This window comes from Alnus glutinosa, chromosome 8 (genome assembly GCF_958979055.1).
Source record: "Alnus glutinosa chromosome 8, dhAlnGlut1.1, whole genome shotgun sequence".
In the NCBI taxonomy this organism is placed as follows: Eukaryota; Viridiplantae; Streptophyta; class Magnoliopsida; order Fagales; family Betulaceae; genus Alnus; species Alnus glutinosa.
In genome coordinates, this window is record NC_084893.1 from 1,258,241 (window position 1) to 1,402,419 (window position 144,179).

At 36.0% G+C, this 144,179-nt stretch overlaps 4 protein-coding genes, 2 long non-coding RNA genes and 3 pseudogenes across 8 annotated transcripts; 7 read left to right on the forward strand and 2 right to left on the reverse strand.

Moving 5' to 3' along the window:
• The first annotated feature begins 24,059 nt into the window (after window positions 1-24,059).
• LOC133875078 (flotillin-like protein 3) lies at window positions 24,060-25,202 on the forward strand (annotated as a pseudogene).
• Window positions 25,203-26,102: 900 nt separating this feature from the next.
• On the forward strand, window positions 26,103-79,724 carry LOC133876490 (uncharacterized). 3 transcript variants are annotated; one of them, XR_009901550.1, is made up of 3 exons: window positions 71,589-71,602; window positions 71,675-71,782; window positions 79,277-79,724. XR_009901550.1 is itself a non-coding variant. In XM_062314779.1 (2 exons), the coding sequence occupies exons 1-2, from the start codon at window positions 26,147-26,149 to the stop codon at window positions 79,496-79,498; spliced, it is 303 nt and encodes a 100-aa protein (XP_062170763.1). In that variant the 5' UTR covers window positions 26,109-26,146; the 3' UTR covers window positions 79,499-79,724. The 3 variants fall into 3 exon arrangements, 1 of the variants encoding a protein (XP_062170763.1); XR_009901549.1 differs by lacking the exons at window positions 71,589-71,602; window positions 71,675-71,782; window positions 79,277-79,724 and adding exons at window positions 26,103-26,227; window positions 29,727-29,921; XM_062314779.1 differs by lacking the exons at window positions 71,589-71,602; window positions 71,675-71,782 and adding an exon at window positions 26,109-26,227.
• Window positions 30,871-36,996, reverse strand: LOC133874684 (glucan endo-1,3-beta-glucosidase 11-like; annotated as a pseudogene).
• On the forward strand, window positions 73,988-77,808 carry LOC133875766 (uncharacterized). The gene is made up of 3 exons (XR_009901483.1): window positions 73,988-74,348; window positions 76,204-76,304; window positions 77,503-77,808. It is a non-coding gene; the product is annotated as an uncharacterized LOC133875766 (long non-coding RNA).
• Window positions 79,725-80,495: 771 nt separating the features above from the next.
• LOC133875079 (glucan endo-1,3-beta-glucosidase 11-like) lies at window positions 80,496-81,389 on the reverse strand (annotated as a pseudogene).
• Window positions 81,390-91,526: 10,137 nt separating this feature from the next.
• LOC133875080 (B3 domain-containing protein At2g36080-like) lies at window positions 91,527-91,922 on the forward strand. Its single transcript, XM_062313078.1, has one exon. It carries the CDS (start codon window positions 91,527-91,529, stop codon window positions 91,920-91,922), a length of 396 nt encoding a protein of 131 aa, XP_062169062.1.
• Window positions 91,923-94,843: 2,921 nt separating this feature from the next.
• Window positions 94,844-96,764, forward strand: LOC133874749 (uncharacterized). Its single transcript, XR_009901365.1, has 2 exons — window positions 94,844-94,876; window positions 96,102-96,764. It is a non-coding gene; the product is annotated as an uncharacterized LOC133874749 (long non-coding RNA).
• An 11,590-nt stretch (window positions 96,765-108,354) lies between these two features.
• LOC133875086 (uncharacterized) lies at window positions 108,355-110,642 on the forward strand. The gene is made up of 4 exons (XM_062313084.1): window positions 108,355-109,382; window positions 109,463-109,528; window positions 109,809-109,905; window positions 110,010-110,642. Exons 1-4 carry the CDS (start codon window positions 108,355-108,357, stop codon window positions 110,640-110,642), a joined length of 1,824 nt encoding a protein of 607 aa, XP_062169068.1.
• Window positions 110,643-121,866: 11,224 nt separating this feature from the next.
• On the forward strand, window positions 121,867-122,325 carry LOC133875087 (AP2/ERF and B3 domain-containing transcription factor At1g50680-like). Its single transcript, XM_062313085.1, has one exon. The coding sequence runs from the start codon at window positions 121,867-121,869 to the stop codon at window positions 122,323-122,325; it is 459 nt and encodes a 152-aa protein (XP_062169069.1).
• Window positions 122,326-144,179: the final 21,854 nt, after the last annotated feature.

Consider the following 144,179-nt stretch of genomic DNA (forward strand, 5'->3'; position numbering starts at 1 on the left):
CTTCTCAACATATATGGCGAATGTGATTTATTCTTCTGTCAAATTTTGTTTGTACAAAGCCGATCGATTCAGTAAAAGCTTTTGGTAGTGTTATTTGTCTATATGGCTCCTGGGTCCATCATTGAGCCCAACTCGAGCCCAAAAGCCCCAAAATATCCAAGAAGGCACTGAAAGCTTGGAACATATGCCATCAAATGGACCAGGTGGTCCTGACGATGGGGACCTTCAAAGTTGAAAGCTAATTTTTTTTTTTAAACAATACTAGAAAAGTGGAATTACAAGCAAGAGAAGCAAGGCAATGATGCACATCTATAATAAGAGAAAGCAAGGCAATGATGCAAAAAGGTAAATTAAATTAAAATAAATAATAAAAAACACAGAAACATGTACCATGTGTTCAAGGCGGATCGGATCCACGGCAATTTCAAAGCGAATCCCAATTTTGATAATTCAGGCCGTTTGTTATATCGAACGCCCTAGAACACGACACATGTAAAAGTTTTGGTTTTCAAAGTTTTGGTTTTTTTTTTGTCCCCTTTGTTTCGGGCAAAAACCACTCGCCAGCTCCGTTTTCCTTAGGCTATCTCCAACAGAAGCTCTATTTTAACCAAAAAGTCAAATTTGACTATTTTTGCCTCTTTTTCTTCATCCAACAGAGTAGTCATCTTAACTTTTTTCTTAACTTCATCAACAGTGATCACTGTTCATCGGTTATTTTATTTTATATTATATTATATTTTCTCTTTCTCTCACCATCTCCCCACTTTAGCCTCTCTCTCGCTCGCTCACTTCTCATCTGCAATCCCTCTCTTTCAATCCCGCATGTCCCCCACTTCCCCGCTTAGGGTTCGACGAAGAAGGAAGGAGAAGAATCGGAGGGAAGGAGATCTGAGAAAGGTGGGTCGACCGAGGAGAGGCACCGATTTTTTCTGGCAAGCAGAGGCGCCTATTTTCGGCGAGCATAGGAGCCGATTTCTGTCGAGCAGAGGCTCCGGTTTCCGTCGAGCAGAGGTGCCGATTTTCTTGCGGGTCGTGGGTCGTCGTCCAACGGTTGAAGGGTGATTTCCGGCGAAAGGAAATTTTCTGTGGATTCTTCCTTAGTTGGTCGATTTGGTGTGTTCTCTGTGGTGGTGTTAGTAATTTCGGTTGTGTGTGTGTTGGTTGTGTTGTGAACTTCCGGCCGTGTGTGTGTGTGTGAATCTCTTGTTGGATTTGTGAATTTGGGTTTGATAAATTATGGAGATAATCGGTGTTTGTTGTTGTTTTGACCGGAAGTTAATTAGGTGTGGAATTTTAGTGAACCCACCGACGAGGAGGAGTGACTGGAGAGTGTTTTGGCCGGAAGTTGATTGGGTGTGGAATTCTGGTGAACCTACCGGTGAGGAGGAGTGACCGAAGAGAGAGAGAGAGAGAGAGAGAGAGAGAGAAAATAAAACAATAAAAAAATATTAATAAAATATTATTTTTAAAAAATAAAGTGTGGAATAGAGATTATTGTTGGAGTGATTTTAAGAAAATCAGTGGTTAAAGTAAAGATTAGTGCTTTTTGGGTAGCTATTTTAACTCTAACTGTTAGAGATGACCTATTTCCTTAGGTCACTCTCTCATTCTCCCTTTCTATCTTCATTTTCTCCATTGCAAACAACCAACGCCACAATCAATCTACAGATGTGAGCTTTTCTCTCTCTTTTTTATTTTTTTCTTTTTTTCCCTCCTTGGTTTCCTTTTTGTCTGATTTTTTCTTGTTTTTTAATTTCCAGCTGCTCATTTTCTCATTAGTTGCCTCTGCGAATTTGTTAAATGTATTCAGAAAATCAGTCTGGGGAAGAAGACAGAGGAACTGGGGGGTTGAGGTGAAAATTGAGGAACTCAGATTTCTTTCAAGGTCTTGATCCACAAATGGGACAGAAAAAAAAAAAAAAACACACACACACACACACAACTGATCCGAAAAAATTCAGATAAGATAAGCAGGAACGCGTTAAAAATTTGGGAGAATGAGAGATAATCTAAGAAAAAGTGAAAAACTCATAAATCAAAAACAAATAAAAGACCAGAAAAAACCAGATAAAAAGGAAACCAAAGAGAAGAAAGGAAGAAAAAAAAAAAGAGGGGAAAAACTTAAAACTCTGTAGATTGATTGTGGTGTGGTGTTCTGCAATGGAGAGAGCCGGAGAAAGGAGATGTAAGAGAATCTGAGCAGGTGAGGGATTTTTTGGTCTGAAACAAGGGCTGGGTTCCAATTTTGTACACGTGGCATATTTCAGACCGTTCAAGTAACAAACCGGTTTGGATTATCAAAATTGGGGATCTGGCAATTTCAAAGAAATTGCCGTGGATCCTGATCCATCTGCAGAAAGTAGTTGAAGCAATTTATCTAAAGATGGTGATCATCGAAGTGTGTTTGATGAAAAGAAAGAAAGCCTACCGCGACTAATCCAAAAGGCGTGGCTTTTCAAAATCAATCGTCTTTCCTCACTGACAACCGAATTCTATATATGCATCTTCGATCGATCTGATCAATTAATCCAAAAGGCGTGGCTTTTCAAAATCAATCATCTTTCCTCATTGACAACCGAATTCTATATATGCATCTTCGATCGATCTGATCAATTAATCCAAAAGGCGTGGCTTTTCAAAATCAATCCACCATTTTCTGATCAATCCACCATAACACTTCGATTTAGAAATTTAAAAACATATGTGTCAATTCGTAGCTAATTTCTGTCCAAAGTAGAACATTGAGGCATGACTAAATATAGCATATATATACATATATGATCAGCTATATGTCATGTGTGGATGTGGTGGCTAATCTAGCCAAAAACATTAAAGTTAGGGAGGGTCTTTTGTGCTCACAATGTATTTTACAAATTCTTTCACGAACATGTAATTAGTTGGTTTCTGGAAATTGACGGCCCTCCAAAAATACGAAAAAAAAAAAAACAAAAGAAAAGGAAAAGAAAATGTATTTCAACCCACGTTAATCGATCTGTTGTGTCCACGACCATGTCATCAACATCTCCAAATCCAATGGTGCAGATGCTAATGATGGCTTAGAAGAGTACACGGCAATACTGCATGATCGATCTCTACAATTGACTCGGCCATTCAAGCGACACTAAAGCCATGAAAATTCCAGGAAGCCTTAAAATGGGTTCGGAGAGCTGAGGTGGCCAGAAGCCTGAAAGCTAAGTGACACTACTGGAGTACTACTGCAACCATGAAGCATGTGGCATCTTATCCTCACGGAATAATCCCGTCATTTCCTTTTTTTTTTTTTTTTCTTTTTTCTAATTAATCCCGTCATTTCAAAACATGCATTTGTTAAATGAATTTTTATGGATTTGACCTAGGTTTTATAAAAACAAAATTATAGGAGATTTAAGGTTCAAATTTAATTTTAAGTTTTTCATGAGAAATAGAGTGAAATTAAATATGAAACATTAGAAAAATTACAAAAACATTTCCTATAGTTAACAATGATAATTGAGTATATTTTTATCAAGTTTTAAGATTTTATGTCGTGAAAAAGTTTTGAGCAAAAAACTGTCTTTTGATTTATTAAAAAATAATCGTATTTTCAAAATTTAAAAAAAAAAAAAAAAAAAACATTTTTGAATGATGTTTTTTTAAAAATGTTTTTTTGTTGCCTTAGTAACATGTCATATATATCTTTAATATGTAACATTTTTCATGTCGTTTGATGTAAAAAGGGCATGAACTCACATAATTTGACAATTTAAAATTTCTTTGAAATTGTAGAAAATCTTAATCCCAAATCGTTGAAAATAAGGAAAGTTACATCTTTGAATTAATATTTAATATGTAATTCGATGGATAATTTTTATGGCTGGATGTTGATTATCTGGTTTTACTATAAGTGGGCTGTTAATTTTAAATTAATGTTGTCACTTTTTTTTTTTTTTTTTTTTGGCTATTTAAAATAATGTTGTTACTTAAGGACTTATAATTTGGTTGTGCATGACAACTTGATTCGCTATTTATTTGAGAGAAAAAAAAAAAAAAAAAAAGAAAAAAAAAAAAAGATGAAAGTCTGACATTTAAAATCTTCATCAACTCATGTTTTAATTTTTTTCTTTTTTTTTCTTAAATTGAAAACTGAGATCTAAAAACCAAAACAACGTAAACTTAAAAACAAGAAAAAAAAAAAAAAAAATCCTATATTTTAATAATCATATATATATATACACATACACACTTGCCATCACCGGTAACACTCAGCCGTACGTAGATCAACTACCGTAGAGCCATTCCCACCGTGCATAGCCAGAAAATGGCAGAACGTGGCCGTCACGCGTGCCAAAGAGCAAAGGGCTCTCTGGCACATGCAGGCCACATGTTAGACTTTGATGATCGGCGTGACCTATGCTTTCGGTAGTAAGAGCTGACGACGACGAGAAACGTAGCTAAGGAGGGCGTGTTTTAAAAAAAGCAACGGGGTTGTGTAAATCTGGCTCTAAAAGTTGAAGAAAACAGTTGAAAAAACTGGCCAAAAACCATCGTTAACAACACGAACGGCCGCCACTACCCAAGTTGGACACATAGAAAGAAAAAGAAAAAAAAACAACACAAATACAAACCATCATAGCCCAACAAGGTTAGGGAACAGTCAGCCACCATCGGATCTAACAAGGAGAACAAAACCTCTACAACCCTAATGACTGGGAGAAATCTAGCCCCCCCGAGAAAACTCAGGGAGGAAACAAAAAACACCTTAGTCCTCTTGGACTAAGGGACAAGACAAGAGTCAGAATTAGGGATGTAAACGAGCCGAGCTCGGGCGAGTAGTGCATGTCCAAGCTTGGCTTATTTAAATTTATTACGAGCTCGAGCTCGAGCTGAGCTTTTCTATTACGAGCTTGAGCCGAGCTCGAACTTTTTTTATCACAAACTCGAGCCGAGCTTGAGCCAAGCCGAACTCATTTATCACGAGTTCGAGTTCATAACGAGTTTTAAAAATTAAGCTCATCTCAGCTTGAAAAAAGAAATATCAATCTTTTGTGATAAAGTAATCCAGTTACCACTAGTTCCTAATCTTTATAGTTTACATTCCTATAAATTGTATATTTATGTGTTAGAATTTAGGAATTATGTGACATTATATGGATATATATATATATATATATATATATATATAATCAGCTTGAAAAAAGAAATATCGATCTTTTGTAGTAAAGTGATCCAATTACCACTAGTTCCTAATCTTTAAAGTTTACATTCCTATGAATTGTATACTTATGGGTTAGAATTTAGGAATTATGTGACATTATATGGCTATAATATATATATACATACATACTTAATTATATCATAATCTTAATTATGTGATATTATATAACCATTTTAATTATCCTTTATCATTAAATTATATATTATATAAATACTTGTAGATATAATTAATAATTATATATTGTATAATGTACAGTAATAATTAATTATTGTTAATTAATAAGTGATATGTTAAATAAGTTATTTTTATCAATATATATGCATATATTTATTAATAAATATATACGAGCCGTGCTAATAAGAGAGCTGAGCCTTTTTACGAGTATGTTCGCAAACTTTAAACGAGTGAACCGAGTTCTATACGGGTATGTATCGTTTAATAATCAAGTATAGTTTCATGTTCACAAATTACTCATTTAATAATCGAGTCCTGCATGAGTCAAGTCCGAGTGAATTTATGGGTAACTTTGCTTTGTTTACATCCCTAACTGGGAGGAGAGAGGTACAACCTCCCTCTTCCAACAACGACAAGCTCTCCCACAAAACTTGCCTTTCTTGTTCGGAAGCCTTGTGTTAATTAACTAGAAGGCAAAGAAAGTTATTAAAGGCCAATAAATAAACGAAGTATAGTGAATAAAAAATAAATAAAAAAATAAACAAAGTATAGACACGAATGACGGTTGGCTTGAGAGCGAGATTTCCAATATTTGTTGATTGAGAAATACGTGAGTCGAGAGACGGAAAAATTGACCCAATTAAGGTTTGCCACGCGTCATTCATACGCTTGCACCCACTAGTTAACCAAGTTTTGACAAATATTTTGAAAGCTAGATATGCACCAAGTCTAAGATTAAAAGTTGAAGAGAAATGCTAGGGGTACAAAAACTTTTACAAAGGAACTTTATAAACTCACATGGCATTATATCTAAAGACGAAAATGCCCTTTTAGCAAAACCCATTATTTCAAGACCACCCAAAGTCCTCTGATTTCTTCAATCAGAGACCGACTGATTCCTTCAACCGTTATTCCAATCTCGCTGGACGGCCGGTTCGGAGTTTTCGACTTGCTCCGGTTTGGAGTTTCTGGCCAGGTGAGGCTTTCTTGATTGTTCGGAGTTTCCGGCTTGACGGTTTGAAGTCTCCAGCCACGAATGGATAGTTCCCCGGCTAGGTGCGTCATCTGGCCGAGATCTGGCCTTCCCCGACTAGAAGCTTGGTTGGGGCCGTGGTCGAGTGTGAGATTGTTTGGGGTTCTGGGTTTCTGGTGGGTCAGGGTGCTGGGTTTCCGGTGGCTGGGGTGGAATCATGGTGGCCGGTGTGTTGAGTTGCCGACTGTGTAATGGTTTCCGACGATGTGGGTTCAATAGGGGATGAAAGGGTATTTTTGTCTATTTACTAAAATTTGTTTAACTTATTTTAATATTAAGCTAAAGTGGAGCCTCTCATAAGGCTCCATGTCAGTTTGTAAACTTCTCTTTGTAAAAGTTTAAATAACTCTAGTATTTCTCAAAGTTGAAACGTTGCTGATTGAGTTATTGACTAGAGAAAATATTCAGTCTTATGATTAGTAATTATATATTGTAAATAAATTGGAACAAGATAATTGGTCCTATATATATGGAAATAAACTTCGATTTCAAGTGATATAAATATTATTGTAGAAGTATACCAATTAGAATAATGTTAGGAACTATTTTTATGAATTGTTGTCCATGTAATGTTTATGAATTGTTTAAGTTGCTAATTAAGTTAGATTTATTTGGTTTAGAATGTACGGGGTTTTGTACATTTTATATTTGTCCATGCCCCGTGACTTTCTTCAGTATTATATGATATCATATGCTATTTGGTCAAAAAAAAAAAAGAATAATGCTATGAACCATTTTTAAAAACATTATTGGTCTACGTAAACAATGGTGGAATAGAAGTGAAATGAGAGTGTACAACCAAGCATTTTTTTTTATCCTCTTAATTAAGGTTGATGTGACTTTTAAATTTACTATTGGATAAAAATCTAATAGTGATACGTCATAAATTTAATTGTAATTTTAAAAGTTACGTCAACTTTAAGAGGATAAAAACAAAATAAAATGATGGTCTCTAACATTATAAATACTAGTTAGTAATAACTGACGTAAAGGGCAGAGAGAGGGGGGTCGAGAGGGGTCAAATGCCCCCCCCCCCACCCCCACCGCCCGGGGCCCCCACCTCTCCTCACCATTAAAGATTGTTAATTGCATAATCGTTTTTATAGGTGGTTGAAAAAATCGCTAAGCGCTTAAGCCATGACGGTCAATGATTTTAGGGGTAGGTAGAGGCGGAGATTGTTAATAACCGCTAACCGTTTACTCTTATATATACAAAACGACGTCGTTTTGGTGCTTTGATGTAGGATATCTGTTTTAAGTTTAATGAAATTGATCTTTATTCATAACATAATAATAATAATAATTATTATTATTCTTGAACTTTTTTACATTTTGAAGCCTTTTAATTATTTAAAAAAGCTTTAAATCATCTAAATTGGCCTTAAAAGAGGCTTGAGGAAGGCCAAAAGGCCTATTTCTAAAATGCAATTATGAGTTTCAATAACCGCTAGCAAGTTGTTATTTTAAATCCTCTAATTGCCTAAGGTGGAGCGCTAGCAGTTGTGGTTTCGAAAATTTAATAACGGCCTAAGGTGGTTGTGATTGGCGGTTAGAGACAATAACTGTTAACCGCAATCGTTTATACACCCCTAACCTCTGAATTCTGATCGTATAGTGTGGGCCCATTTGATTTTCTAGCATAATATAATAAAAGTGCAAAGTACACATATTCTCCTTCAAATTGCCATTCAATTGTCAATGTCACCCTAAAATTAAAAAAAAATATCCATATCACCCCTAAGACTAATAAAAAAAAAAAAAAATTGACCCTAATTTTTTTTTTTTTTCAATAAGATTCAAATGTCTTTATAAATTTGAAAAGAAAAATCGATTTTTTTTTTAAAATAATACTAATAGAAAAATAACAACGAAAAAAAAATGAAAATAATGACAATAAAAATAAGAAAATTTAAAAAATAACTTGAAATTATTAAAAGAAAAAAACGAAAAAACAAATGAAAAATGAGATTTTTTTAAAAATAAAAATAAAAAATTAATGAAGGGTATTTTTGTCATTAGGTGGGACATTGATATTTTTTGATAGTTTAGGTAGGAGGACATTGACACAATTGCTAATTTGGGAGGAACATTGACAATAAGATAGTAGTTTAAAAGGGTAATGTGTAATTTACCGTAATTGTTTATACACTGTTAACCGCAATCGTTTATATACCCTTAACCTCTGAATTCTGATCACCCCAAGGCTATCTTATCTTTATATTAAGCTTCGTAATCATTTTTGGGTGGCTTGAAGGCCATTTCATGCCTTAAATTTGGAGGTGGCCGCGCGGCTACCCCCTGTTCTTGGGGGTGGCTTTTGGGCCACCCCTTAATCTATTTTGGAGTGGCCCCCTCTCAAGGCTAGAGGGCGGCGCCAACCTTTTTTTTTTATTATTATTTTTTTAAATTTTTTTTAAAAATTTTTTTGACTTTTTTTTGAATAAAATTATTAAAAACATAATATTTTAAGGTGATGTTGCAAAAATGCTGATGTGACACTACGTAAGTTGCGAAAATAGACAGAAGGATAGATTTCAAATTTGCGAAAAACTAAAGAAGTTAATATTGATTTTTAAAAAGTGATGAACTTTTTTCAAATTGCACTCCACCATAAAGAAAGAATAAAAAAAAAAAAAAAAAAAAAAAAAAAAAAAAAGGAAAAAAGGAAGGAAAAAAGAAGAAGGTAATATTCCAACGCAAGTTACACAAATATGTCATCAAGGCAAAGGCATCTTAATGGAGCACAGCAGTACTGATCTTGGAGGGCGACGTCTGAAAGTGGACGCCTACTCTCTTGGGTCGATCGTCCGCATCTGCTCGGCAAAACCTCGAAAATTCAACTGCGTGGGTTTTGGAAAACGTCTTCTACTTCCAAACCCCACGGACATGTCGATTTCGATTCAAATGTTACGTACTAACCACATTGAATTTATCTGTAAGATTTCTATGATTTGATCCTTTCATTAAATTCTTTTAATGGATATATTCATTTGTGTATATATATATATATCATCATCATTGAGAATAGAATTGGTCAAACTTTTGTTTTTCATGTGTAGAATGTTCAGCGCCATTTTGAACGGTTAGGATCTGTTCAGCGCAACACGTGTCATTATGCCGACTTTGCTCAGAGAGCGCCCGTTCGACACACTACTACCCACCTTCAGGCTTCAACTGGGAGGGGGCTGGTTAATTTGTATATGGAGAAATGCTACACCTTCTCATTTTTCACACTTTTAAGTACATATTTTATGACCTAACAATAAAAATTACTATTAAATTTTAGATTGATCACTTTTGAATTTAAAATTCAATAATAATTTTTACTATCGCATCAAAAAATGTGTACTTAAAAATATATGAGTGATAATGTGTGTAGTATTTCTCTTTGTATAGGTGCACATATGGTATGGTTTGGAAAGAGCCATCAACTGTAAGGGGTTTGTAAGTATGGACTAGGCTCAGCTGCTTTTTAAAAATGATAGCATGTGCTAAAGATTTTTTTAAAGGTTTAGATTAAATTTTAAGTTTTTCATTAAAAAATAAAAAGAGAAAGAGAAAGAGAAAGGGAGAAAAATTCAATTTGGACTATTAGAAAAATTATAGCGTGCAAACATACTGTAATTAGGACTGAGCAAATCCCCGCAGAACCCGCACCGTCCCGCCCCGCAAAGCTTAAAACCCGCACCCATGGTGCGGGCCACGGGGCCTTTTTTGGGCCTCCCGCGTTGTGTTGGGGGGGGGGGGGGGGACCTTGAAATTTCTCGGGTCCCCGCCCTGCAGATTTTGAAAAAAAAAAAGAAAAAAGAAGAAGAAAGAGACAGAAACTTTCAACTTAAGATCCCCATGGTATTCACTTGATGTAGAGAAGGGGAGATCAAGACTGAGAGTTAGAGAGAAGCTGAGACAGGGAGGGAGAAATGAAGTTGGAGGCCGAGAGAGACCAGAGGCCGATCGTGAGAGCTGGAGGTTTGATCCTCTAGGGCTCGCTGTTGGGTCGCTGTGGGTGGCCTGGAGCCCAATTCCAGTGGTCTAAGGCGCGATTCCCAGCGACGATTCCGGCAGGATTTTCGGTGATTTTTTCGATAGTTTTCTAAGAAATTCTCAGGTAATCTCTCATAAAATTATTGCGTTTAATCTTAAGATCGTAATAGCTATTAATTGTGGTTAAATCTCCGTGTGTTTGGAACTTGGAAGGGGTACTTGTTAACCTACTTCATCATGATGATGGAGGTTTGTCTTTTGCTGTATATTCAACATGTGGTTGAATGTTCTGCTGGTGATGGGTATTAGTAGAAGAGAAATTATGTTCTGTAGCAGGTTTTGTGTTGTATTGTTTAATTTGTTTAGTTGAGTTGTACAGTTTTTAGTTGAACTGTTGTTTGATTGTAGTTGTTTTTGATTTGCATAGGAGGGTTCCTGTCCAAATCTCAGAAGATTGAGAGATTCTGGGCTGTATTGTTTTCTTCTCCAATTTTTATCACCTTGGCATAACCCGCGAGGATCCCTGGATCCCCGCCCCGTACGGGTGCATGGGGTTTTCCGCGGGGTGCGGGTTCCCTTCTGCTGGGCAAGGTCAAAAAATCCCAATCTCTGCCCCCCCCTTCCCGGGGCCCATGCTCAGCCCTAACTGTAATTTTTAAGATCACCTAAGCCAAATCCTGTACCATAAACGGAACACCATTCAATGTTTAATTGAAAGGTTGCTTAGAAAAAAAATGTGTTAATTGATTGGTTAGTGGCAGGTGAATTAGATCAGCATGTCTTGGGCTGTTAGCAGGTCTTGGGCTGTTAAAGTAATATTGATTAAATATTTATTTATTTATTTATTTTTTTCTCTCTCAGAAGTGGTGATTTAATATGGTATTAGATTCAGATGTCTTGAGTTTAAATTCTGACTCTATAGTTTACTTTTTAAAGTAATATTGATTAAATAATTAAATTAAAACCACATGTGCGGAGGAGGTAGTGTAAAAATAATATTGATGAAATTTACTCTTTCTTGTCGACTTGGCTTTAAAATAAGCAGTGACTTAATTAATTAGAGAAATGATATACATATATTCTTTACACATTTTCACAAAATCAAATTTTAAATATACCATTAAATTTATGAAACTTAATATGAGTCTTATAAATCTAACCATGAATTAGAAATGATATTGTTAAGGGATGTATTTGTATAATTTTCCTTTAATAAAAGGATGCATAGGCGAGTTTGGTTTGGAATGGAAAAGGGTTCAACTGTGTTTTGCAATCATGTCACTTTCAGGGCCTTCAGGGTCTGTCATTTCGGGGTTTATATGCAGAGAGGTGATTTTCGTACATCACATGTACAACAAGTGTACAATACCCCTCTCACATGGGGTGGGCCTTATAGTGTGTGGGGTCCACCCCATCTGAGAGGGGTGTTGTACACTTGTTGTACATGTGATGTACATTTATCATTTTCCTTATATGCACCTCACTTCCGAAAATACGTGTCACTTTGAGAGTTTACAAAAACTCCAGGGGCTTTTCCGAAAATCGTCTATATACGCCGCCTCCTATACGTATTCGTGTTTCGTGAAAGCAGTGCGTGTTTCTTCGTTAAATTGGTGCCGCAAACCTTCGCTTTCGTTATTGGTGATGGTAATTTTACCCTCATGCCGCGATTTGGTTTGAGGCACGATTTGGCGATGATGGACTGGAGATGTAAAGACAATTTTACCCTCATGTGGTTGGCGCCCGGAGGCGCGATTTGTCGATGGTGGACTGGAGACGTAAAGACAATTTTACCCTCATGTGGTTGGCGCCTGGAGGATTTGGCGATGGTGGACTGGAGATGTAAAGACAATTTTACCCTCATGTGGTTGGCGCCTGAAGGATTTGGCAATGGTGGACTGGAAATGTAAAGACAATTTTACCCTCATATGGTTGGCGCCTGGAGGATTTGGCGATGGTGGACTGGAGATGTAAAGACAATTTTACCCTCATGTGGTTGGACTTTGGAGCCTGGAGGCACGATTTGGCGATGGTGGACTGGAGATGTTTCAGGGCTTTCGGGGGCTAGCATTTCCGAAAATCGTCTATATGTGCCGCCCCCTATACGCATGAATCTGATGAACTTAAGTTACAGACCATTCAGTTAAACGTTGAAGAATTTTCCGTTTAGCTGTAAGATTTATATGAACTCGGCCATGGCTGCAACAGCAGGAGATGCAGATTCAGCATGGCCTCCTCCATGTGAAGGTCATGGAAACACACAAGACTGTCCGAAATGTATGTACAGCAAGTACCAGCCGGAACAGGTGTTTCAGAAGATTTTATCACCAGCTGACGTACAGAGAAAAGGGAGTTATAGGCTTTATTTACCGAAGCAACATGCACCCAGAGTCTGCCCCCGAGCAAATGGAAGTGAAGTGATTGTCTATGATGTTCATATGAAGCGCTGGCCAATGCGTTTTCTTACAAGTGGTGGAAGAGCTTACCTCACCCGAGGGTGGACTCGGTTTGCTCAAGCGCAGGAGCTAAGTGAAGGAGATACGATCACCATTTATGAGCTGAATTGCAAGAGAGGAACAGGGACAAGGGTTTTCATGATTGGAGTCTCTCGCAAAGGATGTCTTCAGATTTTTGGAGCTCCAATTATAAGTTAGACAAAAACCGAATATGCATTTTCCTTAGTTTTTATTATATATGTTTCATTTTGATTGCAGCGTGAATCTGTTCCAATATATTAGACGAACACCGAGCCTCGATGGTCTTGTCTAATTTGTTTTTATTTTGTAAGCAACGTGTGTTTGTTTGTAATGTGGTTTTTTTTTTCCTACCTGTTGGGTGGATGTTGTTCCAGTATTGACTGGATCGGAGTGCAAGTGCTGGTTGTGTTTAGTTTATAAAGTTTTCATTAAAAAAAAAAAAACAGTGCTTATGTGCAGAAATGAAGCTCTGTTCACCTCTGTTTTAGAACATGGAAACAGAGGCGGAAAGAGGAGCTTGTCCCGGTGGAAAAAAAAGCAAAAATACAACGTAAAAGCAAGACATATAACCCCAGAACATAAAAACTACAAACAAACCAGTTGAAATAGATCAGTACCTGGTATACTTGCTAAAGAAAGGATCCCTCATAAGGTAAAGTGCCCATATAAGCTTCCTTCTTTTAATCTATATATCAAATCCATAATATCAGAAACACTACAGCATGACCCTATTCAAGAAACACTAAATAATGCAACTAAGAGTCGATTCCAACGAGTACATATTGCCAGGCTCAATGCAGAAGCCTGATGAGCAGGATGCATCAAAAAATTCAACAACTGTACATGGTAAGATTCAGAGAGACCCAATCCTCATCCTTTTCGGAGATGGAAAGATGAAACCGTTGATCTTTATCTTGACCTCCCAACTTTGTGACACTTGAAAGAATGCCCATACCAACGAAGTCAACGGCCAGGGATAGTTACTTGGAGGCTCCATAATAGCATGCTGGTGTTGAACTCTGCGAAACCATACTGGGTCTGAAACCATCCTAGAAGAAAGCTTCACCAAGACTTGTTAAATTGTAAGTCAATCATAACAGTCTTCGGATTCTTGGAGCTCCAATTAGAAATTAGACAAAGACCGAATCTTGATAGTTTGGTTTTTGTTACATAACATGCATTTTCCGATCCTGTCAGCGTGAATTTAGTTGCTGTATTTTCCTTGGTTTTTGTTATGTTTCCTTTTGATTGCAGCTTGAATCTGTACGTTCCAATAAATTAGACAAATACCGAGCCTAGATGGTCTTGTCTAATTTGTTTTAATTTTGTAAGCAACGCGCGTTTGTTTGTCATGAACTCATGGGTCTCATTTCTTGTCCTGGATATTATGGTTTCCTTTCTTTTGAGCTGAAAATTATTGTAATAAAGTGATTGTTTTAGAATCACATAAGCCCATCTATCCAATTCCGGCCATCTCAAGATTTCAATTCAAGTTTTGTTACACGTAATTGTGATTTCTTTGCATTGGATAGGGTTATTTTCTCCCCCCTCTCATCGGATATAGGCTCCTTCCAAGAGTAATTTCACTAAGAAAGTACTAGAACTAGCGGAGGCAGGGTAGGGCTAGAGCCTAGAGCCAAGAGGGGCAATTACAAAACACCAAGATACAAGAATCACAATTCTATCCCGATAACGTACTTTCTTTGTATTCTATCTTCTCGGGACCAATTTTTTCAACCTATTTCTCTAACCCCAAATGCAATTTTAGTCCATTTCTCCGTTAGCAAGAGAAAGGCTGTCTGTCCAAACGGAGTGTAAAACACTAGTCGGTGTTTGGTATCAAAACAAGCGAGCTCGATCGGTGTAAGACCTTCGTGTTTCAGCAACAGCTAGAAAATGCATTTGTTGAAAAGAGGAAGCTCGAGAAAGATTTGGAGCGCCTTAAGGAAGAGCTAAGAAAGCAGGCCTTCGCGCTTCACTCCTCTTTCTCTCGGGAACACCCAACTTTTTCTCTTTTCTCGATCTCAACACCTCACACGCACACACGAGAGAAGTAATATCGATTTCGTGGGGTTGATCCCATGATAGTAAGGTGGGCCTTCATCAACCTTTAGTTATCGTAGCTAGCCCCACCTGGAGGAGGTCAATGGATGATCAAGGAGGCCCACGTTGGGTTATCCGTGGCCATGGCCAAGTGAAAGGATATTGTGACACCTGTAACCACCATGTTTTGTATACAGCTCGATCACCAAGACTTTTGTGACACTCATCTTCTTTTGAAGTCAACAACAGAGTGCTTTTAAAGTCTATGCATAAATATGAGAGAAGGCTCAAGGAGGGCTTCAATCTGGAATCGAAACAGAGGGATATTCTGGTTTGATCTAGTTCATTTGATATTAAGGGGATATTCATATGCCAAAGATTGGATCGATTTGGAGAAAAATAAAAAGAAAAGGCTAAGATAGAAGAGAGTGGTGGGATATATTTCACATGTCAGAATTGTTAATACTTGTTTATCACGTGTTAGAATGAGCTGTATTCTGAGCTGTATTCTGTTAAGACATTGATCTCTAGATTAGATTAAAATCGCTTTGTAACAGCTGTAACTATATATAGTTTTCTCTTGTATTATTTTCATTTAATGAGAATAAAAGCAAAGCTTCCGCAAGTTTCCCAAAACTCTCTCAAACCTCTTGTTGTTCTTTTCCTTTCATACTGTATTTTCTGATATGGTATCAGAGCAAACCTAATTCTTCATCAAAATTCTCTGATCTTCAAATTTCTTCAATTTCTTCAATTTCTTCATCTTGATTCCTTTCTGATCTTCACAAATGTCTTCAATTCCGACTAATACTTTCGTTAATGCATCTACTGATAGCGTTAATTCCATTGATAATCTTCCAATTAACTCTGCGCCTTCTGCGATGGAGTTCGCCAGCCCCTTCTATCTTCATCATGGAGATAGTCCAGGGACTCTTCTGGTTTCACAACCATTGGTTGGGAATAACTACCACACATGGAAGAGATCCATGACAATGGCACTTTCAGCCAAGAACAAGCTAGGTTTTATTGATGGAACTGTGGCAAAACCAGCAATGGATGCTCCTGAATACTCAGCATGGAATCGGTGCAACAATATGGTTCTTTCATGGATCCTTAATTCAGTATCACAGGAGATTTCTTCCAGTATCATATACATCGAGTCTGCACAAGAAATGTGGAATGATATTAAGGAGCGCTTCTCTCAATCAAATGGACCGAGAATTTTCCAATTACAAAAGGCGATTTCAGCCCTCTCTCAGAACAATAACTCTGTAAGTTCATATTACACTTCTCTCAAGGGGCTTTGGGATGAACTGAACAACTATCGCCCCCTCCCTTTGTGTTCTTGTGGAACTTCACGCACGGTTCTTGATTATCAACATCAAGAATATGTGTTCCAATTCTTAATGGGACTAAATGAGTCCTTCTCTCACATAAGAGGACAAATTTTGCTCATGGATCCTCTGCCACCGATCAACAAAATTTTCTCTATGATTGTGCAAGAAGAGCGTCAAAGAGAAATCACCTCCACTTTCTTTGCACCTTTAAACCATGCTCCTGCTGCAATGGCTTCCAAATACACTCCTTCTCGGACTCAAAGTCCTAAGCCACAAGGCTTTACTCGCAAGGAACGTCCACTTTGTACTCATTGTGGACTTCTCGGTCACACCATTGAGAAGTGTTACAAGTTACACGGCTATCCTCCAGGATACAAATTCACCAAGGGCAAGCCTCTTCCTTCCTCAGCCAACCTGGTGCATGATTCATCCCTACCAGAACTTCCACTCAGCTCCGAGCAGTGTCAGCAATTATTGACTTTACTCCGATCTAAGTGCTCCGATGATGCTTCTTCATCTGTTAATATCCCTGCCTCTGCTCCCACTGACAATCAGGATCATCTATTCAGTAACATGGCCGGTAAGTCACATCATTCTGTCTGTTTTCAGTCTTCACTTTCAAGAGATAAACATTCGGTTTTCTCCTCTGATTCTCTTTTCAAAATAGCTATTAACAATTCTGTCGATCATCCATGGATAATCGACACTGGTGCTACAGATCACATGGTCTGTTCACTTTCTTTTCTCACTACAATTACCTCAATTGTCTCTAAACATGTTCGACTACCGAATGGTCAATTTGCTGAAGTCACACATATAGGCACTGTTAAGATTAATGCAACCTTAACACTTACAAATGTCTTATGTGTTCCCTCATTTTCTTTTAATTTGATTTCCGTCAGCAAGTTGATTACTATTCTTCACTGTTGTTTAATCTTCATTGCTGAATTTTGTGTCATTCAGCAACTGTCAGGATGGAAGATGATTGGATTGGGTAAAGAGCGAGGTGGTTTATATCATCTCCTGCATGACTTGGATGATTTCTGTGATTCAGGTGTTCCTGCTTTAGCTTCTCTCTTTGTACCAATAAAAACAGATTTCAATTCTGTTGATTCAAAGCCTGTTGTAAATACGCATCTTGCTAATTCTGTTGATGTTTCAGCCAGTGTTTGGCATTCTAGATTAGGGCATTTATCTGATTCTAGAATCCAATTGCTGAATAATGTAATTCCTGGTTGTTCATCAATTTCCAATAAAGATTGTTCTGTTTGTCCTTTGGCCAAACAACACAGGATTCCTTTTCCTACTAGTCACACACATTCTACAGAATTGTTTGCTTTGGTTCACTGTGACATATGGGGACCTTTTTCTTTTCCTTCTTCCAATGGTTCTAAGTTTTTCCTTACCATTGTAGATGATTGCAGTAGGTTCACTTGGGTTTATTTGATGCATAACAAGTCTCAAACCCGAGTGCTTCTTGAATCTTTTTATCATTTAGTCTATACTCAATTCAACTCCAAAATCAAATGTTTCCGAACTGATAATGGAAGTGAATTTCTTATGAATGAATTTTTCTCTTCTAAGGGAATCATTCATCAACTTACTTGTGTTGAAACACCTCAGCAAAATGCTGTAGCCGAAAGAAAGCACCAACATCTCCTAAATGTTGCTCGTGCTCTACGGTTCCAATCCAATCTTCCTTTACATTTTTGGGGTGAATGTATACTTACTGCAGCATATCTCATTAATAGAACTCCCACCCCTCTCCTTAAAAATAAAAGTCCTTATGAATGTTTGTTTTCTTCTCCTCCTCAATATGCTCACCTTCGGGTCTTTGGCTGCTTATGTTATGCTTCTACTATTACTCGCCATAGGTCAAAATTTGATCCTAGAGCTCGTGCTTGTATTTTCCTTGGATACCCTTTTGGTGTCAAAGGCTATCGATTGTTTGATATTTCCCTCAAACAATTTTTTGTTTCCCGTGATGTAATTTTTCATGAGCATATTTTTCCTTATGCTTCTTCTCATTTTTCTTTGCCTTCTACTACTGCACCTCACACTGTTATTCCTTCTTTTATTTCTTCTCTCCATAATTTTGATTTTCCTTCTTCTCAGTCTTCTACTAGGCCTGCTGATTGTTCTCAATCTTCTCCCAATAGTCCTGTTATTTGTTCCCAATTCTCTCCTGATAATTCTGTTCTTCCTAATGACTCTGTTGTTGAAAATTCTTCTGTTCCTAGTTCTGTTGTTCCTAGTTCTTCTAGATTGCTTCGCAGGTCCACTAGATCTCGACTCCAACCAAGTTATTTGCAGGATTATCACTGTCAACTGGCTGATGCTTCACACCCGATTCCATCATCCTCTCAGTCCTCCAATGCTTCTTCAGGTATACCTTTTGGTCTCTCTTCTTTTCTTTCATATACTAATCTGTCTCCTGCTCAAAGATCTTTTAGCCTTTCAGTTTCTTCCCACTTTGAGCCTAAATTCTATCATCAAGCTATCAAAATTCCTCACTGGTGTGATGCCATGAAAGCTGAGATTGATGCCCTTGAAGCCAATAACACTTGGAAGCTCACTTCTCTACCACCTAATAAACATGCCATTGGTTGCAAATGGGTGTATAAAGTCAAGCTTAAGGCTGATGGCTCTCTTGAGCGATATAAGGCTAGATTAGTTGCCAAGGGCTACACACAAAGCGAAGGACTTGACTACTATGAGACTTTTTCTCCTGTGGCCAAGTTAACCACAGTTCGGTGTCTTTTGGCAGTAGCTGCAGCAAAGAACTGGCATTTACGACAGTTGGATGTCAATAATGCTTTCCTTCATGGGGAGTTGGATGAAGAAGTCTACATGGAGTTGCCTCCCGGGTTTGGTGCTAAAGGAAGTTCTCAAGTTTGTCGTTTAACCAAATCCCTTTATGGTCTTAAACAAGCCTCCCGGCAGTGGTTTTCCAAGTTTTCAAACACTTTGCTTAAGCTTGGTTTTATTCAATCTAGGAGTGATTATAGTTTGTTCACTCGGTTGCAAGGTTCTTCATTCATAGCCTTATTAGTGTATGTGGATGACATTGTGCTTGCAGGGAATGATTCTGAGGCTCTATCCACTTTTACTCTACTTCTTAATCAGCAATTCCAACTTAAAGACTTAGGTGATTTGAAGTTCTTCTTAGGATTGGAAATTGCTCGAAATTCCACTGGAATTTCTCTCTGCCAACGCAAGTATGCCCTTGAGATCCTAGAGGATTCTGGTTTACTTGCTTGCAAACCTTCGAAGTTACCTATGGATCCTAATCTTCGTCTTTCACAGCATGAAGGTTTGCTGTTGGATGATCCTACTCCTTTTCGAAGATTGGTTGGCCGCCTCTTATATCTCTCCCTTACTAGACCTGATCTGGTTTACTCCATTCAGGTTCTCAGTCAATTTATGTCTCAGCCGAGACAACCCCACCTTGATGCTGCCCACAAGGTTCTTCATTACATCAAATCTGCTCCAAGTCAAGGTTTAATTTTCCCTGCCAACTCAGACTTCAAGCTCAAGGCCTTTTGTGATGCAGATTGGGCTGCTTGTCCTGACACCAGGAAATCTGTCACTGGGTTTTGTCTATTTCTTGGTGACTCCTTAATTTCTTGGAAGTCCAAGAAACAGCAAACCATCTCTCGGTCTTCAGCTGAGGCAGAGTATAGGGCAATGGCAGTTGCTTGTTGTGAGCTTATGTGGATTACTAATTTGCTTCAAGACTTCCAAGTTTGTTTGCCTCCCTCGGCTTTATTGTTTTGTGATTCTAAGGCTGCTCTTCATATTGCTGCTAATCCGGTCTTCCATGAGAGAACCAAACACATTGATATAGATTGCCATTTGGTTCGAGATCAGATTCAAAAAGGGGCTGTTCGGACTTTACATGTTAAATCTGAGCATCAATTAGCAGATATTTTTACTAAACCTCTTAGTCTTCAGCCTTTCACTGCTATTACTTCCAAGATGAATCTTCTCAACATTTTTGCAGCTTCATCTTGAGGGGGGGTTTCACATGTCAGAATTGTTAATACTTGTTTATCACGTGTTAGAATGAGCTGTATTCTGAGCTGTATTCTGTTAAGACATTGATCTCTAGATTAGATTAAAATCGCTTTGTAACAGCTGTAACTATATATAGTTTTCTCTTGTATTATTTTCATTTAATGAGAATAAAAGCAAAGCTTCCGCAAGTTTCCCAAAACTCTCTCAAACCTCTTGTTGTTCTTTTCCTTTCATACTGTATTTTCTGATAATATATATAATCTTCTGCGTATTGGATAGTTGTTGTTTTTTACCCTTGTGGTTAATATAAGTCGCCACGATGAACAATGTTGTTTTTATGTCCATGTGATCTTCCATGTCTGTGTGGGTTGCATTTGATTGGATATGGTTGTGTCTATTTTGAGGTTGATCCAAATAGATTGATAGTGCAGGACTGGGATTGGAGGATTAATATGGACATGTCGAACTCTGTGGCAACTGCAATTCGTGAAAGAGACCGACAATTTGTAACAGTCAAATATTAGTTGTTTATACTAATAGGTTGCAGTGGCAAACATTCTGTGTCTTCAAACATTTGATTTCTAAGATCTTCTTGTAAATGTGTCTTGCGTGTGTTAACGTTCCCCCTTCTTTTTCTCTCTAATTCGATATGCAGAAAGTAGTTGAAGCAATTTATCTAAAGATGGTGATCATCGAAGTGTGTTTGATGAAAAGAAAGAAAGCCTATCGCCACTAAGAGATGTAGGTTATCCTTTTTCTAACAATCATCGATCTTTCCTCATTAACCACCGATTTTCTATATATGCATCTTCGATCTGATCAATCCAAAAGGCGTGGCGTGGCTTTTTAAAATCGATCAATCCACCATTTTTCTGATCTTGTGCAGGCTCATCTAGTATAACACTACGATTTAGCAATTTAAAAACATATGTCAATTCGTAGCTAATTTCTGTCCAAAGTAGAACAATGTGGCATGGCTAAGTATAGGCTTCGGCTCTATCTGTTATCAAGAGAGGCCTCATGTTAGAGTCCACCATGAAAGTAGGCCCAATTGTCGGTTTAGAACACTTTCACTTTTCATAATATTATTTTCATTTTATTCCACAATATAAGAAACATACAGCTCAGCAAGCTGTAGAGAAAATGTAGTTTTTTTGTGGTTGAGTAAATGAATATCTTTAAATAGCAGACATAAATTTTTTATAAATTGAATTATATGAAATTTTATACGATCTACATATAAAATTGACGTGCATCATTTAAACGTGTGAGAAACACATATTATTTTTCACATGTTTTTTTAATAACATTAAAAAAAAAAAAAAAAAAAACCGTGTACTTTTTATGGTCCTATGGAAATAAACCTCGGTTTCAAGTGAGGATGATCTTTTATGTCTCTTCCAGAAGTGCATTTTCGGGTGATCGGGTGAGTGTGGGACCCACTTTCGTTTTCCCAACCAAAAAAAGTGCACTTCTGAGTTCTGCATTTTTGTTATGCATGGATTCTGTTGACTTCAACGAAAATGCACTTCTGGACCTTTTCGATTGGGTGAGTGTGGGACCCACTTTCTTTATCCCGACAAAAAAAAGTGCACTTCTGAGTTCTGCATTTTCGTTATGTGGGCGAATAATTGGCGAAACCAATATCTTTTATTTTTATTTTTATTGAATATCTTTAAACGGCGGATATAAATTTTTTGCCAAATGAAATTTTATACGATTCACATATAAAATTGACATGTATCTTTTAAATATGTAAGAATTACATGTTATTTTTTTCATACTTTTTTAATAATATTAATAAAAAAAAATATATATTTTTTACATGTTTAAAGAACACATTTTTTTTTTTTAAGATAAATATCACTCTTATATGTAGGTCGTATAAAATTTCTTACAAATTAATTTATAAAAAAAATTTGTCGTTAAACAGTATTCCTTTTTGAATTTTTGGTTGATGGATGATGTTCTGTTTAGCCACTATATTAGACTGGCTCAGATCACGTTTTCCAACTTTTTTTTTTTTTAATCATATTCATCCTAATGGCATCACAAGTTATCCTGATAGGCCGCCACCTTCTACTGTATTAGGTGTCCTTTGACAGACAATAAAACCAATATTAAAGACAAATAAAGTTATTAAATACCAATAAATAAAGAAGTATAACTTATAAATAAAATAAAATAAAATAAAAATAAACTTAAATTCTACAATTAGAATTGACTCAAAATTACTAAAAAAAATTTATATAATTTCTTATTTTTCAAAAAAATTCAAATCTTAAAAAAAAAAAAATGTTGGACCTTAGATTTGTGGGTGGCCACCCACATATCTGATCTAAATTCTTTTTTTTTTTTTCTTATAATTTTTAAAATTTTAAATTTTTAAGTTTAGTTTGAAAAAATTAACGAAAAATATGGTTCTTCTTAAAAAATGTTGTCTATTCCTTTCATTTTTTAGAATGATAATTATTCCTCTTCGTAAGGAATATTATTCCCATAAAATAGTTATTTTAAAGAATAGATTCCTACAAAAAAAAAAAAAAAAAACTATTCCAATAGAATAATCATTCTATTTCAAGGACATATTATGCGAATCAAACCAAGCCTAAATTAAAAGTTGGAACGTTGCTGATTGAGTCATTGATTTGAGAAAATATTCAGCTTTATGATTAGTAATTATATATTGTAAATAAATTGGAACAAGATAATTGGTCCTATATATATGGAAATAAACCTCAGTTTCAGGTGGGGATGATCTTTTATGTCTCTTCCAGAAGGGCATCTTCGGGTGATCGAGTGGGAAATTGCTAAAATTACTATTAATGTTGTTAAGGAAAATTCCTCCCCTACCCAAGGTGGGGCCAGATTTGCCTTCCAAGTGGGATTTTGGACACCGGAAAGGATTGGTCTCCGGACAGTGACTCTGGTCTCAGGAAGCCTTCAATATTTATAAAACCAGTCAAACCCAGTCAGGAAAGATATGAGACGTCTACATGGAGTCCTGTGCTTGACAGAGGTAAAAGAGACATATAGCACATAGGGGTATAAAAAGGGAGTGTCAAAATTATTAAAGGAAGATCTATGATCTCTGGGAGATCTTCTCTCTCTCTCTCTCTACTCTTCTTACAAACACTGGACTGACTTGATCGTCGGAGGAGGCTCCGCCGGCCACCCCCGGCGGGTCTTTCCTGTTTTGCAGGTCAGGGCGCGGATGAAGGGACGTCTCTGATGATGCCACGTCACCGGCTCAAAAATATCATCAACAAATGTACAACTTTAAAACACATTAGAGTGGAGCTCATATGTATAAGTTCTATTTCATGTGTCTTGGGCTTGTACACTAATTGTTTATTAATACTATTTTTAGCATTTAAAAAAAAAAAAGAAAAAAAGAAAAAAAAAGGGCACTTCTGTGTTCTGAATTTTTTTTCGATCGGGTGAGTGTGGGACCACTTTCGTTTTCGTAACCACAAAAAGCACTTCCGAGTTCTGAATCTTTTTTTTTTTCGTTCGGGTGAGTGTGGGACCCACTTTCGTTTTCGTAACCGCAAAAAGTGCACTTCTGAGTTCTGAATCTTTTTTTCGATCGAGTGAGTGTGGGACCCATTTAATTTCGTTATCCAGAGATTCTGCTTCAGCGAAAATGCACTTCCTAATGGTCGGCATCGGCCATCCCCAACATCTTTTTCCTATAAATAGTTAAATACCCGTACCACCTGACCCTCAAAGTCTCGAAACACTCCTTCGCAATCTCCTTCCCAATCTCTCTATAGATCTCCCTCTCACACAAAGAAATTATGGGCTTGAAAGTAGCTGGACCGTCGGAGTACTTGGCCATCACCGGTCCTGGCAACGACGACATACTCCTGGCCAAGAAGGCATGGGTCCTGCCGGGGCAGCGGTGCTCTCGCTTCGACGTGTCCCCAGTGAACTATACCTTCGAGGTCTAGGTCATGTCCGTTGACAAGCTCCCTTTTGTCCTCCCCGCCGTCTTTACCATCGGCCCCCGTGTCGATGACATGGACAGCCTCCTCCTCTACGCAAAGATCGAGCTCTACGACCATGTCAACGAGCGTGTTCAGGGCGTCATAGAGGATGTGACACGTGTGCTTGCCGCCTCCATGACCATGGAGGACATCTTCAAGGGTACCAATGAGTTCAAGAAAGAGATTTTCGAAAAGGTTCAGCATCAACTCAATGATCAGTTTGGGCTACTCATCTACGACGCTAACTTCAAACAGCTCGCGATCGTTGATGTGCATGGCCATGAATCTTTCTCATACCTTGGTCAGAAAACCCAGATGGAGGCTGCCAATGATCAACCCGAGGTACACACTGTTATCTGTAAGATTTATATGATGTGTTACTGGTTGTTTTCGTGAATGATTTTACAACTTTTTCGAAGCATTGATTTTTATTTTTAATAGATTGTTCTTTTTCCTCCAATTTGATAATTATAGGCAAGCCCAAGTTTGAACTCGGCCATGGCTGCAACAGCCGGAGATGCAGATTCAGCATGGCCTACTCCATGTGAAGGTCATGGAAACACACAAGACTGTCCGAAATGTATGTACAGCAAGTACCAGCCGGAACAGGTGTTTCAGAAGATTTTATCACTATCTGACGTACAGAGAAAAGGAAGTTATAGGCTCTATTTACCGAAGCAACATTCACCCAGATTCTGCCCCCCAGCAAATGGAAGTGAAGTGATTGTGTATGATGTTCATATGAAGCGCTGGCCAATGGGTTTTCGTACAAGTACTGGTGGAAGAGCTTATCTCACCCTAGGGTGGACTCGGTTTGCTCGAGCCCAGGAGCTAAGTGAAGGAGATAAGATCACCATTTATGAGCTGAATTGCAAGAGAGGGACAGGGACAAGGGTCTTCATGATTGGAGTCTCTCGCAAAGGATGTCTTCAGATTTTTGGAGCTGATATTTAGAAATTAGACAAAAACTGAATATGCATTTTCCTTGGTTTTTGTACGTTATATATGTTTCATTTTGATTGCAGCGTGAATCTATTCCAATAAATTAGACGAACGCCGGGCCTCGAAGGCGTTGTCTAATTTGTTTTTATTTTGTAAGCAAAGTGTGTTTGTTTGTAATGTGGTTTTTTTTTTTTTTTTTTTCCTACCTGTTGGCTGGATGTTGTTCCACTATTGACTGGAGTGTTAGTGCTGGCTGTGTTTGGTTTATAAAGTGTGTTTGTTAATTTGTCATGGCTCTCATTTGTTGTCTTGGATATTACAATAATATATTTTCTTTAATTAAAATGTTAAAAGACCTTTTACTTTGATTTTACATTTTCATGGTCTGCTTTCTAGCTAGTTTTCCTTTTTCTGTGGTTTTCAATCTAGAACTTGGTGAACCGACCGGCCATTTTGAGATTGAATTTATTTGTCGGAGACCGAGTGAAAGTACTTGCATTTTGTCTATAATTTTTTCTAGCTTTAATTTTTTTGTTTTGTTTTTGTTTTTAGTCCTCCTTGAATTGTTAGGTATAATCGGAAGAAAGATTTCAGAAAATAATATTATTGTAATAAAGTGATTGTCTTAAATATATATTATTGAAAAATACTTCAAATTATAATGTTTCCTCGACAATAGGGGTTGGATTTCGTGGGGTTGAGCACATGACAGTACGGTGGGCCTCTTTCAACCTTGAGTTATCGTAGCCCTCACCTGGAGCCGGAGGAGTATATATAATGAATGATCAAGAAGGCCCACCTATGGACTGTGGAACCCCCAAGAGAAAGGATATTCTGCGTAATTACCACCACGTTAGTTCCTTTTTGTATATACTATATGAGCTCAAGAAGACTTTTGTTAACACTCATCTTCTTTTGAATTCAGAAGTCAACAACGCTTGAGAGAGAGAACGCTCATGGAGCCGGCCAGGAGGGCTTCAGTACTCTCGAATCGGAAACAGAGGTTCGCCAATCACATTCGACCTTCGCCCTCGGAGGTATATATATATATAGCTCCTTTTCTCTTTGAGTTCCTTGTCCTCGATCGTGCAATTTTTCTTTATCACCTATTTCGTGGTTGCTGTGAAATAATTGTAGTTGAAGATGGTCCATTTTATGAATTTTTATGCTTTCTTCTATATATATGTGTGTGTGGCGAACTTAATTTTTCATAGAGAACCTGATTAAATTTCATGTTTGTGGTCGTTGTTATTATATTCATTGATTTGGGAAGTTCGATCAGGTAAATTTGTGCTGTCCAAGTTATAATGTGTTTCGAACTATTTTTCGATCTAGTTTATTTGATATTTACGGATATTTAAATGCCTATTGATTGGCTTTGGAGAAAAAGAAAAAAGGAAAGGCTAAGAAAACTCTGTGACAACTGCAATTCGCGAAAGAGAGACAATTTTAATTTTAACAATCTAACATTTTTCCCCTTTTGAAGGGATTAGTTGTTTATAGCTTATAAGCTATTAATATGTTGGAGACTTATCTGCATAATTTTTTTGTTCGATTAGGGGTGTACAACCGGTTGTGGTAGCGGTTATTAGTTCATAACCGCAACCATAACCGAGTCCCAGTTATTCTAATTTTAATAACCGCAACCGGTTGCTGTTGTTACTTACCGGTTGCTGTTGTTACCAACCGTCGGTTATCCGGTTATTAATCGGATAACTGATTTATATATGTTGAATTTTTTAGTTTCCTTTTTAAAAAAATAAAAAATAAAAAAATCCAATATTTGAATTCAATAACGTCATTTTTTGTCCTAAGTGTCCATATTGTACCAAAACTGTTTTGCAAAACCAAATTACAATCATTAATCAATTTCTGGAAAATTGGCAAAACAAGAAAAAACTAAAACATCAAAATGGCTTCCTCAGTTCCTCACCACTCAGCCAACAAAAAAGGCATTATAAATACAATAGAAAAAATAAAAAAAGTCTAAGATTGAGATCTAGATGTGGTTCAGAAGAGAAGAAGAAAAGAAGACAATAAACAGATCAGAAGACAAGAACAGACCGACAGTGGGCACTAGGCATCGTCGACGTGGGCACTAGGCGTCGTTGGGGTGGGCACTGCCGCACTGGGTGTCGTGGGCGAGTGGGCATCGTGGGCTGTGGCCGTGGGTGACCGGGTGTAGATTAGAGATACAGTACAGAGGAAGAGAAGAAGAAGAAAGAGGGAAAGAAGAAGAGGCCGGAGAAGAAAGAAGAAGAGAAGAGAAATGGCCGGAGAAGAAGAAATTGGTTGGCTCATGGTTGGGTGTGGGTGGGCGGCTGGGTGTTGAAGGTGAAAGACTGAAAGTGAACTTGCGGCTAAGTGTTTAGGACAGATCAGAAGAGAAGAAGAAAAGAACATACCGACAGTGGGCACTGGGCGTGTTGGGGTGGGCACTGCCGTAATGGGTGTCGTGGGCGAGTGGGCATCGTGGGCGACCGGGCATGGATTAGAGATACAATACAGAGGAAGAGAAGAAGAAGAAAGAGGGAAAGAAGAAGAGGCCGGAAAATAAAGAAGAAGAGAAGAGAAATGGCCGGAGAAGAAGAAATTGGTTGGCTCATGGCTGGGTGTGGCCGTGTGGGTGGGTGGTTGGGTGTTGAAGGGGAAATACTGAAAGTGAACTTGCGGCTGAGTGTTTAGGTTTAGGGTGTCCAGTTATATATATATATATATATATATTAAAACAGGTTTTGGTTATCCCGATTATTGACCGGTTTTTTAGAAGTAATAACCGGTAACCGCAACCGGGTACCCGATTACCTGGTTATTTGGTTGCGGTTATTTCTAGTTTCCTGATTTTTCCGGTTAATGGTTATTGTCGTTTATGGCCGGTTACCGGTTATTCGCGGTTATTAACCGCACCGCTTGTACACCCCTAATTTGATATACATGTGAACGTGAGCGTAAAAAAAATTGAGCCTCATATTAAAAAGACGTTATAGGTGTGAATTGTTAATAACTTAATATAGTACTGCAGTTAGACCCAAACTCATAAATTTAACATTTTGAGTTGAGTAATGTCGCAACATGTTAAATTATGGTCTTATTGTAAGATTACCGAATGTCAATATCCCTAACAGTATTATGGAGAAAATTGTTTTTGTTAGGACCTATTATATGATTGGGCCATATTTGGATCACATTTGACAAGAACACACTTGGGCTTGGGCTAAAGAGTTCTGATATTTAAATTCAAAATAAAGTGGGCTTTAATTGGTGTTTTAATTGAATGTCTATCAATGAAATGATGTTTTTGATCAAAAGTGATCTTTCATAAAAAGTTATAACGATTGGTCTTTTAGAAAAAAGAGTATATATATATATATACACACACACGAGCGACCCTATATGATCTTATTGATGCTTAAAGAATTATCTCTCTCAAATTAGTTCACATCGAATATTTTTTCTATCATACTATTCTTGCAGCAGTTATATTGCCTGGATGGAAAAGTAACAATGAGATAGATTTTGGTAGGGCTGATAATTTTTTACATGACCTGCGAATTCGACACGAAATTAAAAGATTATGGGTAAACTTGAAAGAGTTCAGGTCATAAAATGGTTGACCCGTTAGACCCGTTTAATAAAATGGTCATTATCGGTCAACTTGTTTGACCAGTGGGTCGACCTGTATACTTAAACATTTTTTTTTTCTACATTAAAAATTAAATCTAAATAATCATGTTACTTCTCTCTTTCTCTCACTATCTAAAGAGTAAAGATTAAACTAAAAAAACTCACAAAAGACAAAACAAAAGTCTATTTCTTTTACTGAGTTAGAACTTGAACAAAAAAGATAAAGACTAAAATAATAGCAGAGTTTTTTTTTTTTTAATTTGTGTTTTTGTTTTTATTTTTATTTTTATAGACTTTATTATATTATGGGTCAAACGGTTTGGGTCGTGTCAACCCATTTTTTAAGTAGGTCGTGTTAAGGTCGAAGAGTCACTCTTTTAACTAAATAGGTCGTGTCAGGGTTGATCCTTAACGGGTTCATAGGTCAAACGGGTCGTGTCAACCCGTTTTGACAGCCCTAGATTTTGGTAGGATAATTCGATGAATTTTAGGCCTCCATAATTTAAGGTAGTTTGAAGAACCCTAACATTTTCCAAAATAACTACTCGAGTTGATATAATTAATTATTGCTTACTTTATTCGTCAACCTAATGATATTATATAGGATTATACCGAAATGTGAAGTACTCTCGTAGAGATGTATTAGACCAATAACACTTAACAACTAAAGATAATAACATACAATGAGATAATCTCTTCTGGAACTTGTATGATTTTATACAAAATGCTGAGTTGTGGTGTATTTCATGATATTAACGGTCCCATTTCAACTGGAAAAGAAGTATGTAGTGCTCTGCTACCTTTAATTTCTCTACTGAAACCTACAGCATGTTCCAGTTTCAATAATTACATTGGGTTACATGTCCTGGCCTTGTTATGCAATCTTTTTTTTCTTTTTCTTTTTTTCAACAGGCACGCATAATGAAGCATTTATCATGCAACCACATTTGATGGTTTTGAAGTATGTCCAGGTGACCCTTTTTGGCTTGATATTGAATTTAACTTGCAGCTCATGAGTCCCGATAATGAATTTAGCTTGCTATTCTAAACTATAATAGGGACCGAGATCGTTATGTACGTGGTGACTACTGTTTTAGATATGGATACTGTATGATGGGCCAATAAAGAGATGAGGTATATAATTAAGTTTATTTGAAGGGAAGGGACATATTATTCCATGACAAGTACCAAACAGAGCCTTGGTTATAACCCTACTGCTGCCGCTGTTTGTATCTGCCTACTGCCGTTGAGACTAATTGTGGTTTTTTTGTCCTTTAATTACACGGAATATGGCAGTGTGGCTTTGGGCCTCTTGAGACCTGAAAAGGCTTTGGTTAGCAAATGGTAGCAGAGGGTGTGGGCTTTGCTGTTGCCTAGGCCCAAGACCAAGAGGGTCACCATGCACCGACACCTAGGTAACCAGGTATTCCATACTGTGATAATGTTACTTGTCATACTTCAAATGGCTGCAAAAAGACTCTACTCATTCTGATAATGAGAATTCCCATATCAATGGAGACGCCGTTATTGTTGGTTAGAATCTTTGGATCAAGATGAGATGGTGAAGTAGAAAGAAATTTCTGGCTGGCGAAGTCAAAGGGTTGAATAAGTGAAACGCTGTGTTTGGATTATCAAACGTGTTTAAGTCAATAATGGGCTTTCATGTCCTACGTGGTTTCTGTGTAATAACTGATTGTAATTGGTTACTTTGTAGTTAGTTAGGACCTCACCTGTCTATAAAAAGCCCATAAACGAAGAAAGTTTACCCAAAATTGTTTCTTCTAGTTGGAGGTCATTTTTCATTCAACTTTCATCTATTTCTCTACATTCCTTCCATTTCCATAATCTTTCCTAAATACTAAATAGGCTTACATTCTAGAAAGATAACAATTAATGATCCCAAACTGACATCTACAAACGTAAAAGAGATAAAACATAACAATTGCTAAACATTATCAATGATGACTTGGGTACACTTTGAGGTCTAATTAAGCCACTACACACGTCATTATCAGATATGCTCATTCTATTAGTATGTTCCAATTCATTTTACAGTTTCTTGTTTCTTATATAGCTATATATTCTATTTCTAAGCCAATGAAATATTGATTAAGAAAAATGAACCTTTGGCTTTACCTTTATAGCAGAGGAAGTATGACCATATCAAGCTAACTTGATAGGGCAGAGAGGCCTACATTGTAACACATGATTCCATTCGGCTGATATAGGCCACAATTCCTCTCTGATGTTGGCCCGGCCAGGCTTCAAATCCTCGTTGAACAGAGCAAATAAATAAACTTCAAGCGTCATATTAGGCCTCAAAGTTGTCCTTTCATTTTGAATTTGTCATCTCACCAGATTCTCATTGTAAGTGACGGCATTCTCTAAGGTTGCACCAATTTCATTGGGGTCTCCTTTTGATGGCCAACCAGTCTCAAAAACCTGAACTTCTATTCTACCAAAGCCTATCCTAACAATAGCAATAGCAGATATGACTGCATCTACTAGAGCATACAGAATATTGTCATATTGTAGGTTGGTGTGTGGGTCCATCACTCTTGTTTTAGAACCAAATTGAACATAATCCAAAGAAATACAATTTGGATTGTCCTTGTAAGCAAAAAATGGATAGGCATTGATCCAAAAGGGAGCTTTTGTGTTCCTCAGGAAGGCGGATATTACTTTTCAAGAATTTCTAGAGAATTAGACGTAAAGACTTGAATGTGTGATTCTAGGCCTAGCTGGTGTAGAGCACCATGAATGTATACTATGGCTGGAACAAGATACGTCAATAGGGTATTATCCTTGTGATTCTAGTGGGAGGAAAATGTGGCATAATATATATTCCGTACATGTGAGGAAATGCAAGTGGCAAATTGCAGAAATTTTTGTAGTGTGTCCCTTAAAGGAGGGAGCAACTCGTTTTCTACCGTGACTACCAATTCAACATTGGAATAAGTGAATGCAGTCAAAACTGGGGGATTTGTGTCGTAAATTCTTATTGATGTAAGCAGATCGAGTAGTGGCAAATTATCACCCACTCTACCGCAGTTCATTCCAATGAAAGTATGAAGAAACACAAGCAATGAGAACAATAAGTGCTTCATAATTAATGATCATAAATTGTCAGATGAAAATTAATGGATTCATATAGAACAACCACTTGGCTACAACATAAAAACAAAAACAGAAACACAAAATAAAAACAAAAACCGTACCTGAGAAACAAAGAGAAAATATAAGAAACATGTGAATTATGGTGACTCTACTATTAAAGATTGCCGCTGAGAGAGAGATTGAAGAGTTTTAGGCTCAAGCAGAACAAGAGTTAAGCTTAGCAATAGAAACACTCTAAAAACAGGATTAACATCCTCTATAATTTTTTAAAAAATTGAGATTTTCAAAGTATGTGAATGTAAACCGTTTTTTACATCGAATGACGTGAAAAATGCTACATATTAAAGATATGACATGTTATCGAGATAACAAAAGAAAATCATTCCAAAATGATTTTTCTTCATTTTTGAAAAGACGCTTCTTTCTTTACTAAATTAAAATATAATTTTTTTGCTCAAAGCTTGTTTACAACATAAAATGTAAGAACCTGATAAAAATATACTTAATTCTCATCATTAACATGCCATATTTTTAATATGTAGTATTTTTATATCGTTTAATACAAAAAATGACTTAAATTCATATAGTTTAAGAATCTTAAATTTTTTTTAAATTGTAGGACAAACACCAATGAATGAAGCAATGATACGGTTCGTTAACGAATCTATAAAGGTATTCTTCTATAAAAAGCATAGGAACGTTGCTTTTTATAGATCCGCTATGACAAAATTCGTTATCTAATGATGCCGACTACCGCATCCGTCGGCACAAGGTTACCCAACTCTGTTAAAGACAGATACATTTTTTTTTTTCCCAAACAATAACGACAGTTGACAAGTTGGTCATGGAAAATGTGTAGGGCTTTTTAATTTTGAAAAAACATCCTAGTAGCTATTCGTCCACTCAACATTAGACAGTACTAGTGTACTGTGATGTATCTGTAAGTTTTTTTTATTTATTTTTTATTTTTTTATTTTTATTTTTTAATGTTTCATATCATGATTTGATCTTTTGATGTGATTCCTCTATTGGTATCATGATATATATGATTTAAATTTTTAAGATGAAGCTCTTATTATGTTAAATTTGTGTTCTAATTAAATTTGTAATTGATTTTTTTTTTTCTTTCATGACTTGATTTTTTAAGTACGAAAAAATGTTGAATACTCATTAGAAAGCCTTTTGAGTTGCCCACAAGAAACAAAGAAATACTAGGCGCTTTTGGGTCTTGGGCTTTTGGATTGATGCCTTAGGTTGGACCTCTGCTTTCATAAAATTGGTAGGCAATATCACCGGAGAACAGGATCATTTTTATTTTATTTAAAATTTTATGGTTAAGATTTAAAGTTGGTGTATTTAATAGTGTATATGAAGTCAATAAGCTTTTTTAGAACTTTAAATATATGAAATCATATACACTGTTAAATGTACCAACTTTAAATCCTGACCATAAAATAAATAGTATTCTTTTAATTTGAAAACATCTCTATCCAGTTCTCTAAATCACATGCATTTTGTATTTCATCTACAAATGCTTACCCAAATATAAAGAAAAACTATAAATGAAAGCATAAGTGTTTTTTTCTTTTCTTTTTAATTTTAATTTTTGCCTTTCACTCTTTCTTTTATCATTTCTCCATTATCTTCTTTTTCTCCTCCTTTTTACGGAAACTCAGACCCAAATGTTTGAGTATTTTCTGAATAAAATATTGGAGAAAAAGAAATAAATAAAAATACAAAACATAACCATAAATTTGAAGATAAAGTAAAATTCTTGTACAGAAAGTAAAATATATTATTCTAAAAATAATCTTCAAATATTTTGTATGATTATTTCCATTCTTGAGCTAATCTTATTTAATAAATAATCTTAAAATTTTATGCCCGATTTTCTCCTGCATTAGATTGTTATGTATTTTTCTAACATACGAGAAGCATATTTTTTTAAATAAACATGTATTTCTCACATGTTATATTTGGAATATGTGTGTTTTTCACATGCTAAAAAATACATGAAATATTTTTTACAACCCAATTTAGAGATAAATGTAGCATACTCTACAAAAAAAATTGCATTTTGCCATTTGCAGGTCGCCACGTGTATGGAGGCTATACACGTGGCAAACAATTTGCCACGTGTGTGAGACGTGGTAGATTTGCTTGTTGCGAAATGTACAATTAGCCACGTGTACAGTAAATACACGTGTCTACTGTGCCACGTGTATATTTCGCGTGGCAGACTATCCGCTGTGTGTACAGTAAATACATGTGGTAGACAGTCGACACGTGTACAGTAAATACACGTGGCAGACTGTCTACCACGTGTACAGTAAACACACGCGGCAGACTATCTTCCACGTGTATAGTAAATACACGTGGCAGACTGTCTGCCGCGTGTTCCACAAAATACACGGCTGACAGTCTGCCATGCGTATATATTACACGTGGCTACTGTGCCACGTGTACAGTCAATACACATGGCATAATAGTTTTTTTTTTTTTTTAAAAAAAAATTAAATTTATTTTTTAAATTATTTTTTGTTAATTTCTTTTTTTTTTTTAATTTATTGTTTCCACTCAAAAATATCACAAAATCTATTTTACTCAAAAAAATCACAAACTCAAATTACACAAATCAATAATTAATAACGTGTTTGTTAACTATACAAATCAACACAACAATATCTACAAATTTGAATACCATATACTAATAAACGTGTTCGTTACTAACAAACAATAATTATACAAAATATCTACAAATCTGAAGGGCGTCCCTGCGAATCACGAGGTATCGTCCTAGGCGTGTACTCGTCAACCAGCGATTGCTGCACAATGGATGGTGTAGCGGGTGATGGTGTCCCAATAAGGGAGTTCTGGCTTAGTCGTCGTCCAATAGGCGACAACAGACTAATTGTTGTCGCATTACCAGCAAGTAATAAAAAAAAAAATTAAAGTATATAAAATTATATACAAATTTAAACAAGTAATGAAAACAAATTAAAAATAATTTTGTCGTATACACAATATGAATCATACTTGCAGATGCAGTACTAACAGATGACGTACTACCTACGTTTGCAAGTGAAGACTGCTAAGCACCATGGCATACATGTGATGATCCCATAGAGGTCATGAAGGCCTCAAATTGTTGCATGCGCTGCTCCAAGGCGTCGAATTGTCGCACACGCTGCTCCAAGGCGTCATTCCTCTCTCTCTCTCTCTCAGCCCGTAGCATCGTCTCCATTTCTGCCATCTTCCGGTCATGTACGGCCCAATCCCGAGATGTGCCCTCAGATGGTCCCCCTTGTGAGTGAGCCCTGTACGAAAAACACGTCCCACGAACAGGAGTAACATTCGGCCCAACCTGCCGAACCCTCCCCTCATACTCAGGCCTCCCAACCGCTTGTTTGTACGCGTCGTTCGGTGCCCAACACACTGTGTCTTCTGAGACGCTCTACGTGACGGTAGGATCACTGGATAAACCCTGCGTCATCCTCTCCTGTATGTCGTCAACATAAAATACACATCTATTGAATACATACTTTATCACACGAATAACTTAGAAATATTAGTAAAATATATCAGTAGCATATGCATAGGACCCGTGTATGGTCATTCAGGTAAGTGTCGTCCTTCCTTGTGTACGTCTTCACGAACGACTCAGCGCAAGTGGGGGGCGTACCAGCTGTAGATGCCTGTTGCCATCCAGTTTAAATATATAACAAATAGTAATATTTTTTTAATGTAAATATAAACAATTAGGCACAAATATTAAAAAAAAAAACATATACATATATTTGTTCATACCTCATTGTAATTAAATCTAGCATAACTTTTGGATCCCAGACAATGGGGGAGGTCATTCTGCTCTCGCATCCGTTTCATCCGTTCACAGGCCACCTACGCATTGAACATTTCATAAAAATGTAAGCATTGACACTTAAAGTAGTAATAAAATAAAATGAACTGTTATTAAAAATACACAACATTATAGTAATACAATCAAAGACCTACATATCATTTTTTGCTCAGTGCACCAATCTCTCAGCAGGTACTCCACATCTGTTGTGTCATACTTCTCAAAAACTTTCTCTGACACTCTCGCACGAATAATCTCGGGCGTGTCACTGTCTCGAATAGCTAGCTTGGTTCTAAACTTCGACTTCCACAAGCGGTGCTTACGGCCAATATCAGCACATGCTTCGTATTGTGCCTTGTGCTCGTTTACGGATACAGGTAGATAAAACTGCTCCTGCACATTCAATTTAAGCATTAATTTTATAAGTTCAGCAAAAACTTAATCTTAAGTTTAATTTAAATAAATAAACCAATTAGTTTCATAAACATACCATCAGTGCGTCCCATATAGCCTTCTTAATCTGCTTATCTACCTTCGCCCATTCGCCCCGCATATGTATGTAGGACCCGCTCCTGATAAGCATGCCCGTAGCACGCCTAAAAAGATTGCCGGCTTGTCCTATGGGTTGTGTTGCAGCATTGTACTGCAACACAATCTTCTTCCCCTTTGGGAGCACCCAATTCCTCTTTGGGTCCTTAATCACCTCTTAATAGATGCTCCCATCCGGGTTGTACCCTAATCAAAAAATATAAAACATTTAATTGTTTAATACTAAAAAACTTAATTATATTAATAAATTTATAATTTTTTCAAACTTAATATTAATTATAGGTAACATAATATGAGTTTTAATGACGTATAAATATGTACTTACCCATCAACTGAATTTGGTCAGTCTGTATGCGCTGGGTGCTGGGTCGCCGCATGCTCCTCGCCAACCCCTTTCGCCAAGGGAGTCTGCTGATCATCATCTGAAAGCATATCCTGGGGGTTATCGGGGGCCAACTGGCAATAACTCAACATCGCAACGTCCCCCTCACGGGGCATCTGGCTCTCCCCCAGATCTGGCACCTGACTCTTACCAAAAAGCGGCACCTGTCTCTCCCCAGAAAGCGGCACCTGGCTCTCCTCAGAAAGCGGCACCTGGCTCTCCCCAGGTGCCGGGTCTTGGGGCACTGCCGGTGCCGGCATCTGTCTCAACCCCATAGCCGACATCTGCATCTCCCCCGTCTATGGCAGCGGAAACCTATCATTATATGTCTCACTATCAGATCCACATGCCGCAGGTCTAGTATAGGGGTACGGAAAGGACGACATATTAACCCAATGCAGGGTCATCCCATCATAACCCTCTGGCACGCACCATTGAGTCACATGACCCGGTGAGGTGATCCCATCTGCGATAACGTCGGCATCATCGAATATGGAAAACAAGAATATCCAGTTGTGCTGGTCTACCCTTGATCTGACGTGCTCATCCCAGCCGTACCTGGCAGCAATGGTCTATAAGCATCATCTGGGTGGTGTGGCCACACCGCAGTATTTTGTGGCGCCGGAAATGTGGACGTGGTCGTGGGGGGCACGGGTAGGCGTGGTGCCCAATGTGCATAAGGAGGGGGTCTCTGGTCCATCGATACCTGCAAACAAATATAGACAAATTAATTAAAATATTAATTTTATATATTACTAATGAACGTGCAAATTATACAATGATTGTATTTATTAACCCATGTATGTCACAAATTAAAAAAGTATATTGAGTTTAAGAGAATTGTACCAACAATGAATATAGCAATCATTGTATAATGGTACCTTAAATAGGATCAATGTCAGACTTGTCGTACTCAAATTCATCATTCATATCATGTAGGTCAGCAGTGGCTAGTACGAACGGTACGCACTCGTGATAAGTTGTACTTGCATCATTACTCCCTTCCCCCTATCCAACGTCGTACACGTTGTGCAGTTTAGTCCTCACGGCACAAACCCAATTTGGGTTCCTTCCATCTTTGACGTAAAATACTTGATCTACCTGAGATGTAAGTATGTAAGGCTCGTCAGTAATCAGTTCTCCCATGTAGACGAGATGATTGAAGTTGACAAACACTAGGCTATAATCGTCTATTCTGAATCCTCTATCCATTGTGGGGTCTGCCCAATTGCACTTGAATAGGACGTACATAGTCCTGTCATAGTACTCGACCTCAACTATATCGGTTAACTGTCAGTAGTACGTTTCGCCTTCAACGGTTGGCACACATACACCGCTGTTCTGAGTCCTCCCTTCCGCATCATAGGCAAGCGTGCGGAACAGTTTTCCATTTACTACGTACCTGTTGTACTTGACTGCTATCTCCTTTAGCCCTCTACAATGCATAACCAATTTGTGGCCCAATTTCTCCCTACGTTGATCGTCCAGGACATCAACCTATGTTATAATTACAAATATTAAAGACCACATTGATTAATTACGGCATATAGCTAAACCCAATCTTAAAATTACACCGAACACGCAGAAATTTTATATACGAAAATACCACTATTTCCTTACATATGCACGGTACCATTCGCAGAACTGTTCATGATGTTGGGCTTCAATAAGAGCCTCCATGATGCGACCCCTAGTGCATGATTGCCTAAGCGCGTCTTTGTGCATCCTACATTCAGCGGATACAATTATATACTAATTATTATTAATATTTTTTTTGAATTCTGTTAAATATGTAAACACTACTTACATCCGCAAATGGAGGAACTCTTCAGAGTTGAACACAATATAACGATGAATCTGGTGCATTGTCAACCGGTTCCAGCTTGCACAAAGTAATATAGACGTCACCCTGCAGTCGGTCCATCTTATCGTGTGTTAGCTTGGTTGACCATATGCCTCTGAAAAATGCAGACATCTCCACAAGAGGTCTAACCACTTTATCTGGCAGTGATTGACACAATGCAATTGGTAAAAGCTGCTGCATCAGCACATGGCTATCATGGCTCTTCAACCCCGAAATTGTACGTTCCTTGAGCCGAACACATCGTGAAATGTTCAAGGTATATCCGTCCGGGACCCTCACATTTTGAAGAACCTTCAGGAAATTTTCTTTGTCCTCCCTGGACATCGTATGACAGGCAGCGGGCATATATGTCTTACCATTTGCAGCTGTGAATGGATGCAACTTAAGTCTCAACCCCATTTCCTACAAGTTCAGCCGAGCTGCCAGGTTGTCCTTTGTTTTCTCTTTGATATTCAAAATAGTGTCAAGTATATTATCTATGACATTTTTTTTTCTATGTGCATGACATCAAGATTGTGTTGAAGCAAATTGTCTTTCCAGTACGGCAATCTAAAGAAAATACTTTTCTTCTTCCACATAACATCATCGGAACTTGCTGCACCCGTCCTCCGCTTCTTCTGTTTCTTCTTACTCGCATTCTCATCCCCAAATGTAACTCCATCCAACTGTTGGAGGATCTCGTCTCCGCATGGCACATTTGGCGCGTTGTCAAATTCTTCAGTACCGTCAAATGTTCTTCTGTTCAGCCGCCACAGATGTTCAGTTGGCAAGTATCTCTTGTACCCCATATAGCAAAATTTCTTTCCTTTCTTTAAATATTTAGAATGCATCGATTGCATACAGCAAGGACATGCCTTCACACCCCTGTTAGGCCAACCAAATAAATCTGCATACGCCGGTAAGTTGTTTATTGTCTACATCAATTGAGCTTGCATATTAAAATTTTCCATCTTTGAAGCATCAAATGTCTGTACCCTTACATTCCACAGTTCCAACAACTCATCAATCAATGGCTGAAGGTAGACATCAATATCCATACCAGGTGAGCTCGGTCCAGGGATAACCAGTGACAGGATGAACGACGTCTGTTTCATGCACATCCAAGGAGGCAAATTGTACGGCACAAGCATTACGGGCCATGTGCTGTGGGATGTACTCATGTTCCCAAAAGGATTAAATCCATCTGCTGTCAACCCAAGCCGGACGTTCCTATTGTTTGCCATAAAATCTGGATGTACAATGTCAAACGATCTCCATGCCTCACCTTCGGCCGGATGCCTCAATACACCATCCCTAGTGCGCAGTATGCTCAAACATGAATAACCTCTGTAGCCATGGGATGAGTGAAAACCACCTTAACACCTTCACTGGACGTTTTTTTCCTCGATGATATGACCTCACCATCCTTATCTAGATGTGTATCAGCCCTCCACTTAGATTCTCCACATACGGTACATGAATCTAGGTCTTTATTGTCTTTCTAGAATAACATATAGTCATTACGGCACGCTGGAATCTTCTCATACCCGAAACCCATGGAACTGAGGAACTTCTTCGCGTCGTATGTATTATCTGGCAATGTCTCATCGCAAGGAGGTAACAACTGATTAATAAGCTCGAGAATATCAGAAAATTTTTTGTTACTAATACATCCAACGCACTTTAAGTTGTACATGTGTACAATAACACTCAATTTACTATGCTTGGTACTAAGGTGAAGTGGCTTCTCGGCAGTCTTTAACAACTCGTGGTACTTCAATGCGTCCTCGCCAGAGGATCCTTTATCAACTTGTTGCGGTTGCCTACTGACGGCTTCAGCAACATCGTGTACGCGAAAGACGTCACGCAACATGGCGCGCATGCCACTACCCTGTTCCAGGCCCTCCCAGTTCTGTGAGTTCACCCTGTTCAGTGCTACCGGCAGCCGAATCTGTGACACTGGGATGACTTGAACACCTACCACGAACAGCAAACCCGCTTGCGGTCTCACTGTGCATATACTACAAATTGTATCTCGGAGCCATCCCCCTACCTCCTGTCATGTGGGCAAGAACGTAATATTGGGTGTGGCGCTGATTATTTCGACAATACTTGCATGGGCAGTAAATTTTGCCATCAGTGGCCGTACAGTTACTAACGACAAATTCCACAAACGCTCTACACTAGTCGTTATACTGTGTCGTACCCCTACGTGTTGACATCCAAGACTTGTCCATATTTCTCTGTATAATTGTTACAAGACCGAGACAAATTAAATTCCTTACAGTATAAACTTGAAAAAAAAGAAAAAGAAAAAAAACATGGTCGTTGCTCTTGTTTTCATATAACGTTTGTTTTAAACTATTGATGCATAGTATTGTTTTACTATTTTTACCAAGGTTGGAATTTTAGGGTTAAGGGTTTAGGGTTTAGGGTTTAGGGTTTAGGGTTTAGGGTTTAGGGTTAGGGTTTTTGTTTTTCTTTAATAGTTTAGGGTTTAGGGTTAGGGTTTTGATTTAGGGTTTAGGGTTTAGGGTTTAAGGTCTTTTTTTTTTTTTTTTTTTTTTTTTTTTTTTTTTTCTTTTTCTTTTTAATGGTTTAGGGTTTAGGGTTTAGGGTTTTTGTTTAGGGTTTAGGGACAGAGTTTTTGTTTTTTTTTTAATGGTTTAGGGTTTAGGGATAGAGTTTTTTTTTTTTTTTTTTTTAATGGTTTAGGGTTTAGGATATATATATATATTAGGGTTTAGGGATAGGTTTTTTGTATTTTTTAATGGTTTAGGGTTATGGTTTAGGGTTTTTGTTTTGTTTTAGGGTTTAGGGTTAGGGTTTTTGTTTTTGTTTTTTAAGGGTTTAGGGTTTATGATTTATGGTTATGGTTATGGTTATAGTTTTGTTTTTTTTTTTTTTAAGGAATCAGTTTGTTTTCTCAGTTTGGTGTTTTTTTTTTTTTTTTTTTTTTTTTTTTTTTTTTTTTTTTTTAAGGGTTTAAGGTTTTTGTTTTTATGGTTTAGGGTTAGGGTTTTTGTTTTTTGTTTTCTTTTTTTTTAGGGTTTAGGGTTTAAGGTTTAGGATTTAGGGTTTAGGGTTAGGGTTTTTGTTTTTTTTTAATGGTTTAGGGTTTAGGATTTAGGATTAAGGTTTTATAGTTTAGGATATAGGGTATAGGGTTTAGGGTTTAGGGTTAGGGTTTTTATTTTGTTTTAGGGTTTAGGGTTAGGGTTTTTGTTTTATTTTTGAAGGGTTTTGGGTTAGGGTTTTACGGTTTAAGGTTTTGGGTTTAGAGTTTAGGTTTTAGGGTTTAAGGTTTAGGTTTAGGTTTAGGGTTAGGGTTTTATAGTTAAAATTGTTGGTTACGATCATTTTATCATAAAGTTAAAACGATAGCGAGTTTGTTTAATGTGTTTAAAATTTATTTCAAAAACATACAAAACAATCTATAAATATATTCGCGGCATATAAATTATTTTTTACAGTTTAAGTATATTCGTAACACATATTATTGATTTTAATTTTGGTTGAAATTGTTGGTGTCGATTGTTTTACTATGAAGTTAATAAAATGATTGCGAGATTGTTTTTTCTGTTTAAATTTTTTTAAAAAAAATGCCAAAAATAATAATAGCAACACAAATACGTAGTACAGTAAAATATATCACATGTTCCCAAAAAAAAAATTGTACACATATTTCCCATGCATAATGACCAACCACAGCAAAACCCAAAAAATAACACAACAATATATATACAAACCCAACAAAATCAGTAGCATTGCATGGAAAATAAAAAAAAAAAACAGTTCATTATTAATTGTTAAATCTACGTTTATTATAGGAAAATATTAAAATGATTAGGAAAATATTTTAACAAATACATTTAAATCAAGGAAAAAAAAGTAAAAATTACTCACAATTTATGCTCCTTATATTTTTTGTGGTGTAATTTATGCTCCTTATATATTTTGTACCTGCATTGTTGGGAGAAAAAAAAAAAAAAAAACACAAGTCAGAGAGAGAGAGATGTAGAGAGAGACAGAGACAGAGACAGAGACAGAGAGATATTTAGAGAGAGAGGGACCTAAACCTCATCGGAGAGTTTTGAGCAGACTGGAGTTTAGAGAGAGAGAGAGAGACAAAGAGATATTTAGAGAGAGAGATCACGGCCGGAGTGGTTAAATCGCTGGCCAGAGTTTAGGGTGTTTGGGTTTTAGAGAGAGATAGCTAGAGAGAGAGAGAGAGAGAGAGAGAGAGAGAGAGAGAGAGAGAGAGAGAGAGCGAGCTATTAGAGGTACGGATATAGGTGGATATAGGCAGTGGTACTGTGACGGAGAGGGGGATGGCTGGACGCGCGGTGGTGGGTGAGGTGGCTGCTGGTGCTGTGACAAAGAGAGAGAGGGAGAGAGAGAGAGAGAGAGAGAGAGAGAGAGAGATGATCGAAATTGGAAGCTACCCATTTAAGTATTTTTTTTTAAAAAAAATAATAATTATTTTTTACTTATTTTATATTTAAAATAAGTGGCTAGGTGGCGCGCGGGAATTGTCCTGCGCAGCGCACCTGGCCAAATTTTGGCCACGTGGAATTATTCCACGTCCCTAATGGGCAATGTGTAATTTTATTACACGTCGCCATTTGTAATTTTTTTAAATTTTTTTTGAAAAAAAGTAGAAATTATATATATATCTCTAAACACAAACACAAACACAATTCCTAACCCAACCCTAAGTGTATGTACTATACATAGTGCTAAAACCTAAGCCCTAAAACAAATATGTTTTAAGGTTTATATAAACTCTAACCCATAAAACTAAACCTTAAACGCTAACCCTAAAACTAAATCTTAAACCCTAACCCTAGGTATATATATTGTATATATAAATTTCTTGATGTGAATACTGTTTAATATTTTATGTAAATTTAAAATACAATATATAAATACATGTTTTTAGTGTTTTGTATTTTTTTATATATTTTTCCTTTATTCAAGGATTGTTAAGGCGATAGTGTACAAAACGCAATATATAGGGTTAGGGTTCTATTAGTAAAGTATACCATTAACACTTATAAGAGATTTGACTAAATGAAAAGAGTTGAAATAAATTAGTACTAAATTATTAAAGTATAAAATAAAGCAAAATTTATTTGTAGTACGTCCACAAATGTAAATGCTAACCCTAATTAGAGTTAGGGTTTTACTTATAAGTATACCATATGTAAGGTACTCAACACGTAAACTGTAAGTATACTATAAACATATTGCACATAGCCCATAAACCCTAACCCTATGTGTATATACTATATATAGCCATAAACTTTAACCCTATGTGTATATACTATATATAGCCGCTAACTCTAACCCTAAGTGTATATATTATATATAGTCATAAACCCTAACCATTAGTGTATATACTATATATATCCATAAACCCTAACCCTAAGTGTATGTATTATATATAACCATAAACCCTAACACTCAGTGTATATACTATATATAGCCATAAACCCTAACCCTAAGTGTATGTACTATATAAGGGACTAAACCATAAGTATACTACTTATATATAGTACGAAACTCTAAAAACAAGTGCATTTACTATATATAACCATAAACCCTAAGGTTAAGGTATATACAAGTCATTATGAATGTATATAGTTTCTAAACCGTGTATATATATATATATATATATATATATATATATAGTCTTAATTTTAGGTTTTTTTAACTTTTTTATGTATATTTTATTTTTTTAAAACGTAGAAATGTTTAAGGCGATAGTGTACAAAACCAAACCTTAATTTGGTGTCATATATATATATATATATATATATATATATATATATATAGAGAGAGAGAGAGAGAGAGAGAGAGAGAGAGAGAGATAGGGTATATATATATATATAGTAATATATAGCACCAAATTAGATTTAGTTTTGTACAATATGCATATAGTACAATATGCAAATTAGTACTAAATTGCTAAAGTATAAAATAAGGCAAAACTTATTTGTAGTATGTCCATAAATGTAAACGCTAGCCCTAATTAGGGTTAGGGTTTACTTATAGGTATACCATATATAAGGAACTCAACTCATAAACCCTAAGTATAATATTTACATATAGCATATAACCCTAAAACCTAACCATATGTGTATATACTATATATAGCCGCTAACCATAACCCTAACTCGAAGTGTATATACTATATATAGCCATAAACCCTAACCCTAAGTGTATGTACTATATAAGGGACTAAACCATAAGTATACTATTTATATATAGCACGGAACCCTAACAATATGTGCATTTACTATATATAGCCATAAGCCCCAAGGTTAGGGTATATACAAGTTATTATGAATGTATATAGTTAAGAAAAAAAGATTTTTTTTTTTTTTTTTTTTTTTTTTTTTTTTTTTTAAAATAAAAAATAAAAATACAATGATTTACATGCATAGTGTACAAAACGAGTCATTATGTATGTATATAGTAATATTATTATGCATAGTGTACAAAACCCTAACTACTTTTTTATTATTTTTTTTAATATATATTCGATTGAAAACCAGTTGGCAACGTGGAATATTGACACGTGGCCACATATGGCAGCGTGTTTTTATTCCACGTGGCTATTTGGCCATGTAAATTTATACACGTGTCCACAAGGACGCATGTAAAAAATACACATGTCCACATGGCCACGTGTAAAAAATACACATGTCCAATCAGCCACATGCATAAATACACGTGGCTAATTCAACATGTGTATTAATACTCCTGGCCATATGGACACGTGTATTAACACATGTGTCCAATCGGCCACGTGTGTTTATTACACGTGCCAGGATGGCTGCATGGATTTACTACACGCGGCAACTTGTTTTGCATATACAACCTGCCACGTTGTCATAAAGACATGTGGCTACCGTAATCACTACTGTAGACATGCGACAAATTGAAGCATTCTTTGTAGTTATAATGAAGTTATATATGGGTTGTCGCACTGGTGGCATGCAACCATGGAAGATGCCAGAGAAGGCCATGTATTCTTGTTTGTTTCAATATGCTTTTGGTTTTCAAACGTTTGCAGTACTCCAGATATATAATCCTAGCTCGTTATAAAATTTCCTCATTTACATGAAATCATCATGGCCTAATGCTTAATTCTTTATATACCATCAAAACTGGTGGAGCCAAGAGTGCAATGTTAATGACTCAAATCATTGGTTTGCATGGAATGGAATAGGGAAATTAAGTCACATCTTTTAATTAATATGTAATTTCATAGATAATTTTACTGGCTGGATGTTAGATTCTCGTCTTACTATAAGTGGGATGTTTTAAATACTCAATTAAGGACTAATTTGGTCGTGCATGAAAAATTGGTTTGCTATTTTATTTTTTTGAGAGAAAAATAAATAAAAGTTTTAGATTTAAAATCTTCATTTAATCATGTTTTAATTTTTTAAACCTAAAACATTTCCTTTATTTTAATGGAGCCATGTCGTAGGCCTGAAAAAGAAAACTTCCAATTTTTTTATTTATTTATTTTTTTTGAACGGAAACTGTATTTTATCATTGATATGGCAAAAACCCCAAGGCGTAGAACTTGAAAATAAGGGACAAGATCCCACATTCTCTAAACCAGAAGGATCTGGCTCAGTAAAACAGCTGCCTAAGTAGAAATACAAATTTTACAAGAATGACATTTGAGTATCTCTTACATTAACGTTCACATTCTAAAGAAAAGAGACTAGATCTAGCAATTAGCCAACAAATATTCCCATAAAATTTGAACCAAACACAAGCAGATTGTGACCAGAGAAAAAAGAAAAATAAAAAAACACACGAACACTTAAGCAAAAAACCACCAAAAACAATCTGCAAGCAGTGAAGAAAAAGGGCCAAGATGCCGGATGGCTGCGCGTAAAGGACACGCACTGACACCGGTGCCACTCAGACCGAGGTCCGACGCCGTATGACTGGTTGCTGCCGAGAACGGCCTGAAAAAAGCAGCGCATGGCCAACACGCGCACCAAACAGCAGAGAGCCTGCCCACGAGCCGATCTTCGGCGGTCGACACGACTGTATCTTGCGACGACAAGGGCGGAAGGCGACGGAGAACGCGACTGGGGGGCGCATGTTAGTTAGAAGTCAGCGAAAAAGTGTAGATCTGGCTTCCAAAATCAAAGAAAAAAAAAGTGAAAGAACGGGTCAAAAATCATCTCGCCGACGACACGATAGCTTGGCCATTCTCCCAAAGAAGATATCTTGAGATGAACAATCCTGCCAAACAAAAGAAAAACAAATAAAAAAGCTACCATAGCCCAAAAAGGCTAGGGAAAGACTATCCTCCACCAGATCTAGCCGAGGGGAACAAAAGCTTCATAACCCTAGAGGTTGAGAGAAAAACTAGCCCCACTGGACCAATTCAGAGGAAACAAAAAACACCCTGACTCACGAGAAGTCAGAGGGAAATCACCACCAGGAGGGAGAGGCGAGAAACCACTCCCTCCCGGTGAAAACCATGCTCACAAGTAGTGCTCCAGAAAACTTCCAATTGGTATTTATAGTCTGACTAGCTATAATAATATTCAAAAAAAGAAAAAATCTTCACAAAACTTGCCTTTCTTGGTAAAGAAATAAAGCTTGAGGCTGACCCATATTGTACTAGTTATTGTTTATCTCCTCCTTTTTCTTTTTTCTTTTTTCTTTTTTTAATTTTTTAATTTTTTAATTTTTTATAACTAGTTATTGTTTAATTTGAATCAATGAATGTAGTTTGCTTGGCACTGGTCTGTAATGCACCTGTGAAAAAAAAAAATGTGATGAGAGTTTGAATAATGATACACAGTACACAGGTACAATTATTTTATAATTTTTGACATATGTTAATATATAATTGGAGACATATCAGCTACTAAAAAACAATAATGTTAATATCTTTGAATCATATCCTAACACGTATTAAAAGTTATAAAATAGTTTAAAGTCTAATTGTACGTTCATGTAAAATCTACATTTTAAGATGTTAGGTCGAATCTTATCGCACTACTAATCATTTTTAAAACTGTTTTGTCATTTGGCTGCCAAGATAATAATGCAGGGAAGGAATGAAATTTTGAATATGACATCATTTTTATTGAAATGGTTGATGAATCTCAGAGCTTCTTTTCTTCATGTACTCAGAAACCAGTGTAAAACTTTATAATTAATATGCCACAATTTTCTTTTTAAATAGTAGTGAAACTGATAGCCAAAACGTCCCTGGGAGTAGGACCTCAGCTTTAGTGGATTTGGCCTGGAATCTGGATTAAAGCTGACCTTGGATTTGGCCTTGGCTCCCAGGGACCAACCTCTTGGTCTTAATTGGACCAAGAGAATTGCTATGGCCGACTAAAGGCATATACAAAATCATATTGATCACAAGGGATGGAGTCATAAGCTTTTATGAGCAAGAGTCGGTGGCAAAAAAAAATTATGGATAGGAGTTAATTAGTTAAATTTTTAATTTTTTATCTTATATTTTTTAAAACTTTTTAGAATTTATTTTTTAACCTTATAAATTTTTATTTTTAAGAAATTGGAGGCGCCATGGCCCCGGTCCCTCCGTCCCTGTTGATGGATGATATTCTGTTTAGTCACTATATTAGACTCAAACTAACCACAATTAATGGCTCAGATCATGTTTTCCGGCCAATTTTTTTTTTTTAATCATATTCATCCGAATAGCATCGCAAGTTATCCTCATAGGCCGCCACCTTCTACTGCATTAGGTGTCCTTTGACAAAACAATAAAACATATCCCTAATAATAAATCCACATCCATAATTAAATTAGTATAAGCATATCTGATCAACTATATGTCATGTGTACTGGATGTGGTGGCTAATCCAGCCAAAAACATTAAAGTCATGTGTACTGGATGTGGTGGCCAATCCAGCCAAAAACATTAAAGTTAGGGAGGGTTTGTTCTCACAATGTATTTTACAAATTCTTTGACACGAACATGTAATTAGTTGGCTACTGGAAATTAACCGCCCTCCAAAAATATGGAAAAAAAAAAAAAAAAAAAAAAAAAACAAAAGGGAAAGAAAATGTATTCCAACCCACGTAAATTTGTTGTGTCCACGACCATATATGTCATCAACATCTCCAAATCCAACGGTGCAGATGCTAATGCCTAATGGTGGCTTATAAGAAGACACGGCATGATCTTCACAATGGACTTCTTGGTATTTCTTTGGCCACACGTTGATTGAGAAACGTCGTAATTAAACTATTGTTTGTGACGTATATATATATACCTGATTAATTCGTTGGATGGAATTTTTAATTAGTTGATTTTAAAAGTCGAATTATAAGTCAAAATATCATGCATGTTATGCTTTAGATATATATGTTATTGTGATTCTAAAAATTTGTTTAATCAAAATTGGATGAGCTAGCCAGGACTGCAATTAATGTTAATGACTATTTGTTTGGAATGAAATAAGCTAAGGAAAGTTACATCTTTGAATTAATATTTAATATGTATTTTGATGGATAATTTTTATGGTTGGATGTTGATTCTCTGCAGGTTTTACTATACGTGGGCTGTTTTAAATGTTGTTGTTGTTGTTTATTTTTCTTGGCTATTTAAAATAAGTTAAATGGGATGCGGCCATCAACCACAAGGAGTGTTGCATTGGATTGGGGTTTGATGCTAGGGATTGTTCGGAGAATTTTTTGAGCGCAAGAAGTGCGATGCAGCCGATTGTGGTAAATCTGAAGACAGCAGATGCTATGGCGGCACTTTGGGCTGTGCAATTTTGTAAGGAAGCCGAATTTTTTTAAGTTGTGTTTGAAGGAGACACAGCTCAAGTTGTTACTGAGATTAACTCAGTACCAGCTCACCTTCCCATGATTGGTCAATTGATTGAGAGCATCATCCAAGAGTCACAAGGCTTTCGTTCAGCTCTATTTGTCCATGTTCATCGAGAGTCAAATTCTGTAGCACATGTCCGTGCAAAGGAGGTTGCGAAACAAAAGATTGATTTGTGTTGGTTGGAAGATATCTCTCGTAGTATATCTCATATTGTTTTTAGGGAATTTTTTTGTCCCTAAATCCCTTAATTGTGATCATTTATCATTTAATTTTAATGAAGAAGTGATGATTTTTGTTAAAAAAAATAAAATAAATAATGTTGTTACTTAAGGACTTATGTGGTTGAAAAAAAAAAAAAGAAGAAGATGAAAGTCTTACATTTAAAATCTTCATCAACCCATGTTTTAATTTTTTTTCTTAAATTGAAAACTGAGATCTAAAAACCAAAACCACGTAAACTAAAAAAAATAAAAATAAAAAATCCTATATTATAATAAGATCCTCAAAAAACTTGCCTTTCTTGTTCGGAAGCCTTGTGTTATTTAACCTGAAGGCAAAGAAAGTTAATAAAGGCCAATAAATAAACGAAGTATAGACACGAATCAGGGTTGGCTTGAGAGCAAGATTTCAAAAATTTGTTGATTGAGATATACGCGCGTGAGTCGATCGTCAGCCGTAAAGGGGTTTCCGTGGCATGTTCTTAGCCTTGTGTGTCAAAATTGCCGTGGATCTTGATCCTATCGGTGGAGGGTCGTTCAAAATTTTATCAGTAGTTGCAGAAATTTAAAATGCACATAATTATACGGTTTCAGTGGGGGATTTTGATAGCCTCCGGTATGGGTTTATAAGCGGTTAGATATTAGTTGCTTAATAAAAACTAATCATTAAAAATTGTTAATTGCATAATTATATAATCGTTTTTGTAGTTGGTTAGAAAAAAATCATTAAATGGTTAGGATTGAGCGGTTAATTGTTTTAAGGGTAGCGGAGGCGGAGACGGTTAATAACCGCTAACCACCTATCCTTATATATATAAAAAACGACGTCGTTTTAGTGTCTTTAATGTAAGATATTTGTTTTGAATTTAATGAAATTGATATTTATTAATAATAATAATAATAATAATATTATTGAACTTTGTTACATTTTTTGAAGCTTTTTAATTATTTTAAAAGGCTCAAAATGCATATTTCTAAAAGGCGATTATGAGTTTTAATTACCCCTAACTGATTGTTATTTTAAATCCGCTAATCGCCTAAGGTAGAGCGGTTGCGGTTACAAAAATTTAATAACGGCCTAAGGTGGTTATGATTGGCAATTAGAGACAATTACCGCTAATCGCAATCGCTTATACACCCCTAACCTCTGAATGATGGTCGCATAGTGTGGGCCCCATTCGATTTTTTTAGCAAAATATAATAAAAGTGCAAAGTACACATATTCTCCCTCAAATTGCCATTCAATTGTTAATGTCCCCTCGAAACTTAAAAAAAAAATGTCAATATGTCCCCTAAGTTTAATAAAAAGATTAAAAAAAAAAAGGACCCTAATTTTTTTTTAATAAGACACAAATGTCCTTATAAATTCGAAAAATAAAATAAATTAAAACTATTTTTTTAAAAAAATAAATAAATAGAAAATAGTAATAAAAGAATAAAAACGAAAAATAATGAAAATAATGACAATAAAAAAGATAACTGAAAATTATTTAAAAAAAAATGAAAACCCTGTTTTTTATTTTTTAGTTCTTATTTTTATAAGGGATAATTACATTTTCCCCTCATCAACTACCAAAAAATGAGCGATGCCCTCATGAAATACCAATTCGACTAAAATAGAGCATTTAACTACTACAGTTACATGTTTTGCTCTTTCCTGTCAGCTTAACTCGTGAAATGACTTAAATACCCTAACTCAAATTTGATAATTACATAAATGCCATCAATTTAGAAAAAAAACAAAAAAATAATAATAAAACAAAAGGCAAAGGGGGTGGTTCGCGCAACCTGGGGGGCCGCGTGGCCACCCTAGGTGTTTTTCGGGTGGCCGGGGGTGGCTCGCGAAGGTGGCTTTGGTCACCTCTGGCCACCCTAGCTTCGCATGCCACCCCCTTTCCTTTTCTTTTCTTTTTTTTTTTTTTTTTGCTTTTTTGTTTTGTTTTGTTTTGTTTTATTTATTTATTTATTTTGTTTTTTTTTTCTAATATATTAGTTTTAATTTTTTTTATTAATAAATTTAAACCATTAATAAACCAAAATTTTTATTAATATCTTTTTTTTTTAATCAATTGAGGGCATTTTTGTCTTTTAATCAAATTTAACGTTCAAAACTGGTATATGGAATCCAAGTTAATGAGTTTGACTGACGGAATGAGACAAAATGTGTAAAGTTGGTAGTTGGTAGTTGGATGCTCTATTTTGGTCGAGTTAGTAGTTCGTGTGGACATCGCGCATTTTTTTGTAGTTGATGAGAGGAAAAGATAATTGTCCCTTTTTATAATTTAATGAAGGGTATTTTTGTTATTAGGTGGGATATTGATATTTTTTGGTAGTTTAAAGGGGGGCATGGACACAATTAATGATTTGGGAGGAACATTGACAATGAGACAGTAGTTTAAAAGGGTAACATGTAATTTTCCTATAATAAAATAACTGTAAGTTTTGATAAAGAAAAAAAAAAAAAAGGAAAAAAAAAAAAAAACCGTTCCCTAGCTAGCTTGTCAATCTTGTACTTTCTCTGCGGGCGTCTTACGACAAGGTTGAAAAATATTGTCATTTACGTACGTATTCTGATATTATTTGGATCATTCGAAAGTGACTGCTAGCTTGACTTAGCACTTAAGGTATTCCTTAAGTTGCTTATGAATTTTTTCTTGTTAAAAAAAAATAAATAAATCAAAATTGGTGCTGTCACTACAAAAATTCAAACAATTAGCCACGTGACTACAATAACCATTATCCTAGTCACGTGGCCACATCGCCATGTGTGTTCAAAGGCCACATTGCTGAATCATTCAGCGACGTGACCAATATAACACGTGGCCACGTGCTGATGTGGCCACTTCACCACATGACCACATGGAATGCGGGCACGTGGCCACATGCATGTCAAAGAGCCATGTTTGCATGTCAAAGAGCCATGTCAAAGAGCCATGATCACCTTGTGCAACTGCCGTAATGCTAGCTTAATCAAACTCTTGCAGACTTTGACATGATGTAACATTCTTGAAAGGGAACAATGTATTTTGCAATGGTTCTATTTGACATGATGTGTATTTACCTATTAGAATCACCTTATAGGGTATGCTAGAGATCACCGGTCGTTTCACACCTTTGATAGTTTAAAACGTTTTTCAATTGTTATGTAATTTTTATGCGGAATAGATCGGTGTGAAACTAGATACCTTATCATTGTGACCTAATTAGGGTTTTCATGTATTGTGTATGCTTATTAGGATGTTTTATAGAGTAGTAAATTATGGAGCATTAATCACTTCATACTGTTGGTAGTTTAAAACGTTTTTCAATTGTAGTTTAAATCTTTACGTGAAGTTGTTTAATGTGAAACTAGGTGCTTTATTATTACGTCTTAAAGAAAGTGTTTTCAAGTCGAGTGCTCATATCATGCATATTAGGAAGATCCATATAGACGTGAAGCATTCTATTGGTTGAGGAATTGATAAAATCATTACCCTAAGTTTTCTTTTAAGTTTCCCTTCATTTTCTTGTTTTTATCACTTGATTCGTTGTAGCTTCAACTTTACAGCTTTACATTTGTTTTTATTTGCAAGTTAAGTTAAATACGTTCTTTAAGTATCCCGTTACGCAAAACAACCCCTCAATCTATGTGGTTCGATAACGCTTACTATAGTACAATTGATTCGTACTATTGCGAGTGGTAAAACTTATAAATTTAAAATTCACGTAGTCGATTCAGCTACTGATAAGCGTCGAATGTTGCACATTCAAGCCTCTTAACTTATATATGTTAATTCCTTAGCATTGTTATTTGTTTGATTTTGTATTGTTTTAATGTTTTCAGGTTTTAAATAAAGATGCAATTAATTCCATTAATTTTGGGCTTAAAACACACTTTGAGAAGACCTAGAAGATATGTTTAAGCTTAACCAATCATAATAAAAGACTTATATGATTTGGTTAAGTTTAATCAAATCAAGAGAAGGAGTAAATCGGAATTTCTCCAATAAGAGTCAAAATCGGATTGGATTCAAATTTGGATTTTGCATATGTCTCAGTGTTTAGATCATAACTTTTGCTTCAGATATCGGATTGCAACTAAATTGGTGGCGTTGGAAAGCTAATAAAAAATTCAACAAATATGTCAGAAATAGGCTTTCCCAAATTCGGACGTATACTATATCAAAATCACCTCGCAATAAAGGACCGCAATCTTGGACGAATTTGGAATCCTTTTTTTACTTGGATTGAAGTTTCAATCTCTTACTTGGACAAGAAGACTCAAGAGACGGTTTTTCTGGAATTCTAAGAGCTTCTAGTCCTCTCCTAATCTCTATAAATAGGCCTCTAAACATTGAAGAAAGACACACTGCTACCTAGAGCAAATTTAAAGAAAAACTTCTTGAAAGCTTGAAGAGTTGAAGAGAAGTAATCATGGTAGGAGGCCATTGCAGCAGCACGATGAGCGGCTAAATTCCTAATAGGGTGTTGATGTAGCCCTTTCCAAGTAACGATGGTTTAATTGTATTTTAATTTGGGATTTTCTCTATGCATGATGGTTGTATAACTGTGAAAATTGATTTTAATGTTTATATTCAATCATTATGAATTTCTTATCTTGTCTTAGAAAGTCTTTTATATTGATTGAACTCAATCCTTCATATTTTCTGTGATTATGTGAATGATTGTTATACAACGGTTTTAATTGATATATGATCAAGAGGATTAGATAGACCATGCCTAGGGAAGAAGGATTGTACTACACCCTAGTTTAGTGTAATTTAGGTAGACAGTCTGTGCCAACCGAAGATGGGTTATACTATTCCATTGATTGTGTGTATATCCTATTAAAGACGTAGCTAGTCCATAACTAGGGAAGACGGGTCGTACCGCATCTTAGTGGTTAGGTGGACGGTCCGTGCCAACCGAAGATGGATTATACTTATTCTTTAGAGGTAATTTCTTGACTACTCGAGTGAGACGAGCCCTATATCATGCATAGTATGAATTTCCCTTGTTAATTTATGATTGACCATTGTTATACGGTGAGTGGTGAAATCAATCCCCTATTCTTTATCTCATCCATACTATCTTTAAATTTATGTCTTTTACTTTTATGCATTTATTTTTATAAAACAAAAATCAAACATATTTTAAATTAAGTTATATTTAATCTCGATAAGCTTGATAATAATACCTACGCAGTCCTTGAGGTTCGACACCCTCAACATAACCCTATCCTATAAGGATTCGTACTATTGCGAGTGGTAATTTTATTATTGATATATTTGGTAAACAAAAGACCACATCAATTTTTGGCGCCGTCCCTCAAAGCCGCGTTGGTCACGAGTTTGTCGAAGTCAATATCGTCAAACTTCTTGATCTTTGACCACTTGGCAGATCATGCGGTTATTCGGTCCACCTCATCTTGGTCAGCATCGCTAATGACCAGAATCTCGCACTGACTGTTGGGCAAAATCCTCCAATCCCGAGGCATCCTTCAGTTCTCGGGCAAAATTGTAGTCCTGGAGCACTCCCAATCTCCGGAGACTCAGAACACCTGCCGCTCCCAGTGTTTATTGTTAGAGTATCCTTTCTTCAGCCATATGAAGATTGGCGGGTGCCAAACCGTTAGCTCCACATTGCCGTCTGACTTCTGTCTCTGACGATATATGTTAAAGAATTGCCCGATGCTCATCTCCGACCTGAGCACGGTCTTCCATAAAATGTAGGAAGCGAAGAGGTACCTCCATGCATTTGGCATAATCTAGCTCGGCGCCACCATCAGGAAAAGTATGAAATCCCGGGCTATCTCCAGGAAAGGAAGACACGGGCCAGCCATAAACATTTTCTGGAACAGAGTAATGTCGCCACCGTCGATCGATCCGGTGTTAGGGTTCTGGAAAGATAGCCGGACAGAAGACGGAATATCATAATTCCGCCAGAGCACCTCCTCGTGGACCTCCAAAACAACCGCTTCTTGGCGGTTCTCCAAAGGCCGTAAGGTCGGAACAACCCCAGCACGGTTGCGAGCTTGCGAAGACCTCGGAGTAGACGATGATACATTGAGATTCGGAAAGTTGGCCATTTCGAAGAGAAAATAAGAGATATGAGGAAGAAACAGTTCTGGTTTTTCAAGGGTTTGAAGCACATACGAAGTAAAAAGTGAAAATGAGGGGAAGAAGAAGTAAGAAATTTATAGGGGTTAATTTTAATGCCCTCGCACATGCCCGAGAATCAAAAGGACGCCATCATTACTGAAATCCCGAAATTCGAAATGCCATCAATCATGATTTGACATTCAGATTTTCCATCAATACGGCTCCTCAAGAATTGAAGCTGGAGATTGTGAAATCGGCGCCTTCATTAACTCAAAGATTCGGCATTTATTGTGCCAGACATCCAGCGACTAACAGGTGACAAGCACAGATACTGAAGAGGTTTCGAAAAATATGAAATTTGAATATTTAATTCCCTTACCTTCTAAATTCAAATAAGTGAATTGGGGGGGGGGGTTAACTATTGGAGAAATAATCTACACCAAGGCTATCTGGGCCCCAGATCAAATGACCGACCATGCCAGGTCACCTCGAGGGCCAAGCACCTTGGTCATGAATCATCTCAAAGGACGAGGTCACCTTGGTCCTGATCCACCTCGGGGGCCGGGGCACCTCGATCGTGAACCATCTCAAGTGCCGAATCTTTCATCCCAGCACAAAACATATCGGATTTCTAGAGCTTAAGATGGATCACTCCATGCCTCCCTGAATGACCCACAATCCCGGAAATCTCGGAGCCCCAGAAGACTCTGAGAGAACCCAAATATTTCGCCTCCAGATGCGCAGTAGGGATAGCACAACGAAACCCCGACACTTCGCATGTCTAAACCCACGTTGCCACTAACTAGAGATTCCTGGGAATTCAGGACTTGCGGAACCCCGAACCCACGTTGCGACTAACTAGAGATTCCTGGGAATTCAGGACTTGCGGAACCCCGAACCCACGTTGCCACTAATTGGAGATTCCTAGGAATTCAGGACACTCAGGGAATTTCAACCGCCACTGAAACCTTTATAAATACAAGGTGTTCACAGGTATAAACTCACTTGCAATCTGCGAAAAAATTACTCTAAATACTTTGCACATCCAATACTAACTTAGGCATTGGAGCAGGATTGTCAGCATCCCCTGACGCAGCGTTTCTTTTCAGATTTCAAGAGAAGAAGAGGCTTAGGTGAATCGCAAGATGACACGTTAGCAATTGGAAAACTGTACCAACATGTAGTATGTTCAACGCCATTTTGAACGGTTAGGATCTGTTCAGCGCAACACGTGTCATTATGCCAAATTTGCTAAGAGATTGCCCATTCGACACTCTACTACCCACCTTCTCATTTTTCACACTTTTCATGGAGAAATGCTACACCTTCTCATTTTTGCACACTTTTAAGTATATATTTTATTACCTAACATTAAAAATCGCCATTAGATTTTGGATTAACCACTTTTAAATTTAAAATTCAATAATAATTTTTACTACCACATCAAAAAGTGTGTTCTTGAAAGCATATGAGTGATAATGTGTATAGCATTCCTCTTGTATAGGTGTACATATGGAAGGGTTTGGAAAAAGCTGTCAACTGTGAGGGGTTTGTAAAGATGGACTAGGCATAGGTGCTTTTAAAAAATTATAGCATGTGGTAAAGTTTTTTTTAACGGTTCAGATGAAATTTCAACTTTTTCATAAAAAAATTAAAGAAGAGAAAGGGAGAAAAATTCAATTTGGACTATTAAAAAAATTATAGCAAACATTCTGCAATTTTTTAGATCACCAAAGCCAAATCCTGTACGATAAACGGAACACCATTCAATGTTTAATTGAAAGGCTGCTTAGAAAAAAAAATGTGTTAATTGATTGGTTAGTAGCAGGTGAATTAGATCAGCATGTCTTGCGCTGTTAAAGTAATATTGATTAAATATTAAATTTATTATTTCTTATTCATTTAAGTTTTTTTTTTTTAAAAAAAAAGTGGTGATTTAATCTAGTATTAAATTCAGATATCCTAAGTTTAAACCCTAACTCTATAGTTTACCTTTTAAAGTAATATTGATTAAATAATTAAATTGAGATCACATGTGCACCGAAGAGAAGAGGACGGAAGAAGTGAAGAACCCTAATCCCTAAACTCCCCCACATCGACTCCACAGAACCGGCCGACTCCCTCCGGAACTCTCTCCCATCAACTCCACAGAACCGGCTGGCCGGTGCTCCGTAACGTGCGGTGTTTTTGCCGATTTCACACCTAACCTCGACCGGACGTAGAAGAAAGGGAATTTCGCTCATTAGAGGAGGGAGAATGTTAAAGTAATATTGATTAAATTTACTCTTTCTTATTAGCTTGACTTTAAAATAAGCGGTGATTTAATTAATTAGAAAAATAATACACATATATTCTTCACACATTTTTATACAATCAAATTTTAAATATTCTATTGAATTTATGAAACTTAATATGAGTCTTATAAATCGAAAGATGAATTAGAAATGATATCGTTAAGGGATGTATTTGTATAATTTTCCTTTAATAAAAGGATGCATAGACGAGTTTGGTTTGGAATGGAAAAGGGTTCTACTGTGTTTTGCAATCACGTCACTTCCAGCCTTCAGGGCTTTCAGGGTCTATAATTTCAGGGTTTATATGCACCCCACTTCTAAAAATACATGTCACTTTGAGGGTTTACAAAAACCCAAGGGTCTTTTCGGGCAATTACAACGTTTTCGTGTGCTTCATAAACCGTCCAAAAGTAGAGAGTAATCGTGTGCTTCATAAACCGATGAACCCGTCCAAGAGTAGAGAGTAGAGAGTAATCGTGTGCTTCATAAACCGGTGCAGATTAATCGTGTGCTTCATAAACCGGTGCAGATTAAACCGATGATCCCGTCCAAAAGTAGAGAGTAGAGAGTAATCGTGTGTTTCATAAACCGATGAACCCGTCCAAAAGTACATCCGTCCAAAAGTAGAGAGTAGTAAACGCCTAAACCGGTACACTTTTGGACATAAACATCCAAAAGTGGACTTATAAACATCCAAAAGTAAATGGGTACACTGCTGGGGTACACTTTTGGACTTTTTAGTTATCCACTTATGGAGGCGGGGGCTTTTTCGAAAATCGTCTATATGTGCCGCCTCCTATACATATGAATCTGATTAAATGTTGAAGAGTATTCCGTTTAGCTGTAAGATTGATATGAACTCGGCCATGGCTGCAACAGCAGGAGATGCAGATTCAGCATGGCCTCCTCGATGTGAAGTTCATGGAAACACACAAGACTGTCCGAAATGTATGTACAGCAAGTACCAGCCGGAACAGGTGTTTCAGAAGATTTTATCACCAGCTGACGTACAGAGAAAAGGGAGTTATAGGCTTTATTTACCGAAGCAACATGCACCCAGAGTCTGCCCCGCAGCAAATGGAAGTGAATTGATTGTCTATGATGTTCGAATGAAGCGCTGGCCAATGCGTTTTCGTACAAGTGGTGGAAGAGCTTATCTCACCCGAGGGTGGACTCGGTTTGCTCAGGCGCTGGAGCTAACTGAAGGAGATACGATCACCATTTATGAGCTGAATTGCAAGAGAGGGATAGGGACAAGGGTCTTCATGATTGGAGTCTCTCGCAAAGGATGTCTTCAGATTTTTGGAGCTCCAATTATAGGTTAGACAAAAACCGAATATGCATTTTCCTTGGTTTTTGTTATGTTTCATTTTGATTGCAGCGTGAATCTGTTCCAATAAATCAGACGAACACCGAGCCTCGATGGTCTTGTCTAATTTGTTTTTATTTTGTAAGCAACGTGTGTTTGTTTGTAATGTGGTTTTTTTTTTCCTACCTGTTGGGTGGATGTTGTTCCAGTATTGACTGGATCAGAGTGCAAGTGCTGGTTGTGTTTAGGTTATAAAGTTTTCATTAAAAAAAAAAAAAAAAAAAACAGTGCTTATGTGCAGAAATGAAGCTCTGTTCACCTCTGTTTTAGAACATGAAAACAGAGGCGAAAAGAGGAGCTTGTCCCGGTGGAAAAAAAAAGCAAAAACACAAAGTAAAAGCAAGACATATAACCCCAGAACATAAAAACTACAAACAAACCAGTTGAAATAGATCAGTACCTGGTATACTTGCTAAAGAAAGGATCCCTCATAAGGTAAAGTGCCCATAACAGCTTCCTTCTTTTAATCTATATATCAAATCCATAATATCAGAAACACTACAGCATGACCCTATTCAAGAAACACTAAATAATGCAACTAAGAGTCGATTCCAAGGAGTACATATTGCCAGGCTCAATGCAGAAGCCTGATGAGCAGGATGCATCAAAAAATTCAACAGCTGTACATGGTAAGATTCAGAGAGACCCAAAACTCATCCTTTTTGGAGATGGAAAGATGAAACCGTTGCTCTTTATCTTGACCTCCCAACTTTGTGACATTTGAAAGAATGCCCATACCAACGAAGTCAACGGCCAGGGATAGTTACTTGGAGGCTCCATAATAGCATGCTGGTGTTGAACTCTGCGAAACCATACTGGGTCTGAAACCATCCTAGAAGAAAGCTTCACCAAGACTTGTTAAATTGCAAGTCAATCATAACAGTCTTCAGATTCTTGGAGCTCCAATTAGAAATTAGACAAAGACCGAATCTTGATAGTTTGGTTTTTGTTACATAACATGCATTTTCCGATCCTGTAAGCGTGAATTTAGTTGCTGTATTTTCCTTCGTTTTTGTTATGTTTCCTTTTGATTGCAGCGTGAATCTGTACGTTCCAATAAATTAGACAAACACCGAGCCTGGATGGTCTTGTCTAATTTGTTTTAATTTTGTAAGCAACGCGTGTTTGTTTGTCATGAACTCATGGGTCTCATTTCTTGTCCTGTATATTATGGTTTCCTTTCTTTTGAGCTGAAAATTATTGTAATAAAGTGATTGTTTTAGAATCACATAAGCCCATCTATCCTATTCCGGCCATCTCAAGATTTCAATTCAAGTTTTGTTAGACGTAATTGTGATTTCTTTGCAATGGATAGGGTTATTTTCTCCCCCCTCTCATCGGATATATGCTCCTTCCAAGAGTTATTTCACTTAGAAAGTACTAGAACTAGCGGAGGCAGGGGAGGGCTAGAGCCAAGAGGGGGCAATTACAAAACACCAAGATACAAGAATCACAATTCTATCACGATAGCGTACTTTCTTTGTATTCTATCTTCTCGGGACCAATTTTTTCAACCTATTTCTTCTAACCCCAAATGCAATTTTAGTCCATTTCTCCGTTAGCAAGAGAAAAGGCTGTCGGTCCAAAGGGAGTGTAAAACACTAGTTGGTGTTTGGTATCCAAAACAAGCGAGCTCGAACGGTGTAAGACATTCGTGTTTCAGCAACAGCTAGAAAATGCATTAGTTGAAAAGAGGAAGCTCGAGAAAGATTTGGAGCGCCTTAAGGAGGAGCTAAGAAAGCAGGCCTTTGCGCTTCACTCCTCTTTCTCTCAGGAACACTTAACTTTTTCTCTTTTTTCGATCGCAACACCTCACACGCACACACGAGAGAAGTAATATCAATTTCGTGGGGTTGAGCCCATGATAGTAAGGTGGGCCTTCATCAACCTTTATTTATCGGAGCTAGCCCCACCTGGAGGAGGTCAATGGATGATCAAGGAGGCCAACGTTGGGTTATCCGTGCCCATGGCCAAGTGAAAGGATATTGTGACATCTGTAACCACCATGTTTTGTATACAGCTCGATCACCAAGACTTTTGTGACACTCATCTTTTATTTTACTTTTTTTATTTTTTATTTTTTTATGAATAACTGAAATTTTATAGCACCAACACGCAACTTCTTTCAAAGAAAAGGTTTTCAACATAACCTAAACACAACCATAGCAAACAAAACTCACAACCAAAAGCAAAGAACAGCAAAAAATTCAAAACCAGAAAACACCTAAACCATAACAGCAAAAGGGATATTCCAGTTTAAACAAAGAGCAAAGTTTTCCTTAGTCTTCGGGAATATGCCTTTTCCTAAGATACGGGATCGGATTTCCCAATAAATCGATCTCGGCAACTGTTCCTCCGTCTTTGGCCTCCCTTGGTGCCTAATCTCATTTATAACTCTCTATAAGTGATACACAACAGAACTCAAAGCAAGCCTGCATAAGACTCCCCTTAATCTCTTAGCTTTTCACTGTACACATCCAGTAGCAATCACGCTAGTCCAGTCAAAATCAGGAGCAGCAATGTTGCAGCGGTGCATATAGTTCTGCCAAACTCGGGAGCTGAAACTGCATTGAAAGAACAAATGATCCCTACTCTCTATTTCATGTCTACAAAATACACACCGAGTATCACCATTATAATCCTAAGCCAAAAGTCTATCACCTGTAGTAAGCCTATTCTTCACAACTAACCACATTAAGAATGCTTGTTTTGGGATTGCATAGGGGAACCAAGTGAGAGGCCACCAATCAACTTTGGCTTTCTTCTTTCTCAAATGATTCAAAGTATTAGAATTAACATAAATTCCTTTCTCTGTAACTGTCCAAATCGGTCGATCAGAATCTCCAAGCTGGATTTCCGAGAGCCTACTCTAAATGGTAACGAGTTCATCAGACCGAGCAAGCTTCCATGTGCAGTTACCATTCCTAAGGACAAAAGCAACTCGTGCATCTAACTTGCTTTGAGAATCATAAATCACTTAGTATCTGAAGTTAGCCAGAAGAGGACCATAAGGATGCCAATGATCATGCCATAAATGAATACCAGTTCCATCTCCCACTTCAAATCTGATAAAACCTCTAGCAAGATTCCGGAGTCTGAGAAGTTTCCTCCAAGTCCACGACGAATAGAGTGCTTTTAAAGTCTACGCATAAATATGAGAGAAGGCTCAAGGAAGGATTCACTCTGGAATCGAAACAGAAGTATATTCTGGTTTGATCTAGTTCATTTGATATGAAGGGGATATTCATATGCCTAAGATCGGATCGATTTGGAGAAAAATAAAAAGAAAACGCTAAGATGTAAGAGAGTGGTGGGATATATATATTCTTCTGCGTATTGGATAGTTGTTTTTTACCCTTGTGGTTAATATAAGTCGCCACGACGAACAATGTTGTTTTTATGACCACGTGATCTTCCATGTCTGTGTGGGTTGCATTTGATTGGATATGGTTGTGTCTATTTTGACGTTGATCCAAATAGATTGATAGTGCAGGACTGGGATTGGAGGATTAATATGGACATGTCGAACTCTGGCAACTGCAATTCGTGAAAGAGACCGACAATTTGTAACACTCAAATATTAGATGTTTATACTAATAGGTTGCAGTGGCAAATATTCTGTGTCTTCAAACATTTGATTTCTAAGATCTTCTTGTAAATGTTTCTTGCGTGTGTTAACGTTCCCCCTTCTTTTTCTATCTAATTCGATCTGCAGCAAGTAGTTGAAGCAATTTATCTAAAGATGGTGATCATCGAAGTGTGTTTGATGAAAAGCAAGAAAGCCTATCGCCACTAAGAGATGTAGGTTATCCTTTTTCTAACAATCATCGATCTTTCCTCATTGACCACCGATTTTCTATATGTGCATCTTCGATCTGATCAATCCAAAAGGCGTGGCTTTTCAAATTCAATACACCATTTTTCTGATCTTGTGCAGGCTCATCTAGTATAACACGTCGATTTAGAAATTTAAAAACATATGTCAATTCGTAGCTAATTTCTGTCCAAAGTAGAACAATGTGGCATGGCTAAGTATAGGCTTCGGCTCTATCTGTAATCAAGAGAGGCCTCATGTTAGACTCCATCATGCAAGTAGGTCTAATTGTCGATTTAGAACGTACACTTTCACTTTTCATAATATTATTTTCATTTTATTCCACAATATAAGAAACATACAACTCGGCAAGCTGTAGAGAAAATGTAGTTTTTGTGGTGAGTAAATGATTAAACCATTACAACTTTGCAAAATTATATTGAATATCTTTAAATAGTCGACATAAATTTTCTACAAATTAGTTTGTATGAAATTTTATATAACTTACATATAAAATTAACATGTGTCTTTTAAACATATAAAATTCTTTTTTTAAAAAACATTAAAAAAAATCATGTGCTTTTTTTTTTTTATTATTTTTTTTTTAACATCACCTTCATTAGAAGACAACAGCCCCAAAAGGGGAATACAACAACAGCCCTAAAAGGGGAATACAATCCTCCAGAGGATTTTACAACCCAGCATAAAACAGAAGGTGAAAATTGACGCCCGAAGGCGAAAGCACAGCTCAAAGGCCATCTTAGTGCCCAGAGATAAAGAATCTCCGCCCACTAAGTCAGGATTAAACCTGACTTAAAGCAGCTATCAAATATAATAGACTAATAAGATATGAACCTACAATTTTTAAAGCACAACCCACCTAAAGATAAAGGTCCATACAAAATCAGCCTATTGCAAAAGATATACTGTGAAAAGAAGGAATATACAAAGACCAAACAGAAAACAGCCACTGCCATCGCCGGAAAAAGAACCAACCATTGCCTGAGTCGGCGCGTACAACGCACACATCATCTCCCAAGACACCCTGCAGCATTGAATCACCACAAAACCACCATCAGAATCCACAAACCAGGTCTGAGAAGCGAGGCACAACCCTCACGCGCCGATCCGGGAAGCAAGTTCCCCTGTGCGTATGGGCCACGCGTCGGTCAGGGAATAGAGACACAATCGTAGCTTGAGACAGTCAGACCAGAAAGCGGTGGCGAAGACAGCTATGCAGCACGTGATGGGAGATCTCCGATAAAAACGCATAGATCTGGCTCAAAAATAAAACTTTACCAAGCACTGCCAAACAAACCTCGGTTTCAAGTGATGATGATCTTTTATGTCTCTTCCTGAATTGCATTTTCGGGTGAGTGTGGGACCCATTTTCGTTTTCCCAATCTCCCAAGAAAAATGCACTTCTGTCTTCTGGACCTTTTTTAGGTGAGTGTGGGACCCACTTTTGTTTTCCTAACAAAAAAAAAAAAAAAAAAGACTTGATTGGTGTACTACACCCACACAATGATACAACAGCCCCTTACATGAGGTGGGCCCTATGTACTGTAGGGCTCATCCCATGGAAAAGGTCTTTAAAACATTGTGTGAGTGTCGTGTAAATAGCATTTTTTAAAAAAAAAAGAAAAAAAAAAGTGCACTTCTGATTTCTTGCATTTTCGTTATGCATAGATTCTGTTGACTTCAACGAAAATGCACTTCTGGACCTTTTCGATCGGGTGAGTACGGGACCCACTTTCGTTTCCCAACAAAAAAAAAAGGTGCACTTCTGATTTCTTGCATTTTCGTTATGCATAGATTCCGTTGACTTCTGAGTTCTGCATTTTCGTTATGTGGGCGAATAATTGGCGAAACCAATATCTTTTATTTTTATTTTTATTGAATATCTTTAAACAGCATACATAAATTTTTTACTAATTAATTTATATGAAATCTCATATAATTTACATATAAAATTGACATATATTTTTTAAATATGTGAGAAACATATATTATTTTTTTTTTGCTTTTCTAATAGCATTAATAAAAAAAAAATATATTTCTCACATATTTGAAAAACATATATCAATTTTTTATTTTATTTTAAAATATATGTCATTTTTATACGTGGGTTTAAAATTATTTACAAATTAATTTATAAAAAATTTTTGTCCTTAAACAGTATTCCTTTTTGAATTTTTGGTTGATGGATGATGTTCTGTTAGCCACTATATTAGACTGGCTCAGATCATGTTTTCCAATTTTTTTTTTTAATCATATTCATCCGAATGGCATCACAAGTTATCCTGATAGGCCGCACCTTCTACTGTATTAGGTGTCCTTTGACAGACAATAAAACCAATATTAAAGACAAATAAAGTTACTAAATACCAATAAATAAACGAAGTATAACTTATAAATAAAATAAAAATAAACGAAGTATAGACGGATCCAGATCCTCTCCAGTTCAGTCGGTACACGGTTTGGATCTATTTCAAGGCCAAAATTAAAAAACGTCATCAAGTAAAAAAAAAAAAAAAAAAACAAAAACCAAAACCAAAGAAAAAGACCATCGTCTCACAAGCATCTTCTCACCCAAGTCTGCAACTCTCAAGACTCAAGCACTCACTCTCCTTCATCACCCGGGCCACATATCCACAAACACCGCCATCTAAATCGGAACCGGAAAAAACCACCGGAAGACGAGAGAATAGCGACTTGCCCATTTATCCTCTCACCACCATCTAAATGGCGCTGACGTGACATTTGACGGAATCTGTTAAAAATTTTAACAGAATTTGATGTCAGAGATCGATTTGTAATTATTGCATACCACAAGGACCTCCCATGCACTTTTTAAATCATAGAGAGTGAAAAATAATTATAGCATACCACAAAGACCAACGATACAATTATCTCTTATTTCAATTAAATATTTTACAAGGAGGCTTCCATTTTCTGTTCAACCTTTTATCAGAAGAGAAGTTTTTCTAGGTGAGCATCGGCCATTCACCGACACTGTCTCATTCACATTCAATGGATAGTATTAAGAATGCTACAAGGACGGCAAACGGAACCCCCACCAGTGGCAATTTTCACTTCTTCATGCTCTCTACTCTGTAGAACAGTCTTTCCTTTTGATTAGTCTAATGTGCGTTAAGTTTGCAAAAGAAAACGTTAAAGACTTTTAAATGAGATGGGACTTTTAAATGAGATGGCATCTTCTCATTCATAGATTTTTTTTTTTTTTAAGAAATCAAAAAAAATAAATCAAACGGTAAACCGACTCCTCTCCATTTCAAATGAAATGCAGGGGATCCGTTTTCACAAAGGGCCACTTGAAAGTCACACTTTTTTTTTTTGTAAACAGAGAACTTTATTATTGAATAAAAGCCCCCACAGGAGATTACACACTTTGACCAAATGCCCAAGAACCCCACTAGGGATTACACACTTTGACCAAATGCCAAGAAGCTCATACATGCCCAAGGGCTACTTGAAAGCCACTTGAAATGGAATAGAGTGTATCCACGTGGAAAAGTTTCTTTTCACAAAACGTCACGTACGTTTTCGTAAAAATGCACGGAGAGAATGAATTTTATTATTTATTCATTTTTGTACCTATAAAAACCACCCGCGGGACAAATGAAAATACATCAAGCTAGACACAAAAAACAAAGCCTTCCCAATCTCTCTCTCACACAAAGCAATTATGGAATGGAAAGTAGCTGGTCCGTCGGAGTACCTGGCCATCACCGGTCGGGGCATCGACAACATCGCGATGGTTGATGTGCATGGCCATGAATCTTTCTCATACCTTGGTCAGAAAACCCAGATGGAGGCTGCCAATGATCAACCCGAGGTACATACTGTTTTCTGTAAGATTTATATGATGTGTTATTGGTTGTTTTCGTGAATGATTTTAGAACTTTTTCAAACCATTGATTTTTATTTTTAATAGATTGTTCTTTTTCCTCCAATTTGATAATTACAGGCAAGCCCAAGTTTGAACTCGGCCATGGCTGCAACAGCAGGAGATGCAGATTCAGCATGGCCTACTCCATGTGAAGGTCATGGAAACACACAAGACTGTCCGAAATGTATGTACTGTTGGGAAATTTTGTCCTATTTCCCCAGACCGTGAGAGGCGAAAAATAAGAAGAAAGCGGAATAACAAAGATAAGCAATCACACACGACACCAGATTTAAGTGGTTCCCTCAAACCGAGGTACGTCCACTGGCGGAGGCAATCCCGGAGAAAATTAACTATCAAAAGGTGAGTACAAGAAAATAACAGGGCGAGAAAACTACTCAAACCCAAAGCCCCAATACACCCAATTCTCACTTTAACCCAAAAGGAGAATAATAACAAAAAGAAAAACCTCTCTTTTTATGGAACTCTCACCTTTCCTTTCTCTCTCTATGCCCCTCCCACACAATCCTTGATTGCACACTTCTCCTTTTATAGTGGTTGAGGACCACACCTTTTCATTTTCTTCCTTGGAAAGGAATCAACCAAGGAAGGAAAGAAATCCCCAACTTGGAAAAGTAATCAATAGGAGGTATAATCTTTCCCTCTCCTACAAGTAATTGGTCAACACATAAATGACCAAATCCAAAAAAGTAACTTGTACAGGATTTTCAAACACTTGAGAAGGAAAGAGCAAATAGGTGGGTCCACCGACTTGATTTTCAAGTCACCCAACCTTAACAATCTCCACCTTGACTTGAAACCCATCAAGTCTAGCAATCACCTCTCAGTATGCCTCCGCCCATTGCCCTCAAAGGGCAATCATAATCCACAAGTGCCACTCAAGTCCAAGCGTCTCTTGAACTTGAGCATGTGACATGGTTTAGACAGACCACCATGCTTTTCTACCAGCCCACTTGGCCACCTAGCTTTCTCTGATGACTCTTTCTTCCTGTAGACCCATCTGCAACATTTAGCCCTTTTTCTCTTAAGCAATCCTACCGACTCCCAAGCTTTACCTTTCTATAGCAACTTCACCTCTTTCGGAATACCATTCTGAACAGACAATGGATCTCCGCTACCAGGCTCTTTCCTGTGCCGTGAATCTCCTGAAGATTCTTCGTCATCACCTTCATCTGTGAGTGAGCGCTGTTTATCAAGTTCCACCTCCACGACTTGTTTTCCTTTCTGGCTGTCAGTCAGTGCTTCACCTTCTTGAGCTCTGTCTGCACTTGACCTGTCCTTGTACACAGCATGTTCATTAAAAGTAATTTTCCTACTTCTAATAATTTTCCGGTTTTGGTCATCCAAAAACCCATGGCCAAATGTCTCATTAACTCTATCTCTATTTGCAGTCATATAGAGAGTATCTGTCTTGTATCCACGAGCCAAAATCCTAGCTCCAGTGCTAACTTTCCACCTACCACCGTGAAAGCTAATAGCATGCCCTTCTTCATCCAACTGTCCCACTGAAATCAAATTCTTCTTCAGTTCCGGAACATGTCTGACCTTCTACAGTTTCCATACCGAGTCACTGTGGACTCTAATGCGAACATCACCCATGCCCACAATATCCAACGCCGATCCGTCAGCCAAGTACACCTTCCTGAAATCTCCGGCAACATAATTTTCGAGAACTTCACAAATTGCGGTTGTATGGAAAAAAGCTCCTGAGTCCAAGACCCAAGAATCAAGAGGACTGTTGACAGAGAGAATTAGGACATCATCATATATTTCTTCTGTCACCACGTTTGCAGAGTCATTCACAGTCTTCTTCCTTGGTTCCTTGCAGTTCTTCTTAAAGTGGCCAGTCTTGCCACAATTCCAACATTCTAGTTGGTTACCATATCCGGATTCGCTTCTACCTTTTCTGGATCTTGATCTGCCTCGACCAGAGTTTCTACCGTTTCCTCTACCCCTCGTCTCGAGGTTTAAGACAGCATCAGAACATGAGGCTTCGCAAGAATCCCTTCTGCGCATCTCCTCACTCAGAATCAAATCCCGAATATCCTCATACTTGAGTTTACTCTTCCCTGCAGAACTGCTCACAGCCATTCTCATGGCCTCCCAACTGTTTGGCAAAGATGCCAGGACAATCAATGCGCGGATCTCATCATCAAAATCAATCTCTACGGAAGACAATTGATTTGTGATAGTATTGAATTCATTCAGATGCTGCGCCACCGATGCCCCTTCCGCCATCTTCAAGTTAAACAGTTTCTTCATCAGGTGCACCTTGTTATTAGCCGACGGCTTCTCATACATGCTTGACAAGGCCGTCATTAGACCTGCTGTGGTCTTCTCCTTTACAGCGTTGTGCGCTACTGATTTTGACAATGATAACCTGATAACTGCTAGGGCCTTGCGATCAAGCAAAGCCCACTTGTCATCATCCATGTCGTCAGGCTGTTTTCCTAAAAGCGGTTGATGAAGATCCTTCCCATAGAGTATATCTTCAATCTGCATCTTCCAATACCCAAAATCTGTGCCGTTGAACCTTTCAATTCCAATCTTTGCTTCTTCTACTGTCATCGCTCCCACCCGAACCAAAATTGGCTCTGATACCAGTTGTTGGGAAATTTTGTCCTATTTCCCCAAACCGTGAGAGGCGAAAAATAAGAAGAAAGCGGAATAACAAAGATAAGCAATCACACACGACACCAGATTTAAGTGGTTCCCTCAAACCGAGGTACGTCCACTGGCGGAGGCAATCCCGGAGAAAATTAACTATCAAAAGGTGAGTACAAGGAAATAACAGGGCGAGAAAACTACTCAAACCCAAAGCCCCAATACACCCAATTCTCACTTTAACCCAAAAGGAGAATAATAACAAAAAGAAAAACCTCTCTTTTTTTGGAACTCTCACCTTTCCTTTCTCTCTCTATGCCCCTCCCACACAATCCTTGATTGCACACTTCTCCTTTTATAGTGGTTGAGGACCACACCTTTTCATTTTCTTCCTTGGAAAGGAATCAACCAAGGAAGGAAAGAAATCCCCAACTTGGAAAAGTAATCAATAGGAGGTGTAATCTTTCCCTCTCCTACAAGTAATTGGTCAACACATAAATGACCAAATCCAAAAAAGTAACTTGTACAAGATTTTCAAACACTTGAGAAGGAAAGAGCAAATAGGTGGGTCCACCGACTTAATTTTCAAGTCACCCAACCTTAACATGTACAGCAAATACCAGCCGGAACAGGTTTTTCAGAAGATTTTATCACCAGCTGACGTACAGAGAAAAGGAAGTTATAGGCTCTATTTACCGAAGCAACATGCACCCAGATTTTGCCCCCCAGCAAATGGAAGTGAAGTGATTGTCTATGATGTTCATATGAAGCGCTGGCCAATGCGTTTTCTTACAAAAGGTGAACAAGCTTATTTCACCCGAGGGTGGACTCGGTTTGCTCAAGCGAAGGAGCTAAGTAAAGGAGATACCGTCACTATTTATGAGCTGAATTGCAAGAGAGGGACAGGGACAAGGGTCTTTATGATTGGAGTCTCTCGCAAAGGATGTCTTCAGATTTTTGGAGCTCCAATTATAAATTAGACAAAAACTGAATATGCGCGCATTTTCCATTGTTTTTGTTATAGATGTTTCATTTTGATTGCAGCGTGAATCTGTTCCAATAAATTAGACGAACGCCGGGACTCGATGGCCTTGTCTAATTTGTTTTTATTTTGAAAGCAAAGTGTGTTTGTTTTTTTTTCTTTTTTCTTTTTCTACCTGTTGGGTGGATGTTGTTCCAGTATTGACTGGAGTGTTAGTGCTGGCTGTGTTTGGTTTATAAAGTGTGTTTGTTTGTCATGTCTCTCATTTGTTGTCTTGGATATTACAATAATATATTTTCTTTAATTAAAATGTTAAAAGACCTTTTACTTTTATTTTACATTTTCATGGTCTGCTTTCTAGCTAGTTTTCTTTTTTATGTGGTTTTCAATCTAGAACTTGGTAAACTGACCGGCCATTTTGAGATTGAATTTATTTGTCGGAGACCGAGTGAAAGTACTTGCATTTTGTCTATAATTTTTTCTATTTAGAGATCAGAGCTTTAATTTTATTTTTTTTGTCCTCCTTGAATTGTTAGGTATAATCGGAAGAAAGAGTGTACTGTGTAGGATGAAGAAGCAAAAGAAGCGAAGAAAGTAGAAAAGTGTAATCGGAAGAAAGATTTCAGAAAATAATATTATTGAAATAAAGCGATTGTCACAGTTTAAATATATTATTGAAAAATACTTCAAATTATAATGTTTCCTCGACAAGAGGGGTTGGATTTCGTGGGGTTGAGCACATGACAGTACGGTGGGCCTCCTTCAACCTTGAGTTATCGTAGCCCTCACCTGGAGCCGGAGGTGTATATATAATTAATGATCAAGAAGGCTCACCTATGGACTATGGAACCCCCAAGAAAAAGGATATTCTGAATGCGTAACCACCACGTTAGTTCCTTTTTGTATATACTATATAAGCTCAAGAAGACTTTTGTTAGCACTCTCTGCTTTTGAATTCAGAAGTCAACAACGCTTGAGAGAGAGAATGCTCATGGAGCCAGAAGGGCTTCAGTACTCTCGAATCGGAAACAGAGGTTCGCCGATCACATTCGACCTTCGCCGTCGGAGGTATATATATATATAGCTCCTTTTCTGTTTGCGTTCCTTGTCCTCGTGCAATTTTTCTTTTTCACCTATTTGGTGGTTGCTGTGAAATAATTGTTGTTGAAGATGGTCCATTTTATGAATTTTTATGCTTTCTTCTTATATATATATATATGTGTGTGTGTGTGTGGGGCACTGAATTTTTCATAGAGAACCTGATTCAATTTCATGTTTGTGGTCGTTGTTATTATATTCATTGATTTGGGAAGTTCAGGTAAATTTGTGCTGTCCAAGTTATAATGTGTTTCGAACTATTTTTCGATCTAGTTGATTTGATATTTACGGATATTTAAATGCCTATTGATCGATAGGCTTTGGCTAAAAAGAAAAAGAAAAGGCAATTTGCCTTTGTTTTACCATCTTTGTTTTACGGATGACCTTTTGATATTTTCTGCGGGTTCTACTGATTCTGTCCAAGCTATTCTTGGTGCTCTTAATGAGTTTGAGGATCTTTCGGGGTTAAAGGCTAACCCCTCCATATTCTTCATGTTCTACAAATGCCAGAGGGTGTTCCCCTCATCACCAAACGACTCTCTGCTGTGGATTGTGAGTCTTTAATAACCAGGATTTCTTCCAGAATTGACTCCTGGTTAGTAACGAAGTTATCCTTTGCTGGGAGGCTCCAACTTCTATCTTCAGTGCTGCTTAGTTTGCAATTTTTTTGGGCTAGAGTTTATTCTACCTCAACAGATCATCCGGCTTATAGAACAGAAATTTAACCGGTTTCTATAGAGTGGAAGTGATGCGAAGGCTAAGGCTAAAGTGGCTTGGGCAAGCTTTGCATGCCTAAAAAGGAAGGCGGTTTAGGGATTAAAAACATTGAGGTTTGGAACCAAGCTTCTATGTTGAACCATATTTAATTGGAACCTTTTCACCAAAGATGGTTCTTTATGGGTGGCATGGGTTGACATAAACTGGTTGAAGGGGAGGAGTGTGTGGCAGATTCCCATCACTAAGTTGTATTCTTGGAGCTGGAAGAAGCTCCTGAAGCTCTGGGATATGGCTAAAAATTTTATTTGTTTTAAAGTTGGTGATGGAAGTAGAATTTTCCTTTGGCATGATCACTGGCACTCTGCAGGATACTTCTTTGACAGTTTATGATTCCGGTTTTCCTCTTGATTCTAAACTATCTTCTACCATTCTCAATGGAGATTGGTTTTGGCCGAGTGCTCGGTCTGATTCAGTGGTGGAAATCCAAAGTAAACTCCCAGAGGTTGGCCTCGGAGGTACTAATATGCCTATTTGCGATTCCAAAAGTGGCTTCTACGCCTATGCAGAGACTTGGGACAGAATGAGAGATAGGAATCTAGAGGTAAAATGGTGGAAATTTTTTTGGTTTTCACTAGCTATTCCCAAGCACTCTTTTCTTCTTTGGCTGGCATTTCGAGATGCTATTGTTACTAAACATAAGATGAGTGGCTAGGGATATACAGGTGATGTTAATTGTTTGTTCTGTCATGGAAGTATGGAGGATAGAAATCATCTATTTTTTGGCTGCAGCTTTAGTCGGAGAGTGTGGAGATCTATCATGGCTGCTTGCTTGTTTGATAATCCCCTTTATTTTGGGATGATATTATGAAGTGGAGTATTGCTATGCTCCATGGCAGGAATTTAAAGTCGTGCTTGGGTAGACTTTGCTTTGGAGCTGTGGCGTATCACAACTAGCGGCAGAGGAGCACTCCTAGAACAAAGGAAGCTTTGGTGGCTCACATCTTGTGGGAAGTTAGAGCTAGTGTTGGCTAGAGAAAATTTTAAGAACTTAACTAAGCATCTATCTCTTGTGTATAGTTGGAACTTGCAGTCATTGTTATAAAGCAGGTTTTCTTTGTGGTTTCTGGTTTGTAGCTGCTTGTTGAAGTTGGACTGGTTTTTCTGGTCTAGTCTAATGTAAAGACCAAGAAAATAAATAGGGAGATAAATAATTAATTGTATTGACTGAATTTAGTTAGATTAAATTAGTGGGGTCCTGTTGTGATTTTTGAGAGTTGTGGTCTTAAAAAAATAAAGGGAATCTCCATTTGCCACGTGTCTGCAAACAATTGGCTTGGAGAAGATAACATTATCTTCTCCTCCACCACACACACACTGACACGTGTCACCCTTCCCTTCCCATCCTTCTCTTTCTTCTCTTTTCTCCCCTCATTTTTTCACGCACGCCTCCACTGCTTCTTTCCCTTTCTCCTATTTTCTTCTTTCTCTCCATTTTTCGGATACGCACGCCCCCCTGCTTTCCTTCTCCTCTCTTCATCTTTCTTTCTCTCCCTCTCTTCTCTATTTCCCCGACTCCCATCTCTCCCTTCCTTTCTTCTATCACGCACGCCTGAGACACGGAGAGCCCGTGAGAGAGAACCGGTAAGAGTGACCCAGCCGTGAGAGTTCTAGATCGTGATGGAGAGGTTGTAATGCAGAGAACCCGAGTGCGTGGAAGCAGATCCTTGGCCGTGGTGGTGCGGTTTCTGAACTGTGGTGTTCGGACCACCGTTGTACCATGGAGGCAGTGGCTGGAGCAAGGGATTTTGGCCTTGTTTTGGTGAGATTCTCACTTCCCTTGTCTCCGATTTGCTAGATTTCCATTGATTTTCTGTAGATGTGGATTGGAGGGTGAATTTTGTGGGTATGTGTTGGATGGTTTGCGGTTGTCTTGGATTTGTAGGTTTAAGGTTGATATTAATCGAAAATTGGTAAAATAAAATCCCTAACTCTATTTCACTGTATTTTCGAAATACCCATTGTCTAAATAACATGAAATTCGTATCTTGTTCTTAGGGCTTTGATTGGGTTTTGCTTGAGATGAAACCTAGGGTTTGATTGTGATTTTTGGAATGGATTGCCGTGTATCATTGTTCTTTTAGGAGGTTTCAATTTAGATGAAAATCTAAGGTTTATGGTGAATTTATGGATTTGATGGGTGAGTTATTATTTTTGATTTGTATTATTTTTAAGGGTTTTGATAGGAACCAATGGATGATGTTGGATCTTTGATTAGGCTCTTATAGTGTTGTTTTATTGTTATAGGAGTTGGTTTTAGGCCTTTGATGCTTGTGGGTGCCTAGACCCTTGATTGGAGTTGATTTTGAGGATCCCTTTCTATGTGGTAGGCCTTGGTAAAAATCGAATTATGGGCATATGTGATCTTGGAAGTGAAGGGTGGGAATTGTTAGGAGATGTTAGTAAAAGTTATGGTTGATGGAATTATTTAAATTGGAGGTTAGTTATGGTAGCTTATGGCTAGTGCTTTGAGGTGAAGTAAAGGAAGTTAGAAAAGGATTGAATGGTTTGAAGTTAAAAGTGTTTAGATCCTTATTATGTAAAAATGGCCAATACGGTTGAAATAGAGAAATGTAATGGTGATGTCTAAAGGAAATAGTTAAGGAAAAAAATAAAAATAAAAATAAAGGGTAAAGTTTAATATGAGAGTAGATAGATATAAAAGAAATATAAGAATTGATACCGAGTGAGTCAAACAAACATTGATAACATTTTGGATATCGAAATGGACATAATAGAGTTCATAAGAAGTTATGAACTAAAAATGAATAGATCCTAAGTATAATACTAAGATTTGAGGTTTATGTATATACCTTAAGCTCTAATAAACAAATAGGCAAAGTATAATTAAATAATGTAAATTACAATATGTGATTAGAAGTTAGTTTAATAAGAGTTATTAGATTAATATGTTTTATAAGATATAATGTCGTAAAATGATAAATTGTCCAAATAACCCTAAGACAACAAACTCAAAATAGTAATATTATAGAAATATGTGAATAGGTTCTAAAATCAATTAGTAATGTAATTATATGATTAATATGTTTATCTACGTATAATAAAATATCCAAGTGTGTAATGAGACTATATTTAACTTAACAAGCCTTCTATTCATATATGTACATATATGTGTAAATAGACCGAATTCACTTAGTTAGCCTAAGTGGATAAGCAAACTATAAAACCTAATAGATAATAATGATAATAAGGTGACTAAGTACCCACTTCACTAATCCGTGTGTACATGATATTTATGTGTATCAATTGATTAGGTTTAAGGTTGTATGTGTATATGTGTAAATGTATATATATACATGAATATGTATATGAGTTAAATATATGTTGTTAACTTAATAGAAAAGCAACAAGCTATAAAAAGGATTAGCAATAATAATGTGACACAACAATAATAAACAAACTAATAAAATAGTAAATGCATATTCTAATTAAATAACATGATATAATAAGAACATATAACCAATGATTAACCTAATGGTAGCCAAGGTACTTAGTTGGTTCTAGAAGCGAGTAAAGCGACGTGTGAGTACGCGGGTAGTTTATGTGTATTAGAGTATAGGTTCAATAGCATAGTTTAACGTCCTAAATGGTTGCAGGCACGTGCCGTGATTGGAGACTTCAACGTGTTCTCCAACCTAGAGTTCAAGTAACTAGAACACGGGGGAAATGTTTGAGTCAAGAGTCCGATGCAGCCAAGGTGAGTATTCTACTCACTGAGAAGTATTATTTTCATATATGATGAATTGTAAAATGTATAATGTTTTACAATCCTGAACCAACTGTATGTTGATTATGATCTATTTTGGATGCTTTGAGTACTTTTGAGTATATTGAAATTATGATGATGTTTTGAAATATGAATATGATATGTGATTTTAGAGCAAGTATAAATTGGAGATTTAAGTTATGAAAATTGTCTAAGAAATGTCATGTAGAACTGTTAATGTTTATAAAGAAAGCATGTGTTAAAAACATGATTATGAAATTAAATGTATAGTATTTAAGCATGAGCATTGAGCATTGAGCATGAAACATGAACGCATAAACAAACTATTAGGGGGATCTATGCCCTATAGGCATGAACTAGAAGGGGGACATACGCCCCAGGGGGATCTACGCCCCAAACGCATGAACTAGAAGGGGGACATATGCCCCAGGGGGATTTACGCCCCAAACGCATGAACTAGTGGGGGATATATGCCCCAGGGGGATCTACGCCCCAAACACATGAACTAGTGGGGGATATACGCCCCAAGGGGATGTACGCCCCTTACGTATGAACTAGTGGGGGGACATACGCCCCATACGAACACACACATGAACTATGGGGGGACCAACGCCCTAGGGGGATTTACGCCCCATACGAACGTACACATGGACTAGTATTGGGAGATTTACGCCCTTTAGGAACATACACAAGAACTAGTATTGGGGAACCAATGCCCCATAGGAATACAACAGAAACTTACATGAGCATGTATAGCATTGTTTTCATGAGTGTGATGTTTTTATACTATGAGTAGTTTTGCTAGACGTATTAGTATGCATAAGAGTCTCAATGGAAAAGAACTTATGTATATTTATATCGGATGGTTGCATGATTTAAATGCTATTGTTTCCTATAACGAATCTTCTACGTATAATCTTAGCTGTCTAGTATGTTTAAACGTTTTCTATTTGTCGGTGTTTGCTATATCAGCTATGGGGGTTTTTAAACAAAAGTTTATAAAATTGGTGGCTGTTATAGTGTACGCATGACTAGAAAAGAAAAGTTGGTTCTTTGCGAAAACTCAGTGAATAGTATACCTCTGAGGTCTTAGTATATTTATGTATGCTAAGATGGTGGACTCATAATTCCACCTATACGGATGTGGCAAACCCCCACAACCGTATAGATGTTCCTTTGGCTGCAGGTACTCCAGTCTTAGGGGAGAGTGTTGTAGATGTGCACTTGGGATAATATGACCTAAGCTCGCTGCGACGGTCGTAATGGTTGGACCACAGTTGTCCACTATTTTATAGGTTTTGTTTATGGCTAGTGACGCTTTAGTCACTTGTTATTGTATAAGTCATTCCTGTTGTTTAAATATTATGTTGATAGGACTTAAACATATAGATGTTAAATGGCTCTGTATTGTAAATAATTTGTAATAGATGTATAAGCTATGCTTTTAGCTATTCAGGTTTATGTTTCCGCTGCATAGTTAGTTATATGTTATACTCTGATTTACCAGGTGTATTTATTATGGGATATATACCATATGTTGGCTTTGCGACGCATCGTCGTGCCACTGTGAGGACTCGTTTATGTTTGTAATAATAATAATAAAAAAAAAACGAGTCGTCACAGTCTAATGTCTTGGAGTTGTTAGGTTGTTGTCTACTGCTTTGTTGTTGCAGTAGTGTTTTCAGGTGATTGTATATCCTCTGTTTTTGTTTTGAATTTGTTCCAGTTTTTACTTAACTAAGCATTTATAAGATTTAAAATCATGAAAAAAAAAAAAAAAAAAAAAAAAAGGGACAAAGAAAACTCTGTGGTTTTCCCCTTTTGAAAGGATTAGTTGTTTATAGCTTATTAGCTGTTATTATGTTGGGGACTTATCTGCATTTGTTCAAAATACACGTAACCGTGAGTGTAAAATAAAAAAAAATAGTCTCATATTGAAAAGACGTTTCAAGTGTAAGTGGTTAATACAGTACAATTAGACATAAACTTAAAGACTTAATTAACCTTTTGAATTGGACATGTCATATTATGGTCTCACTGTAAGATTATCAAATGTCAATCTCTCTAACAGTATTATGGAGAAAATTGTTTTTATTAGGACCTATTATATAATTGGGCTAGCTATATGTGGACCACATTTGATAAGAATGCACTTGGGCTTGGGCTAAAGAGTTATGATATTTAAATTCAAAATTAAGTGGGCCTTAATTGGTGTTTTAATTGAATGGGCATCCATAAAAGGTTGCCTTTGATAAAAAGTGACATTTCATAAAAAGTTATGACGGTTGGTCCCTATCTCTCTCTCTCTCTCTCTCTCTCTCTCTACATGTATGCAAGAGGGGCCCTATATCTTATTCATGCTTAAAGAATTATCTTTCTCTTAAACTAGTTCACATCGAATATTTTTTCTATCGTACTATTCTTGCAGCAGTTGTGTTACGTGCCTACATAACATGGGATGAAAAAGTAACAATGAAATAGGTTTTGGGTAGGATAATTCGAGGAATCTTAGGCCTCCATAATTTAGGATAATTTGAGGAACTCTTAACACCTCCCAAAACAACTATTAGAGTTGATATAATTAATTAATTCTTGCTTATTTTATTCATCAACCCAATGAGTTTATATAGGATTACGTAGAAATGTGAACTACTCTCAGAGAGATGTACCCTACCACTAACACTTAACTATTAAAGATAATGATAAAGATAACAACATCCAATGAGATAATCTCTCCCGGAACTTGTATGATTTTCTACAAGATGCTGAGTTGTGGTGTATTTCATGATATTAACAGTCGCATTTCAACTGGAAAAGAAGTATGTAGTCTTCTACTACCTTTAATTTCTCTACTGAAACCAACGCTAGCATGTTCCAGTTTCAATAATTACATTGGGTTACATGTCCTTGTTATGCAATCACTTTTTTTTTTTTCTCAACAGGCAAGCATTTATCATGCAACCACATTTGATGCCGATGGTCAGGAACTGGCAATCAAAGTTTATAAAACTTCTGTTGTGGTTTTGAAGTACGTCCAGGGGACCCTTTTTTGGCTTGATATTGAATTTAACTTGCAGCTCATGAGTCCCGATAATGAATTTAGCTTGCTTGCTGTTCTAAACTATAGTTATGTACATAGTGACTACTGTTGTAGATATGGATAGTACTGTGGGAGTAATTCCCAGTAGAATGGAAACCATGGGCCAAGAAATAGATGAGGTAAGTTTATTGCAAGGGAAGTGACATGTTATTTCATGACAAGTACCAAACAGAGCCTTCGTTATAAGCCTACTGCCGTTGAGACTGCTGGTTGAATTAGAATAAATGGTTTTTTTGTCCTTAAATTACACGGAAAATTGCAGTGTGGCTTTGGGCATCTTGAGACCTGAAAAGGCTTGGATTAGCAAATGGTAGAAGTGGGTGTGGGGTTTGTTGTTGCCTAGGCCCAAGACCAGGAGGGTCACCGTGCACCGACACCTAGGTAACCAGGTACTCCATATTGTGATAATGTTACTTGCATACTTCAAACGGCTGGAAAAAGAGATAATGAGAATTCCCATATCAATGGAGACCGGCTTATTCTTGGTTAGAATCTTTGGATCAAGATGAGGTGGTGAGGTAGAAAGAAATTTCTGGCTGCCGAAGTCAAAGGGTTGAATAAGTGAAACGCTGTGTTTGGATCAATAATGGGCTTTTGTCCTACGTGATTTAGTGGGTTGTTTTTGTGTAATAACTGATTGTAATTGGTTACTTTGTAGTTAGGGGCTCGATCACCTGTCTACAAAAAGCCCATACACGAAGAAAGTTTACCCAAAATTGTTTCTTGTAAATGGCTTACATTCTCGCAAGATAACAATTAATGATCCCAAACTGACATCTACAAATGTAAAAGAGATAAAACATAACCAATTGCTAAACATTATCAATGACGACATGGCCGGGCACACTTTGAGGTTTAATTAAGCCACTAAACACGTCATTATCAGAAATGCTCATTCAATTGGTATGTACCAATTCATTTTACAGTTTCTTGTTTCTTATATAGTTATATATTCTATTTCTAAGCCAATGAAATATTGATTAAAAAAAATGAACCTTTGGCTTTACCTTTTATAGCAGAGGAAGTATGACCATCAGGCTTACTTGATTGGGCAGAGAGGCCTACGTACATAAACACATGGTTCCATCCGGCTGATATAGACCATAACTCCTTTCCAATTTCGGCCCAGGCTTCAAATCCTCATTGAACAAAGCAAATAAATAAACTTCAAGAGTCATATTAGGCCTCAAAGGTGTTCCTTCATTTTGAAATTGTCGTCTCACTAGATTCCCATTGTAAGTGACGGCATTCTCTAAGGTTGCACCAATTGCAATGGGATCTCCTTTTGATGGCCAACTAGTCTCAGAAACCTGAACTTCTATTCCACCAAAGCCTATCCTAACAATAGCATATATGACTGCATCTACTTGAGCATACAGAATATTATCATATTGTAGGTTGGTGTGTGGGTCCATGACTCTTGTTTTAAAACCAAACAGAACATAATCTAAAGAAATACTATTTGGATTGTCCTTGTAAGCAAAAAATGGATCCGAAAGGGAGCTTTTGTGTTCCTCGGGAACTGTAGAAGTTATATCATTCGTAGTATATATGTTGCTTTTGAAAATCCCGGCCGAATGTGGATATGACTTTTCAAGAACCTCTAAAGAATTAGGCGTAGAGACTTGAATGTTTGATTCTAGGCCTAGCTGGAGTAGAATACCATGAATGTGTACGTACCACGGCTGGAACAAGATACGCCAATAGGATATTATCTTCATGGGTGAAAGATCTCATTTCCTACCGTTATCTCGGTGATTCTAGTGGCAGGAAAATATGGCTTAATATGTGTGGTAACCTATTGAGGGGCCTGTACTTGTAATAGGCAAATTAAATGCACTCAAAACTTGGAGATTTGTGTCATAAATTTTTATTTTTGTAAATTGAAAAGATGTAAGCAGATCGAGTAGCTTCTTGGGCAGTGGCAAATTATCACCCACTCTACCAACGTTCATTCTAATGATTTGAATTCTGGAAAGCCAAAGTATGAAGAAACACAAGCAATGAGAACAATAAGTGCTTCATAATTAATGATCATAATTTGTCAGATGAAAATTAATAGATTCATCTAGAATAACCAATAGGCTACGAAGTAGAAAACATAAAAACATAAACAGAACCGCAAATAAAAACAAAAACTAAGAAACATGTTTTGTAGATTGCCATTGAGAGAGAGAGAGAGAGAATATTGAAGAGTTTTAAGCTCAAGCAGAACAAGAGTTAAACTTAGCAAGAGAGACACAAAACACGAATGAATGAAGCGTTGATAGGTTCGTTGCTATGCTAGCTCTTTATAGAAGAAGACCCATAGAGCCGCTATGACAAAATTGGTTATCTAATGATGACAACTACCGGGCCTGTCGGCACTCGCTTACCCACTCTGATAAAGATATAGATATCGTAAAAGGTGACGAAAGTACATCTCCATTTATGTCTTTTTGACGGATACAACAAAACAAAGGAGAACGACAGTAAATACATCTCCGTGGTGTCATCTACTACTACCTTTTCCATCTTTAATGTCATTTAGAGAATATTCGTGTCTTGATTGTTCTGACTTTACACTGCACTTGTACACGTAAGGTGTAAAGCTTTATATGATTACTACAGTTTTTTTTAAAAAATAAAAAAATAAATAAAAAAAATCAATATTTTAATTCCTTTCGGCTTGAAAATTCTAATTAAGAATATTATTTACTTTAATTGGGGATATATATATTTATGTTTTGGACAATATGGTCATGGAAAATGTGCCTTTTAAATTTTGAAAAAACATCCTTGAAGCTATTCCTCCGCTCAACATTAGATGTCAGTACTAGTGTACCGTGATCTACCTATAATTTTTTTTTTTTTAATAATGTTTTTAGATGTTTCATATCATGATTTGATCTTTTGATGTGATTTCTCTATTAGTATGATGATATATATGATTTAAATTTTTAAGATGAAGCTCTCATTACGTTAAATTTGTGTTCTAAATTTGTAATTGATTGATTTTTTTTTTTTTTTTTATGACTTGATTTTTTTTATTTTTTATTTTTTTTTAACAAAAGATTTGAGAATTTCATTGATGAAAAATCAAGAGTATAAAGCTCTTACATCACAAAGCATAAAGTTCTACAAAATCATAGCCACATGCTATAAGAATACAAAATCATATTTACAAACAAAATTCTTACAATAAAGTACTATCTATGACTTTCATCTTCCGCTAACTCATGTATAAAAATAGTTAAAGAGCAAATTTACTCCGAGCAGATTACATCTAAGACAATGGTAGCCAAATATCATAGAATCAACCCTTTACACCGAACTATCCAAGCCGTGAGCAATAACCCTTCACACCTGACTAACCTTCATCCCATAGATCGTCTATGAAGGTAGATCTATAGAGAAGAAAACTCTTATTCAAAACAAAAACACAACCAGCAAACAGCAGCAATTGCCATAGAAGAGATGAACGGCACAATACGAAGGTAGATAGACGTATGCAAAGTGGAGATACCAAAATTGCTGATATGGACGGAGAATACCTGCAAACAAAAGAAAAAACTAGAATGAGAGGGGGAGGGTAGAAGCGAGGAGTAGAAAATGAAAGGGATATGAGGAGGGAGTAGATCTGCTCCCTCCTCCTCTCAGATCTCTTTGTCACATTTTTCAAATCACATGGGTCACCATGACTTGATTTTTTTTTAAGTATGTAAAAATGTCGAATACTCATTAGAAGGCTTTTTGAGTTGCCCACAAGAAACAAAGAAATACTAGGCTCTTTTGGGTCTTGGGCTTTTGGATGCATGCCTTAGGTAGGACCTTTGCTTTCATAAGAGTGGTAGGCAATATCACCTGAGAATAGGATCATCTACATTTTATTTGAAATTTCATAGTTAAGTTTTAAAGTTTGTGTATTTAATAATGTATATGAATTCAATATTGACACATTTTTTTAATACTTTAAATATCTGAAATCATATATACCGTTAAGTATACCAACTTTAAATATTGACCATAAAATCAATAATATTAATTTAATTTGAAAATAAAGGGGTCCATATCACTTGTTATCCACCATATCCCTCACCTTATGCTCCCCAACAACCACTCGATCACGTCATCATCGTCATGGGCAAATATTATGACTTTATAATATAAATGATGAAGTCATATCAACATTTATGACTTATTTGGTAACAAATATCAATTTCATGACTCATAATAATAATGTACTTTAATTTCATTGTTTTTTCCTCCAGGTTCTTTACATTATTAGTGCCGCATCTCTACTCACAAACGTATGGTGTCACTACAAAAATGCATGCATTTTGATGCGTGTCTACAGTACCCGTTACTGTAGACACGCGTCCAATTTGACACGTGTCTTTGGGGACACGTGTCAAATTGTATGGCCGTCCAAAATGGACACGTGTATAGAATACTTGTGTCCAATTGGACGCGTGTATTATTACACGCGTCAAATTGTGAATGTGTTACAATTTGACACGTGTCTCCTAGGACACGTGTCAAATTGTTACTTTTTCACAAAAATAAAATAAACCAATAAAAATGTGTTGTGTTAATTTTTCAAAATAAAAAATTCAAAGAAAAATACTCCTTATCTTATTAACCATACAAATATGTGAAAATACGGTTTACATAACTTATACACATAAAATTTTCATTAAAAACTATATGCTATATGTAAATTCTATGCTTGGAATTTATAATTTTTAGGCTCATTATTTATATATATATATAGTATACTAATAATTACGTAAACCCTAATATATATAGTATATACGATTAGGGTTTGGGTTTATAGGTATATATAATATATACACTTAGGACTATGGGTTATAATTTTGAACTGCTCAAGATTTAATATATATATATATATATATATATATATATATATATATATATATATTTAAAATTGTACAATAATGACACGTGAAAAATATATTGACATTATTATTCATAAAATGTAAATATAATATATACACTTAAACTTAGGATTTATAACTTAAATTTAGTATATGGGTTATAATTTAATTGTATTTACATTTTATGAATAATAATGTCAATATATTTTTCACGTGTCATTATTGTACACTTTTAAATATATATATTTAATCATGAGCAGTTGAAAATTAGATTGTTCCGATGTATATAGTACATATACTTAGGATTATGATTTATAGCTATGTATATAGTACACGTACTTAGGGTTAGGGTTTATCGCTGTATATAGTATATCATTTAGGGTTAGGGTTTTAGGGTTTATAAGTATATATAATATATATACTTAAAGCTATGGGTTATAATTTAATTGATTTTACATTTTATGAATAATAATGTCAATATATTTTTCATGTGTTATTATTGTACACTTTTAAATATATATATTAAATCATGAGCAGTTCAAAATTATCTTGTTCCGATATATATAAATATATATACTTAAAGCTATGGGTTATAATTTAATTGATTTTACATTTTATGAATAATAATGTCAATATATTTTTCATGTGTTATTATTGTACACTTTTAAATATATATATTAAATCATGAGCAGTTCAAAATTATCTTGTTCCGATATATATATAGTATATATACTTTGGATTATGATTTATAGCTATATATATATATATATATATATATATATATATATATATATATATATATATATATATATATATATATATATATATAGTATATACTTTTGGATAGAGGATTAGGGTTAGGGTTTATGACTAGATATAGTACGTACCCTCATGATTATAGTTTATAGCTATATATAGTCTAGCACTTAGGGTTAGAGTTTAATTTTATGGTTAGGTTTTAGTTTTTATTTTTTATGGTTTTAGGTTTTAGTATATATACTTAGTGTTAGAGTTTTAATTTATAGTTTACGTACAGTTTAGTTTTAGGGCTGCATGGGTTGCATGGGTTTGTATTTGTACTTACTTGAATAAATTATATATATATTTATTCATATATTATTTTATAATATAATTTTTTTAAAAAAATAAATCTATAGTATATACATATATACTTATATATATATATATATATATATATATATATATATATATATATATATATATATATATGTATATAGTATATATATAAATATATACTATATATAGTATATACTTATATATATATATCTAAGTAGTATATACTTTTAGGGTTAGGGGTTAGGGTTTATGACTATATATAGTACGTACCCTTAAGGTTATAGCTATATATAGTCTAGCACTTAGGGTTAGAGTTTAACTTTATGGTTAGGTTTTAGTTTTTATTTTTTATGGTATTAGGTTTTAGTATATACACTTAGGGTTAGAGTTTAATTTTTTGGGCCATTAATGGTTTAATATAGTATATAACCGTAAACTATAGTTTTTATTTATGGTTTAATATAGTATATATAGTCAGTATTAGAGTTTAATTTTAGGGTTAGGGTTTAGGTTTAATTTATAGTTTACGGTTTAGTTTTAGCGCTAGGGGTTTAGTTATCACAGTGGTACATACATTTAGGGCTGCATGGGTTTGTATTTTTTTTTTTACGTTGTTAAATTATATATATATATATATATATATATATATATATATATAATTATTATTTTTTAAATTAAATGCAATTTCTACTATGGGGGACGTGTATTTTAGGGTTAGGGTTTTTTGCTATATATAGTACATACACTTAGGGTTATGGTTTTTTGCTATACAAAATACATACACTTATGATTAGGGTTTATATGATGAGTTCTATATATATATATATGGTATACTCATAAATACGTAAGCCCTAACCCTAAATTGACATATTGTACTATATGCATAATTAAACCAACTTTGTGAAGCATATATGTAGACCCAACAAAAAAAATTAAAAAATTTTGCAACATGAGTTTATGTTTTAGTTTTAGGGATTAGGGTTTATCAATGTGTACATGCAGTACATGCAGTGCATAAACTTAGGGTTGCATGGGTTTATATAAAATAGATATAATATATATATATATATATATATATATATATATATATATATATATATATATATATATATATATATATATATATATATATATATATATATATATAATATTAAATATATATATAATATATTTTATACATAATTATAATATTTGCATAAATCGGTTTGTGGAGACGTGTATTTATATACACGTCTCCAATTGGGCACGTGTACTACGTACACGTGCCCAATTGTTTGGCCAGCTGCTGCGCGGGAGTTCTCCCGCGCGCCACCTGGCCAAACGTTATAACGTATATATATATTATATAATTTTTAAAATTTTAATAAATTTGAAATATATTATATTATTTAAATTATATATATATTTATATATATAAGAAATGGGTAGCTTCCAGAGGAAGCTACCCATTTCTTCTCTCTCTCTCTCTCTCTCTCCGGCGAGCTCAGCCGGCCGACGTGTCTCTCTCTCACCGACCCTCCCTCTCTCTCGCTCTCCCTCTCTCACATCCGGCTGTCTCTCTCTCTCTCTCTCTCTCTCTCTCTTTCTCTCTCTACTGGGACGTCCCTCCGGCAGCTTCGCACGGCCGTCGGCACCATTTCCTCCGGCAGCTTCGCACGGCGATCCGGTCAGTGTTTATCTCTCTCTCTCTCTGTTCAGTGGCTGGTTGAACTATATATATATATATACACACATTTGCTAACTTAGTTTTTTCTTTCTCCATAAAATATGCAGGTATATATATATATATATATATATATATATATATATATATATATATACACACATTTGCTAACTTAGTTTTTTCTTTCTCCATAAAATATGCAGGTATATATATATATATAAGGAGCCCTAAATGCACAAACCGGCAGTGAGTTTTTTGAGCCTTAAAATTGTATTTCATTTTTTGTTCAACATTTTCTATTTGTACTAACTTTATATATATTTTGTAATAATTTTTATTTGTTCTTGATTGATAATTGTAATAATTTTTGGACTGTGTTATATTTTTTTATTGCAATGTTGCTGAATTAGTGTAATTTGTAAGCTTATATTTCTGTTTTTTTTTTTTTTTTTGGGTTTTCATGGACTAGGTATTTCATTTTTGCTATAGTTTGTGTTTTTGTTTTTAACAAAGCTGCATGTATTTTTGTGTTAGTACACATTTGATAATTTGAAATTGTGTAGGCGTTTGTATTTTTGTGTCATTTAGTGTTATATGTATTTTTATTTTTTTGGAAGCCATGATCTTTTTTGCCATGTTGTGTTTTTATTGATTTTAATTTTTCCTGTCCTAATTTTTATTTGAGAGGTTATATATATAGAGGTCTTCATGTCCTCCATGGGAGCATCAGCACCATGTCTTGGTACGCCTTCACCTGCACACGTAGGTAGTACGTCTTCTGTTAGTAGTGCATCTGCAGGTATGATTTATATTGTGTGTAGGACAAAATTAATTTCAATTTGTTTTAATTACCCCTTTAATTTTGCAAGTAATATTATATACTTTAATTGTCTATATTATTTGCAGGTAATTCGACAACGGTTGGTACGTTGTCGCCTGTTGGACGACGGCTGAGCCACCATTCCATTGTCGCTACACCTTCGCCCGCTACACCATTCCTTGCGCAGCAATCGCCGGTTGGCGAGAACACGCCTGGGACGGTACCTCCTCATTCGCAGGGACGCCCTTCAGATTTGTAGATATTTTGTGTAATTAATTTTTATGTGTAAATATTTGCTTAGTTAACGAATACGTTATTAACTTATGATTTGTGTAATATTATTTTGTGCTGTTTTTCGGTAAAATCAATATTGCGTTATTTGTGGTCGGAAATAATAAAATTTGAAATAACGAAAAATTATTATACCAAATAATTTTAAATAACCAATACCAAAACTAAATTGAAAAAAAAAAAAATCCAAATTGGATTTTTTATTTAATTAAATTTTTTATTTAATTAATTAATCGTATTTTTAATTTAATTTAAAAATACAATTAATAATTAAATTAAAAAATTTTTTAAATGAAAAATTCGATTTGGATTTTTTTATAAAAAAAATAACCAATTTGACACGTGTATGTAATACACGTGTCAAATTTGACACGTGTATTACAATACACGTGTCAAAGTGTCTTGACACGTGTATTGAGATACACGTGTCAAATTGGTTTGACACGAATATTTAAAATACTCGTGTCAAACGGTTTGACACGTGTATTGAGATGACACGAGTATCTCAATACACGTGTCAAATTGTGCACTTAATGTCGTGCACATTTGACACGCGTCTTACGCGTGTCAAAGTGCACATGTCTAAATGTTTGACACGTGTACAGCACTGTACACGTGTCAAACTGCACGTGTCAAAATGCTGTAATTTTTGTAGTGTGTGGATTCGAAATGAGACCCAGAAACATGGCCAGAAGTAGATAGAAAGGAACCTACAGGAAAAATCGCAAACCCTAGCAATTGCGACAAGTGCTATGACATGTACAGCCGAAACTCCCATAATTAAGGATATTAAAGCCCTCGAACGCACATCCATTGACTGTGCTAGCCTTCAATCTCTGAATTACATTAGAAAAATTCCAAGATCTAGCTATAGTACAATTAATAAAAGAATTACAGACACCCTTAAAAGATTTGACTTTGAATTTAACTAAAAACAAAATTTATGAGACAATTCACCCAAAATCTCCTTTTCTTTTTTAGAGCAATCTCCGTACGTTATTATTGTTATTTATAACTTTTTCTGAACACTCATTTGTGTTGAGAAAATGAAGCTTGAGGTCATCCGTTTATCAAATCAATGAATCATAGAGAGCGGTTGGCACTGGGCTAAATTATTTGAAGCTTTTTACCATCTTAGGTCGGTCTCAAAGCAATCTAATAAATCTATACCCTTGTTTTCACCAATGAGCCACTTGATGTACGAAAGACCTATGACGTTTATTCATGTTGACCCGACCGATAAGCTGAAAATGGAATCTAAACATTCTAGATTCAAGGTTGGGGCGCGTGCGTACATGTCCATGGCTGACCCCACAGTTGTCTTTTTTGGGTTTCTTTTTGTTCATCCACAAAACATTTCGGCCTTGTGGTTGTTGGTTATGATCTAATGATAGAGATGTGTAACTACCTGTCACTATAGAGCTCGATATGATTGATGGGGTCACTTACCTTTGGGCTGCAGCTCACTACACTATAGCGTCTCTCTCTATATATCTGATTCACCATGCATGTTGCTATTTCTTCCGTTACACATCTAAGAGCCTTCTGCCTATTTTTGGAGTACATTGAGATTGGCGAGGTCCGGCCCGTAGAGCTCTGCCAGTTGGCGTGTACTTTTTGAGCCCCTCCTCGAATCCAATGTCGGAGTCCGAAAAAAGGTTGGGGCACCCGTGGCATTTACATTCACCTATGGCATTCACCTATGGCATCATTTTAAGCCATGGTTTATTTCAATTTTAATGAGTACACTGAGATTGCATGGGTCGAATATTAAAATATGAACATAAATTTATTACAAATTTATTTATAAAAAATTCATACACATTTAAAAGTTACATATTTTTTAAACTATTAAAAAAAAATTGAGTGAGAAGCACTAAAATTAAAACATTTATTTAATTCTCTGATGCAAATGAAAAATTTCTATCCTTCAAATATTTGGACATGAGCCACCAAATTTGCAACAGACTTTTGTCAAACAAGCTCTTTTGTTTTTTTGTGTCAAAAAGACAAACAATCATTGACTATGCCTGGTACGGACATAATACTTGGGTCACTTTATTAATGGCATATCTAATGATGTCTGACAAACGCTTTGCGGGACCCTTTTAAGCAAAAGTCGGTGGATGTCAACTTTTAAGCAAAAGTTGGTGGCCTTTTTTAACTTCGAAAAAGCATGCCTAGAATAAACCCCCCCACTGAATCTATTGAAAGTGATGTCACCCACCTACCCAAGCCGTAAAGTACAATAATTGATGTCATTGGTAGGCCTACTTAGCTCTATTGTGTCTCTCTATATATATTTGAGATTCAGAGTCGTTGCCATTAATTTGATCAGGAAGCAAGCTGCACTAAACATTAGAGAGTAGCTCGACCGATCCATCTGTAAGAACCTTGTTTGTGTTTACTTGGATTTTTATGATTCCTTCATTTTATCTGGTTTCTTTCTTGATACCATTTTTTCTTTTCTAAGCGATTTCTTTGCTAATACTTGATATATAATTTAAATTGTTAAGATCCAGTTCTAGTTAAGTTTGTAAATGAGTACCAGTTTTTTATATACGTTTTTTTTTTTTTGATTTTTTGTTTTTTGTTTTTTTATGTTTATTACTTATATAATTATTGAGTAACGCTATATCTCACACCACTATTATATGTATATGTATATGAGGGTTGATTAACAATGTTATATCAATATACTAATTAAAATAAATGTGGGATAATAGTGTGTTCTATATCAGTACTCATAAGTATTATTACATAGATTTATGAACATTCACATCCGGCTAAGCATATTTTAGCTAAATAATGATATATATATATATATTAACTTTACCAAATTACCTATATCACACATTTTTTGTCCATTTTTACTATAAAGCTAACCAAAATAAATTTTGACTAGCTAGTCCAATGAAAATGCTCTAATATCATATGTGTGTCGTTCTCATCGGGTCCGTTGTGTGAAAAGTGGGTGTATTTTCTCTGGAAAGTTGAGGATGGAGGGAATGAATACGTTGAAGAGGTCCGTGTAGATCTCTGGATCAGAGCTCGAAGCCAAGGTACTTCAGATGGGGCTTTGAAGGCCCACAAAGTTCACCCTTTTACATTTATTGTCACATGGAAAGGATCGTAAAATTCATGTATTCATGTTCACCTCACATTTTATTCTTTGTTGTAACCTAAATTTTTATAAATATATATACTTTTTGCTTTGTAGTTTCACTTGTTATATGTATACAGGTTTTATGGAATACAATAGTTGTAACGAATAAGTGAAACATGACAAAATATTTTTCCTCTAATTTGAAAATCATAGGATCGGAAGAAAGAAGAGGAGTCGAGCTCAAATTTGGATTTTGCAATGGCAGAAACAACCAACGATGTAAGTGGGGATAGCAAGTACTGTCGACAGGTGTTTTCCAAGATTTTGTCGCAGAATGACATACAAGAGGGTAGAGTGTATATAGCCAAGTCAGATGCTACCATATTCTGTCCTGCAGCTTTTGGTTGTCCTTCAAATGAACGCAAAGTTATTGAAGATTTTATTTTCTATGACATTGAAACGAAACCCTGGACAATTCATTTTTGCAGCGATGGTGACGAATATTATCTCACTCGAGGGTGGAGCCAATTTGCTCGTGTGAAGAAGCTAAGTAAAGGAGATTCAATCATGATTTATGAACTCAAGCCTCGAAAAGGAACAAAGGAAAGAGCCTTCATGGTTGGAGTAACTCGTAAAATGGATGTGTCCAATTAACATTTTGGAGTAGATTTGACAAAGGCAAACAATCACGAGTGAATTTAGCTCGTGTTTTATTTTCCATTTGTTAAATCTAGAACTTGTCAAATATAGAGAAGGAATGAAAAACAGAGCATGATAATGAAGACGAATAATTCTTGTTATTCATTTCATGCATCGAGTGCTGTATATTTAGATTTTACAAAAGGAATAAAAAATACAATAAGAAGGAATATTTACAATCCAGCTCATCTAACAAACTAACTATAAAATCTTCTAGAAGACTCTAGCTAAAAGCTACGTATCGTGTTTATTCGTAATTCTAGCTACATGTACAAGTAAAGTCACTCGAGCTCTATAGGCGCCTGGGTTCTTTAACTTGTGCTATGCTATCTGCGCTCAAGCTGTTTCTTTGTTCCCTCGATTGCTTGTTGCTAACTTGATAGAACTTGCTTTCATAGTCACAAATTGAATTACAAAAGGTGTCCAACTCTCCACCTTAACTCCCATGGCCAGCCACCTTTGCACCTAATCAAAGCCATAATCATTATAGACCAATATGGGAAATATTTTAATTAAAATATTATTATTTAATACTTTAACAATAAGTCATTATCTAGCGAGTTAAAAATAGAATACTCAAAAAAGCTCAAAACTCTTTTTATTATTATGTCACATCAACACACCAAACCCCCTTTTTTCAAAGGTATTGTAAAATAAAACTCATTCTAAAAAGGTTTAAAAAACTCAAAAGATTGTTGTAAGAATGGTTAAAGATATGTTTCTAAACTCCAAATCATTATTACTAGTGGCTAGCCGACTACAAGTATACAACCCCAAGAAGATCTTATGGGACTGAAAAGCACCATCGATCGACACCCAACAACATGAAAGCGCGAGGTGCAAAATGTAGTTAGCATCAGCCTTTTGGTGCTGAATTAATGATAACCATTTGTTAGCGGTGGCTTTTATATATACTCTTGAAGAATCATTTATTCAAATTGTTGAAAATTTCAATCCTTAAATGTGATGGGAGTTGTGATTGGCATGAAACAAGTAATAAAAGAGAAGTTTAAATAAGAAAAAATAAATAAAAATAGTAGAATAATTTGAAATATTTTACGCTTATATAGAGTAATTTGAGAAACTCTAGGGCATCTCCATTCCATAATATATATATATATATATATATATATATATATATATATATATATATATATATATATATATATATATATATATATATATATATATATATATATATATATATATTCTCTTGCAAATACAAAACTCAAAGATTACGTAAATATTGTAATTACATAAATATATATATATATATATATTCTCTTGCAAATACAAAACTCAAAGTTAACGTAAATATTGTAATTACATAAACGCCACTTTGATCGTCTAGTTGGCGTACGTACTAAATACTCCACTGTCTCAATCACCATGGTAACCACAGTCAGCTTGATGCTTTTGCCTAAAAAGATTCGCTTCAACACAATCCTGATATGCACGTGACTCCAACCCACGTTTGTATAAGTAAAGCTAAAAACAAGATCAAATAATTGCTAGGGTTAAGTAATTTAATTAATTTGGACTATACAGTTATACAGTGTATCATTATTTCAAGCGAATAAAGTTTAATTAATTTGTGCAATTAATTAATGAGATGATGTGGCTTATTTTGCGTCACTCATTACGCATTGTAGGCACGTAATTCTTAAAATTGATCTAGAAGATATAAAAGTTTGATGAAGAGACCTTTTAGTCCGAAAATTACCCCCTTTTGTATCCTGATAGTCCACCCCGTATTAGCTTTTGACCCTAAATTTATTTGCTTATGCTACACGTGCATTGAGATGTTATAGATGTTGACAAATACCTGACAACAAAATTGCTGCATGCTTCGTTAATGACAACATTAGTTATCTAATGATAAGCTGTGTAACACGTACGCTTACCGACTACGATAAAGTTGATTACATATATGCTAGACACCACAAAAGGTGGCCTTGTACATGTGAGCGGTTATTTTCTTTTATTTTTATAAAAAAAAATATATATAATAAAAAAAAAATCAAAACAATAACACATAACTCTACTTTCTTTAAAAATAAAAAATAAAATGCAAAATTTCTTTTAACTGTGTCGATCATATCAATTTTTTTTTTTTTTTTGGGGGGGGTGGTATTTGAACCTAAAACACGTTTTGTTTTGAAGTAATTAAACTAATGCGGAAAGATGATCTTAACAAATTAAAATTAAAATTGTATATTAATTTAAATAATACACGAAAAGAGAAGTAATTGGCCGGGTGGGCATTTTTACCTTAAAGAAAAAAAGGGAGTTATATATATATATATCCTGATCAAAAATCTTTGGAAGCCTAATTAATCTTCATATATCTTTGTTATATATATCTTCGTTGCTACGAACTAAGCAACCTTTCTTAGTTAAACTAGACATTGAGTTATTCTCTTATTAATTTTTTGATAAGCAATTAATTAAGTACTAGTTAATTACTTAAGTTTGATTTCTCAACACTAAGGACGAAGTGACCAACCAAACTTTTTCACAAGTTAATTAATCAAACTTCAAAGGGTACTTCAGAATCTATTAATTGCAGCTTTTTCGACCGTAAACCTCAAAGATCGATGTAAATATTGAAATGACATAAACTCCCCTTAATAGTCTACTTGGAGAGTTGGAGTGCTGAATACTCCAATGAACACTTTTAACCCTATTCGCAGGACCCTAAAGAAAATTCAAACCTGAAATGCTGGAGGTCAAGACATTCTTTTTAACTTTAGAAGATTCAAAATAACCCCACAAAATCTAGAGAAAGCGACATGTTTAGCATGGGTTAGGTAGCCCCTCGGCTCTATAAATAACAATAATTGTTCTCCACTCTAAGGTTATCCATACCATTCGACTACAGATTAGAGGGCCCTTCGTTTAATTATCTAGTATGATTTTCTCTATCTTTTGTAGATGTTTTACATTATTTGATATTTTGACCTGATTTCTCCATTGATATCTAGATATTTGATTTGAATCGTTAAGATAAATTTTTTTGTTGATTTGCAATTTACTCGTTTTCTCTATCTTTTGTAGATGTTTTACATTATTTGATATTTTGACCTGATTTCTCCATTGATATCTAGATATTTGATTTGAATCGTTAAGATAAATTTTTTTGTTGATTTGCAATTTACTCGTTTTGTGAACTGCTTGAGATTTTCTTTTTCCAATATATATATATGTTTTGGTTTTTCATTGATTTCTGGTTAACTATATATATATATATATATCGCATGATCATTGGATATTACGTACAGAATCTTTCTTCATGAATAAAATAGGAAAAGACAATATTGACCTTTATGTCATTAAAAAGTACGGCCAGGCAATATCGGCTTTTATGCTCCCCAGCAACCAGACAAGCACCTTAGCTTCGTCCTTTCTCAGTCCAACTACTCCTCCATCGTTACTCTTCACCTTTGTTGTCGTTGTTGGGGACGGTCAAGCACTGGAGAGAGTGGAAGACGTCAATGGCGATGCGGGTGGTTTTGTGAGCGATTCTTTTGAGAAGGATGGACAAGGTCCGACCAAGTAGAGCTCGGGCCCTCCGGTGAGGATTCAGAGCTTCTGGAGCTCCTTGTGGAGTCCAACTTCGGAGATGTGCTGGTTGTGGTAGTTGAGGCGGGCTTCGTTAGAGTTCAATTAAAAGAGTCCTAATATTAAGATTTTTACATTTAATCTAGGATGAGTTAGCTCGAGTGGCAAGTCAAATATTGGCTCTAGTATTTAATGAAGCATCATGTTTAAGGTTCAATTCCGCAGGCGAAAGTGGAAGTTTTTCTGGACTGTGTGAAGGGATGCTTTGCACGGTATCCTGTGAATTTATTCGGAGCTTCACAACACGGTTATCTTAAAAAAAACAAATATATTTTATGTTAAGCTGATCATGTCTCACTCTATGTAATTTTCCAAATTTTTTAAGTTTAATTTTTCTCATGCTTCGTAATTTGACTTGGTATTTATGCATAGATTTTAAAGAATAAAATGTTGATTGCAACAGTTGAAAAGTAAAAATAGAAAGAAAATATTTTGTTATTCAAAAGCACTTCCTTCATTACTTTGTCACTTAATTAATTTGTTCTTTTTGCTCGATCTGTTTTATAATTACAGGATCGGCAGAAAGTGAGATTGACCGACCGACTATGGCTGCAAGACCAGGAGATCAAGTCGTGTTTACCAATTATAAGCCTAAACTGCTGTTCAAGAAGAAATTGACAAAAAGTGATTTAGAAAGAATGTATTTACCGCGATCGGAAGTTTCCAAAATCTGCCCCGCAGCTTTTGATCGTCCTTCAAATGAAAGTCAGCGTACTGATCCAACCCAACTTCTAGTCTATGACCCTAACGGGACTCGCTGGAGCATGAATTTAACAGAAACTTCTGATGGAAGATGGAGGCTCAGCGCAGCAGATTGGGGCCCATTTGCTCGTGAATGGAACTTCAGTGAAGGACAGGAAATCAAATTTACTGAGTACAAGTGCAACAGAGGAACAGAGGAAAGATTCCTCGTGATTGGTCGTGTCCAAATTCTTGGAGGAGTAATTGGGTAGATTTGAAATGATTGGTGGTGAATGCAGTTTTATTGTTATGTCTAAATAAATTGCTCTCTCAGGGCATTGGATTAGATATATAGGGCAGCGTGGTTTGTCTTCTGCTTTGAGCGAGGAGTACGTACGTAGGCTTTTTTAATATTATGAATTATGTGTGTATGCTGTTGTTGTAAGAATGAGAGTTAAGGTGATCAAATAAAATCAAATATTTGGACTTCTTTTATTTCTATTTTTTGTGGATCACAAAACATTGAAACGTATATATATCACATGCATCCAAATTAAATATATAACAACTAAGGAATAGCTGGACATTATCATAACTCAAGCGTTAACAATAACATTAGTCAAAGTAAATTCTGTTTAATTTTTTTTTTTTTTTGGATGAATCAATCCTTTATAAACCAAACACAAAAGAAAACGTCACTCCAGTAAACACTGGATACACCTTACAAACAAGATATCAAACTTTCTACACATCAAACTAACAACCAAACAAAATACTGCACAGCCAAAATCCACAGAACAACTAAAACCAGAACCAAAACAACATTTTTACAAACACCACTGCTATGATAGACTACCCGAGAGATTCTTCAGCTTCCTACTAGACAAGACCCGAGTTCTAACATCCCCTTTAATCCGAGCAACAAGAGCTTCTTCAATCAAAGGAGTATTACCATAACAAAGGTCATTCCTCAACTTCCACAAATGATATATAGTTGCTGCCAAACAAAGTTTACAGAGTATATTTCGCAGACTTTTACCTTTCAAACTGTAGCTCCAGACCAAAATATCATCCCAGTACACACAAGGGTTAGAAACACAACAAGCATCCATCAAATGATGCCAAACTCTTCTATAGAAACTACATTGGAAGAACAAATGATCAATCGATTCCAAGCACCCATAACAAAACCGACATAGAGGATTTCCAGTAAATCCCCAGCCACACATACGTTCTTTGGTAGTAAGAGCATTCCTACAAACAAGCCATAACATGAAAGCATGTCGAGGAATGGCCAATGGAAACCACACAACCTGCCACCAAGGAACTTCAGAGGCTTTAGTCCGAAGAGAATTCCAAGTCTCCGAACATGAGTAGGTTCCCCTTCTAGATTTCCACATAGGAATATCAGCTTCACCAATGGCAATATTTGGAAGTTGACTCTGAATATGAACCAAAGCTTCCGAACGAGCAGGGGGCCAAATCCAATTTCCATTTTTTAGAACAGTAGACAGCTTAGCATCAATGCTAATCCCGGAATCATAAACTATCTGAAATCCATAGATATCAACAAGCCTACCAGTCGGGTGCCAAGCATCAAACCAGAGAGATATATCATGACCTTTCCCAACTTTAAAGCTTAGAAAATCCTTAGCTACATCCCGGAGCTTGAGATTCTTTTTCCAACTCCAAGAACAAATCTTAGGTAGAGGAATATGCCAGAAACTCCTCCCCTTCAACCAGTTTTGCTCGACCCATGCAACCCGTAAAGAACCGGCTTGATAAAACAAGTTCCATATATGGTTAAGCATGGCAGCACAATTCCAAACATCAAGCTTCCTAAGTCCAAGACCTCCCTCAGACTTTGGAAGGCAGACTTTGTCCCAAGCAACTTTAGCTTTAGCTTCGGTATCCTTCCCATTCCACAAAAATCTGTTAATTTTCTGTTCAATAATCCGGATCACTTTCTTAGGGAGAATGAACACTCTAGCCCAAAAAATTTGAAGGCTAAAGAGGATAGAAGAGATTAGCTGAAGCCTTCCTGCAAAAGACAGATGCTGTACCAACCAAGAATCAATACGACCCGCAATCTTAGCTACCAAAACTTCACAGTCCATAGCCGAGAGTCTTCTAGTAATCAGTGAAACTCCCAAATACCGGACCGGCAAAGACCCCTCAGGCATCTTAGGACTTCTAAGAAAGCTTACTTATCATCTCTATGAATTCCAACACAAAAGAAAGCACTTTTGGCAGGGTTAGCTTTGAGGCCAGATAAAACTTCAAATTCAGTAAGCACATCTTGGATAGTTTGAATAGACCCCATATCAGCTTTAGAAAAGATTAGTAAATCATCTGCAAAGCACAGATGAGTTAATCTTAGCTTGCTGCATTTAGGATGAAATCTGAACCTCTCAGGATTAGAAGAAGCTTCCATAAGTAGCCTGGACAATATTTCCATGGCAAACACAAAAAGGTAGGGTGAGATCGGGTCACCTTGTCTTAACCCTTTCTTGCCTTTAATATAACCCACTAAAGTACCATTAAGAGCTATTGAAAAGTAATGGCCAGTAATACAAGCTCTAAACCAAGAAACATACTTTTTTGGGGCACCAAAACACACCAAACAGTGGAGGATAAAATCCCAACTTACTGAGTCATAAGCTTTCATTAGATCTATCTTCAAAGCACATCTAGAGGTCCCCTTACTTTTATGATAATCATGCACAATTTCCTGGGATAGCAGAATGTTTTCTGCAATGCTTCTCTTCGGGATAAAGGCCCCTTGGTAATTGCTAATTATATTAGGAAGCCCCAGCAGCAACCGATTAGCAAGAATCTTTGTGATAGTCTTGTAGACAAGATTGCAACAGGAAATAGGTCTGTAGTCACCCATGACAGACGGGTTCCTTTTCTTAGGAACAAGAGTGATGATGGTGGAATTGACTTCCTTGAAGAGAATACCTGAAGAAAAGAATTCCAATACTGCATCAATAACCCCATCACCTACTATAGACCAAGCCTTATGGAAAAACCCTGCAGAGAATCCATCTGGGCCGGGGGCTTTACTAAGCTTCATAGAAAAAATAGTTCTACGAACTTCCTCTCTAGAAACAGCAGCTCCCATACCTTCAATGCATGAAGCAGAAAACTGTCGCTGAATGAGTTGTGCAACTCTATCAGCTTGAGTTTGAGAGAAAACGTGAGTAGAGCAACCAAGAAGGTTCCTGTAGAAGCCAATAGCCATCTCCTTAATAAGCTTTGGATCTGAAATAGAACTCCCCTGAACATCCTTCAAAATTTTTACTAGATTGGAAGCATTCCGAGCTTTGACAATCTTGTGGAAAAAAGCATAGTTGTTGTCTCCAAGATTAAGCCACTGGTTTCGTGACTTTTGTTTAATGAAATTCTCTTCAGCTGTCATAAGAGAAAGGAATTGATGCATACATTCTTTTTCCTTCAAAAACCACTCCCTACTACCACAAGAGTTTAAAAACCCTCTCTGAGCTAAAGCCAGATCCTGCTTGGCCCTCTCTACCTTCAACCCTAAACCACCAAAGACTTCAGCATTCTTAACTTTAAGAATAGATTTGACAGCCTTAAGCCGAGAATACAGGGTGTACATAGCATACCCTTCAACCTCGATGTGCCAACCAGCTGCAACCCAATCCAGAAACTCCCTATGATCAGCCCAAAAGTTGAAAAACTTGAAGGGCTTAGGGCCAAAGCTAGTAAGCTGCTGAATGTTTACAAGAGCAGGGGAATGATCTGAAATCCCACACTCAAGAAACTCCACTATGGTGTTAGGAAAAATTCTCAACCATTCAAGATTCGATAAGACTCTGTCTAATTTCTTAGACACAAAGGCCATCCCTTCCTGTTTATTAGTCCAAGTATGGAAGCAGCCAATAAAAGCAAGATCTTCCACCTCAATAGCATTGATGCACTCCACAAAATCCTTTTCATATCCAGTGTGATGGGAACCACTAGACTCTTGCGGATACCGGATGACATTAAAGTCTCCAGCAATAATCCAAGGAAGGTCATCTATAAAGGCCCTCACATGCACCAATTCCCACATCATACGCTTTCAATCTAACCCTTGATTAGCACCATAGGTAGCAGACAAAATCCAGGAAACAGACTCCTTTGTCTCAGTTACCTTACAAGTGAGAACCTGCTCAGTAGAAGAGACAATATCCATGGTCACAATCCCTGGATCCCAACAGATCCAGATACATCCCAAAGGATGGGAGTCATAATTATGAACCATCAACCACCTTGGACAAATATAATCCTTAATCCTCAAAGCATTATCTTCCTTAACTTTGGTTTCTAAAAGACAAATAACTGTAACATGCTTACTCCTGATACTCCTCTAAATCTCTTGTTGTTTAAGGGGTTTATTCAAACCCCTTATATTTCACACAAGAACCTTCATATCCCAGGAGTGGGAGAGAAACCACGCACCTCATCTTCACCAACCTTTGCCTTACCCCTGTCCTTAGACGATAATGCCTTCTCAAAGACATCAAGGAAGTTAACAGGAGATCGAAGAGTAAGCTCTTCCTCATCAGTATCTTCCAAACCAATATGAGCAAAGGAATTTGATAAACCAAGAGCCTTTGCTTTCCCCGAAGGGACTTTGGTAGCTAATGGCCTACTGATAGGTTTCATAATTTTACTAGGAGTCTGCACTGCCCCAGGAGACTTCCTAGTATTCACACCCTACCACCAGGATCAGTCTGATGAGATGACACACCTCTGGGCTTCTGAATAGCCCCTAGGCTCTTTTGCTTACCAGCCGCTTGGATATGGGTCTTGGGAACCCATTTCTTCGTCTCCTTCTTGGAACAAGCATACACCGCATGCCCAAATCCTCCACACAAAGAGCACTTCGGAGGTAGCCAAGGGTATTCCACCCCAATATTAATCAAGTCTCCATTAGCTCTATAAATGACAATTTCTTTAGGGCATTCGGACTCCACATCAATCTCAACAAGTACTCTAGCATAGCCCAGTCTTTTTGCTCCTCTGTTATGGAATCGGCATACAAAGGCCTACCAACCCCACTAGCAACATGGCTTAGGCAAGAATGATTCCAATATTCCAAAGGCAAGTGCAGAAACTTGACGCAGACCGGAATGGATTTCAAAGTCAATTCAACACCTACATCCCTGGAACCCATTTTCTCAAAATAAGAGGCTTATTCACCACATGCCAAATTTTGGCCTCCATGACCTCATTACAGGTAAACTCTTCCGAGAAACGGAAGATGAACATACCATTTTCAAGTGAAAAAACCTCCAATTCCCAATATTGTTTCCACATTTGAGCAACTGATTTTTTCACAAGAAAAAAGGGCAAAGGCTTGTCTCAAAATTGCCCCACCAGGCTATTCTTCCATTTATCAACCCCCTCCTCAATAGCCTGTTCAGGAGGAGAAACCAGAATTTTATCACCAGATTTTCGGGGAGCAAAGTATGCCAAGTTACCTAAAGCATTATTCGGTTTGAAAAGTCTTCTCCAATCATCACCCGAATCAATATTAACATCAGAACCCTGCTTGGGCTCATCAAATTCTGTACACACAACTTCAGGGTCAACAAAAGTATCCTCAATATCAACCTCACATCAACCTTATCAATAGGAAGATCACCTAAGAGATCAACCTCGCAAGGGACAATAGGCACAGAATGCGGACTATGAACCTCAGGCATCTCATTTGCAGAATCTGTAACATGATTATCATCAATCGTTACAGAGCAACTAGCTCCCGAGACACCAGAACCAGTACTACCTACCGTAGCCTTCGAATTACCCCGTCCCCGACCTCTACTCCTATTAGGTTTTTTCGCCATACCCAACTCTCGTCGCCAACATCAAACACCACAATCAACGAAGAAAAAACATTCAACAATAACACAATTAATTAGCACTCGCAATTGCTTTAACTCTAAGGACTTCTTTCTACCTTTATTTTATTTGGAGATCTTTTATATCATTTGGTATTTCAAGTTTGAACCTGATTTATCTGTGAATATAATGGTAAATATAGGACATATATATATCATTTGGTATTTCTTGATACCCCCTTTTTTTTCTTTTAGTTTTTTTTTTTCTAAGCGATTTCTTTTTTAATACTTGATATATGATTTAAATTGTTAAGATACAATTCTGGTTAACTTATCCAAAGCTCTGAGCTCAACTGGTTGTGATAGCTAGTTGAGGCGGCCGGGCTTCGTAGTTTGACTTGCTATTAGTGTATAGATTTTTTAAGGAAGAAAATGTTGATTGCAACAGTTGAAAAGTTAAAAATTTCAAAGAAAACGTTGTTATTCAAAAGCACTTCATTTATTACTTTTTCACTAATTTGTCTTGTTCTTCTGATTTGAAAATTAATTGTTGTATCAGCAGAAAGCGAATTCTACCATGGCTCCAGTAGTACTAAGTGATTTTGAGTACCTTGAAAAGGTGTACGACAGGAAGTTGACAGAAAATGACATGAAAGAATCCTCTACGTAAAGGACGCAGCTGCTCGCAGATTAATTAATCTGTCCCCAAGCTTTTGGTTCTCCTTCAAATGAAAGTGAACAAATCACTTATTATAAAAAGGATGATCTTTCTTTCGTTGATGCTGGCTTGCGCCCCTGGCCAATGGTCTTCCATAGAAGAGGTAACAAATGTTATCTCACCGGAGGGTGGAGTGATTTTGTTATGGCGAAGAAATTAAGGCGTTGTTTAATAAATACATGTACAGAACAGAACATAACAAAGTAGTGGGTTGTTAGTTTTGAAATTAGTAAAAAGTGATGATGTGATATAAAAAAAAAAAAAAAATTGTATAAAAAAGTGAAAAAATTTTGTATTGTAGTGAATTTTTTTATTTGAATAGTAATAAAAAATTATTGATGTGATATAAAAAGTGAAAAAAAAATATGAATGTTTGATGTGAATTGTTGTTGGAAAATATGGAAAAGTAAAAAAAAAGTACAATAAATAGTATCAAGCACTATCTTATTTTGTAACGAGGCTTAACAAACAAGGCCTAAGCCAAGGAGATACTATCATAATTTATGAGTACACGTGCAAAAGTGGAACTAGAGAGAGATTCTTCATGATTGGTTCTAAGCTACTTTTCGAACGATTAATTGGGTAGATTTTACGTCAAAGGGCCGACATTGATTGGATGGTTTGGGGTTTTATTATGTTTTATTTTGGTGCAATGTGTTTGTGCTGTTTTCGTTTCCTAGTCTAAATAAGTTTCTCTCGTCAGTGCACGGGGGACGACATGTCTCAGGCATTGGACTAGATGTATAGCTAGGGCTGTGGTTTCTCGTCTGCTTTGTCGCTTCCTTAATTGGAGTATGTAATGTAGGCTTCTTTATGAAGTATGTAATGTAAGCTTCTTTAAAATTTAAAACGAATAATATTGGTATGTTTATGGCTTGATCGCAGACTATGGCTTGCAACTTGCATACGACTATATATAATGGTCTTCAAATTCAACGACAAAATTTTAAGTGTCAAGTTGATCAGGTCAAAAAGTCTTTGTTTTGTGGATACGTTCTACATGCATGCCGAAGATGCATGATATTAAAACCCTTTTTTCTACGTCCACTTGCATAGTTGCATGAGCAGTTGGTCGGTGCGGCAAATATGTTTTGGGTGGCCGGGGATGCCACGTTCACAATAAATATATACAAGTCATATATGTATTATATATATCCAAGGTTTATTTGATCAAAAGCTGGTAGCACTACAAAAAATTAGGTATTTAGGGTCTTTTTTTTTCACTACCTTTTGCAAAAAGGTTGTGAATTGCAGAATATCACTACCTTTAACAAAAATGACTCCTTTAACTAAGAGATAAAGTCCTATTTTAAGGAAGCCGTTATAATCAAGGTTTTTAAGTCTTTTTTCCTACTACCCTTCAATAAAGTGATGTAATATACAGAGTTCTAACTACTTTTGGATGAATATTATGCTACCTTATTAGAAAGGTCTCAAAATTCTCTTGAATTTCGTCAGAATAAATATTACTCATTTAAGAGATAGATTAAGATTAATTTGAAATACATTTTCGTGGATAATCTTTTTTTATTTTTATTTTTTTAAACAAAAGAAATTTAAAAAAAAAAAAAAAAAATCCTAAATAGCCATCTGATATGATACGGTCAAGAAAGTTTGAATTCAAACTTGACCATTGGAGCAATATATCCTAAAACTGACGTCCCTGCTCTTTCAAAAAAAAAAAAAAAAAAAATCCTAAATAGCCATCTGATATGATATGGTCAAGAAAGTTTGAATTCAAACTTGACCATTGGAGCAATATATCCTAAAACTGACGTCCCTGCTCTTTCAAACAAAAAAAAAAAAATAACGTCCCTGCCTATTCACTAGACTCATGAGTACTACAAGTTAGATGTGATGATGATGAGTCATTTTTCAGAGGACTTCAAGTCAAGTTTGAAGACTCAATCCTTTAAAAAAAAAAAAAAACGTAGAAACACTTTCGTAAAAGGGACGTGCGTTTGCTGAGTCCTTCTTCAAAGGACTTGTACTCAAGTCGATCCGAATTCTCACTTTCGTGGAGGACTGAAGACGTGTGCTGGCCAGAGTAATCGTCGTGGGTTGAAGACGTGAAGGAATGAAGACGTGCTACACGCAAAGGACGTGGGTTGAAGCCGTGATCAAGCTGAAAGACGCAGGACTTGCAGACGATTTGCTATATGACGCTAAGTATCCCCACGATGATATAAGACGCCAGGTATCCCACGTTGCCATGTATTTCGTAGAAACGGGCGGGTGAATTTTACACTTCCCGCTCGATCTCTTACTCTGCCTAGCTAGCCTCCCGCACTGATAACAATATCAGTGCATAGCAACCAGCCAAAAAATATCCCTCTCCATCACCGTTGTGTCCAGACGTCGTCAACTTGGAACGCTAGCTAGCTGCCATTTAAAAAATTCTGTGAGTTTCTCCTCTAGCTGATCTCTTTCATATTCCATCCTATTATTTCTCTTTATTACAAATGCTAGTGAGATATTTGGGAAAGATGACGCTATAGTTCCTATTAGATTCTGGTTTAGGTGTAATTAATGTATTTGGGTTATAATTGTTAACCGGTAGAACATATTTTGTCCTTACATTTCTCTTGATTACAAATGCTAGCTAGTGAGGTATTTGGGGAAAATGGTGCTGGATAACTATTACTTTCTGATTTAGGTGTAATTAGTGTATTTGGGTTATAATTGTGAACCAAGCATGCAAGAAATCATCATGGAGACAAGTAGAAATTCCCGGAAATACAGCATGTAAATGTGCAATATATGTACTGCTTCCGCCCAATATCATCATGCAAACACTGTATAATCTCTAAGCCTAACCAAAGATCATTATAAATTTATTTTTATCCATTAAATGCTGCCATATATACTCCTCAATTCTCTGAAAATGTCCCCCATTGTTGAATGAAAAACATGCCTTTTTTAGGAAAAAAATAGGGCTTCCATGTTATATTTAAATGATCTAAATACACCCAAGATGTTTTGGACAGTTAAAATCAATTCAATTTCATTTACTTTCACAATGCCTTAAGCTCTCGTGGAGAGTGAGAGCAAAATCCATTGCTTAGTTATTATCATTGGGGCCCATCTAAGAGTAGCTTCAGTTTATTAAATATATAAAGCTATGGATGTCTACAATTTGATGTACAAAAAATTTAAATATTCTCTTTGGACTAGAGCGTTATTCCTATTCTTAAGAAGAATGGTGTTTATGCTTTACAGTGTTTTGGAGCTTTGGAGTTTAAATATTTTTAGAATGCTTATGCACATAGCATGGACTGTGTGCATATGAAAATGCCTAACATTGCCTGTAGGTATGGCCCTCTGTAGCCAAAACAAGAACAACGAAATATTGCCTTAATAAAAATCCTTTCACACCACTTTAAAATGCTTCCAAATTTTTCTATCTTTTTGACCTCTCTAATCTTGTGATATGAGTTCCAATGCAAGAGTTCCAAAGAAAAAATACATACTATAAGTAAAAGGTAGAACCATAAATATATCTCCCATCCCCGCATGCAAGACCCAGCTCGAAAATATGTAAAAACAAAAAATTATTGAAAGAATTCACTGGTCGAAGGTGAAATATTATGATTGGGGCTTCTGAACCAATGTTGTGGCTGTCATTTATCTTTGAATTTCACTCTCCAGTTCTATCATATGGAAATCCCAATTTAACCATAGCCTAACAAGGATTCTTCTTCTTAACCTCAAATATGTACCTTGAGTTTGCATGTATAGTATATGTGTGTGTGTATATTTATATATATAGTTTTAGATTTTAATTAAGTTCATGATGAATAAAAAGAAAGTTTAGAGCTTTCATTTCCCCACCCTGACATCAAGAAGTTTGACAAAGAAATATTACTCCCTTTGACCGTCAGTTTAAAAAAGCTACCCTCTCATGAATTGTAGATGTAATAAATGAATTTATTTTCAATTGAGACCAGCTTTTGCTACCTCAAATTTTTAAAATGTTACAAGCATTAATGCTATTCTTCCATTATGTTTTTAACGGTGACAAGCATTACCTTTTCCCCTCGAGGCTCAATATGTTGTTTGGCCAAAGGACTTTCAGCTGTACCTACTCCAAAATCCCATCTAAGATTGAACTTTAAGAAACAAAAGGTAGAAAACGAATGGTATAGAATATGGTTTTACATTAAATATGCATATATAGCATGACGTGTTTCTGCCGTGTTAAATTTCTTGTTGTAAAGTTAATGGTATTTTTATCTTAATCTAGTGAAGCCATGGATAAGAGTTGGATGACAGAGCATAGAACTTCGAAAAAGTATATGGACGGTGTTAAATCTTTCGTGGAATTTGCAGCAGTAAATACTAAGACACCTGGGTTCATGTTGTGCCCATGTAAGAGATGTTGCTTTCGCAAGACACTACGACAACAAGTTGTTTATGACCATTTGACATCGGGGGCGGGAATTTTGCAAGGTTACACCAATTGTTATATGCATGGGGAAAACATTAGCACACCCATTCATAGGGAGCCGAGTCATGTAGGCTATAGTGTGTCACCCGTTGATGAGATGTCAGCACATGAAGGGTCAACAACTGGAATGCATGCCATGTTGCATGATGTCTTCACTATGCACGATTCTCGAGTAGACGTGGATCCCACTGAAGTGGAAGAAGATCTTGAGGGTCTCGATGAGAATGCTAGGAAGTTCTATGAAATGCTTAAGGATGCTGATAAGCCCCTCCATGATAACACAAAACATAGTAAATTGGGGGCCATTGTACGTCTCTATAGTTTGAAGTGTATGGGTGGATTGAGTAATGCACTGTTCACCTTTTTGCTTGAATTTATCAATGGGTTGATTCCAACCGAATCACCATTGCCAAAAGACACATATGAAGCGAAAAAGTACATAAAGGACTTGGGACTTGAATATCAGAAGATCCCGTGTTGCCGTAATGGTTGTATGTTATTTTGGAAGGAGTCCGAGAATTTAGAAAACTGTACAACATGCAAAATGTCTAAGTGGAAGGAAGATAATGGTATGATTGATGGGACGTCTCGAAAGCCAAAAAAAAAGCCAGCGAAGGGCTTGCGATGGTTTCCATTGATACCTAGGTTACAAAGGTTGTTTATGTCACATCATACAACATCGCACATGCAGTGGCATGCTAATGAATGCACAAAAGATGATGTACGAAGGCATCCGGCCGATGGTCAAGCTTGGAAGACATTTGATGCACGGTATCCTGATTTTGCCTCAGAACCACGCAATGTTAGGCTTGGCCTAGCGTCAGATGAATTTAACCCTTACGGAAACATGAGTACTTCCCACAGTATTTGGCCAGTTATGTTGGTAACATACAACTTTCCTCCTTAGATGTGTATGAAACAACCCCATTTTATGTTATCCTTAATTATCCCAGGTCCAAGAGCATCAGGAATGAATATAGATGTATACCTACAACCTCTAGTACACGAATTGATGGAATTGTGGGATGTCGGTGTTACTACTTATGATGTATCATGAAGAAGTTTACGATGCGTGCAACATTGATGTGGACAATTAATGATTTTCCCGCATATGCCGATTTGTCTGGATGGAGTACAAAAGGCCTTCATGCATGTCCCTGTTGTATGGATTCAACTCAGTCTATCTGGTTAACTTATGGGAGAAAATATTGTTATATGGGGCATAAGAGATGGTTGCATAAGGATCATAGGTGGAGAAAGATGAAGAAATCTTTCGATGGTACGAAAGAAGCGGGAACAAGGCCTGTGACGCCAAATGGTGATGAGCTAATGAGACAATTAGAGGGTGTAGAATCTTTGTTTGGGCACTCTATGGGCAAAAGGCCAAGAACTAATTCCTCGATCAACAAAGAGAAAAGTATTTGGAAGAAGCAAAGTATTTTCTTCAGACTCCCCTACTGGAGACATAACTTGTTGCGTCATAACCTTGATGTAATGCACATTGAAAAAAATGTGGTTGATAATATTCTTGGAACGCTGTTAGACATGAAGGGGAAAACAAAGGACAACGACGAAGCACGTATGGACCTTCGAAAAATGAATTTAAGACCTAATCTGCATCCGGTTACCACAGAGCAAAACAAGACATACTTTCCCTCTGCTTGCTTCACAATGTCTAAGGAGCAGAAATATAACTTTTTAAAGGTCATACAGGATGTAAGAGTGCCAGATGGGTACGCTTCAAATGTGTCACGTTGTGTTAAACTCAAGGAACATACTATGGGAGGGATGAAAAGTCATGACAGTCACATCCTCACGCAACAACTGCTGCCGGTTGCCCTGCGCGGTTCCTTACCAAAGAATGTTGTAGAACCTTTGATACAGTTGTCTGGGTACTTCAGGGAGATATGTTCCAAAACAATGCGGTTAGAGGATTTGGATCATCTTGAGTCTCAGATCCCCATCATATTATGCCAACTGGAACAAATATTCCCATCGGACTTTTTTACCTCGATGGTGCATGTTGTTGTACATCTAGCTACTGAATGTAAACTAGGCGGACCGGTCCACTTTAGATGGATGTATCCTACTGAGAGGTATTAGTTCTTGACTTGAAAAAGTTAATTTTTAACATCACTTTTGTGCAACTGAGTGAGATTTTGAGTCATTATTATAGGTGCCTTCATCAATACAAATGTAGCGTTCGCAACAAAGCTGCTCCAGAAGGCTCTATTGCAAAAGGGTACATAATGAATGAATTATTGACGTTTTGTTCTCGTTATTTAGAAAACGCACCCACAATTCACAATAGACCACCACGGAACCAAGAGGAATCAAGGGGAGCAGTTACTAATATCAATTTTGGGGGATTGAGCATGAAACAAGCACATCGATATATAGTTTTCAACTCTGACGATTTCCTTCCGTTGCGCATGTGAGTTTCATAATTTTATTTTTCAAATTGAGAAGTGTACAAAGGATTACGAACATTAATGGAACAATTAGTTGTGATCTTTATGTAGGATGCACCTACAGATTCTAAGGGTTTCTCACGATGGATCTGAAAAGGATTTGCAAAATAAGCACGTACATGAATTTTGTGACTGGTACCTGGGTTATGTAAGTGTCATGTTGTGACTATTAATTTATATAACACCGGTAAGACTTACTTCCACCACATTTATTTTAAATAATCGCTCTGATGAACGTTATCCAATCATCAGGTTGACAGCTTGGATGAGGTACACAGAAATTATTTGGGGTCCAAGCTTGTTTGGCATGCAAAAGGACCTATGCAATCCCCTGTCTCATTTAACCGATATGTCACTAATTGTATGATGTTTCGGACTTTGGCTCATGATATTAGAAAGAGAACTCAAAATAGCGAAGTAAGTGTGTCCACAATAGATGGCCCGACCTACTACGGCAAGCTAACTAACATAATTGAAGTGCAATATTATGATGGGACTCGATATGTGATGTTCAAGTGTGATTGGGCGGATATAAAAAAAGATAAGGGGTACAAGGAAGATGGATATGGTATAGAATTAGTGAGCTTCAAACGCCTGATACACACGGGAGAGAGGATCAATGATGAACCCTTTGTATTATCTTCTCAGGTATCACAAGTCTATTATGTTGAGGATGCAAGGCACCCAGATTGGGCTGTTGTTGTTAAGACTAAACCACGAAATGTATACGATGTCAGCCAAGGGGAGGGTCTTGACGATGATGTTGGGGACTATTGCGAGAACGTGCCTTTCAATCTGAACATGCTCCAAGAAACGAATGATTTTGGCAATGATGACGTTGATTGCGCTCAAAATGACGTAGATGTCACTGAAGTGGGATTGTAGTAATGGTGAATAAACAACCAGTTGAAATTACGAAGCAATGAAATAGTACTTAATATGTTGTATGCATATTCTTTCTCTTTTTAAAAATTATATTTTGGACAATTACATATTTTTAATTTCATCTAACAAATTAAAATATGCAGGTATGAATGGCACCCAATAAAAGACCAAGATTCCCTGCATTCTCAAGAGTTGATAAAGGTAAAGAACCACTCGTTGGTTCATGTCCATCCTCTGATGACGACGAGACACAAGATCCTAATGCTGAATCTCCATACAGACCTGCATTTGAAGAGAATGATACTCTATCTCATTCACAATTTGAAAAAGGATTTACTATGCCCCCCCTCCACCGGGTTGGTACCTGGAATGGGAGGATGCGTCACAATGTACTGGGTCCACCACCGTCGTACCCATTCCAGAGCGAAGTGAAAACCAACTGCCATCACCTTCCACCGGTGACCTACATGCATCTTTACGCACATCCACACGTGGTCTAGACACGGAACGGCCACAACCACAGGTCGTTGGGCCGGGAGAGGTCCGTACTATTGGTATGTTGTAAAAATTCAAACTTTTTATTGAATTGTGTAGTTCATGTCTAACATCTATTAGATTTAAACTACAAATAGCGATGGTAGAGTGAATGTCAGGCCAATGCCTTCGCCTGCTAATGTTTGGCAGTTGCCACGAGGTGAAAGGGTAGTGATTGAATTTAATGAAGGATGTCAGCCGGTTGGTCATGGCAGTGAAAAATTGAGAAGCCTTGGGGGGAAGCTGATCAGAAGCAGTCAATTTAGCGAGTTAGAAACACATAATTGGAGGAGGGTATCAACTCAAAAGAAGGAAGATATTTGGGCTACTCTAATGGTAGGTAATGTTTGTTTTGTTACACTTGAAGCCACAAAATTATAACATTATAATTGTCAATTTGTATGTAGTCAAAATTCCATGTTGAGACTAGTCAACAACTGAGTGAAATTAAAAGGATCACATTCATGGACCTGGGGAAAAAGAGGAAGGATTATAGGTATGGGATCAAGCATTCACTACAAATTAAGGAGGGTGAGACAGTTGAAGAAATCCTTGAATCGACACCTACCAGCCACGGGCTCCCTCCTGAAACTCTGGAAGTAATGGTTCGGAGATGGAAAAGTGAAATTGATAAGGTAATACATAACATGACTATTATGATGTATTATGTTTTACATGCGTTCTATATCTCACTATGGTAATAAATAATATAGGAAAGGGCCAATGTAAACAAAGAAAGCCGGGCCTTGCAGAAATTTCACCACACCTCTGGGTCAAAGAGCTTTGCACGTCTTGCATATCAAATGGTACGTGTTTTATCCTGAACAAATATGTTTTGGCTTGATTTATTGTTTGACATTGTTGTATAAATATGACTTTTTATATGCAGGAAAAAGAGTCAGGGTATACCCCGAATCGTAGCCAACTTTTTATGGTGACTCACAAAAAGAAGGACGGCAACCCTGTCAATGAAGAGGCTGCGAGGATGATGGTAAGTGTATTCACTTTATGAATATGCGAAAAGATCTATAGATGTACACATGCACATATTCTAATTAATTAGATTAACGACAAAATATATATAAGGTTTTCTATATTTTACAGGCCCAAATGGAGGAATTAATGTCGCGAGATGCTCCGACAAGTGGGGTATGTGCGAATGGGTCAATATCATGGTCACCCGATGACCCATATGCACAAGTAATGGGCTCAGAACGGCCTAGCCATGTCCGTGGAGTTGGCTTCGGGCGTACTTCTGATAGAGCAAGGTTCAATTTGAATGGGGCATCTACATCTAACAATCATGAAGGTTGTGCAAGTCAGATTAGTAGGTTGGAAACAACCGTAGATCAGATGCGAAACATGATTGATTTGCTTATGCGGGAGAAGGATGTTCCATGGGCAGCGCGTGTCGGCAATGCCGCAAACATTCCAGGTACGACATTCCACTAATGTTAATGGTGTATTTTGTAGTATTTCTATTGTTAAGATTAAGTACTACGACAGTTTATTAAAATGTTAATTCAGGTATCATCAATACCTAACATTGCTTTAAACAGCACATCTAAAGAAATATTACAAGTAGCCAGTGTAAATTAACTAATATGGAGAAGAGTGCACTCTAAATTTAGGATATGAAATCACATCTTTTTGTCTTACATACTTTGTTGAATCCCCAAGAAAATGAAGAACACATGGTAATTTGTTGTCAATGCTGTAAGAGTAAACTATACATATGAAAGTTTGTTGTCATGAGAATGTGTTACAATTAATTATGTAGGTGATGAAGACCCTATTGTTCGAAATGCAGATGTCGTGCAAGCGAGAGATGATGGTGGGGAAGAGGACAGCAGGACACCGGGTGAATTTACGAACAAATTTTATAAATGAAATAACGTACATATGCAATCCACTAATTCTAGTCTTGTACTTGTGATGTTGTACGTGTTTAGGAAATGGATGCTGAAGGAACTTTGTAGCGGGGTATCTGTGAAGTTGGTGGCTGTGAATGTAAAGTTATTTAAACTAATATGAAGACAATTGTTTACTAGTATGCTTAACTCTTGATCCTGTACATGCTTATATTTCTTGGACACGAGTAAATTAGAAAGTGGTTCATTCTTCTATCTAGATTAGAGGTTTGGGGGTCCACAATCTTAAGACTTTCTTAATATATTGTACTTGTTTTACTATTAACGTTAAACATTTCATGCTTATAAAGTGAAATAATTTTAGCATGTAGGCCATCTTCTTTTGTATGTTATTCCAAACATGCTGTGTTATCCCTTCCTATGTTTATATCCTCTAATATTAACATTGTATCCAGTACTTATTAAAAACATTCAAGATGTGTAAGGATACCAACTCCCTCTGAGAAGTATTCATACTACACAGGTTGTGAAGGATTAATCCTCATTATTTTATGGGACATTTGGGTTCCATTGGGTGATATGAAAATGCATAAATTTACTTGATATTTGGCTTCCACTGGGCTATGAGTAAGACAGCCATAAGTTGTTAATGAAGTGAAATCAGAAGTTTATACAACATGGCATAGCATGCTCTTGGGAAATTGTGTGTTTGGTGAGAAATTTTTAGGAGAAAAGCTTTTTGAGTTCTGCCCAATCAATTTTAACTTTTTTTTTTTTTTTTTTAGAGGTATCATTGTGAATTTGAATTTATGACAAGCACATGCAGCTTTTTTTTTTTTTTTTTTTTTTTCGTAATTATTTTTTTGTTGTCTTTTTCTACAAGATTGAAGAGTAGTTCAGGCATTCGGTAAATTTATTCTCTTTTATATTCACCTGGTTCATAAAATTTTACTGCATGCTATGTGATAGAAGTTCTGAATATATTCACCTTATAAATCATAGATGAGGTCTTCTACTGAGATTTTTTCCCCACTTCAAAACCTTTACTTCTCATTCATTATATAAAAGATTAAAATAGCCACATTAGCACTCATTTTTTGGTTTTCAAGTTATAGATATGTGTATTTGAAGTTCACTAATACAGATTTGGGTTTTTTATTAATTAACTAGTATATACATTTCTCTTATATGGATCATAACGAGATGATTTTTGTTTTTAATGTAGTTATCTGAGTATTGGAAGATGCTGAAATGCTGCTGGCCGTTCGTCTTAGACAGAATGTGAAAGTTGTATGCTATTCACATTTAATTTTGGACGATGCGTTTTTTTTTTTGTTGGTAAGAGAGACTGACTGAACTCCATTATTTATGTATTTTAAATTTTGTTACAAGCATAACTATTTTGGTGAAACAATTATAATTGACCAGTTATTGTAATTGATGTATGTGTATATGGAGATGTCAACGTGTATGGTTTGTGCATGGTTGTAATTTTTGGGAGAGCAATTATATATATGTATAGGTATATAGGTTCTCAGATTTGGAAACATTAAAGTTGATTTTAAATTTTAATTTTTGAAATATATTAAATATAAAGAATAAAATGGAGCAAAATTTTGAAATCAGTTCTTTAAGCTACCTTTTGTAGCTCACGTTATTGGGCACAATTCACGTCCTTAAATAAATGACGTGCTGTGCTCACTTCAGTTCAAGAATTCTAGTCGTGTAGCAGGTAGAAGGAAGCAGGCTTGAGATCGACGTGGTTTTACGACCTTTATAATGACGTGAAGCAGGTTTTAGACAGTTGAAGACCCATTAACTAAGACGGAGGTTGCCCACGTTAATTTCCGTCCCTGTAAAAGCGTGATCAATTTGTGTGTCCTTTTTCAAAGGACTTGAAGAATATTCAAGACCTTATTGGTAGAATGACGTGGGTTGCCCACCTTTTAAACTAAAAGGCTTCCAAAAAAATTTCTAAACTAAAGGTTTACTATATTTTGTAAATGACTACATAAAAAAGACACCCACTTTTTTTAAGTCCTATTTCTTTGTTTGTAGTCCTTTTAAAAAGGACATAAATGTAGTAATTTCTTGTAGTGTAGGCAAGGCAGCTATCCATTAAAGTCACTTTCAGCTCCCCATTTAATTTTAGCGGTTTGTGTTCTCCGATCCATTTTAAGAACGCGCGTGTAATCTGCATATTCTAATTTCATGAAAATTTGTATAAATATATTTTTTCTTTTTACACAACCTGATAGTGGCTGGCTTATGAAAATCAAGGCAATTATCTCGAATTAAGATCCCCTCAAATTTTTGCCCGAATTTGATAGAATTCGAGTAGGTAGTTGTGAGTGAACATTTATGAGATCCACCTGACCAAATAAAAGTTGAGCTGCCCAACTGCTTATCCGGTCAGGTGAATCTCATAAATGCTTACTCACAACAACCTGTCCGAATTGTATCAAATTCGGACAAAGAATTTGAGGGAATTCTGATCCAATTATCTCATGCCTCCAAATTCTAAGGATTCTAATTATGGGTGGAATAAAACAAGTGACCCCTGGCTAGGCGGACACGTTAATCTTATAAGCCACTATATATGAAGTTTTGTTCAACAACAAAGGGCATGCAACAGACATTAGTGATGAGTCTGTACGCTGCCCACATGGACGAGGTAGATCTTCCAACAGAAAACCCCTCCACGTGAGTTTGTTTGATGCTTTAAATTTGAAAAAATGATAAAAATACATCACTTTTACAATAAGTTTATAATAGCATTTTCACATGGGGTGGGCCCTACAGTGTGTGGGACCCACCCCATGTGAAAGGGCTATTGTAAACTTGTTGTAAAAGTGATGTACGAGAATCAGTTCACTTAAATTTGTGTCCACGCCCCACGCTGCCTCTTTTAAGTTTTCACCAACCGTCATGATTTTCATTTCAGTGTTCAAATCATTGACTCGTTGCCATCCGTCGTACGGACATCAGACATTTCTTTATTAAATACGCCAACGAACTTTTATACCAAATTAGTTTTTTTTTTTTCTTTTTTTTTCTTTTTTCTTTTTTTGAGAGATTTTATACCAAATTAGTTATCTACATGATGAGCGCTGGTACCGTAACCTAGCGTGGCGGCAAACGCTAACCTACTCTGATAAAGATAGATACCAGAAAAGGTATGTTTACTTTTTCTTTGAATATATATATATATATATATATATATATATATATATATATATATATGACTTTATTTAAATTGAAAAGAAAAGAAAAAATAGAATGGGTTGCCAAATCAGTCCCAAATAAAACCGATAAGGATTTTTTTTTCTATTTTTTATAATTTTAAATAAATTATAAATTCTTAAATTATGTGAATTCATGTCATTTTTTAAATAAAGCGGTGTAAAAAATGTTATCTAATAAAAATGTGACATGCTACAAATGAAAATTTAAAATATTTTCATCAAGTTTTTACGTTTTATGTCATTGAAAAATTTTGAGCAAAAAATTGCCTTTTGCTTTACTTAAAAAGAAGCGAGCATATCTGCTTCCTCTTCCTCTCTCTTTATTTTCCTTTCTACTCTCCGCTCCTACCCTCCCCCCCTCTTATTTTTTCTTTTTTCTTTTGTTTACAGGTGTTCTCTAATCAGATCAGCAATTTTGGTATCTCCGCTATGCGTCCGTCCATCTACCTTCGTCTTGTGCCATTCATCTCCTCCATGACTGCTACTGCTGTTTGCTAGTTATGTTTTTGTTTTGAATAAGAGCTTTCTTCTCTATAGATCTGCCCTCATGTACGATATATGAGATGAATATTAGTCAGGCGTGAGCGGTTATCTCTCACGGCCTGGATAGTTCGGTGTGAGCGGTTATCTCTAAAGGCCGGTTTAAATAAATTTTTCAAGGATATTTGGCTACCATTGTCTTAAATCTAGTTTACTGAAAGCAGATCTACTCTTTAACTATTTTTGTGCATTGGTTAGTGGAAGATGAAAGTCATAAATATCTATGACTTTGTAACCTCATGATAGCATGTGGCTGTGATTTTGCAAAGCTTTAAGCTTTGTGATGTAAGAGCTCTATGTTCGTGATATTTGATCTACGAAATATTTAGATTTTTCGTTCAAAAAAAAAAAAAAAAAAGGTGTCTATTCAATAGTAAAGAAAAAGTTTTTTTTTTTTTTTTTTTTTTTTTTTTTTTTCAATGGCTCAGCAACTTGCCATGGAAATTGAACAAAAATTTTCTTCAAACTATTAAGAGGCTTGGTTTTGATGTGACAAATGTGAAGGTGGTTTTGTGAGTGTTTTAATTAGGTGTTGAGTTGTTTGTTAATGTTATTATTATTTTAGTTAAAAAATCTTGCAAACAAGCCCTTATTAAGTTCACCAACTAACTTGTTGCTTCATTAACGACGGGATTTTTTGATAACGAGTTTTGTTGATATTTTGTTTAAATAGCTCGTAATAAGAAGTAATTGGTGTGATATAGAAGAAAAATGAGTTTTGAATGATTTATAGCTATTCGTACAAAAACTTACACGTGGACAAGTTAGATCTTCCAAAAGAAAACCCCTCCACATTGCTAATCTTCTGCTTCTAGAACAAATATACATGTATCAGTTAATTAGTTCATCATTTCTTGTCGGCCAGTCGACCACATGGTGGGGTTTGTCTGATGTTTTTTGTTCCACGCCCCGCGCTGTTCCCTTGTCACCAACCCTTATTTGGAGTACGCAACAAGTACTACATCTATATATATATATATATATATATATATATATATATATATATATATATATATAATTAAACAAATTTAACTTAATAATAAAATTACCAGATTTTCCGTTGAGTGTTCTAATCATTGACCCACGTACTACATAAATTTTGTACTAATTAACTGATCAGATGTATATTTGTTCTAGAAGCAGAAGATTAGCAATGTGGAGGGGTTTTCTTTTGGAAGATCTAACTTGTCCACGTGTAAGTTTTTGTACGAATAGCTGTAAATGGATGAACTTTCGCTTGTTTTTTTTTTTCTTTTCTTTTCTAGGCAGATAGTCAATGGTTATTTGCAGGTTTTTTCAAATTATGTTAAAAGGCGGCCACCACCTTGTTGGCATTGAAACAAAAATTAATGGGTTCCAGCAAGGGAGTATATCCATGTGGCGCCAGTACTAGGTCATATAGTTAGATCTTATTTGGACAATTTTTAAATAAAAAACAAAAAACCACCCAAAATATTCCAACTCTAGTCGAAAGTCCATGCACTCCACTTTATGGTCGTCTTTTTCCATAAAGTAAATTTTATATAGCGAGGCCCCGGCCATTTGTTCTTTTTCCATAAAGTAAAACCCTAGTTGATGTACCCACGTGACTTTTTAGCCTTTAAATTCTTAAAAATGTCCTAGCGGGTAAAAGTGTTAAAACAAAAGGTAATGGTAAAATTTGGTGGAGGTCAAGACATTGTTAATTTTAACTTTAACTTTAGAAGATTCAAATGAACCCAGGAAATCTAAAGAAAGCGACATATTTAGTCGGGTTAGGTGGCCCCTCAGCACTATAAATAGATCAAAATAGTTGTTATCCACTCTAAGGCTAAGCATACCATTCGACTAAAGGTTAGAGTGCACTTTGTTTAATTATCTGATTTGATTTTCTCTATCTTTTGTAGATGTTTTATATTATTTGATATTTTGATATGATTTCTGCAAGGATATCTAGATATTTGATTTGAATCGTTATGATAGAATTTTTATGGAGTTAAATTTTTGTTTTAGATTTGCAATTTATTCATTTTATGAATTGCTTGAGATTTTTTCTTTCCAACATATGTTTTGGTATTTCAATATTATGAATTTTGTGTGTACGCTATTGTTGTAAGAATGAGAATTAACTAAGGTGATCAAATAAAATCAAATATTTGGACTTCTTTTATTTCTATTTTTGTGGGTGACAAAACATTGAAACGTATATATATCACATGCATCCAAATTAAATATATAACAACCAGGGAATAGCTGGACATTATCATAACTCAAGCATTAACAATAACATTAGTCAAAGTAAATTCTGTTTAATTAGTTAGAACAAAAGCGTGTTCTGATATGCACATGTTCTATAAAGTGATGTGAGTCCAACCCACGTTTGCTAAATGCAAAATCAGATAATTGCTAGGATTAAGTATATTAAGATAAAAGTTACAAAATAGTTGTTGTTAATATAAAAGTAGAAAAGACGTGTAACGTTTAAATTTTTTTTTTATAAATAGAGTCTTGTATAGTTGTGTACAATCAAATAATAAAGAAAATACATAACGAAAAAAAGCTTTAAGATGTAGATATAAATCATAGGCCGAAACACTTTAGTTCTATACCTTTTTTTATCCTCGTTTCTTTTCTAGATTATGTATTCTTATAAAGTAATTTAATTTGGATTAAACAATTCATCTTTTTTTTCACTTTACAACAACATGCATGCTTCGGTTCAACCCCCCACAAAATCTATAACGAGTGATGGGACACAAAACCTTTGTTTGACGTACGCTATTCATGCACATAAGTTAAAAGTCGACTGATACAATTATTGGCGTTGCATATCCCCCAGTAAGCTAAAAGTATAACACAAAACCTTTTTTTATATGATTTTTCTAAGGATATCTTGATATATTATTTAAATTGTTAAGACTGAACTTTTGATTCTAAATTTTCGTTGTAGATTTGTAATTATTGGGTTTTAAGAATAAATTTTAATTTATACTAAGATCTAGCTCATGCACCATCGACACCGAGGATTTTTTTTATTCATAATTAATCTCCTCGGTCCACGTCACACGTTCAGCCACTAAAAGTTTGCTCCAGCAAAGTATTTGGATCTAAACTTCTTTCTAATGAATTTGAAAGGGATCGAAGTCACTGCAATTCTTAAGATTTGTCGGAGCGCGCGCTAATAATTCTCTCACCAACATAATAAAATTAAGAGCCAAATAATTTGCTTATGCTACTCATTGAGATGTTATATAGATGTTGACAAATAGAACCTGATCGAGAACAAAATTGCTGCTTCGTTAACTACAAAATTGGCTATCAAATGATGACATAGTCGGTAAGCGGACTTCACACCTCAAAAGTTGATATATTACATACCTCAAAAGGAATTTTCTTTCCTTTAGTTGGAAAGCTAAGTAATTATTCTTTTATGACCATAAATCTCAAAGATGTAAGATGTAAATTCGTAAAGGATTTTTCTGATCGACTTCACACCTCAAAAAAGGTGCATGCATGGCCTTTGTTGGCAGTAATTTTCTTTTCATTTTCAGACATGGAATATTGGTGGAGGTCGACACGTACATTCTTTTAACTTTAGAAGGTTCAAATGACCCCCACGAAAGCTAAAGAAAGCGACATGTTTACCCGGGTTAACTGGCCCCTCGGCTCTATAAATAGATCGAAATAATTGTTATCCACTCTAAGGCTAAGCATACCATTGGACAAAAGATTAGAGTTCACTTCGTTCAATTATCTGGTTTGATTTTCTCTACCATTTGTAGATGTTTTATATTATTTGATACTTTGATCTGATTTGTCCATGGATATCTTCAATTCTTCATATTTGATTTGAATCGTTAAGATAGAATTTTTATAACGTTAAATTTTTTCTTTTAGATTTGCAACTGATTCGTTTTGTGAATAGCATAAGATTTTTTTTTTCTCAATATAGGTTTTCGTTTTCATTGATTTCTAGTTATCTCTCTCTCTCTCTCTCTCTCTCTCTCTCTATATATATATATATATAACTATTGTCACACATTTACAACTTATATATAAATTCTGTATAACTTCAACAATTTTTTTTAAAAAAATAACCATTAGATATGTTTGACCCACCTGTAGAAAAACATGCAGATCAAATGGTTAGTTTAACAAAAAAGTTATTAAATTTATACAAAAATTATACAGAAATTGTAAACGTATCATATCCTAAATATAAAAAGAGGGATTGCCCTTATATAATTCGCACCAGCTCATACTACTTTCAATACCTTTCCATTCTTTTTTCTTTCTTTTGTGTCTTTTCAACGGACACAACAAAACAAAGGAGAACGACAACGTATGGTCTCAGCCCCAGACCTTTTCTTCTATAATAAGGGCTTGTTTGACAGCAACTCTCATTTTTATTTTTATTTTTTGTAGAAAAAAAAAATTAACTTTAAAACATTTCGATTACTTTTTACAATATTACATCAATCACATTTTAACAATTTTTTTTCACTTTTTATATCATATCAACTGTCGAGTTTTACAAACTTTTATATGATTGATCGATGGAGATAGGTTGCTTTGCTTTTAATTGGATAATTATTATTTTTTACATTAGTCAAAGAATAAAAATATTATGAAACTCACATATCTATTATATATGTAAATAATGAAATGACATAAACTCTACTTGGACTATGTACTCCATTAATTTGCTTGTGAGGAAAGTCAGTGGACATATACAAATATATGTCATCAATACGTACATGGTTAACTTCAGAAGCTTCGGATCACCACACGAAATAATTTAGAGAAAGCGACATCCGACATGATTTGTTTCCGACAATAAACTACTCGGAATCTATTGAAAGCGATGTGACCCATGTAGGGTACCCATGCATGCCTTACAATACTATATACATAGAGAGAGATTTTAAGGAATACAATAGTAATTGCAGAAATCGAAAAATTAAAAAAGAAAGAAAGTTTTGATATTCAAAAGCACTTGATTTATTCTTTTGTCATATATAGGATCGGAAGAAAGAAGAGAATTCATTCTCCGCAATGGCTAAAAGAGCAGGACTAGGAGATGCATGTGAAGGTGCCGGGGAAAGAGAAAAACGTCAAAGGTGTCCACAAGTATTTCAGAAGATTTTGTCACGTAAAGACATAGAAGAAAGTCATAGAGTGTATATACCCAAGTCAGATGCTGCCATATCCCCTTGTCCCGGAGCTTTTGGTTGTCCTTCAATTGAACGCAGAGTTGTTGAAGTGGATCTTATTTTCTATGACAATGAAAGGAAGCCCTGGACAATTCGTCTCCGCAGCGACGGTGACAGATATTGTCTCACCCGAGGGTGGACCCAATTTGCTCGTGTGAATAATCTAAGTGAAAGAGATATCGTCACGTTTTATGAACTCAAGTCTCGCAGAGGAACCGAGCAAAAAGCCATCATGGTTGGAGTAACTTGTAATGGACGTGTTCAGCTTTTCGGATTAGATTTGACAAAGACCCAATCCTGACGGTTCAATAATTAAAGGTTTGGTTTGGTTATGTTTTATCCAACCAACCACGCCTTCATTATTTTATCAATACATTGTAAGTCATGTCAGCGTGATTTTAGTTTTTGTATTTTATTGTCCTTGTGTTAAATCTAATATCGATCATAAGTAGTCAAGTATATTCAGAAGTATCAATCTTCTGTCAAGTGGTTTGGTTTGACTATGTTTTATTGTTTTATCCAATTAACCACACGTACGCTTCATTATTTTATCACTTGTAAGTCATGTCAGCGTGAATTAATTTAGTTTTTGTATTTTATTTTCCTTGTGTTAAATGAATCTAATATCATAAGTCAAGCATATTCATAAGCATCAATCAGCACCCAAACGGTTTTTAAAACCGTCTCACTACAAAAAAACTAGCATTTAGTGACGGTTTTAAAAACCGTCTAGAAAAATAAAATTTACTGACGGTTTTTTGAAAACCGTCTGTAAAATCAAAAATTACGACGGTTTTACTTAAACCGTCCGTAAATTTTCAAACGGTTTTGAAAAACCGTCTAGAAATTTAAATTTCCAGACGGTTTTTCTAAAACCGTCTGAAAATTTCCAGACGGTTTTCCTAAATCCGTCACTAAATTTATAGACAGTTTAAACAAAACCGTTTGAATTTTTTTTTTTTTTTTTTTCATTTTTTCCAGACGGTTTCAGGAACCCGACGGTTTTCCTAAAACCGTCTCTGAAATTCTTTTTTTTCTTCTGTTTTCTTTTTATGTTTTTCCTTTATTTTTTTTTCTTTTTCTTTCTTTTAAAAGAAAGACCCAGATCCTTCTTTTTTTCATCCGACCTCATCTCTCCCTCTCCCTCTCCCTTCGTTCTTCTTCTTGTCTCTCCGGTTGGCGACTGAGACGGGCAATGGGAACGGGACGACGAGATCTGGACACGGCCGGAGTCGGTGACGTTGCTGAGGTCGGATCTGAAGTGGAAGGTCAAATATCCGGCCGGATCCGACTGATACCCACACCCGACCGGATCTCTGTCCGGATCAGAGACAGATCCGGCCGGAATACGTGGATTTTTGGCCGGTTCTCCCTTCCTCTCTCTTTCTCTCACCCCCTCCGGCCTACTCGACACCACTTTCTCCAAACCACTGGATGGATGTTTGATTTTTTTTTTTAAGTGAAATTCTTAGGTTAGATTTGCATTAATTTTGTGTTGTATTGAGTTTGGATTGTGATTCTTGGGTTTGGATTGTGAAGGATTGTTTGATTTGTGAATGATTTTTCCTCTGTTTTGGGTTTGGATTGTGAAAGATTGTTTGATTTGTGAAGGATTTTTCCTCTGTTTTGTGATTTTTGGGTTTGACCGATGGATTTCCGGCAGTGACCGGAGAAGCCGAAAAAGGACCGGTGGAACCCGAAGGAGACCGGCAATGACCGAAGAAGGACCGGTGGAACGTCTCTCTGATGGATTTCCGGTAGAACCAGAGTTGATTTACGCCCACCAGACATAAAAATAAAAATAAGAACAATAATTATAATTATAATTTTTTTAAAAAAAAAAAAAACAAGAAAGAAGACAAATTCTGGACGGTTTTGGGTAAAACCGTCCAAAATTTTATGGACGGTTTTGCCCAAAACCGTCCAGAACCAGTTCTAGACGGTTTGAGCCAAACCGTCTGGAATTGCGGACGGTTTGACCCAAACCGTCCCGAACCTTAATTAGCGACGCATTATCCTAGACGGTTTTAAACCGTCTAGAAAAAACCGTCTGGAATTGATTCCAGACGGTTTTTTTGCATTTCTAGACGGTTTTAAACCGTCTAGAAAATGCTTTTTTTTAGTAGTGTCTAGAATTATAGTTTTACAGTCGATTTCATAAAACCATCCAAAAATTAATATTCAGATAAATTTAGAGACAATTTTTTTAAAATTAATATTCAGATAAATTTCGTTAATGACAACATTAGTTATCTAATGATAAGTTGTGTAACACGTATGCTTACCGACTATGATAAAGTTGATTATATATATATTAGATACCACAAAAGGTGGCCTTGTAGATATTAGTGGTAATTTTCTTTTCTTTTTTTTTTTAAAAAAAAATAAAAAATAAAAACAATCACACTTAACTTTACATGCAAGTGTAGGACACCATCGACACATCATGATCAAACTATCAATGTCAAAAGAGACGACGCCGAGAATTTATTATTATTATTATTATTATTATTTGTATTTAATCTTCTCGGTCTACGTCACATGTTCAACCACTAAAAGTTTGCTCCAGCAAAGTAGGTCCTGTATTTGGATGGGGTTTCGATATAAACTTTTAATTTGCTAGTGAATTTGAAAGGGACCGAAATCACTGAAATTCTTATGGTGTGTTTGGATTTAGAAACAAATAAATATTCTTTTCGGGTATTTTCTAAAACCCGCCCACCCGCCCAAAACCCGAATTTTACACCAATTCAAAGCTGACAACCTGTTTAATGGCTGGGACCCACGCGCAGGACAACTTGTCTAAAAAAAAAACGCGTGGATCCCACATTTAAATAATAAACTAATACAAATTTCAATAAAAAAATAAAATTAAATAAAAAATTAAAAAAAATAGCAAATGGTGGCTGCCGGGCAGCCACCCCTTAGGGGTGGCCGCGCGGTCACCCCCGACCCTGGGGGGTGGCCGCGCGGCCTCCCCCGACCACTGGGGGTGGCCGCGCGGCCTCCCCCGACCATGGGGGGTGGCCGCGCGGTCACCCCCGACCCTGGGGGGTGGCCGCGCGGCCTCCCCCGACCACCTCCGGCGCTCCTACAAATATATATATTTTAATTTTAATTTTAATTTTAATTTTTTTAAAAAGAAAATTATTTATTTATTTTTTAATTAAATAATCAATATATAATAAATTATTATTATTTAAATTATTATTTTACACAACTTTTTAAAATACCAATCATTATACACAACTTTTTAAACTTCCAATCATTTCTTACCATTAAAATATAATATTTTTCAATCTCAAAATTCAACATCCAAACACAATTTTTTACCTCGATATTTGTAAATAAAATTAGAATTCAATTCTAATTCTTAAAATTCAATACCCAAACGCACCATTAAGATTTGTAGGAGCGCTAATAATTCTTAAGATGCAATAAAAAATTGCTCTGCTTTCTAGGTCCGCCTGCATGAGCAGTTGGTCGGTGCGACAAATATGTTTTGGGTGGGGATGCCACGTTCACAATTAATATATACAGGTCATATTATCAATTTAATTAATGTAGTATATCCAAGGTTTGAAAAGCTGGTAGGCAACTTTCAGCACACCATTTTAAAGTCACTTTCAGCACACCATTTTAACGGTTTGTGTTCTCCGATGATCCATTTTAAGAACGTGTAATCTGCATATTCTAATTTCATGAAAATTTGTATTAATATATTTTTTCTTTTTACCCAATCTGATAGTGGCTGGCTTAGGAAAATCAAAGCAATTATCTCAGGCCTATAAAGTGATGTGAGTCCAACCCACGTTTGTATATATATTTGAGCTAAAAGCAAGCTAGATCAGATAATTGCTAGGGTTAAGTATATTGAGACAATAATTACAAGAGACTTGGTTGTGATGTGACAAATGGGAATTAAGGTGGTTTGTGTGTTTTTAAAGTGTTTTAATTAGGTGTTGAATTGTTTGTTAATATTATTATTTTTGTAGTTAAAAAATTTAGCAAACGAGCCCTTATTTAGTTCACGACCTAACTTGTTGCTTCATTAACAACGGGGTTTTCTGGTAATGAGTTTTGTTGTTTAGTTTTTGTTTATATAGTAATAAGAAGTGATATAAAAGAAAAATGAGTTTTGAATGATTGTGAGAGGAAAATAATAATAATAAAAATTTGGTAGAAAAAGTAAAAATGAGTGAAAAAATGTTACCAAACATAATTGATTTTCTAATGATGAGTTGTACAACACACTTTTCCTTTTGTTTAAACACTTTTACCCGTAGGGTTGGCAATTCGGGTTCACGGGTCGGGTTCGGGTCAACCCGACTGACCCGATTATATAAACGTGTCAACCAGAACCCGACCCGATTATTAATCGGGTTGTGACACGCGACTCAAACACGACCCGATTAATAATCGGGTAACCCGAACATGACCCGACAAACACGACTAAAAAAACGTGTCACCCGTTTACCCGACACGACCCGGCACGACCCGACTAAAAAACTGTCTGATTTGAGTTTATCAGTTTGTTTACCACAAACACAAAGGTTCATATATTGTGAATATACAACACTACTGCAGTACTGCTTTTCTAGTGTATGTGCACTGCAATAATTATGAAGATATTTTGCTTTGGAATGCAAATACAATCTCTCTAGCTACAAATTGCGATTTCATATTTGTTTCCAAATTATTTTATCAACATTGAATATATATATGCCATCAAAGGGCGGTTACCCAACTAACCAAGGTGGCATTTTGAGGTTAGCGCAGGGCACAAACATTAATTCACACACACACCACACCAAAAGATTCATGAAAAATTGAAAATTCACTGAGAACTGGTATTTCCCCTGAAGTACACGCAGACTGTATAATATACTGTTAATTAGATATCAAATACTTACAATGTTCCAGCATCTACTTCAGCTACAGAACCAACCAAGAAACCAAAATCTCAAAAAACAAAACACCAATCGATCAAGCCATAACCGACCCTTACCACCGAAATCAACACCCAAAAATCCCCAAATCAAAAACCTTAATTCAATTCGGTCCTCTCCAACCGAAACAGGGGAAGAAAAATCAAATTAATAGACAACCCATTACCACAATATTTTCCTTTAAACACCATTCGGTTAGAGCTTCTTCAACCAACCAATCAAACCTAAATCTCAAAAGGAAACCAAACCAACACGGCAACACCCAATCACCCATACCTTGAGGAGGAACTGAAAAGTTTGGCGTAGAAAGAGCCAAAGAGGGGGAAAAGGCCGGATGGTTGGCGTCAGGCGTGCGGAGTGCGGAGTGCGGCGGGCGGGCGAGCGGCGGGCTACTAGGCTAGGGTTCCACCGTTTTGGCCCTTTCTCACTTCTCAGTAGACTCAGTTTCTCACTTTCTCCTTTTGGTTTCGGGTTAGTCGGGTTAGAGTGTTAGAGTTAGACACTTAGTGTTTTAGATTAGTTTTTTTTTTTTTTTTTTTTTAAACCTTACCGGGTCACAATCGTGCCGCGGGTTGACCCACCAGACACGATTGTAATCAGGTCATAATCGGGTTGACCCGATTATGACCCGAACCCGATTACAGTAAACCCTAACCCTATTTTCCCGTGTCGTGTTTGTGTCGGGTTCGCGGGTCGTGTCAAAAATTACCAACCCTACAAGGACGTACATTTTTGAGAATTTAAAGGCTAAAAAGTCACGTACGTACATCAACTAGGGTTTTACTTTATGGAAAAAGACGACTATAAAGTGCAGATGGACTTTCAACTAGACAATATTAATAACAATAACACATAACTTTCTTTCACCTTTATGTGATATCAATTTTTTTTTGGGGTTGCATTTGAACCTAAAACACGTTTTGTATTGAAGTAATTAAACTAATGCGAAAAGATGACCTTAACAAATTGAAATTGAAATTGTATATTAATTTAAATAATACACGAAAAGAGAAAGGGTTTAGGGTAATTTATGCGGAAGAGGTTTGGTAATTTATAACCTCAAATTTTCTAAACGACTTACCGGCCAGTCGACCACATGGTGGGATTTGTCTGATGTTTTTTTCTCCCCGCCCTACGCTGTCCCATTTTCACCAACCCTTATTCGGAGTACGCAACAAGTACTACATCTATACATATATATGTCTAATAATACAAGTTTAACCTAATAATAAACTTACCAGATTTTCCGTTGAGTGTTCTAATCATTGACCCACGTACTACATCAATTTTGTGTTACAACATTAAAGCCATATTTGACTATCTATCATGATTAGTTGTGTAACACCTGCTGCATGCCGACACAAGTTTACTGTTTACCTACTGTGATAAAGACCGACACGACAAAAGGTAACAAAAGCTACTTCCATTATAGCCGTATACATACATATTCATTGTTAATAAGCAGCTGCTTAAACCCGTCCTTTTACGTATTGGTAATTTACTTATCAAAAAATATATAAAAATTATAGTCACCTCTGCATGTACGTCTCACTTTAGCTATAAATGCGATTTTCCGAATTTTTTAAGTTTACTTTTTCTCATGACTCATGCTTCGTAATTTGACTTGCTATTTGTGCATAGATTTTAAGGAATAAAATGTTGATTGCAACAGTTAAAATGGAAAGAAAAAAAATTTGTTATTCTAAAAGCACTTCTTTTATTTACTCTAGCTTTGTCACGCAATTTGTTCTTTTTGCTCGATCTGTTTGATATAATTACAGGATCGGCAGAAGGTGAGATCGACCGACCATGATTGCAATACCAGAAGATAAGCTCGTGCTTACCGATTTTAGGCCTAAACTGCTGTTCAAGAAGAAATTGATAAAAAGTGATTTAGAAAGACTATTTACCGCGATCAGATGTTTCCGAACTCTGCGGCGCAGCTTTTGATCGTCCTTCAAATGAAAGTGAACCTACTGAAATCAAACTTCCAGTCTATGACCCTAACATGACTCGCTGGGACATGTTTTTGACAGAAACTACTGGTGACAGATGGCGTCTCAAGGGAGGTTGGAGTGCCTTTGCTCGTGCAGAGGAGTTCCGTGTAGGACAGGAAATCTACTTTACTGAGTACAAGTGCAACAGAGGAACAGAGAAAAGATTCATCATGATTGGTGGTGTTCAACTTCTGGGAGGATTAATTGGGTAGATTTCAAATGATTGGTGGCCGGTGTCGTATGCTTTAATTGTTATGTTTTATTTTATTTTGTTATGTCTAAATAAATTGCTCTCTCAGCTGGGCAACGCGTGGTTTGTGTTGGGCTTTGTCCTTGGAGTACGTAGGCTTCTTTAATATTATGAAGTATGTACGTGTGTGTGCTATTGGTTTTAAGAATAAATTTTAATTTATACTAAGTTCTTGGGCGACCCTACATGCAAGCGTAGGACTTACTCTTCAACCCCATGTACCATCAACACATCGTGATCAAACTATCAAAGTCAAAATTAAAGAAACGACATTGAGGATTTATTATTATTATTATTATTATTATTATTTGTAATTAATCTCCTAAGTCCACGTCACACGTCCAGCCACTAAAAGTTTGCTCTAGCAAAGTAGCCCCCGTATTTGGATGGGGTTTTGATCTAAACTTTTTGCTAGTGAATTTGAAAGAGACCGAAGTCACTGCAATTCTTAAGATTTGTACGAAGGAGCGCTAATAATTCTTAAGATGCAATAATTACGTAAAAAATTGCTCTGCTTTCTAGGTCCACCTGCACGAGCAGTTGGTCGGTGCGACAAATATGTTTTGGGTTTGGACATTAATTAATTTATCATATATAACTCCAGCATTGACTATATTAATATCATTAGTCAAAATAAATTCACACTATCACCCAATTCCAATTGTCACTTTCACACTAACATCGATCTCTAGCATATGCACTACGTACATTAATAAAATAACAATAATTTTTTTTTTTTTTTTTTATGAAAACAATAATTAAAAAATTTTAAAAAATGATATTTAAGTACAAGTAAGAGCAACGGATATTTTCCAAAAACAACAAAGAGAAACAGAAAATAAGGCTGTGCGCTGCACTAGGGCTGGCAAAACGGGTCACCGACACGACCCGTTAAGAACCGCGACCCGTTTAGCATAGACACGAACACGACCCGTTTATGTTAACGGGTCGGGGCTCCAGACACGACACGAACACGATAATTTCACGAGTCATCCGACACGACCCGTGAAACCCGTTTAACCTAATGGGTCGAATCAGGTCGACACGACCCGACACGACCCGTTTAGATTAAAAGTATTTTTTTAATAATAATAATAATAATCTTTTCCCTACAACTCTGGAAACTCAAATTTCTACTACTAATCCGTCATTCCTCCAAGACTAAAATTCACATAGCATTTCTCATAAATGAAATTAAAATTGAGTCCCAAAGAATTTCTGATAATTAGGTAAATCGAACATAAGCAAACTCTTTGGAGAGATTCAAAAAAGAAAAAAGGAAAAAGAATGAAAGTAAAATTTAGATCCTAGATTAGAAAAGAATACCTGAAAGCTAAAGCTAAACAATTCATCAATCTCTCCTGCCATTACAGCCAAAATTAAGCACCAAACACTCCCTAACCACCACTCATCAAAATAACAACTCGTCAATAAATCTTATCAAGCTTCATTTACATATTCAAACTACTACAAATTTCAAGAAGTAATACTATAACTGACCAGTAGAAAGGAGAGAGAGAGAGAGAGAGAGAGAGAGAGAGAGAGAGAGAGAGAGAGAGAGAGAGAGAGGTTATAGTGGAGTACCTTAAACACACTTTTTTGGACTTCAAACTTCAAATCACGAATAAAACAGTTTGTTGTAATAAATGGAGGCAAAGCTTGCGATCCAATGAATCCAGAAGGAATCTTGAGAAAAGCGTGTTTTAGAGTGAAAGCACAGTAGTCTATCTTTGCTGCTCTTTACGAAAGCAGTGAGATCTTGACGAGAGGCTTTTATCTCACTCTCACTCTGATTTTACTACTCCAAACCAGTTTTACAGATCTTGACCCGTTTGACCGGATGCGACATCGCCGGAAGAGAGAGAGAGAGAGAGAGAGAGAGAGCGGTAGAGAGACGGGGAGAGTGTTGGCAGTCGGCAGCGAGCACCGACCAAAGAGCAGAGACTAGAGAGACTGAGAGAGAGAGAGCGTCAACTCAAGCGGGACTACGGGAGGAAGAAGAAGGGAGGGCCGTGGTGCGGCGTGGAGCTGAAGAGGAAGAGAAGGGAGGCAGACTCGAGCGGCAGCTGAAGGAAAAAATGAAATTTTGGGAAAAGTTAGGGTTTTGATTTTTGAACTTTTCTATGTTTAGTGTTTACAGTGTTTGTCACTTTGTGTTTTCGAGGGAATAGACTAAAACAGAAAATGAGAAAATCACAAATTGTGTTTTCTATTTTCCCCCTTTTTTATTTAAAAAAAAAAAAAAAAAAAAGGGTTAATAACTTAATCGTGTCTGGGGGTGACCCGCCACCCGACCCGATAAGATGAGTTAAACGGGTCGATCCGTTTATGACCCAAACCCGTTTAAGGTAGATCCAAATCCGCTAATTTCGTATCGTGTTCGTGTCGGATTATCGCACTACAAAAAAAAGGCATTTTGAGCCATTTCTGTTGGAGCCGTTTTTATAAAACGGCTCCAATTTGAAACGTTTTCAATAAAAACGGCTCCATTTGGAGCCGTTTTTATAAAATGGCTCCAATTGGAGCCGTTTAAATTGAAAACGGCTCAAACTTGAGCCTGTTTTTAAAACGGCTTCAAAAAAATTAGAGCCGCTTAAAATTAAACGGCTCTATATGGAGCCGCTTTAAAAAAAAGGGCTCCATTTTGAGCCGTTTAATTTTAAGCGGCTCTAATTTGAGCAGGACTAATTAAAATATCAATATTAGTTAGAGACGTTTTTAGGAAAATGGCTATATTTTCAGCCCTTTTATCTAAAACGGCTCTAATTGGAGCCGTTTGTAAGAAACGGCTCAATTTTGAGCCCTTTATAAAACGGCTCAATTTCCAGCCGCTTTAGATAAATGGGCTCCATTTAGTAAAAACGGCTCTATTTTCAGCCCTTTAATTTTATAAAAAAAGAGAGTCCAATTTTAAAAATTAAAAATAACACCATTTATAATAATTGTAGCCATAAATACTAAAAATAAAAGTAATTAATATATATAATCACAACGCCCAAAGGTGAGAAACAAATTAAAGCCCGACCGACCAAATTAAAGGTCATCGAAGTGAACTAGAGATAAAGAATTAAAAATTTAACTTGGTTCCGAGAAAGAAACAACCGCCGGAGTTGGCGTGTGTAAAGCATTCATGTGCCTTCTCTGAGAACCCCCTTAGTGATGGACGACCTTTACGAGCTTGGATCGGCACCTTCAAAGGCCAGAGATAATAACTATAGCCCACACGCATATAAAATAGAAGATCTAAACCACAAGCACGTGTGGGTCACACACCAACCAGAGACGAACCACAGGACCTCATTAAGTGTCCAAAAAAGGCCGGCTACTACACCTAGACAGTTTTTGTCGGATAAAATCCAACCGAGTATAAAAAGATCGAACTTGCCTTAAAGGCTAGGAGAAAAGCACCGGAATCGGAGATGTGAAGCCTCTCTCTCCCCGACGAACAAAGCTTTTAGGTTTCTCTCTCTCTCTAGAAACTTCAAACGTTCTTTCTCTAAAGAAAGAGTAGAGTACTTGGTTAGTATGTCAATATATGTATATACATGTACACACACATATACATATTATATACTAATTAAACATATTAATAACTAACTATATATTTATCAACAGATTATAATTAATATTTATTGATTTGTTGTGATATATGTGTATATATATATATATATAGAGTAAAAATTGAAAATAATTGGAGTCGTTTTTGTCCTAAAACGACTCTATCTAGAGTCGTTTTAAGAAAAAGGCCTCTATTTAGAGTAATTTTCTAGTATGAAAACGACTCTAAATAGAGGCCCTTTTCTTAAAACAACTCCAAATGGAGTCGTTTTGGTAATGACCAAAACGACTCCGTTCGAAGTCGGGAGGCGTGCGCGCGGGACACAGTTCTGTCCCGCGCCTCTCTTCTTGTCATTTCGCATTTATCGCGAAAGTTGATTTTTTTAAAATCAACGTGCATGATCCCCATACTGTCTTCTCCCCCCCTCCGGCCATCTCTGTCTCAGCTCTCTCACACTCTCTCTCGATATCTTTGTCTCTCTCTCTCTCTCTGTCTTCGCCGTCCGGCCTTTTCAGTGAAGCCGACTTTCTCCGTCCGGCCATTTCAGTGAAGCCGGCCGGCCAACCGGTTCCTCTTGATCGGCGTTCTCCTCTCCTCTCCTCTCCCCTGCACGGCGTTCTCCTCTCCTCTCCTCTCCGGTTGTCTCTCTCCCTCGGCGCTCTCTCTCTCTCTCTCTCTCTCTCTCTCTCTCTCTCTCAGTAAAACCCCCACCACCGGCTACCCCGCCGGAAGGCCGGGTAAGTCCCTAAACTCTAGCTCACTGTACATGTGCTTGTTTGTTTAGCTCTCTCTCTCTCTCTCTCCCTCACGCTTTCTCTCTGCAGGTGCCTCCCTCACAGCTCCGACCGGCGAAGAAGGCCACTCTCTCTCACAGCTCCGACCGGCGAAGAACAACAGGTCTCTCCAGCTCTCTCATGCTTTTTTAATATTTTTTTTTTTCATTTATTTATTTTTAATTTTTTTTTCTGCTTTATTATTTTTATTGCTGCATTATTATTTTTACATTTATATATTTCATAAAATGAAAATACATAACAAAAAATATATATTCATAGACAGTGTAATAATCGATCTATATATTATTTTTACATTTATATATTTCATAAAATTAAAATACATAACAAAAATATATATTCATAGACAGTGTAATAATCGATCTATATATTATTTTTACATTTATATATTTCATAAAATTAAAATACATAACAAAAAATATATATTCATAGACAGTGTAATAATCTATATATTAAAATAGCAATCTAAATGTAAATGCTTATGTACACAGTGTAATAATCAAAAAATAAATTAGTATAAAAATTTCATTCATACCTAAAATTTTTCAGGGAAGAAAAAAATATTGTAAAAAAGAAAAACTAGAAAACATAGTAACAGTGTAATACCCTAGTATTTTCTGGTTAATTTCTGGTGAATTATGAATGAAAACAGTGGTGGAGCCATGATTTTTGTTCGGGAGAATTAATTTTTTTTTTAAATAAAAAAAAAAGTAAATAAGAATTGATTCAAAATATTAAAAAATATAACTAACGAAATAGTATGCAAATAAAAAATCTAATGACAAAATTAAGAATTTAACTTGGAGGCCGGATTGCATTATACCCAGGTTGTTGAATCATGCCCCAACTTAAATTTGACCCATTAAATGTGAAAATAAATTCATGAACTAGGACCAAATAAATTTAAGAAGAGGCCGCGTTGTCTGAGATAATGCTCTAGGTTATCAACTCCTTTTTTTCAATTCTTTGCCCAAAAAAAAAAAAAGATTCTAGTAATTAATTGAGGACCGTTTGTGTATATAACACAGTCCTTAATTTGTGTTATATATTTGTAACCATTTTGTGTATTGTAATGTGGTAAGATTAATATGGAAAAAAGTTGGATGACGAAGTGGAGAGGTTCAAGGGAGTATATGGAAGGGGCCGAAGCATTCGTGAAGTATGCAGTTACGAACTCCAGAAATAAAAATTCAATTGTGTGTCCATGCAAGAAGTGTGGTTTGAACAGGAGCCTACGGCCAGAAGAAGTATATGACCATTTGACCAATGGAAGGGGAATTATGCCTAATTACACTGAATGGATTTGGCATGGGGAGAAGATTAGGGCTCCTGTACCTAATAAAGTACGTGTTGTTGAATCTCCCAAGCCGGCTCCGGCTGCAAATATTGTACCAATACCCGACGAGTCAAGAACGATGCAGTCCATGTTGCAAGATGTTTTTGGCATGCATAGTACTCGGGCAGACGATGATGAGTGTCAAGTGGAAGTGGAAGCCGATTATGAACCTAAAGCAGTTGATGAAGAGATCGATGAGAGTGCCAAGAAATTCTATAACTTGGTTCAGGATGCAGACAAGCCATTTCATGATAAAACACAATATAGCAAATTGTCAGCTATTGTTCATCTATACAACTTGAAGTGTGTGGGTGGACTCAGTAATACGATTTTCACATTGTTGCTTGAGTTCATCAATGAGATAGTACCAACAGATGAACCAGCTTTGCCTAAAAGTATGAATGAGACAAAAAAATATTTAAGAGACTTGGGGCTTGGATATGAAAAGATTCCGGCTTGTCGAAATCATTGTATGTTATTTTGGAAGGAAAATGAGAAGTTAGATACATGTACAGTGTGTGGAGCATCAAAGTGGAAGGACGAAATTACTGAAGAAGATGGGTCATCCCGAACATTGAAGAGACGACCGGTAAAAGTGTTGCGGTGGTTTCCATTGCCTTCAAGATTGCAAAGGTTGTACATGTCACAACATACCGCTTCCCATATGAGGTGGCACGCTGATGGGCGCACAAAAGATGGTGTGCTCAGGTCCACCAAATGGACCAGAATTTCATATGGTTTTTACAAGAGCGACGTTTTATTGTATATGTAATATGAGCAATTTTATCTCAAATCGCAGGTCAACCAAATGGACCAGACACGTAGAACTGAGTTAGGGGATAAGCTTGTATGGCATTCTAAAGGGCCAATTGAAACGGCCTTCGAATATAACCGATATGTAGTTAATGGCAAACTGTTTCGCACTGTGGCCCAAGATGAAGGAAAAACAACCCAAAACAGTGGCGTGTGTGTGCCTACAGTTGATGGCGATACCTATTATGGGAAGCTAACTCGAATAATAGAGGTAGAGTACTATGACACGACTAGGTATGTGCTATTTAAGTGTGATTGGGCGGACATTAGAAAGGATAGAGGATGGTCGGAGGATGAGTATGGTATGACACTTGTGAATTTCAAAAACCTAATACATACGGGAGATAACATTTTGGATGATCCATACGTATTATCTTCACAAGTATCCCAAGTATACTATGTCCATGATGACAGGAACCTAGACTAGTGTTGCGTAGTAAGGACTAAACCGAGAAACGTGTATGATGTTGGTGAGGGAGAAGTGAACAATGATGAAGATCTCAACTACCATGAGAGTGAGCCATTGAACTTGAACATTAATCAGGATCCAAATGATGTTGATTACGGTGAAGACATTCATTATGCCCGTAGCAATATACCTGCGATTGAAGTAGTACAACCACAATAACTTAGCATGCATGTATGACTTTGTTTTTTCAATAATCTTAAACTGATATCAAATTACATTAAACATGTTGAGTGATTTCTATATTTACATTTGATCTGACACTTTATATGTATTTGTGTATTTTGTAGACTGATATGGCAGACAAGCCACCTCCAAAGAAGAAAGTTTTTTTGCGGATCCCAATACGACTCTTTTCAGAGTCTACACCTGAGATAGAGACATCTCAACATCTGGCTGAGATAGAACACGATGACCGCCCACCTTCTCCAAGTGCAATCATGGTTGAGGAGCCTTTACAGGACAACATACGTACGCCATCAGATACGGCTGATGGGTTTGTAGAGTCTTTTGATGATATTGATTCTACTATATTGGCACAAGAGACTGAGCGGGAACGAGCTCAGTCTCAAGAGTCTGAGAGGGAACGAGCTCCCACACAAGAGTCTGAGAGGGAACAAACTCTCAATATTGGCGTACAATTGGATAGTCGACAAGTCCGTACGATAGGTATGTATGTTACACTTGATATATATGTAGTCTAAGCTCCAAATATTTTACTTGATTATTTAACTTATATACACATATAATTTTTTTATTTTATATATATATATATATATATATATATATATATATATATATATATATATATATATATATCATCTGTTTAATTAAAATACAGATACGGATAACAATTTCCACATCAGAGATGTTGGCTCTCCAACCGCCCTTTGGACAATACCCGCAGGGGAGAAGGTGGTCATCGATTTTAATGCGACGTGGCAGCCAGTTGGCACGAGTGGCATGAAATTTAGCCGGCTAGGAGCAAAATATGTTCGGAGTGGGAAGTTTGTTGGGCTAGGTGCCCAAAACTGGAGGAAGATACCGCCTCAGACTAAACAGGACTTGTGGGCCGTCCTAATGGTATGTAAAACAAGTTATTTGCAAATTTATTGCGATGAATATATATTACAACATGTACATAGTATATAAATGTTTTGTTTTTGTTTTTTTTACTAATTTGTAGCAAAAATTTTACATCATGCCTGATGCACCAATGAATGAGATCAAACGGATAGCAATGATAGACTTCGGGCATAAACGAAAAAATTTCAAGTATAGGGTGAAGAAGGCTATAAATATACAAGCCAATGATACTCGCGAGACAATTATTGAGTCGACACCCAACATCACAGAGTTCGATGCTGAGGACATGGAGATAGCCATCGACACATGGTTGACATCGGAAGATAAGGTAATTATATCAATAAATGTTATTATTTTTAAAGTACATATCTTTAAACTTTTAACATTGCATGATACTTATTTGTTTATAACAATTGCGTAGGCAAGAGCTGAGAGATATAAACAAATATCGAAAAGTGTCAATAAGATATATCACACATCTGGCTCGAAGAGTTACGCCAGAGTCGTGAAAGAGCTGGTACATTGATTTCATTCTCAATAACATATATATATATATATATTGATTTATTTTTTAACAAGAATCATGTTACTAGTTGATGATCATTTTGTTTAGTAGATATTTATTTTTGGTGCTAAATATAGATGTTCTTATTGAATTCACATCGCACATTCGACTCTTATTTGATAACTGCATATTTGTTTTCGTAGGAGATATTAAAGCAAAAGCCACCCACTCGAGCTGAAGTTTTTGTGGCAACTCACACAAAAAGGGATGGGACGCCCAACACGCAAGCAGTTGGAGAGACGATTGTAAGTACTTAACTTTGTCTTTATTTGTGTGTTGTTGAATATATCAAATAATAAAGTAGTATAAGTATTTATTCCAAAGTAAATAAATGTCTAATAATTAACACATTTAATATATATATATATATATATATGTTAGGAAAAGTTGAAGGAGCTGATAACAGATGACACTGCAAGAGCAAACCCTGTATCTCCACAGGGTTCAATACTATGGGCAGAAGATGATGCTCTTGCAAGGGCAATGGGAAGGGTAGAATATTCGGGTCGTGTTCGTGGAATGGGGGTTGGCTCATTACCAGTTAGACCCACCTCTCAATCATCTGCATCACGGTTGGCTCAAGAAGATGCATTTAATACTCAAATGAATGAGATGATAAAAAAGTGGGAGGAAGAGAAGAGAAGGACAGAGGAAGAGAGGAGAAGAGCGGACGAAGAAAGGAGAAGAGCGGACGAAGAAAGGAGAAGAGCGGATGAAGAGAGGAGAATCGCAGATGAAGAGAGGAAACAAACTAATGAAAGAATTGCAAGACAAGATCAAATGATGGAGAAGATGCAGAAGATGATTGACGATCTTGCAAGAGTCAATGCATCACTTCTAGGCAACTCTTCGTCTGCGTCCCGCTCATCGTGAGGGTGACATCCACAGTAACTAGTCCACCAGGTTAGTTCCAAACATGATTGACTATAATTTTTTTGAGTATATAAAGTTGAAAATGTACATTAGGACTAAAGGGTTATTTTTTGAGTACATAAAGTTGAAAATATTACGTGTATCGTTACTCTCTCTCTCTCTCTCTCTCTCTCTCTCTCTCTCTCTCTCTCTCTCTCTCTCTCTATATATATATATATATATATATATATATATAACACATTTCATTTAAATCACTAATGTAGGTGATGTGCTCTTGACGTCTGATGATGTTGATACGCATAAGGAGCTATCGTGGAAAAGACATATTGAGTTGTTGTGAATGTAGTATTGAACTTTGTAAATGATGTAGGTAACTTTTGTGTTATCGGTTGGACTTGATCAGTTTGTGATCATAGATAACTTATGTATAATGTTTTGAAATTACTTATGGCGATATACCGTTTATGATTGTAGGTAACTTGATCGGTTTGGGGTTGAGTAAAATTATATATGGTGATATGTTGTATTTGTTATTGTTTGTGTTTTAATGCATTAATATGAAGTTTGTGTTATATATGAGTTTATGTGAAAAGAACTATTGTGAAAAAGATATCTTGAGTTGTTGTGAATATAATATTGAATTTTGTAAATGATGTAGGTAACTTTTGTGTTATCGGTTGGACTTGATCGGTTTGTGATCATAGATAACTTATGTATTATGTTTAAAAATTACTTATGACGATATGCCGTTTATGATTGTAGGTAACTTGATCGGTTTGGGGTTGAGTGAAATTATATATGGTGATACGTTGTATTTGTTATTGTTATTGTTTTAATGCATTGATATGAAGTTTGTGTTAAATATGAGTTTATGTGAAAATAACTATCGTTGAGAAGACATATTGAGTTGTTTTGAATGTAGTATTGAACTTTGTAAATGATGTAGGTAACTTTTATGTTATCGGTTGGACTTGATCGGTTTGTGATCATAGATAACTTATGTATTATGTTTTGAAATTACTTATGGTGATATGTCGTTTATGATTGTGGGTAACTTGATCGGTTTGGAGTTGATTGAAATTATATGTATGATGATATGTTGTATTTATTATTGTTTTGTTTTAATGTCTTGGTGTGTACATTAAGACATTGTTTTTGTTTTAATGCATTGATATGAAATTTGTGTTATATATGAGTTTATGTGAAAAGAATTATTGTGAAAAAGATATCTTGAGTTGTTGTGAATGTAGTATTGAATTTTGTAAATAATATAGGTAACTTTTGTGTTATCGGTTGGACTTGATCGGTTTGGGGTTGATTGAAATTATGTATGGTGATATGTTGTATTTATTATTGTTTTTGTTTTAATGCCTTGATATGAAGTTTGAGTTATATGAGTTTATGTGGATGTTTATGAGTTTATATATATAAACAATATTTTTGCAATTAGGTATTTCAAAAAAAAAAATATTGTATTTTATTTATTTTTAATTTTAGAGCCGTTTTAAGTGTTAAAACGGCTCTAACAATATATTTTAATTATTTTAAAAATTTTGAGCCGTTTTAACACTTCAAACGGCTCAAAACTTATATTTTAATAATTTTCTAATTTAGAGGCGTTTTAAATTTAAGAGCCGCTTTTTAAAACGGTTCAAAAAGTTTTGAACCATTTTAACAAGCGTTTCAAACCGGTTGGAGGGCTTTTTTTTAACCGACTCAAACAGTTTAAAGCGGCTCTAAATTCTTTGAGCCGCTTTTGTAAAGCGTCTCAAAACTATTTGAGACGCTTTAAAAAAGTGGCTCAAAATTGTTTGAGTCGCTTTTATTTAAAGCGACTCTAAATGTTTTGAGACGCTTTTTTAAAGCGTCTCAAACAGTTTTGAGTCGCTTTTATAAAAGCGACTCCAGTTTGAACCGTTTTTTGTACAAACGGATCAATTTTAATGTTTAATACTTCAGGTGTGGACCCGTTTGTAAAACGGCTCAAAAAAAACGATTCAAATTGTTTAGAGCCGTTTTAAGGGCTTAAAAGGGTTCTAAAAAAGCGGCTCAAAACAGCGTTTTTTTTGTAGTGTCGAGTCGTGTCGAAATTGCCAGCCCTAACTGCACAAATGGACCAATGGGGTCTTAAGTACATTAATTTATAGAAAAAGACGACCATAAAGTGCATATGGACTTTCAACTAATAGTTGGGTCAGGTTAGCACTATTTGAAAACTTTTTTATAGAGTTAAATTTTTGTTTTAGATTTGCAATTTATTCGTTATGTGAATTGCTTGAGATATATATATATATATATTTCCCAATATATGTTTTGGTTTTTCATTGATTTCCGATTATGTATATATATATATATCGCATGGATTTGATCGATATAAAAGATGGGTTGCAAAGTGTGTGTACGTGTGCATGATTATTAGATAGTTTTTACGTACGTAATCTTTTTTCATGAATAAAATAGGAAAAGACAATATTGACCTTTATGACATTAAAAAGTACCGCCGTGAATGCAAATACAGTTTTGGGGCCGAATTTGGAGGCAAAAGTGCAAACTTTACCAAACTCGTGTGGGGAGACGCTTTACGTACACTTTTATTCGGGGCGTCGCAACTCAGTTATCTAAAAAATAAAAAATTTACATTCACTTTAGTATCATTCTAAGTGATTTTCTCCATTTATTTATGCATAGATTTTAAAGAATAAAATGATGATTGCAACGGTTGAAAAGTACAAATAGAAAGAAAATATTTTGTTATTCAAAAGCACTTCATTCATTAATTTTTCACTAGCTTAATTAATTTGTTCTTTTGCTCGATCTGTTTTATAATTACAGGATCGGCAAAAAGTAAGATCAACCGACCATGGCTGCAATACCAGAAGATAAACTCGTGCTTACCAATTTTAAGAATAAACTGTTGTTCAAGAAGAAATTGACAAAAAGTGATTTAGAAAGACTCTATTTGTAAAGACCAAGAAAAATTAATAGGAATTTAGCATTTAATAAATTGTATTTATTAAATGATGGGACTAATAAGTATATTTTAGGTAATAATATTTATGTTAAGAAAATAAAATAATTCTAGGTTAAAATAAGAGAAACTAGAGTAATAATAATAATAGGTCCTAATGGAATAAATAATTAATTGAATGGATTGAATGTAAATAAATAAATGTGGGGTTAGATGATAGAAATAAAATAAGATTGGTACCTACTATAATTTGTAATAGTTGGAGGCTTTAATTAAAAGAGAATCCTATCCTGCCACGTATCATCATCTGAACGGCTAAGAGAAAATTACCCCACCTTCTCCCAACCATTCAAATTGTGCCACGTGTCCCTCACCCTATTTCTTTTATTTTCTTTTTCTCTCTCTTTCTCCCTCATGCACGTTTCCCCCATTTCTTCTTTCTCTCTTCTTTTCACGCTTTCTTCTTCTCTCCCCCTTTTCTTCTCTTCTTCTCTCTTCTTCCTCTTGACCGAACAGAACCATGAGAGAGATCGAGTGTGAGTCAGAGATGATCGAGTTTGAGGGAGAGATTCACCGAGTGAGAGAACGAGAGGTCCAATTTTTGGAGTGGATCAGAGATGTCGATGCTGGTGGAGCCAAGGAGCGTTTCTGATGTTTTTCTCAGTGCCCAAATAAGGAGAAGCTCGTTTTTGAGTAGGTAAGGCTTTGATTTCCATTTTTAGCTTTATTTGGAAAGATCTTCAGTAGAGAAATCACATGGGTATCGAAAATTCGTTGGGTGTTTTGATTTCTTTTCTGTTGGAATTGATTGGGTATTATGGAACTTCTAGGTTTTGTAGTGTTTTGTTAATTTCTTGTGTCTTCCATTGTAGCCGTATGAGTGTTGGTTTTGTGGATTTTAGTAGATTGATTTTGTGTAGAAATTTATGGGTTGTGTGATTCTAGGATGTGGTTGGCCAAATCAATGGGGTTTTTAAGCTTAATTTTTATGGATTATCAGTTTATGTGATTTTTGGGTTGGAGTGGTTTTATGGTAGCCGAATGGGTATCATTTTTCATACTGAAAATTGTTAGGTATGTTGATGAAATTCTTGATTTTATTGACGGATTAGAGTTGATTTTTGAGCGTTCCTTTGAGTGTTGAAGTCTTGATAGTTTAGTTGTTTTGGCTTGATTTAGACTAATTGTTGTTTGTTTACAAATCAAGAGATTAAATTATAGTTGATCTTTGAAATGTTTTATTAGATTTATTAATATCAAGAGATTTGAGAGTTTTGATTTAGTGTAGGGTTAGTTATATATTGGCATGAAATTTAAGGTGAATTGCTATGTGATTTTTGTAGAAAAAGGGGAGTTGTTTTCATAAGTTGAGACTTGTATGGACTAAATGACTTTATGTGGATGAAGATTTTGGTGTGAGTTGATCCTTAGGCATGATTGTAGCTATTGGTAATTGTTTGTGAATAAGAGAGGGTTAGGTAGGATAATCTTGAATAGAAAACAAGTATAGAAGAAATACAAGGAATAAACATCAAGGATGAATGGTGGGTGTTTTTAAGGGTGTTTTGCTTGCTCAAGTTGGTTTGTTAGAAAAGAATTGAAGAGTTTGAAGTTAATGTGTTTAGACTGTTTTTATGTAAATGGCAAATACGGTTGAAATAGAGAATATGTTATCGGGGTGTCTAATAGAATGAAAATGAAATAATTAAAGAAAAGAATAAATAAAAGTAAAGTGTAATAAGGGAATAAGAGGATAAAATAAGTAAATAACTTGATGTAAAAAAAATACAAGAATTGATAATTGAGTTAGTCAAATAAACATAGATAACGAGTTAGATATTGAAATATTAACATAACTAATATTAAGATAGAATTTCTAAGAGACATGAACTAATACCAAAAGGTATAATTCCTAGTGTAGAAGTCTATGTATATGCTTCAAGTTTTAGTAAACGGATATGTTACAAATGGAATTATAATCTAATCCAATATGAGTTATTAAATTAATATGTCAAATAAGGATTAAGTATTAAATATAAGGTTTAAGATAAAAATGTCATAGAATTTTAAATAACCTAAAATAACCCTAAGACAACAAATATAAATTAGTAATGTTAAGAAAATATATAAATAGGCTTTAAATCCATTTAGCGTAATAATTAAATAACTATTGCACCTATTCATATATATTAAAAATACTTAAGTATATTATTGAATTAGGCTTAAGCTTAATAAGCGTTTGATATATAAAGCTTAATAGTGAATAATGAAAACAAGGTAACTTAGTAACTAACTTAGTAACTTAGTATTTTAATGTATCATCATATTAGGTTTAAGCTTGTTAAGCGTTGTATGCATATATGTGTGTATATGTATATGAGTCAAATACACTTTGTTAACTTAATAAATAAGCAACGTGTTACAAAAAGAGATTAATAATGATAATGTAATACAATAATAATAAATAAGCGAATAAAATAATAGAAGTATCTTAACGAT

What these genes read in the sequence shown, in the direction of transcription:
- LOC133876490 (XM_062314779.1), top strand. Translation starts at nt 26,147, where the DNA reads ATGGAGCCGGCCAGGAGGGCTTCAGTACTCTCGAATCGGAAACAGAGG. An exon ending in TTCGACCTTCGCCCTCGGAG is followed by an intron (nt 26,228 to 79,276) that starts GTATATATATAT and finishes TTTTCTCAACAG; the next exon opens with GCAAGCATTTATCATGCAAC.
- LOC133875087 (XM_062313085.1), top strand. Translation starts at nt 121,867, where the DNA reads ATGGCTAAAAGAGCAGGACTAGGAGATGCATGTGAAGGTGCCGGGGAA.
- LOC133875080 (XM_062313078.1), top strand. Translation starts at nt 91,527, where the DNA reads ATGGCAGAAACAACCAACGATGTAAGTGGGGATAGCAAGTACTGTCGA.
- LOC133875086 (XM_062313084.1), top strand. Translation starts at nt 108,355, where the DNA reads ATGCGTGCAACATTGATGTGGACAATTAATGATTTTCCCGCATATGCC. An exon ending in TGGATGTATCCTACTGAGAG is followed by an intron (nt 109,383 to 109,462) that starts GTATTAGTTCTT and finishes TCATTATTATAG; the next exon opens with GTGCCTTCATCAATACAAAT. An exon ending in GAAGGCTCTATTGCAAAAGG is followed by an intron (nt 109,529 to 109,808) that starts GTACATAATGAA and finishes ATCTTTATGTAG; the next exon opens with GATGCACCTACAGATTCTAA.